This window comes from Passer montanus, unplaced genomic scaffold (assembly GCF_014805655.1).
Source record: "Passer montanus isolate IOZ18808 unplaced genomic scaffold, ASM1480565v1 scaffold10, whole genome shotgun sequence".
Classification (NCBI taxonomy): domain Eukaryota; kingdom Metazoa; phylum Chordata; class Aves; order Passeriformes; family Passeridae; genus Passer; species Passer montanus.
Genome location: NW_024356505.1, coordinates 15,569,408 through 15,691,563, shown reverse-complemented (window position 1 = coordinate 15,691,563; position 122,156 = coordinate 15,569,408). Strand labels below are relative to the sequence as shown.

At 37.2% G+C, this 122,156-nt stretch overlaps 1 protein-coding gene and 1 long non-coding RNA gene across 2 annotated transcripts; one reads left to right on the top strand and one right to left on the bottom strand.

Moving 5' to 3' along the window:
* Nucleotides 1–15,100: 15,100 nt before the first annotated feature.
* MEOX2 (mesenchyme homeobox 2) lies at nucleotides 15,101–66,997 on the bottom strand. The gene is made up of 3 exons (XM_039709982.1): nucleotides 66,064–66,997; nucleotides 28,013–28,185; nucleotides 15,101–16,411 (listed from the first exon to the last, which is right to left on the bottom strand). Exons 1-3 carry the CDS (start codon nucleotides 66,572–66,574, stop codon nucleotides 16,187–16,189), a joined length of 909 nt encoding a protein of 302 aa, XP_039565916.1. The 5' UTR covers nucleotides 66,575–66,997; the 3' UTR covers nucleotides 15,101–16,186.
* A 2,785-nt stretch (nucleotides 66,998–69,782) lies between these two features.
* Nucleotides 69,783–95,956, top strand: LOC120502501. Its single transcript, XR_005627533.1, has 3 exons — nucleotides 69,783–69,837; nucleotides 88,452–88,545; nucleotides 95,860–95,956. It is a non-coding gene; the product is annotated as an uncharacterized LOC120502501 (long non-coding RNA).
* Nucleotides 95,957–122,156: the final 26,200 nt, after the last annotated feature.

Genomic DNA, 122,156 nt, shown 5'->3' with positions numbered 1-122,156 from the left:
CCGCCCGCCCCCGCGCCGCCCCGCCGCGGCCGCGCCTCGTCACCCCGCGGCCCCGAGGGCTTAAGGGCTTCCCTGGAGAAAGCTGCCCGCTTCTGGTTCCCCGGCATCGTGCTGGTTTGGAGGCTTGCTTGGGTCTGCGGGCTCTTTTTTTTTGTATGTGTCATCTCTGCCTGGCCCACTTCTGGAAGCTGGGAGAAACCTCTCCCGCACCCCAACTCACTTCTCACCCTCAAAACTCCCAGCACCTCAAAAATCTGCAGAGCTTAAGTCACCCTTTCTCAATTTTAAACAGATTTCCACTCAGAAATAGAAATGATTGCTCAGGTTTGGAGTTCCATAAAAATAAAATGTTGAGAGTTTTGAGAAACAAGCCAAGGTGTGCTCGTTGACTCCTGTTCAGCTGTATGGGTTACTCCAGCATTCTTCCCATTAATAGCTTTTAATTTTTTAATAGGGCTTATTGTGGCTCCATTTTATATAGTTTCAATTAACATCACTGCATTAAAGGTAGCCTCTGGAAGCCATTTATTATGCTTACATTTGTGAAGGAATGAAAACTAAGGAAATAGAAATGGTGAAAAGAGATATATGCTCAATCCTTGTAGAAAATTACTTTAAAAAATGTGAGTAAGGACAGGCTTTGTGCATTCAAGACCTTCGGTCTAAAGCTCAGGATCGCGTCAAATGTTTGTCAATCACTCTTGATATTTGGTGTTAGCACAAATAATAAGATTTCTGATTAAATAGGTTAGCAAAAAAAAAATGACACAATGTCTCAACAATCCCTTCATCTCAAATGTACAGTTCCACTAACAGTCTTTGCACAAGAAATGGACTGCAAATCCTGTTATAAAAGATTTTACTACAATGTAAATTCTGACAGTCATTAAAAAAAATTTTTACTTTGTATGAGCCTTCCGTTTTGGAAAGGAGCTGTACTGGGTAATTTCAGCTGAAGTTTTTGTTTAGGAAAAGTGCAATGCAAAGAAATTGACATTAAAAACACATTTGTGTTTACACGTTTGTGATGTTTGTATTAAATAAGTTTCCATTTAAGCAACAGCATGGAAGGTCGACTCAAAATTGTGCAGTTTGAATAGTGTTGCGCTACTGTAGAGAAGGGTTGTCAGGAAATTACTGGAAATACCAGTAAAATATTCTACTTTTAGCTGAACAAAGCAGAAGTATTGTAAAAGGGCATTGATGATGAAATAGAGTTGGACACTCTTTTAAAATGTATAGTTTATACTAATACTATAAGTAAAACAAATATTAAATTTATTTAAGTGCTTTAAAATTGTATCCTAGTGTTCTCAATTTCAATGGCAATTTATGATAACCTGAAATTCTTATAAAACTCTAGTTGTTAAATTCTAAAATCTGAGTTAATCTAAATAAAAATTCCAAATTTACTCAAAATCACACAAATAAACAGCATTCTGTCTAGATCTTCATCGCAGGCAATGACAAAACATTTGCTTTTTCATTTAGATTAGCCTCAGTATTTCCATGACATTGCTCTCATGTTCGAGCTCCTTTAACTCAGCCTCACCTCAGCCATACCATCTCACCCAGACCTCTTCCTTGGTCTTGTGCTGGTGTTCATCTTACTGCATCATCAGCTTTCAGAGTTAGAATGGCCTACACTTAATCCCACAAAAATTGTTATCAGTGAACTGGGGACCGTTCTGGGGTGAGAATGATTAGCAGGGCAAGGGAGCCCATGGCCACACAAGGTGAGATACATTTTAAGTACCATGGAACCACTATGTCATATCACACCATTCTGGGGAAAAAGACACTTCATGAAATTTTTAGGACTTCGTTCTTTCTTAAAGATTATTTTGGACCTCCATGTCATTGTAAATTGTCACCCCAGTACGACTGTACTAAAGCTCTTGCTTTCAAACAGGAAGGATTTGGCTTGTTCAAGCTTCACAGGGGAAAATAATGGGTTGTGTTTTCCAGAAGAAATAGGAGACAGCACTACAATACCTGCATTTCTGGTGAAGGAAACAGTTTGAAATCTTATCTGGAGCATTTATGGGTGTTTCACAAGCTTCAGTGGTCTGGCTCTGCCAATGTAGCTGCTGTAATCTACTTGTGCCTTGAAACTTAGCATGCAGTTTTCAGTGCTCCTTCTTTCTGATGTTAAGAAAGTAATGGAAAATAAAGGAATGTAGCTTCATGGGAGGTACTAAGCCTCTCCCACACAATGCTCCCTCCATTCAGTCACCTTGCAGAATTGTTTTGTGAGAGTTGATTTCTTTTTTATTACTTTATTTTCTGCAAAGACTTGAATGATCTACTTCTTTCCTTTTTACAATAAAATCAACAAACAGAAAAGTTAATATTTCCCATCCTACACTGCCATCAAAAATGCAGGAGGATGTTCTGTATGGAGACTGGGATCCTGCTTTTGACTAGTAGATAGTTCCAGTAACTAAGGCAACAAAGGCCTCTGTTCTGCTTAGAGGAAATTGGGAAGCTGGCCTAACATGATCTGTAGGTGGATCATATTTTGTTTTCTCTAAAGAACTTCATCCCACCCACTTCTTGAACAGAGAACGCCCAGAGTCTTCCTGTTTAGGTCTCTCTAAGCAGTAACACAGCACTAAATAATAAAGTCATAAAGGGAATTAGGGCAGGTTGAAATTGGGATGGGCCATATAGTCTGCCTTGGCAGTCATTCACAGTAAACGAAATAATATCCAGAACCTAGCTGGGCTTAGTAGGCTCTGTTTATGTAGTAATATCTGTGGATAAAAGAAATTTAAAGGAGTACACTTCAAAAGAGTACACAAGTAGATGTCAGAATTTTTTGTATCACCACTGCAAGTATACAGCACCTACATTCATGCTTTGCAGTCATCACAGGAGCACTAAATGTACCCATGTTATGATAAAACTGGTATTATAAAATATTTTCAGTGCTGTCTTTCCATTGATAAACTCTACATCACATTTTAAAAACCCTACCATTAAAAAAAGTCAAATGTTCATTTCTTTCTATTATAATCTCTCGATATATTAATACACAAGTGTTAATAAGAGCTCCAGAGACCCAAAGATAGGGGTGTTCTTGGATATTAATCAATGTTATGCCATGCACTTGGAAATTTACTGCTAACTTTCCATTTCTTCTACACAGAGCTAGTAGCCATACAACAGGGAGCAGTCATCAGGATACTCAAGCAGGCTGAAGAATAAGGCAGACACTATTTTGGGGTATTTTTGTAATATTTTCCATCATTGTATGCACTTGAAATAATTTAACCTTTTGTTCTGACTGAGGAAAAATTTGTTTTGGTTTTGGTTTTTTTTGTGTGTATGAGAGGGAATGGGACGGGAGCTACTGGAAAAATAAATTCCATCTTCAAGGCAGGCTTATCAAGTAAGTAACTTTAGAAGAACAGCCTGCCCACCTGTTGTGAATCTTTCCAAATTTTATCTGGCATGCTCTGCTGTGCAATGTCTTGCACTTTTATTTCTGAAAACCTTATTTAGTTTAATTTTTTTTAGGAACATCAGGGTTCAGCTGCTGTGTGCTGCAAACTACATGTTAAGTCAGCATTATGTAGCTTACAGGATAGATATCTTATACATCAAGATCATTTTATTAGATGTGCTATAACATATTTAATAGCTCTTTGTGTCACGTGGACAGTGATTGTTACTATTTGTTATCACCAGAACAGTCTCCTGTCTTTGACTTAGGAATGGATGAATATCAACACTAGGTAGATCCAAAATTATAAAACTTCTTATGAGTTGAGAGGCACACATGGGATTACAGCACATGCTACTACTTTACTCCCTGTGCACAAGTAGGAATCATTTGAATAACTTCTAAAAGGAAGCGTAGAAAGTACAACTTTTCAGGCAAGGCTAACCAAAATGCTGGTGTTTTGTTTTTATGAAGAACAGCCATAGAGAATTATGGGGAGTGCACCCATATACACAAACTTCAACAGAAAGACTTTGTCTGTTAACACCAGACATTTTTTAAAGATCTACTCTAGTATCAGCAGATGTACTTTATAAATGTCATTGGGCAATATTTTAAAGCTTGAGATCTTCAAGAATCATTTGGCTTTAAAACAGCTCTTTTTCTTTATTATCAGGAACAGAGAATAATTTTTCTTTCCTAGAAAAACCACATAGCTTCTGCTTCTTTCTAGCCTGCAAATCCCTAGTCCTTGAGAAACAGATTGTTTTCTGTGGATGACTCCTTTAAATAAATTACAGTGATTTATAAATGCTGAGTGCAATTAATGTGTTCAAATAAAATTACTACAAAGCTTAGCTACTAAAGGCAGTAGAACACTTATGGAAAGATGGAAATCCCCTTTACTTTCATGGAATAATTTACCAGGGCCTCTGGCAGGCAACAATCCTGTGCCAGTGCCTGTATGGAGATGGACACTGCCACCTCCCCACCCCTCAGCGAATCCCCAGCCACTGTCCTTTACCACTCCAGAGCGAATGCTCACTCTTGCACTTTTGTCTGTTCTTCCTCCTCACCTTTAAGTCAGTGCATCAATTCCACAAATTCTGGTCTGAGGGCAAAGAAAGGCACTTTCTCCTGCTGCCCAGAGACATAAGCTGACAGCCTTCTCCACTCAGAAGATTTCTATCCACCACTCATCCACAAGCAGCTTCTTGCTCCCCTTTATTTGTTTCATGCTGCTCCAGAGACACTGTGAAAACATTTCCCATCACCTGCCTGCCATTCTTAAAGCCACATGGTCACACACATCCTCCCACTACTCCTTTGACCCAGTGCCAAAGCCCACCTCCACTGTGAGACCACCCCAGGAAGAAGTACCAGGTGCTCCCTGCCTAAACCTGAATAGGAACATTCTTCACTGCTCCAATTCTTTTGATACTCCAGGTTATTTATATGTCACACGTTGCACACCTTGCAATATTGTACAATGGCATCCTACCTGGAGACATTTCCAGCACGCTCTCCACAGCTTAGCTGGCTCTTTAACTGCCCAAATATCTGCTAACTAAACATCTGTTCTCTGCTAACTAAGTCCTGATGACTTAAATACATTCTTTCTTAATCAACCATTAGATAAAGACAGAGGCTCCTTTTTTAGAGGTCTTTTTTAATCAACAGGATTCCTTTCAGAAAGTAACTGGCTGAAGCTGTGGCTCCAGAAGGTCCTGCTGAAATGTGGACCGAAGAAAAATTAAAACAAGTGCATTAATAAATACATCAAAACTTGCAAGTAACTGTTAGCAGGGAAAGAAGGAAAAAAATTACTTAAAGGAAAACAAGCAAGTGAAAATTCATTAATACCCCAAAACTTTTCCCTATTTGAAATTCAGACCAGTAATCTAGAGGTTCCCAGTGCAAGGTAGCATATGATGACTTAATTAAAGACTACTGTAATATATAAATGCTGGAAATGGCTGTTAAACTTAAAGATAAATGTATTCAGTCTTTGAGTGAATTTCATTTCATGAAATGGGCAAGCCTGAAGTTCATGCTGCACACTTTAATACACCAAAAGCAAAAATAATCATAAAAGTTATTTATAAAAACAAATTATTGAAATTAGTATGATCAATCAAATTACAGGTAATATATATGTCACATTTTACCATAGTAAAAGCTTTTTTTCTTGCTTTTATTGATCCTCTCTTTTATATGATGACTGTAAGTGAAAAGCGATATGAAATTTCATTTATGGATGCACATCATTTTGAGGGAAGAAGGACTACCTGCTAAAAAATTCACTTAGGGAATGGCTAATTTTTCCTCCTTCCTTCTAGGTTCCCATATATTCATGAATGTTTCTAATCTCTTTTTATGTTTGGGGAATGAAATAGGCTTCAAATTCATATGTCATAAGTATGGAATGTATTCCCTGATATTTAGTTGTGGGGAATCCTTCCTGTGTTGCAGTTACTTATACAGCAGCTGTGATCAAGATGTTTGTATGGTTTTCCTTGCTGTGTTGTTTACCTGTTCTGAAACACTTACTGTTGTAACATCTGAGCCAAAGCCCAATCAAAATGGTAAGATTTCTATGCATAGTGTTTTTTGGGATGCGTAGGGGTTTGTGGGGATTTTGTGGCAGTTTTTCAAGATAGTGGAAGACAAAATAGTGGAAAATTAGAAGATCTTCAAGAGTCCAGATGCAACTATCAAGGTCAGTTCTGTCTACTTAGAGTAGGTTTGCAATGAGTCAGTTCCAGAATTCTGACCTGAATCAGCTCTCTAGCTTTTAAGGGATTTATGAAGTACCTGGGGAATGCGTTCATAGTTAAAAGACTACAAAATCTACCATAATGTGAATAGTTGAAATGAATCAATTAATAAATGTGTTAAGTAAATTATATCTAAAATACATTTTTCAGTTTAAAAATAGTACATTTCAATTTTAAAAAAATGTACATTGACCTCTCAACCTGTGAATGTGTGAAGATTTTAGGCCATGGTTCTCAGTCAGTAAAACTGCTGTTGACATTTTAGCTACTTTTGTAACCTCCATAGTCCTTTTCTTGGCCCATGGATAGGTATATCTTTGAATTTGGCATGCAGTGAGTGTAAGAAATGGGAAGAGGAAAGTGAGAATAAACACAGGCTTACCTCTATCAACTCTTCAGAATTCAGAGGAGAAAGTTAATATTAACATCACGTGCATTTTGAAAGTTCCACTGAATATGGGTGTGCCTTTTGAGTTCAGGTGTTGTCACAAAGCTAAAGGAATTTGAAACATGTAGATCTACATCTCCAATTTAGTTCACAACACTTTTTTTCTTTTATAATTTTTCAGCTTTTTTTACTTAACAAACTCCAAATTTTGCTCCAAAATAGGGAGAAAATTAAACTGCTAGTGCAAAGGCTTCTTAAAGGAATCTTTCTCTTTCTTCCATATTTTTTTTCACAGGCATCTCATTTTACAGACAGTATCATGTTAATAATGTCTTTGAGCTTATGCCAACAGGCATGTCAGAAACTGAGTTTTCATTTTATTTTTTCAAAATATAAGGACAATGAGCTCTACAATATTTTTCTTGGCCATTTTGGGCAACTGAAATTCTCTGAATTGCTCCTTTCCCCTGTAAGTACTTAATCTGAGTTTGTTTTTCTGAATCATACCTATGCAGGATGCCTAAGCCACTGCAATAGTGCGGAGACAGAGCAAAATCTTATCAATTTCCTAACTGGAAAAAAAAATGAAATATGCAAATAGCATTCTTACAAAGTGCAGTTGCTGATGGATACATCATCATTCATGTTCATTTTTTCCATTGCCATTCTCTGAATTGTTCTACAATTGTGAAGTTTCTCCTCAGAAAGAGCTGCACAGCAATAATAGGTGAAAGCATAGATAAGGGGTGCATATGGTTTGCTTAAAGCTGCATATACTTTCAACATGATTCCTTAGATGCCAATTTAAATATCGCTATGATAATATAATCTTTTGGTGGGAAATTTTCTAAGAAAATTATATCTGCCTTTGTCCTCAGAGGTTTATCAAACTCATCAAAGTTGACTCCTTAAAGAGTGTTCAGTGAAGAAGCCTTTTTTTAAACCATTGTGATTTTTTCTTACTGTGGGGCAGTGGAACGTCTTTGCACATATTTGCAAATATGTTAGGAGATCATAGTCTGCTTCTAGATTGAAAATAAATCTTTTTATTGAAATTTCAAATGGTCTATTCTCAAAATCACTTAAAATGCTGTTGTAAGATGGGTTTGATCACAAACTTATAGCTTCATCCTCATTTAATCAATACTGTGAACAGGTATGGAATGGGATTTAGCCATTAATGCAATACTGCACAGAAACAATTTCAGTGCAAATTTCATCTTCGTTTTCCTTTTTTTTCTAATTGGAATGTGTTTATCCAAGCCTCTATTCTGCAATGAAAAATGCTAATGAAGAACCCACTCTACAAGGTAATACTGGGATTTTGATGGGTATTCAACCTGGGCCAAAAAAGCGGTTTAGGGCTTTGTGGCTTTGTTGTGTAATGAAATTGCAATGGTATATTTCATAAATGTATTCATACAAAGTCTGCTTTTAATTTCACGAGAGCCTAACTTCAGCTTCATCGGGCTTATCTTCGTGCCATTGCTGGATCTTTAATTCTTCTTTTGTTAGTCTCTTAAGAGTCCGTATAACTTTTAACAGGAATCTGGCTGAGCCAAAAAGGAAATCATCTCAATAATGCTGCATGCCAGTGCTTTGTGTACATCTCATTATCACAACATGCTAAGGCTGTTAGAGGCTAAGCCTGATATTGAAAACATGAGAGGAAGTCCTTATGGAAATAAAACTTTTCTTCATAGTAGAAGACCAGTAGTTCAAAATCATCCAGATGTCTCAGGACTGATCAAGTATATAACAGCACTACATTCTCAGTTACTTACAGGACTGTTCTTTATCTCAGCATCATATCAGTCTATTGTAAATATTTTGTCAAGGGTCTGCTTAAGGCAGGAGAGAAAGTGGATTACTTTCATCACTGATAAAGCAAACAATGCAAAGTCTCACTGTCAAAAGGAGTAAACGTGCCTGTGCTTTCCTCATCCTCATTTTTCAAACCACTAACAATGTCAGTCATTCTGAACACCAAGATTACAAATAGTAAAAGGACTGTTTATTCAAAAAATCTTCTGAAAACAACATAGAAAATGGGAAGTCTTGCATTTATACTAGTAATCTCTTACCTCCTAACAACACTCATCTGTTAGGGAGAGAGAAGTGTTGTAACATCTGGCTCAGTGTGGTGAGTTTTCATCTTCAGTTGGGAGGGCTGATGTCATGTATGGAACAGAGCAGCACACTAACTGCTGCAAATGAGAGGCAGCAGCAGTGCTTATCCTGGGAGCTGGGGCTCATGGATCAGCTGAAAGGCTGCCTGCAGCCCTCATGTGTTGATTCTGGCCCATTAACCATCCTATTAATCTTCAAAAAGCTTTAAGGCATGAGTGGTTTGGAGAGTGAACGTAGGTGAGAATTTGCAGGTGTCATTCACACAAAGCAGCCATCTTCCACACTCTTTTCATCAAACAGCTTTCTCAGTCTTCCAGAGCACAGAAGGAAATTCTTTCCTCCACCTTTTACCCTGTCTAAAATTTCTGAGAATATTCCGATTTTTAACATTTTGCAACGTGGCAATGCAAATGTAAAGAACCAGTAAGAATCAGAAGGACATTTGTTTTGTAAAATGTATACACTTCATTCAACCCACATCCTTTAACTTTCAGTTTTTGAGTGTCACCACTATATATACTGCTGTGTGACTCATCTCAATGCTGTATCAACCAACATTTCAATTCTCTTTTATATTCCATTCTCTTCTTTTGGGAAAGAACAGTACAGAAGAACAGAGCAATTTTAGTCAAATTAAAGTTTATGCTATGCTTGACACCTGACTTCACTTTAGTAACACCTGCCTGAAGAATAATTAGCAGGCCACTTTTAGAGAAAGAACTTCCATACACCACAGATGGCATTTTTCATACCAGACAGGCAACGATGTATGTTGGAAGTGAGCCAAACTGTCTGCAAAAACTGTGAGAAATTCAAGACAGACATCTGAATGGAAGGAAAGTTTTACCTTCCTCACCACTCCTACCCCCCACACCATTTGGGAACATCTGTTCAAACCTACCTTTCTATATAATACACTTTATTTTTCTTATCTACTAATACCACAAATTGCAGAATGAAAGCAGCATAGCAAGATTCTTGCATATTGCTTATGAAACCTACAATTTAATAACATAATGTGATGATTTGCCAGCTATACAAATCCTGCATTATGACTCCTGTTAGAACCAAAACCAGAATTTTCATAACCCCATAATATGGGGCTCTCAACTCACATTTCAATAAAGTGGTCCTAATTTTCACTGTGTACTCAAAACTTTGTTGAAATCAGGATACTGTGTGTCATAATGGAGGCACAAAGTCAGCAGTCACTTTGGAAATTATTGGCTAATGTCTTAATCCTGGACTGTTCACTGATTTGTATGAACTTTTGTGTGTACTTTGGGCTAAGTCCAAATCCTTGTGAAATCAATCGTAATCTTTCCATTGCCATCTATAGGCTTCAGATGAGGTCCTTTGCTGCCTTAGAAGAACCTTTGCTTCTTTCTTGCAAAAATATTCCATATAAAAGGAAGCCTGAGATCTCATAATTATATTGTCATCAGGATCAAATGTCTTACACAAATATGTTAAAATTAGAAAAGTGACAGCTCTATGTTGTATTTAGTATAACTTATGGAAGCAAAGTTGTGTATTTTAGTTCCACTGTTCCAGCAAATAGGTATCTACACCAGAATTATAGAAATGTGTATACAGAATTATTTACAATGTGTTGCAATTCCAAATTTTGGGGCCTTTTTTCTCCCTGGTAGGTTTTACTCCCTTAAATGCATTTCTGTGGTGATTTCATAAAATTTTTCTAAGCACACTTTTCGAGATACATTTTTAATTTGGGAAAATGCCCATTTCAGTATTTTCTCAGCTGTGCATGTGGCTTTTTTGGCAAATAATGTGGTAAGTATTCAGAATAGACATATTTCTAAAAACCCTGAAGTCCATAAGCAACCATAAGTTACATATACAGTGTCCATATGTTCATGGTGACACTAGGGATGAGAATCCATCCCCTAAACACTAAACTATTCCTACAAATATCTGCCATATTAATTGCTTCATATTGTTATGGAGCATGCTTTTATAATACAAATTTCATTATATTATCATGTGGTTATGACACAATAAATTCCTACAGAAAACAATTATTGTGATGTTTACTTAAAGGATGAGTGAATCTCATTAGTTTGTTGGTCACCAATGTAAATAAAATTTCACAGAATTTCTCTTGATGGATACTAAATTTTCAAAATTTGCCAAAAAATAATCAAAACATTAGCAGAAAAGTAATTGTGTACAAATTTTTCCTTTCTTGAGAGATGTCAATCTGTGAGCTAGTAATCTTATTCTGTTAGACAACAGAATTCAATAATTGAGTTTGAGTATATAACCTTAAAAAACATTATACAGAAAGATTTTTAAAGTTTTTTGTTCACAAATTCCAAACAACAATTAAAAAATCATTTATGGAAAGAACAGGAATGTGGCAACACACTTTATTCCTGCTAATTAGTACTCTGAGCAGAACTATTAACATTTTAATAATTATTTAATATCCTGACTCACATTCTTACCCCGATCTTAACTATATTCAATTCTTCTTTGAAGAACCACATATTTGCTCTTTTTTTGTAAATCCAGTTAAGGGAAGGAGTGAGAGTTGCAAGAGTTGGAATAGGTTGTCATAGAAGGCATTCAAGAGACAAATAATATTTCAAAAGAAAGAACCATCGCAGGACATTTACTAGAGCCCTGAATCTAATCCCACAGGACTTACTCGGCCTGTCATACAAGTGGCCAGTACAAATTTCTTGATTGCCCTTTTAAAACCTTTGGAGTTTTCCTAAAGAAAAATGCTGGGAGGGGAAAAAAAAAAAAAGGAACTATGATTATTTCCTACTACAGTGTACTACAGTGTCTATTTAACAAACTCTTCATTTACAATGCTTTGTGAGGTCTTCTCTGTTTATTGATCTCAACCAAGTTTACTGTTCAGGTGATAGTCCTGCATGCACAGCTTGGACAGAGGTAATAAAGGACTAAGAAACTGCTAAAATATTTTCAGTTTTTACAGATGAATGTGATAACCTCTTACTATGCCATAAGGAGGCCCTGACTAACAGCCAGGGGCCTTAAATTACATTGAAACTGATTCCTACTCCACAGTTCTCAGCTGTAAATTATGCCAAAAGACCACGGGCTTAAAATTAAAATGGAAAGAAATATATAAAAGCAAATGAGCTCCAGTGAGTCATTATTAATCTGAGGTTATTGTGTCCATCACTACTAAAGCCCTATGCCAGTTACTGCCAGTTATCTGTTATACTGCCTTTTTAAAATTAATATAGACATCAGGTTGTGTATCAAATTCCCCTTTTCAATCAACACACATTACATAATGATATTAAATTACAGTTCATAAATAGTTAAATGTTATTCTCTAAAATTTCTTTAATCTTGTAGTTGATCTTAAAGACTGCATGTACTTTCTTAAATACAAGCTCACCCAAGAGACACCAAATGACTAAAGCCAGGAAATTCTAAATGAAGGCTCAAACTGACATTTTGTCCCTAACTTATATGTCTCCTCATAGCTACTAAGTGTGCATGTCCAAATAGTACTTCTATTATTTGTATAAATAATATTATTGCAGCAGTCAGAACCTCCACTTAAGAAAGCAGGAAACATAAACTGAAACTTGGCCTATGGTAGAAAGATATAGGTATAGAGTCTCTTCTTGTGCTTCTTTTTTCTGACTACTTTTGGATGCAATGAAAAGTCAAGAAAAGATAATATTTTCAGCATGTGGTTAAATAAGTTCAGCAACCTTGCAATGGTATTATCTTAACAATATCTCAATATCTAAAATAATGAAGGGAAAATAAACAAAATAATTAAATAAAAAAACAACAGTCATAAAGGAAGAGAAAGAAACCCTGCAATTAATGTACCTGAGAAAAAAGAATTCTTATCATCCATCATGTTGAAAATTAAACTGTTAAACATCACTGTATTTTTACAGTCAGTTGTATTTTCTGTGTATATTTCCTGAGTAAATTTTTATGTCTGGCTCAGAGACACACCTACCGAAAATCAAGGAGAGGTTGACTCTGGAAAAATACGACATCAAAACTATGGTACCTCAAAATCCTCATTGTTCATCAGAAGCCAGTTTCATTGACAACAACTCATGAAAAGTGAGTATCCACTATTTAATAACAATAAATAATAAAGATAACCAAGTGCTTTCACAACTTCGGGCGAGTCACAATCTTAGGGGTTGATTTTGTCCATGTGTGAAATAGTAAAGTCTTAGCTCTACCACATGGTTGGACTGGTAGAAAACTTAACAGTCTGCAAACAGATATAAAACAACAAAGATAAAACAAACCCTCAAGTTATAGTTCAAAAGCCTTTAACCTATCTGTTTTCAGTAACAAAATTGTGCTACAACTTTGGTACAAAGCCGTGGCATCTTACCACACATGGTTGATCCCAGGAGCTTCCATAAGAGAGTTTTTGAGTAATTGGAGTATATAGAAGAAGATGAGACACCATCTGTATTGATGAGTGATGAGCAGACCTGCTGACCTACAAAGAGGTACTAAAGCATGGGGCATTTGTTGCTGCTCTATGTGGCTTGAATACAAGCTAGCTGAGCTCTGGAAAAAGCATGTGTGTGTTTCTGTGGGGCTGAGCATGCAAGGAAATTCCTTCAAGAACCTAGCAGGAAGATCACTGCGCCTTCACAGGTTCAACTGCTGCCAGTGTAGGACCTCTGCACCACAGTGTGCGCACCACTGGTGCACCAACAAACAGTTGTTAAAAGCCAACTGATGTTTTTGAGTAATCTGAGAAATTAGAGTTAGCACTTCCAGCCATTTTCAAAGTCTGAACTGCTTTTAAAGCGCAGGAAATGTTACATTTTTTTTAGTTGTCTTTTTTTCTGAAATATAAAATTACATTATTTGTCCTTTGTTTCAAGTACATTCACTTACCTAAAGAAAAAAACCTACCTCCTAGCATTGTAAATCTACTTGCACCTTTCTCTCTCTTCAATTTGTGTTCTAAATCTCAGCAGATTCAGTTGAAACTAGGAAAATGGAAAAATACTATCCTTCTCAATAGGAAAAGCTGGCTGCTTCCCCACGGCAAGTAACCCAGTCCAATCCCTGTGCCACTAACAGAGTAACACACTTCGCAAAATGCCTTGGGCTAGGAACACATTGGTGCATTTCAGGTAATGTAAATAAAGCACTTCCATTTGTTTTGTAAAGTGTCAGCTCAAACTTGGTTGATCTGTTTTCAAATGCAGTTGTAATTTTTTCATGAATGACAGCAATAAACAATTCTGCAAACCTTGAAAGGTATTTTTGGCCAACAGTACTTGGAAGACATCTTCTCTTCCCTTTACTCACAAAACAAGTCACATTACATTTGACTAAATCTCTGTGGTTAAGAAGTGTTATTTGAAAATTAAAGATACTTATTTTCAACTTTCCATTGTAATTTGTCATTTTGAAATGTAGTTATATTTCATTTAAGGGGGAGGAAAAAATAGCCAAGAGTAAAAAGCTTTAGTATGAATCACTGCAAGCTTTTTCTGTTCTGATAATCCCTGCAAACCTGAAAACCTTTCCCATCCAGACATAAATCAAAATATAAGTGTTCACAATAGTTAACTTACTTCTCTTATCCCATTCCTGTTCTCAGCACTTTTGAATGACAAAGGCTTTTTTGAAAAAGAACTGAGAAAAAAAATGCAAAGCCTCTTAAGTGCTGGAATCAATAAAATGCTGTGAAATCTTTTAAGAAATTAGTTACCCATTGCGTGGATATTTTAAACTAAAGTGGTCAAAACAATTAATGTACAAGAAAGATAAAGCTTACGGTGGAAAGGATTTGGAAAATAAAGAGATTTCTTGATTGCCTTTAATTTTCATGGAGCCCTACTGCTCCACATGGCAGGATTTCAGTGAATGCTCACCAGTAGCAGCTGGGATGGCACATTTCTTGCTCCTTCTTTTTTTCACCCACTTCCTACCCAGTCCAATTAATCTCTGAATTTTTGGGGAGATGCTTTGAAGTTTTTCTATTGAACAACTTTATTGAACAAAGGTATGATTAATTCATCCCTTCCTTATATTTATTCCTTTTCATCCACTTCAACAAGTTCTATAAAATAACCTTTATATTTGCTCTAAATCTGGAAAAATGGTGGAACAGACTCTTGTTGGTTTTGGCTGAAGACATCATTAGCTGCTAGTTAAATTTTTCCTGCTAAAGGAAAGAGTTTCCCAAATGGATCAAGGTAGAAGGTTTGTCCAAGATTAAAAGCCTAATTTTGAAAACAGCTTTGCGTTGTCCCCAGATGAAGTTCCAAAAGACTCAAAAAAGAGACAGGCCTGCTTAGGCAAAAATCACTTTTAGAGTCCTATGAAATCACTGTGGAGAGACCAGAGTTATTTAAAAATGATTATTTATTAAACATATTTCTTTACAAAGTACAATCAATAGTTTGCATTAAATTTTGGGGTTTGGTATTTGCCTGTATGTACACAAAAGCTTATAACAGAAAATATGTCTTGATTTTACACATGGGACACAATATAGAGTTACCTTCATATTTTGATTCCTACCAACATAAGCACTTGATAATAGCTTTCAGTTTATCTGCTGTTTTTTCAAACTGAACATGAAGCAACAACATTTCTGCAGAGTTTCAGCATTTATCAATGTACTCAATTATGACAAAGTAGAGATGAATAATCCTTTGGACAGTTTCCACTGAGCATGAGTGGAACATGACATTTTTGGCAGGTTACTGGTCTATCCTTATGATTGTAAAAATCACTTTTTGCAGTTATAAGATAGGAAGAATTGAGGAGCTAGGTAAATTTAATAATACCCTATTAGCAGCAGTTGATAGTAAATGCAACATAAGGTTTGTTTTGTCTGTCATACAAGGATGTGTCCTAGCAGACACTATTGTATTGTTCTCTACTTGAACAAAAGTATCTGCATGTATTGTATGTCTTTGGTAAAACAAAACAAAGATATAGAGACAAAAAGCCATTTATTGTCATGAGTGACTATTGCCATCAGCTAATATGAATGCATTGCTAAAAATTAGTGAAGACAGGAAAATGCTGTAAGGTAAATATATACAGAGTTAAAATACATTTCTTATCCACTAGATAGTGATTTTGTGGCACTGTGGTTTTCAGAATATAACGTCTTTGAGAGCAATGTAATTTTCAGTGCAAGCTTAAGCAAAAATACCTGCCCGCTGTCATAAAAACGACAAACAAATCTGGAATGTTCAAAGTAAGTTTGTCTTCCACTTCTCCACTCTTGAGGCACCTTTAAGACATGGCACTTACTGTAAACCATCTAAGAATCAAGAAAAGCAGACACAATAAGCCTGAATTTTCCATAACAACTTTAAAGATCATTGCCAGAGTCACTTGCATACGTAAACGATGCCTGTGTAAGGCTTGCCAGCAAAGCATCTTTCCTGAGAACGGAGCTGGGACACTCTCTGTGTATCATAAGTGTGCGTGCTCAGAGCTGTGGTCGCTGTCGTGGCTGTCGTCGTTGGCTAGTGAGTCCCCCGTGTGCTGGAGCCCGGCGGCGCCGATGCCAGAGAGCTCGGAGGGGAGCAGTGTGCCCTTTTTCACATTCACCAGTTCCTTCTCCCGGGCTGCTGCCCCTTGCTGGCCCCCTTTTACACGCTTCCACTTCATCCGTCTGTTCTGGAACCAAACTTTTACCTTCACAGAAGAAAGACAAAACAAGAAAATAAAGATGAGGTCACTGAAGGTAAAAATGAACTTTCTACCTGTAGCGCAGCACTTGGGGATTGTATTTTCCTAATGTGCCTTTATGTCTGGATGGTAAAGAGCTTAGCAAGCTTTCCCTGAAGGCCAGGCAATTCAGTTTGGATGTGAACACTGGGAATAATGACTGCAAAGGAGGAAAAGGGGTTACTCTTAAGAAGACAGCAGGGCTATCTGCTACAGACAGTTCTGTAGGAACATCTCCGAGCCCTTTAGAAAACATTACAAAGATGACATACCCTTGAAAAACATATTAATGTCATTTGTCAGAGAGAGAAACAAAGTCAAAATGTTTCCTATCAAGGTTCTGTGCAAAAGAACATACATTTTGAGTAACAGAGAACCCTTCATCAGAGGGTATTTACTCTGCAAAACAACTTGCCTGAAATTTGGCATTGCTTTCTTCTTTGTTTCTGTAAGCTGGTGATGAGTTTCAGGTGCAGCACTTTAAAGGTGCCTTTTTTTTTTTAAACTTGCTGAAGTATCTGAAAGACCATTTCTTACTATAAGAGCTTAAGACTTCCCTGTCCATTTCACAAATTATTCTAGTCAACTGATCCTTTATTCTGCTGCATTTAACCAGAGATCCTGATCAAATTTTTTAGACAAATAAATACCCCCAAAGTCAGAAGGCAAGACATTTATAAATTGAGTCAAAATTGGCAAATAATTTCAGATAAGAATGAAAAGGAAATTCATAACATGGAAGACTAAAAATATATCTGTGTTTAAGTCATATTAAACCCCAAGATTTTATGGCAGCTGAAACTCATTTCCACTCCTCCTCATCTCTGTATGGAAATATATGAGGGAAAAGTGAGCCTAAATTATTTGCATTGCAAACCACAATATTTTTCAATAGCCAAAAGAAAAGTAAAGAAAAAAAAATAGATGTGCATAGCAGCTGTCAAATATATTAGACCAGATTAAAGGCTGATTTAAGATCAGCTTCAAGTACTGTCACTGAGAACAGTATGAATAGAATATTCTTCAGTTTGATTCATTTAGAGTTAGTGTTGCTGAAAAATCTTCCCTGTATGTGTGTGCAGCTCTTCAGATGAAGGTTCCACAGAAAAATAAACAATGCCTGCAACATTTAACTTGGAAAAAAAGCAAGAAAGCTTGCAATGCTGGTATATCCTCTGCTGTGTTTAGCAGAATGTGTTTCAGAGTTTTAAAAGAATCAGCAAGCAACAGGCACAGCAGGACATATTGTACAACATGAGTAATAGAGCCACAAAAATGCTGTTTTGCTGAATCTGTCTTACACATCCAGGAAACCTCACAGTTTTTAACCTTTACTGTTGCTTTGAATTTTACATTAAAATTTTACTACTATTGAACTGATAGGTGGCATCACTATTTTTGTAAATGTTTATAGGAAGGAAGAGAGGTTATTTATTTTTTTAATATTCTATATTCCTGTTAAACCCAAAGTGAGCTGTTAAAGCAAATCACTTGGGAACAGAGAAAAATTATTCCAGGTTAGTTGAGAGCCTTAAAGCAGAGCATATCTTTTCTGCTAGTCAACTCATCAGAAGCAAAAAAATCTCACTTGCCAAGTGAAAAAAGTGTAAAAGGGAAGGTATTTATTACTAGCTGCTGTGATATTGGAAATTATCATACTCAGAACTGGTATCAGAAGTGTCTATGAAACAACATCTTCAAAAGGGTACAGAAGTGGCAGTTTTCTGGGAGAAGTGATAATGTTATTTTGTTTCATTTTGGGGGTTGTTTTGAACAGTAAAATTTCCCTTGCAAAAGGCATTGCTCTACTTGTCTCAGATACTGCAGTAGATGCAACTGCAATTGTTATCTAAACATCAAAAATAATGCACTTTGGATTGGACCCATTATCACGGGATATTATCACACTTCTTATGAAATAAGGGCCAAGATAATTTTCTTTGGTAAGAAGAAAATACAGGATTGGAGTAATTGTTAAAAGGTCTAAGCAATTCTCTGGATATTTTTATGTCCTTGAACATTCACAGAATATATCGCATGACTCAAAGCCTAGAACATATTAATAATGTATAGAAAACATGGTTTCAAGAAAAAGACAATGGTGCATTTGAAGTAGAAGTTTCAGTGCACAGCCTGGATGCAACTACTGGAATAAGAGACATCCAGGCCTTCTGGATGTGGTCAGTTCATTTGTGGATACTTGAGAAACTGAAGCTAATACTCCTATGACCAGTCAGACACTGTTCTGCATGGGACAGGAGTGAACAGGATGATTATGACTGGCTTCTGTTACAGGTGCTCATTTCTGTTCTTTCACAGACAAAGCTAATTCTCACATCTGCATTTTTTACTGTTTTCTACTCCAATTTAATAAATTATTCTGGTTTTCATTTTTTATGACAATACATTTTGGTTCTGCTTGTTATAATTCAGGCCACTTTGACAACAGTAGAGTGGAGTCTGTCTCCTTGAGCATTAAATCCAAAAGATTGACCCCAGCTTCCAGGTAATGAGTAACTGAATCCAGGCTGGGGAGTACTTCTTCACTCAGATCATCAACCTTCAGATCAGCTCATAAGATCATGCCTTAAAGTGTCTCCATCAGGAATTAGTAGAAGTCAGCATCTGCATATTAGTTAATATAAATCAGTTAAAGGAGGATGACTTCCCTTTCCAAGAATGAGTACGAGATACATTTGCATATTCCTCCAAGGATCCAGCATGCAATGCTATGTCCGCATGTGTCCCATTGTATGGGAAACATGGTATTTGGGGAAAGCTGGGAGGAAATTACTCCAGCTACCTTTGCATGCACTCTCTTGAGTGTAGAAGGAAGAAAGTAACACTGACAAGCTTGTGGGAGGAAATATACTACTGTTGAACATATAGCCTTCCCATAAAGAGAAAATGGTAACAATGTTAAAAATCGGGGATGGGGGGGGAGGGATTTTGTTCAATACTTTAAATAAACTGCATTTGATTTACTTACAGAATATAAAATAAGCATTTGTTTTTTTGGTATGTCAAAGATTATTCTCAAAAGCTAGAAATCGTTTATAGTCAAGTTTATAATTGAAAATATTGTGAGTTTATTTTGATACCATTGGCTATGTTAATGTACAGCAGTGTTCTTATATAAGGGAATGCATTATACATATACAAAATATTTTTTACTATATATTTAATTATGTCCTCCATTATGAGGACATATGACATTATGAGTCCATTATGAAGTACTAAAGTCTTTTGATCTGATCTGAGCTTTTGATCTGATCCAAAGTACACTAATGTCAACGTGAGTTTTTTTCATGCAGCTCAATAAACTTTAAATGAAGATCTTAATGCTCATGTGCTAATAATATGGGACAGGTACTTCACTTGTTATTTCCTCTAGAGATCAAATTTAGATATTAGAATTCTGAACTTCCTTTGGAGCTGAAGGTCAGTTAGAGAGGGTATAATTGTTACTGATATGTGATCCATCGATATTTTAGTAATGGGAAGGAAGTGAAGCAAATTTTGTGTGAAGTAATTCAGAGCATTAGTTTATCTTGGTTTATGGAAAAAACATGCTTTTTAAACACACAACTCATTTAAATCTTTCAGGTCTTGCATAAAATATGAATCAAAACAAAACACCCTGAGAAACATAAAGGAGAGAGAACAAAGAAAGAAGATAGAAAACACAAGTAGAATAGAATAGAATAGAATAGAATAGAATAGAATAGAGTAGAATAGATCTAGAATGACAGAGAGTGACTAAATGACTGGATGACTGAAAGAAAAAGAAAGAAAAATTGAAATAAAAATAGAGAAAAAAAATCCTTACTGAAGTGAACTTTAAAATTTTTTGAAATTTCCCCCAGTGAAAGAACTAGTAGTGATATTCACAACTTTTGCAAAAAATTATATCCATTAAAGAAGTTTAAAGGTCTACTGTGACAAATTTAATAAGATTTACAAAGATGTTAATGCTATTTTTCAAGGCTGTTAGCTCCAGCAGGATCTGAGCGTGCTCACCACCTCCCAGAATCAAGTCCTGATTGCCTACTGTTTATTGAAATGCACTCCCTCGTCTCCACCCTTTGACTAGCACAACTTGACTGTATAGAGCAAGCATGTGTATGCACAGAAAACAAAGGAAGTGGCAGGAAATGAGCTGTATTAAAGATGATGGTAGCATTAACAGCTGTTTCTAAATCAGTGCTTACGAGCCAGTCTATTGAGCACATCTGCTTACTGGCACGAAAGGCCCATTTCTTTTCCCTTAGTCAACAAGTTGTTTAGCATCTGCATCTCCACATCTGATGATTGGACTGTTACTTTAGATACGAGTAAATTATTTCTCATCGCGTATCTTCTGATCTACACAATAAATGTTTTTGCTGTGACCAATTTATTTAAAGGTCTGCTTTGTAGGAATCATAGGAGGGGAGTCAAAACAATGAGGTTGACATTGTTTGTGTCTACATTGCCAAAATACTTATTGCATACTTAAGATATATAAGTCCTTAGTAGTCTTAAGGGCCACATGATGGGCTGTGTTGGATGTGTATCTTTAATATAACTTCCTTATGTAGACATCAACAAATCCTTTTGATTAAAAATGTAAATATTTGCTAAACTTCTTATTTAATGCTCCTTCTTCAGCAGAGCCTTTCAGTCATGTTAACTTTAAGAATAATTGAATTAAAAAGTAATGACTGAATTCAAACTATATTAGTTCTACTATCAGCTCCCTTTCATCTTTTAGGAAAAAATACTTTCTCTTTATAAAAGCTAATTTCTGGAAATGAAAAAATCTTTCCTAAAATCCAGTTTTCTATTCCAGGTTTTAGTGGCATGAGTCCCAAACAAGATTAAAATTTGAGGCCTGATATCTAGAGAGCCTTAAAAATTAGAAACAAGAGTGCTGTGCCAGTTGTAACTATTCTTTTGCTTTAAGAGATCCATATTTCTAAGCAAGAGTCTTTGCAGTCAGTATCCTAAAGTTCATGTTTTAATATACCTAAATGATATGTCATGAAGACAAAAGCATCAAACCTTTAAAGCATTCTGTCTCGATCAGCCACTGTCCATTTACTTTTGCTTTTATTATTTTTAAATCTTTCAAGTTACTTTCTTCTGATACAGACAAACATATGAATAATAAAAATAACCCTGAGTTTTCAAAATTAGAAAAAAAATTAAGTTCATTTCTAAATTTTCTTTGGCCTTGAAAACACTCGTGTTATTTTTAGATAGTACATTTATGCTGCCAAGCTCTAAGGAAAGTCAAAGTCCTGAAATTTACAGAAATCCCTAGTATTATACAGCTGAAGCTTGCCTTTTTAGCATGCATACAGATAATATTTTCATGATAGTTTATTCAGAAACTTATAGAAGTAAATAGAAGTGTACAACCTACAAATAAATGTAAATGCTCGTAGAACATAACTTGAAGGAATTGCATTTTCTGTTCCAAAGAAATTCTCATAAAGATCTCAAATATATTTTAGAGATTAAAACTAATTAAAATAAATCTTAGTATTAAATGTCTTCTTAGTTATTATAAAATATTTCCAAAATCCATCACTTGAAGAAAATTGACTTATCTTTGGAAATCACAAGGTACCAGGACCTTGTGATTAAAATTACTTAAGTCACCTGCTCACTTATTTAAAATGATCTGCTCAGTGTTACATTACAGAACTTTGCACTGAATGTGTACAAGTACTTTGCAGCAGCTGTTGAGTAAAAGGGGAGGTTTTGGCAGGTGCACAAAGGACAGCTGGAGCTTTTGGCACCCAGGAAGGTGTAGGAGTGGGTTCTGGTTTATTGTTACATAAAAGTCAGTTGAGATTTTGGTACTGCTTAGGTGATAGATTCTCCTTTCTACCTCCCACATTTAAACAGGGATGGAATAGACATTATATTTCAGAGGACAGCAGTGATAGCAGTACTTTATTCCAGTTTCAAAAGTCTTTGTGAGCACTCAGTTTACCTCCCTCTACTCTATTATTTTTAGAGCCTACTTTCATCAATTTCTTTACATATGTATAGTACCTAAAGGGGGGTTACAAGGGTGGAGAGGGAATTTGATAAAGGCATATAGTGATAGGACAAGGGGGAATTGTTTTAAGATGAAAGACAGTAGGTTTAGGTTAGATATTAGGAAGAAGTTCTCTACTGTGAAGCTGAGGTTGCCCTGAGAGGTTGTGAACTCTCCATCCCTGCAAGTGTTTAAGACTGGAATGGATGATGATCTAAGCACCTTTGTCCAGTGAAATGTTCCCTGTCCATGGGCATTTGGAAATAAATGATCTTTAAGGTACTCTAACCCAAACAATTCCATGATTCTATGATCATGTGATTCCAAATCTACAAAATAAACAAGTGGTGAAAAACTAATTTGCGAGGAAGGTGACCTTTAGCTAAACTTTCCTCCTCTTTGTTTAGACATTTACCTCCATGAATTATTGTACAAATCAAAATCATGCATTAATTATAACTAAGTTTTGTAGATGCATTCTTTCCTGAGAAAGAACAGAGGTAGCACAGTAACTCTTACTGCTGGTATTTATATTGCTCAAGACAATTATCAAAGTTTTATTTTATTAAGAGTGTTACTTTAAATAAACAAAAAATCTAAAGGATTTCAAGCCACACAGATTCATTATTATAGTGTGGATAGAGTGTGCTTAACACATGGAAGTGTGGAATGAGCAGCTGCCTTTCAAAGATGTGACAGCATGACAGACAGATATAGTCTAAGCCTGTCCTATCAATGCAGTTGAATTTTGTTTGATTTTTGTTTGAAATTATTCACCACCTACCATCAGTAAACTAGCTTCCTAAGGTAGAAAACTAGTTATGCCATGTAATGCATGAAGAGACATTTATACTTCCAGAGGCTGTGCAGAACAAACACTTGATGGAGGAATATTGAACTCCCTGTTTTCTTGCCTGGCTGGCCAAGTGAAGCTACTCTTACCTTACCAGTGAAGTTTAAAAAGTGCAGTGATTTGTGTCCCTTGACCTTTGTAATGCTGAAAAGTATTTTAGTCAAGTCACTTGTGATGAAATTTTCAGGTAACCAGGTCTAGAGAAAAATTTTCTAATGGTAGAGTTCATGTAGTATTTTCATGGTCTTAACAGTGCAGTGCTACAGCGTTGGTTATGGTACTATACCAAAGTATAATTTAAATAATAGGGCTTCTTGTTTCCATTTCTGGCAGGAAAAAGGCATCACAAAGCTTCTTTCTTTGTGACTCATTCCATGTTGGTACCACATGCATGGAAGTCAAACACTTGATACAAAAGCATTCTTCACTTGGACAAAATTTTGTCCTTTGCCTATGCAAAATCAATGGGTTTAGGCCTTTTATAAATGATTGGAAGGTTCCAGGCAGATACTGGAAATTAAAATTAAGAAGAAATAAGCCTCTCGTTGCCATCAGCAGAATTTAATCTGACTAGGTGGGATTTTCCGTTTGTGTTGGCAAACTGAAGCATTACATATTTGGTCTGTTTATTCCGGTAACCTTAGCCAGCCTGAAGAACTGCAACGTTACTCTTTTGATTAGCTCCATGCAAAAAGATCTTGTGAGATGGAAAGATCTCCTACTCTTTCTATATTTGGCAGGATCAACTCCATAAAAATGTCCATTTTGCCACTCCTCTGATACCCTGCTGCAGCTGCTTCCTCCCCTCATCCCACGGTGAGATATTAAAAGTCTGCATGGAACCTTCTCCAAGTTTATCTGGAGGTACAAAAAAGCCAAGAATGCGTCTGTCAAGGTTACAAATATCTAGGGAACTCAGATAGTCTAACTAGCTCTTCAAAATATAATAGAGGCCTGCCAGATGAAAATTATTAACTGCTGCCTGATCTGGGATTGAGAGTGCACTCTATAGGAGAGGGAGCAAGCATTATATGTACCTATATTTCTGGAGTTCTTACAATACCATAATAGAGCCATCCTACCACCAGATGTGCTTAAAATGCTCTCAAAGAGCACTCTTAATATCTAGGCAATTGAGGCACTTATTTAATGTCATCCTCCTGTCTTGTAACTCAGGTTTCCTTTTTAGGGAGTGATAGGATTACTTCCTTCTCTTGAGCCATATGTTGCTAGGGGTTATTTTTCTTTGGTTTTTTTTTTCCTTTTTTTTTTTTGTGAGCAATTTATGTTTGAATTGATCTTGTAAGTTATTTCAAAAGTCAAATGAAGCCTTACGTTGATGACTGCAAAAAACTTTAATACTCTTATATAGCTTTTTAAATATGGTTAGACATATGGTTTTTTCTACAGCTTGTTTAAATGCCAGACAGGTAATTATGAAGTGTTAGTTGGTCAGTGCCTCTTTTAATCTGTGGCGTATGGTAGAAATTATCACTATAGTCAAGAGGAAGATAGAGATTTTTTTAGATAATAGACTACATGATTTTTCTCACATCTTGGGGAATAACTGAAAGTTGTAGCTTTAAGATGACCCAACAATACTTTCCCCAGATAATTTTGTTGTTCTTATTTGAATAATGCACTTGTTTTTTTAAAAAAAATCCTAGTGAAAATATAATGCTATAACAATAATTCCATCAGGGGTTAGATCTGCTCTCAAAACTATTTTCCAAGCAGATACATTATTTCACCCAATAGCCAATGCTACTATTTTGCCATTGTACTATCTCAAAGAAGTTTCAATTCTCTGTATGCAAATTCAGTGTTTAATGAGAGACCAAGAAATCTCCCAACAGCAAGAGATCTACAGCATGTGATGAGATCAAGGCTATCACTTTTGTATTCACTTATTTCAAACAAAGGAACTACTACTTCTTTCAAACAAAGGAACTATCAGCTATTGTATTTTCTGCAATGCAGCTTTGGGGGAAAATACTAAAGAAAAATGGTTCTGCAAACAGCAATTTTCAAAAAATGCTACCTCATGGGAAAGGGGTGGGGTGGGGCATAGTAGATAATTCCATCAGTATATTTTAGATAATTTTTTTGCATCTGTTTAATTTGATACCTATAAGTATCAAATCTGATCTCCTCTGTAGAGACAGATAGTCTAAAAAAAAGTAATAACGCTAGTAAGAATGAAAATAAGTGCTATTATCTTGCTCAAGGGTAATGATTCATTTTGGTAATGATGGAAAGACAGGTCCTGAGGAGAGTTCCCTCTCTTAACTGGAGAGATAAGAAGTATTAATGTCACATCACGCTCATCCTGAAGTACATTTTGTCACTGGAGGAATACTGATATAAAACAAGTATGCGAGAAGAGCCAAGTCTTTTGGGTTATGGCATTCAGCTTCTGAAGTCTGCCATATACAATGGAAACCCATACCCAGATCCATGCTATTTACACTATTTTTCTATCAAAGCAATATATTTGGTTCTAAAGAGACCTTTATACTTTATAACATTACTTGGCTTAGTATGATTCAGAAACTGAAAAATATGTCCTGACTTTCCCCTCAGTGTTCACTTGTTGATTAACAATACAGTTTTTATGCTTTTTTTTGTTGTTTCTTCTCCTTTTTTTCAGACCATTTTACTGTGGAAAATACAGAACTGGATTCTATCAAACTAAACATCTTAATGCTTTCCTTTTCTAAGGTGGTGTTAAACAAGGAAGGAAGGAAGGAAGGAAGGAAGGAAGGAAGGAAGGAAGGAAGGAAGGAAGGAAGGAAGGAATCTCTAGGAGCTCAGTTGTCACTCTGTGGTGATCTGGAGATGCAGAGAAGGATTAGATTACACAATTAAATAGACTAATGAAAATGTTATAAAATTTATCACAATAATCTGCAGAATGCTTAAAACTGATGCTTTGTTACAGCTGGAGAACAGAAAGTACTGCCATGATTTAAATATATTCTCTGTACTTGTGTAGCTGGATGGTGTTTTCTCCTCCAGAAAAAGTATTCAATATTTATCTGTGCCTTTTCAGTATGCTAAATGCTTTTAGATTAACTATGCCCTTCAGGATAGTAAACTGTCTCTTCATTTAGTTGTACTACTCAACATGATCTTTGAAGAAAATAATATAGAATTTATTAGGGACAGCACTTAAATTCTAGGCCAGATTAACCATTATTAAATATAGAGATATATCCAGCTGACTGATTCCTGTTGAATTGGCCATCAGATATTTTTTTAAAATTTATTTATCATTCTTCAGTTTCAAGCCAACTCTACCTTTGTCATCAAGAGAAGAATTCATTCCTTCTCCCCTTAGCTGTCAAAATGAGATGTGAGTCTAAGTAGCACAGACAGTGGAAATGAAAAAAGGCAAAATTTTATCCATTGTTTGATACAAAATAATGTGTTTCAAAAACATAACTACCATACTTAAGTAATTGAAAATTACCCCAGTGAAACCTGGCACTACGGTTAAATCAAATAAAAAATTACTAGTTTTCTTGAAAAGCTCAAAGGCACAGCCATTCTCTAGAAGCTTTCAAAGCAAAAATCAGTTGCATTTCCTTTTGTAAGAAAAATGTGTTCACTTTTTTAGAAAAGGCTGGATTTTTGCTGGATTTGATATATGTACCTATGGCAGGTGTCAATGAAACTAAAGAAAATTGCAAATCTTCTTATATGTAGATTTCACAAATCATTATGCTATTTTGATACCTACTTTTGACTATATCATCATCTTGCTCATTGCATCTAAAGCAATCCCTCAATCTCATATTGACTCCTGAAAAAAGAATGACTGTCTACCAGTGGGTAAAAATCTTTCCATTTTAATATTAAAACTGTAGGAAATATTTCATCAGATTTTATGTACTTGAGACCAGTATTCTAAACTTCTTTACTAACACAGTTTCAAAATATGTACATTGATGTAATTATTATTTGAAGTGTGACTTCGCTACCTATTTAGTGTATAGAGATGAGATCCTAAAACACTTTAATACATGTGTAACATGGATATTTCCATTAGAAATCAATGTGACAACATGCATGATGAAACTTAAGCACATGCAGAAGTGTTTCCTGGACCAGGGTTTGGTGAGCAGGAAACCAATAACAGTGATAAGAAATTCCATCATCTCCTCTGTTTTCACAGAGCAGGGTAAGATAAAGGGGTTTAAAATGCCTGTATCCCAGTTTTGCTGGCGTTCCCATTTTTGCTGCCATCTGGAGACAGAATGTTCAGATACTCTGCATTAGTGGCCACTGCATATGCTTAATAGACTGAACCAAGTTGCTCGTATTTGTTGCATGCAGGCAAAGCAACTACTTGTGCATACAGTGTTTGGGACCTACCCCATCTTCAATGACATCAGTGTGGACAGATTAGAAAAGACATGCACCCATCAAACAGATCTATTACTCATGCTTTTATCTTCCATATCTGCCTAACAGATGAAATTAATCTGTAAGTGGTATATATAAAATTATAAATTACTTTCATAGCAGAGAGATAATAAATGTATATAATTTTGCTAAAAACATTCAGTCTGATGTATCAACATAGATATCAGCATTATAAACAGGAGCTTTACTGTGAGAAGCTACTAATCACTGGTACATATTAGGCAGACATTTAAAGTCCATTATTTTTCATCAGTACCTGTCTTTCAGTGAGGTCAAGATTTACTGCTATCTCATATCGCCTCAGCCTGGTCAAATAGTTATGATGAGCAAATTCTGCTTCTAGCTCTCTGATTTGCTCCTTGGTGAAAGCTGTCCTTTCCTTCCTGGGTTTACTGTTGACCTCTGTCTTGTAGTTTCCTTCTTGGGAATCTGAAAATAAATAAAAAAAAGGCAAAAATGAATGTAATGACAAGTGTACAGCTAAATAGAAAGCAAGCCCAAAGACAACAACAAGCTGAAGTTTTTCAAACTTTATTGTCTCTGAAACACACTCTTGCTTTCATTCCTATGGATCCTTTGCTGTAAATCAGGAAAGCAGAAGTAATTCTGGCAGACTTGAGCTGCTGCTTCCATTGACACACATCAAACTTTAGCTTAAAACCTTGCAGTGTTTTGTTTTGTAACAATTCTCTGAAGAATTTCTGCAAAGCTTCAATTCCTTCCCACTGTTGGCAACTCTCAGTGCATCCAACCAGTACAGGATATGTATCATTTGATTACTGTGTAATGAGTAATACTTCAAGAATCTCTCTCCCCTATCATTTCACTAATACCTTAAGCCAAAGCTGTTTTACAGCAGACACTTTGAGGTTTAGTGCAATTACACTTTCAGGGAAAGCTAACAGACAAAGCATAAGAAACTGAACACATGTCAAAAGGAAGCTGGTCCTATCCCATGTCCCATTGTCCCATGGGATCTTCTACTCATGCTATGGTGCAGGTAGGAGCTTTTTGGCACAGCTGGTATCAGTATAGAAAATTTGCTACCACCATTACCTAAGGAATACATTGACTACAATCAGAGGAGCTTTGCTGAAAATTTCATTATCACCCTCATAATTCCTTTTGCTCTCAGAAACAGGTATGTTTAGTCCTGACCCAAACTACTGAATTCAGTAACTCATTCACAGTCATTCTATTGCTGTCAATGAAGTCAGCTTAAATAAATGAATGGTCAAACCATAACGGAAAAAAAAAGAGAGTGGGAAAAAAAGAAGGAAGTAAGAAGAACAAGAAAAAAAAAAAAAAAGACCAGACATTTGTAAGTTTGGGTATGGTACAGCACCTATAAATCCAAAATTAGCAGGAGATCAGTACAAGTATCATTAGTCAAATTCTGGCCTCACAAACCATCTTAAAAATGTCACAGATTAATTCACACTTCAGCTGCTGATTTAAATAGAAACGTGCATCAACATCCAAATGAACTGGCTCACAAAAAAATCACTCCCTGGGACTCTGTGTCAGATGAATCATCGGCATGCCTGAGCCTGTCCAACTGGCCAGTGAGTCTGGATTCAAATCTACATTTTATAAAGGTATAAGAATGTTTTCACTTTTTGTCAGTCACTCTGTTACTTGGAAGGGAACTTTGGGGTTTTTTGGGGGTTTTTTTGGTTTTTTTTAAATGAGAACTGTTTATTCTTGACTCAGTACTACAGTCAATAATTTAAAATATTTCAAAGCTAATGGCTGCATATCACCAAACCTCCACTTTTGCTGACATAACACACAGAACTTTGCTTCAAATGTGAAGTGTAGTGCTGGCTGTATGACTGAGGGTATCCACCAAAGTTGTTGAGTGTGTCTGGGAGTTGTTCAGCCACAAGTGGAGTAGGTCTTTCCTAGGGTAGGACGTTAGATGGCAGGCCCATTGACAATAGTGTGGGGCCAAGGTCTATTTCCAAACTCAACATAGAAAACTTGATATTTCATTCCTAGAAATTCACATTTCTTCCTTTATACCAGTAGGCAAACTAGAGTCACTGTAACTTCTCTCCACGATTTTCTGTTTCAGGAACATACATATTGATTTTTTTCATTTAAATTCCTCTGTCTGCCATCCCATTATAAGGACCAAATACTAGTAGATCACCTGAATTTAAATACTTAAAGCCCTATATCCCCATTCCTTTGAATCACTGAAAAGGCATAACTAAATCATTATTCTTGCTATTTTGACTTACCATTCTTATACTGCCAAATATGTTTCATACAGGTTTGAAAGCAGATGTGTGTGCATAGTCATTATGTGCTGCATGACACAAAAATTAATTTTATGCAAGTAATTTCTGAAGTCCTCTTATAACTGTCCTGGTCATCCTCTGCCTGTGTGAGGCCATGAGACAAGAAGTCTTCCCATGTCAGTACTTGCTGTAGGAAAGATCCATGGAAGATGGATCTGGAAAGCTCACTGCTTTCCAGACTAGAGGTTGTGTCCTTAAATAAAAGTAATGTACCTACATGTGACACTGATACCATATCAAAAATAAAATACTAGAAATGCAGACTGGATACACAACAGAAAGAAGGGTCAAGGCTATAAAACCTTGGCAGCTACTTCTATCATGAATATTTGAAGGGGAAAACTTAAGGAGCACCCTTCCAAATGTCTCCCAGGAAGATACTGATCTCTGTAAGTGACTGAGACTTGTAACATGAGCAAATTTTGCAAGCAGATGGTTCCATGAGGAAAACAACTTTGCTGTGCAGCAGAAAATGGTTTTTCATAACATTCAGAGCCAATGGTTCTTGGGATACTGAAAAGAGAAGGGGAGGAATACTGGGATAAGGAAAGGGAACTGCATGAGTAGCCTATGTCCACCATCTTTGCCAACAGAGAGGATTCAGAACTGCTATCAATGTTAGCCCACACAGATCCTGTGCAAATATAAGTATTCATGGACTACTGGTTATTTAGACATTTCTTCCATTGCTGGATACTACCCTTAATTCAATGCTGGATTTAAATGCCTGACAGCCATAGTTTTGTCAGCAGTAAGATTCCACCAGCAGACTGACACAGTGGGAAAGTTGCAGGGTTTTATTTGTTTTTGAAATTATCATTGATTTGATTTGTAATAGTTGAAATACACTAAAAACCATGTGGTGTATTCAAACACTGCTGAAAGCAGAAGTTGGAGGGGTATGCAGAAACCTGGGACAGGTATAGAGAGCTGACTCCCTCTCAATACTGAGGTAAATGCAACTGGAATCCCAGGAAATCTATTTCAACAAAAATATGGCCAGCAAGACAACGATATTTTGCTTAATACATTTGAGACATTGAAAATATATCTAAAAAGAGACTTAAATGGATACTAGTTAGGGGATCCTGAGTCTCATGCTGTCATCTGAGCTGCTTTCTGCAGTGTTGCTGTGGTTCATGTACAGGTTGCCTTTTATGTCCTATTGATGTCATACTGCTTGGAATTTCAGTTTTAAAATTTTGGGTTGTTTTAATTTCCAAGGAGAAAGAATCTAAGTGTACTAATTGGTTGTTGTTTTTTTTAACAGCCTCTATAAAGCTAAGATTGGGAACTCCCATCACTTTCTGACCTTCAGGACTCTGCTCATATCACCTGACTAGCTTCTCTTTGGTGGAAAATGGGTGGGAGACTTGGAAGAGATTCTTGGCAGAACTCACGTCAGCCTACATCTGTTTTGCAGCTGTTGCAACTAAGGAAAGAAAAAGGTCCCAAGAACCTTAGTTTTCTTCTACTGGCTACATCTTATGCCAAGTGGTAGGTGTAGAGGCAGAGAACAAAGCCTAGGGGGAACTCGGTTAGACTACTTGCCTCTCAAAAGGCACACATAAAATACATACAGATGGTACTAACCACTTGATGAAAAATACAGTAATCTATATTGTCTGTCTTCTGCCTTCTGCCAGACAAATTCTGGCACACTTTCAGAAGATGTAGCCTACATGCAGGTATTTGTACCTTATCAGTCTCTCTTTTGGAAACCTTTGTTCTTTAGATGTCAAGTAATGTAGGCAGTTAAACACTGCTTTGAGGGATGCAGGTCATGCCTTTTCTTAGAACTGATTTTATCACTTTTCAAAAACTCCAGGCAGCATCTTTAATATCTCCTGTTAGACAAAAATACTTGTTGGTAACTGATGTAAGAAGGTACTGCTTGGAAAGACATTCAGTGTTATAAATGGCTGTTCCACAAATCTTTGAAGACTAAGATTTTTTGCCAAGTTTAATAACAGCTCAAGATGTATTTTTTAAAAAAGTTATTCCTAATAATGACTTTTTTAAAAAAGTCATTCCTAATAATGCTATTCCCCACCCTCAAGCCAAGTTTATTAACAGCTCAAGATGTATTTTTAAAAAAAAGTTATTCCTAATAATGCTATTCCCCACCCTCAAAAGTTGCTTCTGCTTTACTTAAAGGAGTGTTTTGTTCTTAATCCCCACATTTGTATTATCCCACCAAAGTTTCTATTTCCTTCTCTCTACATCAAGAGCTGAAGCATGACAAGCAAACACAGGATCAAACTCCTCTGTGTAGAATATGAACATTGATAATTTTGATGTTTTTACTTTTGATACATGTCCAAGGAAAAAGAAAGACTGATCACAGAACATGAAAAGAGACTGGTGGGGATATCTATGGTACAAAGATCTGCTAGTAACCAGGCTGGGTCAGAATCAAAGGTAAAATGTGTAAGAAGCACCGATTTTTTTCTGGGATTAGTTAAAAAACTGATATACCTTCATTTCTTAGACAGAAATGAACATTCAGTTATGTAAACCTCCAGACAAAAATTTTCAAAAATAAATCAGATTTCTAGTGTTTTATTGGTAGTTACAGAAGATTTTTAAGTCCTGATATCCACCCTGAGAGTGAGTAGTGACAATAACCACCAATGATTTTTGACCAAAAGGCCATAAGAATTTCACCTTTATTGCTCAATATTCAGGTTTTCAACTTTCACTAACAGTTTCCAACACTTGCCCTTGAAAAGACCCCACCACTAGCAAACAATTTCTAAATTTATTTCATTATTAATTTATAGTCAATTTGGGTAAGTTATATGTCCTTAATTACATATCTTCCTATAAATGATGATCAAGTGTTTGCAGAAAACAACTACTACATAGGTATCTATTTTGAAATGAAGCAATCTATGCAAAGTATTAAAAGCAGAAAATCTTGCTACTTCTGAGTATTTTAATGTTTTATGAAAGAATATTTCTTTCAAACATAAATCTTTGGCATTTGTTTAAATAACTAATATGTAACAAAGTCTTCTAAAAATCAAAAGAACAAAATAGTGATATGTGATTCAATTCAAAATGCTTGCTTACTTTTTTCTTTTGAGATGCGAGCAATATGAACTAAGGGAAAAGTAGCAAGGAGATGGTGCAAAGGTCTCCATATGGTTCCTATTTTTTTGCCAGAAACTACGTGTGAGAGCAAGATTTACCCCAAAACAGTCACCTTCAGACATTTTTGACATTTAGTACAGAATATTATGAAGATTTTATATGAATTTTTTTTCTAAATTTTCAATTCAAAGTTGCTCAGAATTAATATGAAAACTTACCCTGTATCCAAAATACTGCTCTTTGCTTTGCAGGTTCATAAGTTAAACCCTTACTCCCTAGTTTTGTGTGTAATCTTTGTACAAAAGAAAAAAAAAAAGTCTACATATCTATTTACTTTGATGCACCTTCTCTTATTTGCAACAGATGTTGCAGACTTTATTAATCTATTTTTGTCTCATAATTTTCCTTCTCTTCACAGTCATTTAAATGTTCTTAAAAGACTTTGCCTAGTGAAAAAGTATACTTCCAAATCACTGAACACCTTCAGTCTGAGTGCCTCTTTTGAGAACGTCATTAAAAGTATTTCTGGAGCTGCAATTCACTAAATATTGGAACAGACAACATCATCATTTCCATAATTCACAATTTCGTGTGTGCAAAACTGCACAGTAGCACAAGTGCGATGTCAAAGCTACATGAATCCTTCTTTTCAGTCTAATGAAAGCAAACTTTTGTTTGCTTATTGAGTTAATACTTTCTAACAGTCTGTGACAATTAACAATTTAAAACAGCCTCATATCCACACCCAAAAAAAACACTGACCTGGCACAGCAAAACCTGTGGGTATTCTGAAACACACTATATACTGTCCTAATCTATTACCTACTGGCTGTTGCTGCCAACATTTTGTTATTATTGCCTTCTGAAAGTAAAAGTCTAGGAATTATACTGCACTATCGGAAACATTGATTCATAACACTGTAGCAGCTAAGGCTGCAGGTTCTTGAAGACACCTCTGTTTGAAAAGATATTCGTCTACCTTCTAACTACATAACATTTACAGGTCAGTGCTTCTTCAAACCATGCAGATATGGAGGACAACATATGTATTCTCTCATGAGTGAGAATAGTAGTGATCTAGTGAGTAGATCTTCATGTGGGAGACACTAATCTCTGTCCAAAGTGTGGTATAATCACAGTTTATCATAGGAAAAGAGACAGAGGATTTCTCTGAAAATAACTTTACAGGCTCCATTTTAATACAACATTTTATCCACTGGGATTGACAATACCCATTCGCAGTACATTCTGCAGATACATCTCTTACATGCAGCAACAAATAACGCCTGTTGGTTTTTTTGCCTTTTTACCAAACAAGTTTTATAACTTGCTTGCATGCAGAGGAGCTTCATTAAAGGATGTTGAGACCTGTCAGGACCACCTTCCCAATAACTAGGAGTGAATCTTCCAGAGTAAAGGCTAACCTATAAAATTAAACCAAAATATTTTCCATATGGGAGCTTCTTAGAACAAAGATCAACAAGTGATGAAAACACTAGTTGAGATAGAAGTTTATATAATTTCTCTTTCCAACCAAGAGGAAAAGAATAAAAATTAAGAGCAACCAAACCCAGCCCAAGAACTGTGCATACCTCAATCATCATCATTCTCATCATTCTGATGAAAGTTCTTCCCTGGAGAGGAGCAGCTGTATCAAACTCCAAGGAGGCATTGAAAGATTCCTTTTGGTGCTACATTATTGTATAAAAATGATACTTGGGAAACATTTACTTGGGAAAATAGATCTTGTCTTCCAAGATGGTATTTGAAAGATCTAGAGCACTGCAAACTGTAGAGAAGTGGTTGCTGGAGAAGAGAAGCGACTGTAGGACACACAGAATTTACTTAGAAAATCCCCTCTCAATAAGTCTCATCACCCTAAAATCATAGGTTGTAGTTTTTACTTTAGCTTTGCAAATCAGAGACCCTTGTCCTGGGAAAAATACTAAGCAGTGTCCTGGGACTTAAACAGAAAGCCATATATAAGTCACATCTAAAAAAAAAAAAAAAAAAAAAAAGGAAAATTTTTTAAAAAAAAAAATACTAAAAAAAAAAAAAAAGGAAAACTTTTTAAAGAAAAAATACTTAAGCAATAAAAATGACCTATGGATCATTTAATCCTTTGACAAGTAAACTCCAGTAAACTTTTTGAGAAAATGCTTTCTCTCAAGTATGTGTAGATTTGCCTCTTTAGGCAAAATATAGTTGAGGTTGCTCCACTTTCTATGACATAAAATGCTATACATGTGGCTTAAGATATTGCCAGCAAAAATCGAGATGTGGGTAAGGAATCAAAAAAAATGTTGCAGTGACTTGCTGCTAAGAAAGTCACCAGTAATATACCGAAATATAACAGTATGCTTCCTGCATGTGCTACATAGCATTTGAACATCATGAAAATGGATATATTACTTATTTCTCTGCACAGCCAGACTGCCACTGTTGGTGTATTGGAATCCAAATGACAGTGGGATGGGAAGCAATGCTTTTTACAAACCTTTTTTCATATAGTAACTTCTTTATATAAATGGCCATTAGTGTTATGTGCTTTCACATTGGCATTAATAGTCCCTTATATTTAAGCAGCAGTACATTCCAAGGCAAAACTAGACATGTTTGCTTCCCAAATGGCAGCCAGCACTTGATAATAATTCTGTTCCTTGGAAAGTGCAGACCTTGTGGATACTATTCTTTGAATCAGAGAGTAAAACATTTTTAATGTGGTTGCTTAGTTACTCCATGGAAAGCTGTCAATTATTTAATTTTCTGCTACCACTATAATAAATCTGCACTGTGAAATTCCAAAGATACTTCTAATTAACAATTGTGTTTTACCTATAAGCAAGTAGGCTTCCAATTTTTTTACACATTATTCACATTATCCATAGTTTGCAGAAATCAAGGTGTAATTTGATTACAAACTTCACTAAGTGTATAGCCTAGAGCTCTTTCTTCCAAAGTTGGTGTGCGCAAGACAGGTGGTGCCATTGCCTCCACTCCTCCTTCACACACAAGACCTTACATTAGAAAAAATACAACTGAATTTATAGTAATTTTTGTAGGTCTTGCAACAGACCTCATCATTGTGCCATAGTATGTAACTTCACTACAGCAAATGCCCTAGAAAAGACTCTGCCATCTAGGCCAGTTTCTTAGGATAGGCCAAGTTCTTCCCCAAATCACAGTGAGCAAAGTGGAGAAGCTCAAGAATTTCAGCAGAATCTCTTCTCAAAGACAAGGGTGCCAGACCTGGTTTTGCTCCCATTGTAAATACCAGTTTACTTTGTGTAGGATCAGGAGAAATTGTGAGTTGAATAAAAAAGAGTATTTTCTTAAGCTCCTTCATATATTTTTTTCAAAATATACAGGCAGAACCTACAGTCGAAATTACGCTGACTTCTAAGTTTGCTTTTTTAAAAAAGTTTATTGCAATTGCATAACCTCCTGTCTGAACAAAAAAATAAAGGCTTTGCACATAAGCCAAAAAATCATGGATTTTAGTTTTCCATACTTAGCAATAAAAGTTGAAACACTTTACAGCAGCTTAATACAGTTTCTTGAGGGCTCCATATTGCCTAAGTCACTCATCTTTTCAAAGCTTCAGGATACAGTTACACAAAGGAAAATATAAATGGGTACCAACCATTCCACTTTAACGCTTTCTAAGAATTATTTTGCTGCTACAGGAAACAGGAAGCCATTTCACAGTGGTATTTTTAATGTAATTCTTCCACGTGTGTTACACTAGCTAATTTTTTTTTCCATTCATCACGAAACAGATTTATTTGGGACCCCTTAGTGATGTAGTGAAAATTTTATATATGTTGAACATATGACAGAAAAAAAGCAGTGTCTGGAGCAAATCTAACATCCAATACTTCTGTTTAATCTTATGTTAGTGTGCCCTTTCTCAATTTTTTTTTTAAAATTCAGTCTGCTTGAAATGTTTTTACTCTTTCTAAAACCTGTCCTTTTTAAACACCCACAACTGGCCTCTAAAGTGTGTGTAAGCACCTTGCAGAGCTACAGGATCACAAATCACCTTCCATTTCACAGTCTTGATGAGTGTCACAACCCCCCACACACAATTCCATGTGGTCATTCTCTGCCTTAGTGGCTGTCCCTAGTGGACATGGCTCAGCTAGTGTGGCATTACAGCTTTCAGCATGAGGCACAGATGTAATCTCTGTCTGGGTCTCTAAGAAATATAGATTTCTGTGCAACTGTATTTGCCTGCATATGTTTTAGTGACATGTTTTGTAAATCTTATTATCCCTCAGAAAGCATTAAAATGAAACCAACAAGCCCAGCTGTGCTCATAACCCACCTGAGCAGATATCCAGACTTTTTTCAAAACAGAAAAACACACACACACACACACTCCCTCATACTCAATAGGCTTGCTTTTCTGGGTGTCTTCTATTATTTCATTCACAGTTTACTTTACAGCACTGTGCTGAAGTATAACACTAACTATAAAGCTGGAAAAACAGTGAAAAGTACTTTCCCACATACAATTAAATGGAATTACCTGTCTTACAGGGAAAGCCAAAATAAAAAGCATTGTAAAATAAAATTTTTCAGATGTTTTACCTATTTGTACCATTGGCTTTCAGGCCAACCATGAAAGTTTCATTTTTCACTTAAAACTATTACTGTCTGTTAATATGAGATAGAAACCCTCCTAATGACTGCTTTGGAAGTTCTGAATATCAGCTCATTTTGACTTACCCTAAAAGTTCCCCTATTTAGCACCGTGCCACATTTTCTTTTCTTTCTGTTTTCTTGAATAATTATCGTAAATGGCAGAATTCATTAAAAGCACCCAAAGGATTTGTCATGTTTGATGCTAACACAATTTCATTTTCAACCTATAGTACAGGTTAGTTATAGTTAAGGTTGGAAAAATGCTCACATAATTAAACTGAAAACTCAAAATATTTCTCTAGATAGTATATTGGGTGAAGGAAATAAATCTGTAAAAGAAATAAACTCTATCTAATAATTCAGGTTTAAATTTTCTTCTAGATATATTTTGCTAAATATTTTACAGTCTGGTCTTTTTAATGACTAATTTTTCTTAATTGCTAACAATCAACTTATATAGTTGAAGCTTGTAGTTCATAAATGAAAGCTTTGGCAGAGTACAATTTAAAAAGTCCTTCAACTTCCATGTGAGTAAAAAGATGTTAATTTTTGGAGGCCTTCCTGTATTTTAAGATTAGTGTGCAAGAAAATACTATATATCCAAAAGGGAAATTTACTTCAAGTATGGGTTCAAGTACAGCTTTTAAAATGGCAAAATTTTAATGCCATACTTGTACTGTTCCTTTTTATATTATATTATTGTAAACAGTAGTTACAATAACTGAAAACTGTAAACCTTCTTTTAATTTTAAAAATGGACTTTTATTTTTTACCAAACCAAACCAACCAAAGGAGTTGATTCCCTACAAAGTCTCAATTCTTCGTTTAGAAAATACAGTAACAAGGAACTGATTGTGCAAACATGTCAGTGTGTACATAAAGTTCTGGTCTCAAGTGAGCCCACTGAGAAGAAATATGCTAAAAAAAAAAAAGAAAAGAAACCCCCACAACCCAAAAGCACCCAATAATCAAACCCTATGTCCACAGTATTTTAGTCAAATTAGAAAGTAATTTTTTTCTCCAACTTTATTTCTAACTCCTTGTCAGTAGTGCAAAATCTTTCTGTGATCACTAAACTCATACAAAAGTAAAAACTTTTAAAACTTTTGTTTTTTCCAAACAGGGAGACCATTTGGCAAACAAATGTTAAATAATAGGGCCTGTCTCTTCCATCACTCACCTCCCACAGCTTGCTGCCTACAAGCTGGAGAATAAAGGCCCTCCTGGTAAAGTACTGTGCTAATGAAATATTCTGGCAGTGCATGTCAAAGCCTAGTAAATCCTATATATTTTCTACAATCCTATACAGTATATGTTTTACTCTTCTTATAAAAGCTCATTTTAAATACCTACCTCTACTCGGATAAGAAAATTTAGAAACATTAATAAATATTGAACATAAAAGTTGGATAGGTATAACATTTTTTCTTCATCCTAGAAGTTATAACACCAAAAACAAATTAAGAAGTTATTTAATTGTACAATTAAAACATTTCATACCAGTACCCACACTCTTTAATGTGATCAGCTGTCACCTCTAGTAACAGTTGGCAGCTGGAGGTAACACACTGTCCTGCCTTTTGACTTTGATAAGTACTGTACTACATCTTTCTAGGAAATTAAAATTGGTGTTACATTTCTTTGCTCTTCTTCCAACCCCAACCAGGGTTGGATCTCTGCAGTAAGGGTAGGCGCAACTCTTGAGATTATCAGATCCCAGAAACAGGGGAAAAAATGTCAATAAATTTATTAGCATACCTACTTGAAGGATGAAGGAGTACACACTAAAAAGCAGAGGCTAGAAGCAACAATGAAATCCCAATATTCATACTGGTAACCAGCAATTCCAGGGTTGGGCTTCATGCAACAGAAATGCATTCTGCATTTGCCCGTGCTAACAGGGTGAGGAGGGGTGGGAAGTAAATCTGCCTCTAAACCTCAAAAAATACCTCCTGAACAGCTTCGAAAAAGAGTATGTAGCAGCTTTCAAATTCAAGAAGAATCTATAGAAGTAGAATAAATGTCTGACTTTTTTTTTTTTAAGAGTTATAGCAGCTAGGCATAAGCCCTGGGGCATTACTCCTTTCAACATAAAACTTTATTTCATCTGCTTTTAAACTACTCAGTCACAGAAATTCCACCTAATTGAATAAAATTATTAGATATTACACTATTTTTATCAAGCATATCTTATTTTACAATTGCCCATCTTTGAAAGACCATTTCCAATCTTTTTTTACACATTGATTACCACCCTGAATATGGGCCTCTTGCTTTTGCTGCTCAGGATCTGGAGGCAAAGGGGACACCTATGGAGAAGGGACTGTTTGCTTCTCATGACCACCCCTACAATGATAGTTTCTGTTGATGCAAAACAAAACCTGAACCATCAGCAAAGGGGACACCTATGGAGAAGAGACTGCTTCTCATGACCACCCCTACAATGATAGTTTCTGTTGATGCAAAACAAAACCTGAACCATCTGATCTCAACTGTCTGTTGCATGACAAAGTGTCAAAATACAGCTGTAAAGTGTAGAACTTCATTCCCTCTCTTGCCCACTGTTCTGCTTAGAGCTCCTTAGCACCACAGCACCTTTAGGATTCATCTGCTTGCTGTTTGGACATTTAAAGTGTTCAGCTAGCATGACTTGCATCTCCCTTCCTTTCTGCATTCCCTAGTGACTCCAGTCAGTAGAACAAATGTCACTAAGGCTTGGAGTTATCATAGAGGCTGGACTGAGCATGCTCTGGTACAGCACAGCCCTACGAAAATGTTTTCTGTTGAAAAACTGCACTGGTTGTTTCACATTGTTGTGATGTTTTCCAGAGGATTTATAGGCCTCTAGGGCACTGAAAACATGGAGCAATGTCTACTCCAACAGATATAAACATTGGTTTGAGTAAATAGTTAATTTTTGCTGGTGTTAGAGCATTTGGCAGATGTTCCTAGTCATAAACAAAAATTCTCTGTCTTTCAAAACAGAAAGAAAAATTGGATATTGACTTTCTCTATGATCCAAAAATCCAGCCTTCTCCTTAAGCAAAATTGGATCCAGTTCAGTTCACAAATCTGAGTCAAAAATCAAAAGGAAGTTAAAATGTTGGTCTGTTATGATTATAACTATGCTGAACTCAAATGAAAAATCAAATACCATAACGTGCTGATACATCTGATGTTTTTATGCAAGTCTGCCTTGTTTCCATTAAACAGCAAAAAGACAGCTACTGTTTAACTGATGAAAACTGATGGAAAATCCTCATTACTATATAAACAGTGGTATAAGCATAAAAAGTGTTTAGTTTATGCATCTGTGCATTTAGCTGAACATTAAGCTTTTCCTAAACACAATTTTGTGCCTTCCTACTCTCATATATTTTCACTTTCTTTTTGAAAGCAGGAAACCTGTGTCATTTCATATATTGAAATATAGACAAACCAAAAAAATCTACTATTTTTATATTATGTATCATTTTGTGTCAACTAACCCACCAGAAAAAACATGTACATTGATTCTAGAATTGTAGTTTTACTTCAAAGTCTGACTTTTCTCTATTTTTTTGTTAGTTTGGTTTGGTTTGGTTTGGGTTGGGTTGGGTTGGGTTTTTTGTTTGTTTGTTTTGGTTTTTGGATTTTTGTTTTGTTTTTCTGGTTTTTTTTCCTTTATTTCCAAGGGAGACTTGGGTCTACTGTCACCCTAAAAGACCTTATTGGCTACATAATTTACTCTGCTTTGGAGTTTGGACTGCTTACTTATTTGGTGTTATTCAAAAATGCACAAATTAACCCATTTTTCAATGATGGCTTTCATTTCTAGTTCACTTCTTTAAAACTGATCTAGTCCTTATTAAACATTTCAGTATCAACTCCTTTCTTTCTTCACTCATTTTCATGATGTCAGCTCAGTAAACCTTTGACATAATAAAAGTTGTCTGGAGTCAACTGCCATGCAAGCTAATCTTTGGTTTCATGGACAAAATGAGAATACATCTATATGGACAAGGCTGAGAACATCAAAAAACCACCAGTCATTCCTGCTTGGATTGCACCAATAATGACCAGATAAGTTCAAATTAATATCCTTCCACAGGACATAAATTCACCCGTAACTTAACATGCAGGCCAAATGTGATCATTTGTGTGGACGGTGTCCTGTTTGTAAATGGAACCTGCCTCTTGCAAACTACCAAATAGATCCACACTACAGGTAGTAGAGCTCATTTCAGACAGGTTGTTATGACTTGAAAATATTCATCCTTAATTCTCAGAGAAGGGGCATTATCAGGACCCTCATGCATGACCCTACTAAGACATAAAGGAAAGTAAATTAATAAATAGTTTTTTATACTATGCCTTGGAAAAGACAGTGAGTCAATCAAAGTGTGAAGCTAGAAATGCTAGTTCTCTAGGTAGGAGGATATTTTTTTGTTTCAAAAACTGTAGAAAGAACCCAGAAGCTCTTTTTTTTTGAGTAAAGATATGTATGCCCATGTATGAGATAAAGAAAGTTCCAAAGATACTATTCTTTTGCATTAGTGCAACAGTGGTGGTTAAAGGGCTTCCTCATTGTACTGGACACTGCATGCTATCAAAGGAAAGTCCATGCTCCCAAGAGCTCACAGTACATTTATCATGTTGCACCCCACTTCCACATGGTGGTAACAAACACGTGAAAATGTTAATCAGTGTATCCTAGCTATTATCCTCCTGGGCATTATACCAGAGAAGGTTTTAGGGAGAGACAGAAAATCTCACAATCTCCTTCAACTTAGTCTCACAATTCATCAACAACATCTCCCATCTTGGAAAAGACTTTGATCCTTGCTCAAGAAAAGTGTAGCAGTACTGACCAATTTTTTATAATTGCAGACTGTTTTACATATAAATAGTATTGGACAAAATTCACATTTTAAATAAAAGTTATGGGGGGAAAAAAGAGCAAAGAAGATTCAGATTGTGCATGATGTAGTCAAAGATGTACCAACAGGTACATGTAAAATGATGTTCATGTCCCATGCCACTGAGGCACAACTACAGAAGCAACAGCAGCACAGTCTGTTTCTCCAAGTCATCATGGCTTTCTTAAGTTTCTGAAATTTCCTACATTATGCTTATGACCAAAAAAATAATTTCTTTTTCTCTAAAGTTGAGAGAAATTAAAGAATCATCGGAAAAGGTCAAAATATGCAATATCTTCAAAGTTAGGTTCAGCAAAAGCCTAAGGAAAGGAAACATGCTAGGGTCTAAACCAAGAATAAAAGAGGGCAAAAGCAAAATGAATAGGATATGTAGTCCTTAGCAAAACTTTGTAGACATCTCTGAGAAGGTGAGCAAACCTTTTTTGAGTGCTATGCCAATAGATGCCCAGATTTGCTGAGCTACACAGTAATTTAGCGGCTGAAAGCACCAGTTTTTGTAGGTATAATCAGGTATCTTCTACATGACTAATTGCTACTATGCAATGTGAGTATGATCTTAGAGTTCATTTCATGAACTCTAAGAATTTAAACAGGTGAAGAGATCATTATAGCTTGAAATCTGACAGTATACAAGAAATATATTTAGGAAGCAGAAATAACAATTATCCAAAGATGGTTCCAGGGTGGCAGCAATTTCTGAAATTATACAGGTGTCATTGCAAATGCAAAATAGCCATTTGTCAATAAGATAACTAGGAAAATCTGACATTTATTTTCAGGCAATTCATATGTCAAGTTGTCAAGGAGTAAGATCACTGATCAATTTTTAGACCTTCATCTTCCTAAGTATATTGAGAAGACAGGTATTTTGAAATTACCTTTGCACACAGGAGATGTTTAAGGGAATCAAAATAATTTTTAAATTTGACAAAAGAACACACATAGTGTATGAAATTCATTACCTCAAAACCAGTTCTGAAAACCTGTTTACAAGTCACAATCCCACAGAACACAAATGCAGGATATGAACAATAAGTTGTTCCACAACTCCCAGTGTGTAAGAAAGGAAAGTAGTAGAAAGTGCTCAGAAAAGTACATTGCCTTTTGTACCGATTTTTCTAAGGAAAATTACTTTTGATGAAACAAAATTCTGTTCAATTTTAGTAATTTCTCTACATCTTCTGCTGCTATTGATCATAAAATGTACCTATCCCATTTTTACTGGTTATTACAGAATTTTCTCTCATATACAGAATCTTGTGAGTCATTATGAGTACATTGTCCTGGACTATCCGTACCATTCCTTTCCCATTCAGTGTTCAATATTTCTACTCAATATGTCTAAAAAAAGCAGTTAAGAAGCAACAAGGCAATAATGTTGAAGTGCCAAAAATTATGTTCAGCTCCCCGTTTGTTCTAAATTGATATTAAGAGAAATGTAGGAAATGGCAACATTCTATCCAGTGCAAGTCATCACTTGGACAAAGCATAGCTGACTCTAGACAGGACCAAAGTACTTGTCTGAAATGCATCCTTCTCTCTGAATGCCTTCCGCCTCACTCCCCCTCCTCCTGATGTTAAGATGTGCGGGCAGATGCCCTTGTCACAGTCTAGCCCCTGTGTATTTGCTTGGATTGATGCTCACCATGCTTAACTCTCTCTCCAGATGATGAAGATTATGCCTTGTCCTACCCGAAACAAAGCAGGCACCAATGAGCAGAATTTGCTAACTGATGTAATGCATATGCAGGTATTAAGTCACGCATCCTCAAAAAAATCTGAGTTGCTATATAAACACTCAAGCAGTCTGCTTAGCGTGAAGATTCACATGACCACTTTCCTTTCCTGCTCTGCACACCAGCTCTCCTTTGAAGTAAGGAGTCTGCCTCAAGGTCTTTCTCCAGCTGTTTAAAGACCCCAGCAGAAATAGAATAAGCAACCTGGCAGCTTTTTCTCTCCAAGATAAGACTTTTCCAAGACAACTGTTCTCTACTGAAACAATTCTAAAACTTAGGAGTGTGAGAGTTCATAAATGCAGAGCCAGGTCTTTTTTCCTGCCAACACTGAATCTCCATCCCCATAAAAGTGAGGCTTCAGAATTCATAGTTTATAGCAGCAGACCAAAATCTCTCTTAACTCTGATTTAATAAGTTATGCACATATACCAAGCACAAAAACAAAAGTCTATGTATTACACACAGGAAGAAGCTAATTCTTTTCTGCCATATTAGTATATAGAATTCATGAACATGACACCTTTCAGTTCTCATAAAGCATCTTAAAAACCATTTATTATTTCAATTCATCTCATTCTAAAAGAACTCAACCAGCACAAATATAAACAGTGAACCAGCCTTGAAAAACCAACTGCAGTTTTTCTTCTGAACGCCTGAACATTTTTGATGTTTACATGGAACTCATTCAATCATTCCAAACTTATGTGTCTGGAGTAATTCTTAGAAAATAATCGCAGAATCACAGAATAATCTGAGATGGAAGGGACACACAAGGTCCAACTATGGATGTATCTTTTTGACTGGATTTATGCTGTCTGCACAATAGTTTTTTTCAGGTCAGTTTTTTCTGGGAGACAAAGTAAACAGGAAATTCACAACATTTAACTGTTACAAAACTAGCTATCAAAATAAAAACAGAAGTTTCAAAGTTATGAGCTCAGTATTACTTAAAATGGTTTGAACATCCAATTTTAACACTACTTCATCCAACTATTTTTGATCTGGGAAAAAAATCTACTTCTTCACTGCATTCATTACAACTTCAGAGACTTTAAATGAATCAATAGAAAAAATGATCCCTTCCTTGCTCAGTTAAATGCAGAAACATTCTTTACAGTTGTCATATAACTAATATTCCTTGAAGTGCCTGTAACACAGAGCTAACTGTTTAGTGGCCCTCAAATTTTCTTTTGTCCTGTAACAAGGTGCTTTAGCAGTAACACAAATAAATCATTTAAGGACATAATCAAATAATCCTTATACAATTTTATTCACACCTCCTTTAGCTATAAGTGAGTTTGTTTAATCTCATGGGGGTTTTCCCATCACATTTTGTCTGTGATATATCAAGACCTGAACAGTTGTGTAGTTTCAACAAAAGGGCCTTTCCAAGACTTAAAGCTACCAAAAGCACTTCGGAAAAATCATCTGTAAGCACATTTTCAGTTTGTACATGGATTCATTTCAGAATATTTTGGCAATTGCAATTTGGAAAGCAATTCCATTTTTTTTTCAACGAGTAGTATATTTTGTAGGAATTAAACTGTCACACAAATGGCAGACATATACATGCCTTTCTTTTCCTTGCTTTTGTTTTGTTACTGACAAAAAGACACACACAGGATTAAAAATGAGCTAGAAAATACATATGATCAACTGGAGCCCAAATTTTTTCCAAAATCAGGTTTAGTATCACCCACTATAGCAAGTGCCATTCTCCTTTTGCTGTAGGTTTACACCATTTTACTGTGGGTCTGGTTTATATCTCTGCATCATTAATGCAATCCATTATAAATACAGACAAAAAGAAAGAAAAGAGGAAGAGAAGCCCCATCCCCCTATCACATGAGCTTTTCTGATGGGGTAAGACCCTGAGTCAGGACAGAGTGTGATACTACACATTTCACTGGTTCCACACAGCATTTTATCTTCAATTCCTTTCAATACTTCAGTATATTACCACTAAGGAAAATAGAGACACTTCACTTCAGCACTGTGCTGGGAGCATGCAAACACTTGGTCCATGGCAGGAAAGGGACAGATACCATAATGGCTCCTTAAGTCACTTTTTTGTAACTTTTTAAAAGTCCATATTAACTTACAAAAATCACTATATGTTAAGAGCATCAAAAGGCAATCTGAATACAGGGGTTAGAATAAGCTTTGGACAGGGTAGAACTGAAGTCTGTGGTTACAATTGAAGTCATTACAATAGTAGTTTCTACTGTACTGTGAGTTCAAAATGTGAGGTATTAAGTTTGCTGGCAATAAAAAGTAGAGTGGAAAAATAAGTAGTTTAAAAGGAAAATAATTAGTTTAAAAGGATTTGTTCATATAAGAGCAAATTTAATATTTTATTTATGGGACTAACAGCAGAAAAAAAAATACTGGCTGTGAATCCAAATCCAAGATAGAACTTTTACTGAGCATATAATAACACTGCTTTCCAACAATAACAGTATTCCAACAAAGAAAAAAAATCACTGGAAATACTGATGTCAAAACTCTTAATAAGATTTAAATTATTTAGAAAAATTGAATGGATAAAGCAATGTGAAAGGTTTTTCAATTCTATTTATAAACTACATTGTAAAACTGTCCTATTTAAAATTTCTCAGCTTCTGCTATGCAAGGGGTCCACTCCTAACAAAGATTCATTAGATTTTCCTGAAAATGTTGGCTTTCTTCTATAAGTGATTTTCCCTTCCATGATTTCACCTTCAATTAGAAGCTTCTTGTAGTTTTTATAGTCACAGACATTTGTACAAGTAGAGTCAGTTTTTTTATTGGCAGGAAAGCTTAAAGCTACTTTGCTGAAAGTAACTCCAAACTTTTAACAACAGCTTTTTTCTTCAATTTTATAAAGAAGTAAACTGTGCTAGTTAAGTTAATATAAAAATGAGTTACAGAAGCAAATTAATTAATAAAAATAATTAAAATCAATACTTTTTTTCCCTTCACAATGCCCATACTTGTCTATCAGAAGCCTAACTTCCACAGTCTTTTTCAGCAGAAATAGACCACCAGCAAACAACTAGATAGATTTAAAGATTTTACTAGCTTTTCAAGACCAATTTTTCATATTGAAAAGAGGTGGAAGATAACACTTAAGCCATAGGTTGTTGGGAACAGAGACTGCAATGAAATAAATACCAGCTCAAGAGTAAAGAAAAATCAGATGCAAACTTACACATGAGAACACTTGGCACTAAAGGCAGTCAAGGCCCAGAGGGGTGACCTGTGGGATGAAACACAAAGTGCAGCAAGCAGAGGACCATCTAGTTGAAAAATGGAGCCTGAGAAGTGTGGAAGTCAGAAATATGGACCAGGAAAACAACAGCTAATGCAATGGATATCACAGACCTAGAAGAGTTTCCTGGACTCTTTCAAATTTCCTCTGTCCCTGTGAAACTGGCTTGCTTTAAGTAGTTTCCAAGGGCCAGCAATTCATTTCTTGGCTAGGCAAGCTTACTTTCACTGAACACAGTGATCTGAGGTTTGTTTGAATTCCTGCTCTGTGGAAATCTACTGTACTTTCTAGCAGGTGTGAGAACACTGAGGCTCCTTCAGTTGCAGCTCATTTCCACTTTCTAACTACTTTATCTCCGTGGATGAAGCAAAAGTGACTTTTGTGTTTCCTGGCAGTCTGCTGCTTCAAAGAACCTTATAGTGATTTGTTTATTTCAGAGGAAATGGAGACCAGTCAGTGATGACAGATTTATTGGTTAAATGGACATCACAAAAAAAAATTCATGAAGCACAGGCTGGCTCTAACCACACTGTGAGAACTCATAGGAAGGGGTGATGTGCATTCCAGGAGTCCAGTCCTATTTAATCCACTCCACTCTAATCTGTACATTTATATTGCACCTTTCACAAAATTTCCGAGAGCTCTCTACAGAAATGTAATAACCACTGTAGTGAAACATATCCAGGTATGTTGATGGCCTACATTTAGGCTTGAAAATGCAGCAAAAGGAACCAGACTGTTGAATATCTCCTGGCAACGAGTCAGACAGTGACAGACAAGAAAAAAATGGGTGCCAAACTTCTTCCTCTTATATCTCAAGATAGAAGAGAATTTCTTATTTCTGGAGAGACCATTTACAATTTGGCAACTCATAATAGTTCCTAGTGGGTGAGAAATTTACATTGGTGCAATTAAACATGAAACTCAATATCAGAGTTACTGGGACTCAATATTAAGTTGTACAATATAGTTGATCAAACACAGTACAAGAGAAAAGGGAGTTTCAGCAGTTGGTAGGTTTGCAATGCATGAAGAATTATTCCGAGGATTGCATAATTTCAATGTGGGAAAAAAAAAATTAAAATATTGTAGAGGAAGATACTACCAGACTTATGTTGCTATAGTCTTCCAATGATAACTGGTTGTGATAATTGCATCTGTCAAAGAAGGTAAAACAGATTTAAGAATAACATACAGGAGCCTGTTTTGAAAATCCCAGATAACCAGAAAACTGCTGGTTCTCTGTTAGGGGGAAGAACACTGGTCAAAGCAAGCAGTGGGACACAACCAGCAGGGCATTCCACTTGATCTGGATTCAATTTCAGAAAAATATCTGGCTGAGGTCGTGCATCAGCCAAACAAATATACCATTTGGAAAGAAGCTGGAATATTTGTTAAGGCAGAGAAATATATCTGTACATCACCTCAAGACATATGGTTGGCTAAAGCACATCTGCCAATAATTGGCTCAAAAATCATCAAAATGTTAAAAATGCCTCTATTTAAGATGGTAAAATAAAAGAGTGCTATTTATTCTTTGGAGACACATACCTGCTCAAAAATACCTTGATAGGTAAATTAGGCAGCTTTTAGTAACAGGCATTGTCATTGCATTTTGAGTCGTCCTATTTCCAGTCTAGTTTGACATCCTGAAGGTTTTATTTCTGTTTATGCATAAGGAAATGTAAGCTGGTTTTGTCCTCTGTATAGACTGAAGATCTGAAGTATGGGGCAACTAAACTATAGCACTGTGTCAAGATTATTGAAGGAAATTAAACTAGAAGATCTACACAGGGATTCCTGTAGGGGGCATAGTCATGGAGGTCTGCCCAAATTAATGTACTTGCTTCTCTGCAGGGGCAGTTTGCCTGGCAAAATCATAATGCTAAGTTTTTGGAAACTAAACTTTTTCTCCTTGATTTCCTGACACTGTCTTAGTTCAAAGCAACGCATCTGCTCTACTTTTGGGTTGCAGGGTATCATGAGGGCTTTTTTAAAATTAAAATTTAGTCTTCATATATAAGCCTACTAATTACCTTTTTAGTAATTATTTCTAAATTTTTTAAATTTATAACCCAAGAATGAAGCCCAAAGGTGCTTTTGAATCATAGACAACATCTCCAAAACCCCACAGCACAGAAAAATTTCAAGTGATACTTTTATTGTATGTGTGTGGTGTGTATGTGTGTGTGTGTTTGTGTGTGTGTGTGTGTTTGTGTGTGTGTGCACAGAACTTAGGTGAAAATAAGAGCTAATCTTTACTATAATTTTCTTAACTGTGAGAAAGCACAGTAGATATTTTGCTTGATCTTGATTTAACCCAATCCTGCTATTATGTATTGCATGATCATCTACATCTTATCAACCCTAATATATAAGCACACTGATATGCAACCTGATATGCATCTACACACTAGGCTCAGTTGAGAAGTTTTCTGGGACTAGCTCACTTCATGGAAGAAAGTGCAAAGCCCTCCTTCTTCTAAAATATTTTGTATTTTACAGGATAGCCAGCCTAAAGAAAACAAAAGCATATGAATATACAGCATTTTAAGAATCTACAGTCTGCTTGAACTCCTTGCAAAGGTGTTACCAAAGCAGTTAGATGCAGAGAATTAATGTGTCCAGGATGAAAGCAACATGAGGGACATGTATTTTTAAAATCCAGGACACGCTGAAGGGGTTGCAGCCTTGCAATATTAACAATAGACCTCATAATAATAAGCAAATGCTTAAAGGATATGGATGTGGGACAATTCTGGAATATAATATTTACAGTTAAGTTCTATAGCCAAGAAGAGATAGGCTAAACCCTAAAAGCTGCCTCAACACAAAAGGATCAGCTTTCAAGAAAACTGCACACCCAACTGTTACCATTTAGGTACCTAAATGAAGAACAATGGGGGCTTCTGGGTTTTGAGCTCTTTCAAGCATCTGGTCCAAATTCTTTCCCTCCATATGAATCAAAACAAATGTTTAGGCTACTAACTTTCCATTGCCCTTTAAGTTTAATGCCAGTTTTTCCAGCTTTTAAATTCCTTAGTACAGTTAGATGAATAAAACACTAACTTTGCAGAATACACATTTAGGGACTATTTACCGTATTTTATTTTTATTTGTAGCTGGCTTAAATTTTGTATAGAGTCATTGTAAAACTGCATCTTTAAAAATAATATCTTTTAGAACAAAATTTTTTTGCTTAATACATTTAATGTTTAATACATGTAATGTTTAATACATTTATACATCTTACTTGGCTATCCAAAGATTGTCAAACATTAACTCATGGATTTGAAGATGCAACAGACTGAAAATCAGCATAACGCAAAACATAGCAGCAGAAACAATAAAAAAAATACCAAATTAATTATACAAGAAAACAAAAAGGAGATCACATCATGGTGTGGAAATAGAATATAAGTCGATGTGTGCATCAGCACATGCTACTAAGGGAAGTTTTAAACGTACAGAATTCCTGCTGCTCAAGACAACTACGTCCACCCTACAGTGGCATGGATGCTGATACAGGAGCTGCAATGCTCTGCAAGAGTCCAGGATACATCATTGTGCCTGGACCCTGATACATCCTCAGATGTTAAAATCTGTACAAAATAATCATAAGAGTGTATTTAAATGTTAGAGGGCAACTATTAAGACAGACAGGCATTATGGTAGTACCACACGTCTGCAACTCACCACTTTCAAGCAAGTTCATGACTGGACAAAAGGAAATAACACCTGTGTATCTCACTTTAATTTTACAGCACATACAGCAGCAAAGGACAGAGCAACTAGTGAACACACAAAAGTATGAATAGAAATTTGGGCTTTCTTCTGAGTTGAAGCAAGAACAACTTTTCTTCAAGAAGTACATAAAAAGAGTTAGCAGAAAGCATCATTGCTAATTTACATGAGCTAATTTAATAAAATATAACGTGTGGAAAAAAACATAATGTCGATTTTCAGCTTTTCCTCTACTCCATAAGAACCTTTCCCATCAGTTTTTCTTTTCCAAACTAGGTTCAAAGTTTCTACTGCTCTATAATTCTCACAAAAATTATGTCCTCTAAATGATACTATGCTAAATTGACACTATGCCAAAGGTAACTCTGAGCTTCAGTTTAGAAAGAGTTTTTATTAAGAAAAATTTTTAAAAATCTGGAATGAGTGACTTGAAGAAAACAAATGCTCCCCAAATTGGCTACTCCTGCCTATAAGAATGTATGAGAACAGCCTTTTAAATCTGGATAACAAAGAGGAGGGATAAGTTACTGAGGACTCTAGCAGAGTATGAGACGAGGCTCAGAAAAAGAAAATACAGAGTTTTTTAAGATGAGTAGCAGGCCAAAGTTCCTGCAACTGAGATTTATTACACCATGGAGTCTGATTCCTGAGATGGCTAATGAAGGCAAGCTATTTTTTAAAGTCCAAATGAGCATTTAATAAATGAGTACCACACTCAAAAACCATCTATATAACCCATTTTGTCATGCTGAATTGAAAGGAATCAACCCACACTCAAGCTTTTTAGTCATCACTATTTCACTCTATCTGTCATTCGTCTAATAAAAGAATATTAATATGGATTGCTGTTTGGCAGGGGGTACCTTTTTCCCTATACATAAGATTTCTCTAGATAAATCAGCCATACAGAAATGTAATTAATTATCTTATCATTAATTCTCTCAGGGGGGTTGTTCAGCCACCGTCCACTGTATTATCTGACCCTCATCCACATTCATTACATATGGAAATAATGTCATCACTAATGGACACTGCAGAGTCTGTAATTCTTCTTTGGAACCAGAGTAAGCTTAGCCTGGCATAGACCAGCATGGAGAAAAGAGGAAAAGAGAGGGGAAGAGATAGAGAGAAGGGTTTTTACTCTTCTGTGTCGATTGGAAGTGAGGTGAGGTGAGGGGTGATGAGAGTCAGTACGATTATGACCAAAATACTTTTCAGCTATGGAAGTTTTGCCACATTTCCTGAAGAGGAGCAGCCTCTTGATCCTTTTTAATATCCTTATTAGTCTTTAGTTCAAGAAGCGTGTGTGAGGACGTATTTAACTCTCATTGAAGTCAATGGCTCTTAAGCATATGCTCAATTTTTTTCACAAATCAGGACTTTAATCTGTTCCTTATGCACATTTAGGATTACAGAGAGGTCTTCTGTTTTTGAAGTTGCTGGAAACATCAGCTTGCTGATGAGAGGTGGGGGAAGGGAAAAGGACTCCATCACTGTCAGAAGTCTATAACTTTTCTATTTTTTTTTTCCTAAATTTTGACCAGAAGATCATTTGTCTTTTTTCTTTTTTTAAAAATAAGTCTTCCCAAAAAGTTAGATTCTTATGTGTGCTCCAGAAATGTGAGATACTGACAAAACACACTTATAGGTTTGTTAGCATCTCCTCCCTTCCTCCTCTAAAAAGTTGATAGGGCTCTTACCAAAACCCAAAGAGATTTACTCCTAGCAAGGAAAATAGAAGAGTTGAGACAAAAGCTGTAAAACTGTCGTACTGTGCAAATGCACCTCAATTCTGGCAACTACTGGTTTTGTCTACTTTGGTCCTCGAATAAAACCCTCTTCACTGAGCCTGAAGGTTGTGCCAAACTGTATGTTGTTTTTGGGTTTTTTTTTTTTTTTTTGTTTGTTTTTGTTTTTTTTTAATATGGAAAAAAGACTGCTGGAGACTAGCCCTAAAGCAGCCAATCTTGTGAGCTGATCCTCATGTGAATTTATGTCTCCAGAGTTTAGATTTGATATTCTGTAATTTTACCACCGCTTCTATTTGCTGGTATTACGCTGAAAAACTCTAGACACTGAAAATAACTGAAAAATTGCCAAGTCCAAGCATTCAAAAGGTATCATCAGAACTTTTCTCTCCCTTCCTGAAGCTTCCTCCTTTTTCCCAAACTGGTTTTGAAACACTTTTAGAAATAAAATAACTCAGTATAACCAAATGCTGAACCAGTCAAATCACATGGACTATCCAGGTCCCTATCTATCGTTATTTTAGATTTCATATAAATATATATATCTATATCTATATCTATCTATCTATCTATCTATATATATATATATACATGCATACACACACACCCCAGATATGTGTTCATGTCTATTAGATCAGTGAAATGGAATCACATAAAAATATTTTACTGTTTTCAAAATTCTTCTTACAGAAAACTGGAGTAAAAGAACAATTTGCAATGCTATTTAAAGATTTTACAGGCCCCTTCAAAATGAGACTTTACTGTCTTTGAACCACATTCCTTCTGCCACAAGTGATTACTTAAATTCTAGAAGTTAAAAGAGTGTATTTTAAGAAAGTTAATTTTTTTTCACACATTTGGCTTAGTTTCAAGTACTTTGTTTTTATACACAGTTCTGCTCAACACTGGGTACATCACTGTTATTTGATACTAAATGTCAGTATTGTCAGGTCTGGGTCATGCTTGATTTTTGCTATAGCTGTTTACAGAATCTTCTCTGTGGTGCACACCCTTTTGGAGTAAAAACCTCTGTAGAAGAGAGGACAAATGAAGGAACTTTTTTTGTTTGTTTTTTTTTGTTTGTTTTCACTTCTTGTCTTGCGCACTTTTCTTACAGACCATAAGTCCACAGAAGAGCCATGACAGACCGACAGTTACCAAAAAGAAGTTCATGTTAAAAAAAGAGATGATAGCTTGGTGACAACTAACAGGGTAATGACAGAATATTGGTTTTATATGTTTCTTGCATGTATGTGAACCATACTGAAGTCAGAGAAAAGTGTGAATGGAAAAAGGAAGAGCATGGTTAAGACAGCATGGAGAAAATGTTGAGGTTGGTAAGAAACAGGATCCAAAATATTGACTGAGGCACTGGGCAACACCTTGAAGCGAAATTAGTTTAACTCTGAGAGTATAAGGTGGAACCAGAAGAATGATTCTAGGAAGGAAATTTCAAAAGGATATGATCGAAAGGTGTGATCATTTCATCAGCTTTGGTTTTGGCATGCTTAAAATAAGAGCCAGGAGAGGACTAGGGCAGAAAAAACAGGATTTAATTTCTGCTAAGTAGTTTAGAGATCATTTGCAAAACCAATCTGAAAACATGTTGGAAAGAGAGAAGAGAAAAAAAAAAAACTTTCAAAGTCTCACAGCAAAATAAGTTCTTCTAAATCATAGCTCTCAACCTGGTCAGAAAAAGCAGTAGCCTATGGCCTTGCACTGGGCAAACCAAGGACAAAGGTTTTTTTATGCCTGTAAAAGATGCTTTGTGCTCACCCTAGGTCTCCTTTGTGAGCATTTTTTTCCTACATCTGTGCATTCTTGCCCTGGAAGGAAAGGAAATGCTGTCTGCTTTTGTAAAGAAACCGACCTTTACCACATAAAGTTTGGCTTTATGGAGAGCAGAGATATATGAGCCATTAAATGACATGGCAGGGAAGGTGCAAAGGCTGACTAGTGAGACCTCCTTTTTTGTGCTTGTTGTCCAAGAGGATACACATATTCCCTAGACTTGTTTCAGTTCCAAAACTCACAGAAATACTCTTCCAGAGGTATTTAGGGAATATGTACTCCTCTCCAAATATCTTCTGAACTAGAAAGGCTCCATGTAGGTTTGTATTAACACCTCAGATAGCAGCAATACTTCTTGCATTTTCACCTCATTGTAGATTTCAGGTCTGGTTTTCATAGTAAGACTCTGCTGTTATGTTAACAAAGTCCTTTTAATTAACAGGCCGGCAATAAGATGCAGCCAGATGGGTAACACCAAGCTTTCCAGTTCTCTACATAAGAAACCAAAACAAACGTTTCCCGGTTAACATGGATGCATCTTTCAGTTCATGTGTGAATTAAGACTATCAATTAGCTGTGGAAACATGCTTGAAATACACAAGATAAGCCAGAGCCTCCATAAACAATATTTTCAGAGTACCTGCCCATACATGGTGGAACTACAAACATTTCTTAGCCGCACAGCATCGAGCTGAAGGAATCAACAAGAGGGTAGTAACTGACATCCTTGTGCTTAACTTTGTCAACATTATACTGTTAATTACAGAAAAATTATACACAGTAACCTAAGCTGTGTCAGAATTAGAGTAACAGACTGGCAAAGCTGTGACTACTGCAGGAGGAAAGGAAATGGTTTTCCCAAGAATTTGAAGGACTGGGTCATTCTCTAAATTATATTTCACCAAATGTAATTTAAAATGGCTGGACATTTTTAGCCACTGTACTTGAAACACACAACCTCTGTCCAAAAAAAATTGTTTGTTTGGGTGTCATGTCTGGCAAAGCATTCTCAATATGTTTGCAAACACAAGAATCTGAAATCTCTGATATTTCTCATGCCAGCAGACTGCAAACTCAATTGGCGCCTTCTGTCTTTGTCTACATTTCAGTTTGGAACCAGTGAAATAAAGATTGGTTTATAGGGTTTGAATACTGTTAGATTTCTGTACATATACTCATATAAAAATAATAAAGATGTTTGTCTCATAAAGTTGTAGCAATGTACTGAAGTGTAAAAGCAAAGGATTCAGAATGAGTGGAGTAAAAATTAAAATGCAAAACTAAGCCAAACTACAAGCTCGGCAGAATATTTCTTCATAATATGCAACAATCAAAATTGTTTGCACTTTTGTCTCAAGGTTTTTCTCCTGTGCATGTTCACATCATTTTTTTTACATTTAGAATTTAAGACATTGCATTTGCCTCTTTTAATACCAATATATTATTTCATAAAAACAAATAATACAGACAGAATTGTTACTCTCTTTATTGACCCAATAAGCTATTAAAATAATGTAAATTAAAGTGTTAATAATATCCAAAAAAGAGATAATTCTGCAGATACAAGATGGCCCATGAACAACTGCTAACGAAGCCCTCTATTTTTATCTGACTCATAACTGTTTCATCTTGCATTGCCTAATAGAACTAACATTACATTACCTTATTTAGCAGATCAGTGCAGTTCTTAAGTTATTGTAGGTTACATCTAATGGAAATCTGATTAAGGTAGAAGGTCGTATTTTTTGTTTTGAAATTAAGAGAGCGCTCATTTTGCATGGGTGAATGGAAATTGAAAGGCTATATAATCACACAGTCCTTCAGAAGTAGGCTTGTGTAAAAAAAGAAATAGGGAGAGAGAGGGAGGGAGGGAGAGGGAGCCAGGAGTGAGACCATTAGTGTGTATTGTTCTAATGTCCTCAGGAACGCAAAGACTTAAGACACAGCTGCAGTTTGAGGTCATTGTGGTACTCCCAAAATAAGATTATAGAAACAGAGGGGGGGGGAAAAGAGCTTAATATTACTATGTCAACTCTGAGTCAATCAAACCAAACTGCAAAGAACTTGTAACATTCTCAGCTCTTCCTAAGCCCTACATAAGACGGGTATGAATTGCAGACTTTTACTAGATTTTAATGTCTAGTTCTGAAAATATAACTTTTAAAGGCGTGAATGTGCTTAATCCCCAATTATACTGCTGCTTTCTTCTGGCAGAAAATACTATTTGGCATTCTAAGCACAGTTTTACAAGAAATCTTTGAGTGGTCAACACCGCTATAGCTGCCTAAGCTTCTATTCACACCATTTTTAGCAAATCAGTGTACCAAAGCCTCGCAAAAATATGTTGTCGTTTAGTTTATCAACACATCTGACTTAAATTCTTTTTTCTTCTGTAAACCAAACTGATATTTTTACAAATTTGGGAGACATCTAGTCACTGTTCCTACCATTCTTTCTACAGTAATAAGCACATTTTAATGAGTAGTTTTTACTTGCCCACATATTCTATGAAGCCTACAGCATTCTGGTATTCTCCACCAGGAGAAAGAAAATGAAAGGCTTGAAAAGCTATTGAGGCCAATGTGCCTGAGGAGCCTCACTCAAAACACCCCCTGCCAAAGAGGCCCCCATGCACACTCGGGATATATTGTATCCATCTAGAATATGCCATTTTTTGCTTGGCAGGTAGAAAACCCCACAGTTCATTCAACTCTCTTCAGAGCTATATTGTCAGCCCACATATGTCCAACAGATTTTTTTAGTATCTATTTTTAGGAGGACCAAAGTGGGAAACAGTTTTTTCCGCTTGGTAAATTTAAGTGACTAATGCCCTCAATTCACCAAAATGTGTAAACATACACTTAACTTCAGCAGTGTTCATATCAAAGTACTACTTCATGACTACTTCAGCTGTGAAGTCGTGGCTCCACTCAATAGCTAGTTTTGACTTCAGCTTCCCGAGGTTTCATTCATCTCCCAACATACAAAATTAAATGCACACTACAATCATCATAAGATCACAGTCTAAGAATTAAAACTCACAATAGTGGCAGAGGATACTGAAGTGCATCTAACAGTTTATGTAAGGCAGCATTTGTCCAGACTTACTTGCTAAAAATAAGAAATAGCTATTAGAGATCTGAGAGAATGTAGAAGGAAGAAGGACTTTTAAAAGATTGCAGTAATCTGTTTCATTTTTAGTTTTTCATATCCTATTTGCTATAAAATAATGTTCAAATCAACTAGTTTTTCTTTAGCCCAAGAAGCAGCAATGGAGAGGAAAACAGAAGAAGAAAAGGAAAGAAAAAGAGAGGAGAGGAGAGGAGAGGAGAGGAGAGGAGAGGAGGAGTGAAAGAGCAGGAGAAAGAGCACAATAGAGAGAAAAAGAGAGAAAAAAGAGACAAAGAAAGAAAGAAAGAAAGAAAGAAAGAAAGAAAGAAAGAAAGAAAGGAAGATCCATCAGATTTTCATAATCCACTAGATTTTATTGGTTTAGTAAAACTACTCTGTCATAAATTAAAGATTTGACTCATTGCTTTGAGACTTGCTTCTTTTGGTTTCATCAATTATTTAGTTTCATTTGTTGAAGAAAAACAAAAGAAAACATAGAATCGAGTACAATATGACTTTGTTTCACATGACCATTAACTTCTCATAGATGTTGTCTTGTGAGGCTTGTTCAGCACAGGTAATTTTCAATACAAAGTTCAGACTACGTTTTTCCATTGCATTGAGTAAGAAGCTCCAGGGATTGCAGAATGCACGGCATTCAGTGATTACATCCATCATTAAACAATAAAATATTCAGTAGCAAATTTCCAAATTTTATTCCAGATTTCTCTTTTGGCATATAATCATATGTGTATTTATTAATATGTACAACTTCCAGTCAAGTGACCTATCCCCAAAACTATTTATAAAAATTTACAGTTCCACACAGAAAATCAACTCACCTTCTGAATAGGGGTGCCTTAGTATCTTCTATAGGTCTAAGCTCTTAAAAAAAAAAAAATCCTTCCTAATCTACAGTGAACATTACATCTTTAATATTACTGATGTTAGCAAGTAGAATTTTGACAACCTAAGTAGTCTATTTATAGTGTTTAATAGAAGACTTCAGTAGAAAACTTTCATGTATTACAGTGCACTGTCTACTACTATGTCCCGTTTTTTTAATGTGGGTTTTTATCACTTTGCTTCATTCATTGAATGTTAGGATTCAGCTATGCAACTCTGCACTAATGAAGTTACAGATGCATGTATAAAATTTGCAGAGTAAAATGAATAACATCATTGTGATTTATACTATTGTCTATTAAATATTATTTTTGATGGACATGGTGTAGGTAAACTTATCAAAGGACATAGATTTTGTAATATGTATTAATAAATAAGACAATGTATAATAAAAGGACAACATATGCTAGAAAGCAAAGACCAATGGCAGCAGTGTTTTTTAAAACAAGCATTCCTTCACCGTATTTGCAGTTGGAAGAATTCAAGACACCATGTAACAAAAAACCTTAAGCACCACTATGGCTAACTGGTCTATCTCCTTCTCCCAAGCTAAGCTACGTTTAGAGTAAGAACTCACAACTTAAAATGTGGTGGTCCTAACAAAAATCAGTGGAGTTTTGTCATCAGTATCTTCCTAGTGAAATTCCCCTAGCATGTCTGTTTATAAACCATTTATTTCAGTAACTTTCTTTTTACTGATTCAAATACTTAAAATCTAGGACTAGACTGCATGTACCCAGCACAATTACATCAGGCTATTTTTGAATTCAGGTTTTCGTTAAACAAAAAGAAAAGCATCTACATGCTCATGGAAGACCCCAGACCCTCACTGCAGAAGTCAAATGACTTCTGGCCATGTGTGCAGTCACACAGCTCATGCTGGTAAAGGTGATGCAATTGCCCTGCTGTAGCAATTACCCTCCTGAGTAGCAGGAGGAAGGCTTTTTCTGCAGGGTGGCTGCGCACCATCTTGCTCGCACCCTGCAACTAGCAGTACTAGAGAAATTGTGATGCAGATCTGTAAGTCTTTAAAGCCTACTAAAAATAAAAAGCATGTACGCACACACACGCACACAAAGCTTTTAGTTTCATAAAAGTTTACAGTACTTTCCAAATGGAAGGAAAGCACTGGTATGGCCATTATATAAGTTGGGCAAACAGTCATAAAAGGACAGGGCACAGGCTCGAGACAGATCATAGAACTGGGTTCAGTGCCCAGCTGTGCACTGATGTAATGAAGTAGCCTCAAGCACTGTTTATCAAAATTCTCTAACACCACACTATTTCTGTTAGAAACCTTATTAGCGACATATGCAAGTATTTATATTTAAAAAATATGACTTTCCTTTCGCATCCTTTCAAGTTGCATTCTTAAGTATATTAGAACAAGGACACAGGGTAGCATAGCAAAAGTAAGGGTTGAATCCTACCCCACCATAACTACGTTTTACTGATGGGTTTAAACTTTGCTCAGTCTAGCAGATGAAACCAGATTTATTTTGCTTCCTTTCCAGAGACTTACAAAACGGCTTGGTAGAGTACATTTTGCTACTGAGAGAAACATGCTGCGGCGACTATTCATACTGCCAAGTAACAGTGTCTTTGAAAGCAATAATCCAGTGAGGAATATTAGGGCATCAGCAGACAGAAGCAAAGATAATGTTACCTGCCCTTGAATTTCAAGACACAGAGCTCAAACCTACTCTTGAGGAACTGAGATAGAGCATATGAAGTCATTGCATCACCAAAGAATGAGTATTTCCACACGGCAAACAATATGCAGATTAACAGGCTCAATTAAAAAACATTTATTAAACAGTTAGCATGTCTAAAAATGGCAAAAACGCAAAAAAAACCCCACTCAATCTGATTACTTACATTAGAAAATACCACGGAAGTCACACTAGGATATGTTAGGACAAATTTTATCTTAATTTGTTAAAACTAATGTAGTTAAAATTCAATGTGCATATAAAATGCTCAATTGGCAATTTTCAAACAATCGGGCAATCCGAACATTTTATCAATAAATATCTACAAGAATTATAAAGCATTTTTCTTTTATGTCCATGTAAAAGAATTAAGCTCTGATTGCTTAAAAAGCTTTGAGCACTTCAGTGGTTTCACTGGAGTCAATGGACCTTCTCACAAAAACATTTGTGATCCCGTGGAGGTCTGGATCGGCCCTCCAGTGTTTCTAAAAGGGTGGATTGACGAAGATGGGGAGAAGGAGAAGTGTAAATCCTACTGAATCATTTACACAAACAGACAGAAATGCATAACTAGGAGCCATACATAGTTCTTTTTTTTTTTTCTTTTTGTCCACACAAAGTTCTTCTTTGGCTAGGGGCAAAGAATTTTGAAAATATATCATCAAAAGAGTCTTTCAAAATTTTAGTCTTAGAAAAGTTCCTGATTATATTTGCTGAGAACAAAAGTGAATTTCTTGCAAGTTTTCATCTATTAAAACAATTCAGCAAGTAGCTCACTTGTAAGCCCATCATTTGATAAGCAATCAGTCTTGAAAGTTTTCTCCTAAAAGTGCATGTGTTATTCACCAGATTTTGAAACTGTTTCATTTATAAAATCTACAGAGTTTTTGTTGTTGATGTTGTTTTCTTATGGGTAAGTGATGCTTTTATACAAGATACCAAACAAATTAACTCTTTCCAGAAAAGCTATGCTTTATTATGTATTTTTTCTTGTTTCCGTTTACAACCACACTGAAAAGCAGAGACATATTGATGAATCAGTTACACAGTGCTTTTTGACTACAAGCGTGCAGCTCATTTTTCTTACTGACATGTTTCAGAAACCAATCAAAAGTCCTCAAAACTCATGATTTCACAGTATTTATAATCATTTATCAAAATGACCTGTTTTTTAGAGACCATTTCAAACAAGTATGTATGATTTATGATATTTAGATGTGTTTAAAATAAATTCCCTGGAGATACAACTTTTTGCTGCTTGCATGTTGAGAATAGGGTTATAAAATATTAAAACTTGGGGGGGGAAGTATTGGTTTTATTCATGTAATTTGTCAATGAACAAAACCCACTGGAACAGATATTGAAACACTTGGCCGAACTGTTGAAACCGTGGATTCCCGAAATGCTTTTCTAAATACTACTATTGTCAATATATTGAAAAATATGAATAATTTTTATTACCTGCTATCCTTTCCTTGGAAACCTGTGCCACACAGAAATCATTTTCCCATGGTGAAATTTGGTTTCTTTTTTTTTTCTTAAAAAGGCTTTTCATGCTTGAGGGCAAGTGTTTAATCACATTAGGCTTTAACAGGAATGCAATTTCCTTATATATTTATCTCTTTCAATTTAATGTTTGAATAGCTGTATTGCTTAGAAGAACTCCTTCAACCATACTCAGCCTCTCCCTGTCCTGTACTCAGCCTCCCCCTGGTCTTTTCAGCATAGTACAGATGTTTTTTTCACCATAGCATTTTAGACTTCCTTAAGGCTACCAGATTCACTCTTTTTTCATATTTCTCAGTAAATCTAGATAGAACTTCCTATATAGGCATTCATATGCTTTTTTCCTGACTGAAGTGTTAAGAAAATTTGGACTTAAGTAACGTAACTTAGGAAATCACAGATGTAACTTTGCATCTTATGTGTTCTGCATCATCTGAGAATCAAAACCTATATAATAAACAGAAATAAAATGGCCCTGAAACTCACAGGCAAGTAATGAGAAGGGGAGGCATTAGAAAAATCCAAAATATTCTATATAGAACAACTCATACCACAAAGCAACAAAGCACTCCAAGAATATGTTTTCTATACACTCAGCATGGTTTTCATCCGCACCTCATTAGCACACAGATAATTCTGACCATTAGGGCATTTTAAAATAAGTGATTTCATTTGCAACCAACCCTCAAATTTAGTATTGTCTCTCTACTCGTACAGCCTTGACACCCGAAGAGCTGAGTTACGAAGGTGAGGATGCAGATGCCATTATTCACTGCAAAACGTTAGTGTATAAAGATTTGTATGCATCACTCCTCAATTCGCAGGCAACTTCACTGACCCACTTCTGGGCCTATGCAGGTTGAAAGGAATGTTCTGTAGATTATGAGAGAACAACTACAAAACATGGAGACACTGACAGCTGCAGCAAGCAGGGCTTGAGACTACATAAGCAGTATTTCCCAGTCCTCTGCAACGAGAACAGCTGAAAATTTCACCCTGCTCTGTAGCAGTCTTTCAATATCTTCAAAGGGAACTTCCCAAACTGCTTTAAATCTGGGTTAGGGCTAAAGAAAACTGTAAGTCAGTTTATATAACTATCACGAGAGCACATTTCACCTTGTTTTCTCAATCCCAAATGAAACTGCAACAGATTAGAGAAGAATGTTTCTATGTCCTCCCATTCCCTTGCAGTATGTGAGTTTCAGGGAGAAACACACAGTCCATCATACTAAATTCTGTTCGCCCTCTGGATTTTTCTTTATAATTTTAAAACATTGAACTCCCATCACCATAATAAGTAAATAAGTAAAATTGGGTGTCCCTTCTGGTAAATTTTCAGAGTTGCTATACAGCTAAGAAACAGTTACTTGTTTGGAAGGTAAACGATACAAGGAATGATCATGTTTTACATTCTCTAAACTATCGACAAACACAGCTTTGTGATCTTAAACACACAGAAACAAAAGCTAAGTAGTGGAAGAAAGGGGTAGCCTAAGGTTAATTCAGCTCTGAAATGTGGAACAGATTCAGTGCTCAAGAAAACACTGAGCATTCTGTGGTTTTAAGTGATATGCTTAAGAAGAGGAAATATATGAGTAAATAAGCAAGAACATTAATAATTGTCTCAGAATGCTGGCACTGAAACTTAAAGCAGTCTCTCTCTCTCTTCACCTCATAGTTATTTACTATTAGGATTTTTTACAAATGTCTATTGAAGTAGTTCCAAGTCTGATGAAGGCATGGAAGAAATTCTTTCAAGCACAGTCATTTGTTTTAAAAAAAAGATTAATGAGAAATAAAGGCGATGATGTTTAATCAAATGAAGGGCAATTATGGATGACAAATATAGAAACACAGCAAACTAAAATAATTCTTGCTGCCATATATGAGAATAGCATTAAATATCTAGCATCAGAGTTCAGGACTAATAAAGGGGTGGGGTTAAATATTTAGTCCAAAACACAAGCTTTTCCTGAAGAAAAACCAAACATACAGCAGCTATGCAGTTGTTGTCAAAAGACATCTATTTTCAGTTTGAGAGATATTCACAATTGTGTGAACGGTTGTATTTTTTTCTTAGCGGAAGGGAGGAGGAAATAGTTACCTGCCTTGATCTTCAGAACGTCTTAGAAAGTGAGGATCGAAGTGCATTGCAAGATAAACATAACCATGCCTAAAGGCTCGAACTCTTGTCCACTTATCCAGTGGAAGACTCCGGTGACTTCAGAGTAAGGTTTAGGACATTCCTCACTGGTGTTTTTTTGGTTTGCATTGCAGAATGAAATAAACAGAAAGTGATTCAGATACTTCCCTGACAGTGAAATGGACCAATTTCCTTTTTTCCTTTAGCTTTAAATAGACCGACAAATACAATAAATCCTTACACCAGCAGGCATCCAGTTATTTTCTCAGTTGTAACAGGGACTGTTCATATACCTCAAAAAATCAGATCATTCTTTTTCTCATTAAAAGTAAAGAAGACAAAACAAAATATTTTACCACCAGTGTTTGAACTAAATACAGCTTTAAACGCAAGAAGAGTTTTCAGCAACTATACCAACTATGTGAGACGAAATTCAGATAAATACCTTCTGAATTACTGTAACTGTAAATGTTTGCTAATATAAAGGACAATGAAGTAAACAATGGTATTCTTGAGGGTTATATTTTAAAATCCTTTGTGTTGCTTGCCCTCTACCACGCTTAGAGCATTTTGAGTGAAAGAGATTATGGTTTCAGTTACGAATTTCATACATATCTGGAAAAGCCTTTCACTTTCTCTTCTGTGATAACAAATAATTTGCTACGCCAGCTCTTGAGTTTTCAATCTGTTGAGCCCTCTCTCTTTCAAGTGCCTCCTGCCTGTCTCACTATATTTTTGGTGACCCCCCAGTTCATGTGCGCCCTAACGGAAGTCCCATCAGTTGTGTTGCCTTGGACGAGTGGCTTTTGTCAGAGCAGGACTTTGACAGGCTTTGCTATTTTAGAAAGCAGAGATAATGTCAAGGTTTATGCCCATTCATTTTTTGATGCCAAATCATCGCTCTGGAATGACTGCAGGTCTACATGTTTTTATGCTCGCCTTTTAGTAAGAATTAGTGTGATTTTAAAAGGCAGACTGCTCCTTCCTTTCCTCTGTCCCTGCCACCAGAAACTGAAGAGAAGCAGCTTTCTGAAACTCCCATTCACCCGTTTGCTTCACAGAGTCCAAATTTTGCCCCTTCACGCTGAGGATTTGATGCAGGCGCACTCAGATCCTACAGGGTAGCAAGGCATCAGCTCCTCTCCCGAATCCCCGCTTCCAAGGCAGAGCTTCCAAGCGTTGTGCAATCGCCTCGGAGCCGCAGTCAGCTCCACGGCGAAGGGGCGGAGGGGAAGGAGCGCGCTGGATTCTGAATTTTGAAGCAGAGGTGTCGTATCGGGCAGGGGGGAGGGGGCCGCGGGACCAGATGCTGAAAACCGCACCAAAACTACAAACGTTTCTCTCCTTGGCTGTAGGAAACTCTCCCCCACCGCCACCTTGATTTCATACTCTATCACGTGCTGAATTTTTTCTTTCTATTTCTCCCCCTGTAGCCTTAATAAAGCTGGCGTTAGTGATGGAGATCCCGAGAGCGCGTTGCTGGGAAGGAGCAACCCGGCAGCCCGGTGTCAGCCGGCGGCGAGAGCACAGCGGCGGCCGTGGCCGGGCCAGCCGAGCCGAGCCGGGCCAAACGTGCCCGAGCTAAAGGAGCCCAGCCGAGCGGCGGCAGGTCCGCGGGGCCCGACCGCGGCGCTTCCCCCGACACCCGCCGCCCGGGGATCCCGCCCCGCTGGGGAACGCGCGAGCCTTTACCTGAGCTGTCGCTTTTCCTTTTGCCGGACCTCTTCTCTGTTTCCACCGGGGACAGAGCCTGCCTGCCATAGTCCCCTGGCGCACACGCTGCCCCCGTGGGGGTGTTGGTGCCCAGGCTGGAAGAGTTCGAACACAGGACAGGGGGGCTGCTGCCCAGCTCCGGGGGTCCTCCTGAGTCAGGCTGAAGGCAGAGGCTGTGCCTGGCCGCGGCGGGAGGAGACGACATCTGAGGAATGTGCCAGTTCGTCTGCAAAGCTTGGTGCTGCTGTTGCTGGTGGTGGTGGTGGTGGTGATGGTGATGGTGATGGTGCCCCCTATGATGTTGGCTGGCAAACATGCCCTCCTCATTGGGGTATCCCGCTATTATGCAAGAGGAAGAAGAAGAAGACAGATCAGGGTAGGACATGTGGTCAGATCTTCCATGCAGGGCAAGAGAAGACTGGGAGAAAGGGTGCAAGCTCTGCGCAGTGGCATGGGGGCTGCGCAGGCAGCCAAAGAGTGTGTGATCCATGGCATGCAAGTCTCAGGTTCCAGGCAGGAGAGTTTAGGAAAGATCCAACTTCACCACCCTTTGTCAACTTTCACTGTAAACAGATCGGGGCTGGGATTTTTTTTTCCAAAACGGCACCGACAGACTCTGCAGCAGGCAGCTGAGCTCAGATAATCCAGGTCTTTAGCCCTAGTGGCCAGTCTCCGCTGCATAAACACTCGGACCTAGATGAGCCGTTCTCAGAGCTGCTCAGATGTCAAGAAGTGGGAGAGGTTGAAGCCAATAGAAGGTGGTCCCAGAGAACTGCTTGAAGGGGGAAACAGCTTCGAGAGGTTATAAATACAGTAGTGTGTAATGTGAGCTGGGGGCTGGCTCAGCAGCACAGCACTGACCACATGCAAACTCCCTCCAAAACGCCAGCGCCGTCCCCGCGCCGAGCCGCTCCGTCAGCGGGCGGCAGCGCTGCGCGCCCGCGCCCCGGGCGCCCGCGGCCTCGGCCCCCGCAGGGCCATCGCCGCCCCGTCGGGGCTGACGGACCGCTCGGGGCCCTGCCGCCCCTCGGGGGCAGCGGGCGCAATAAAGACGTGAGGCGACATGCGGGGGTGACTCTGGGGCGGGGGGCGCGGGGGCCACCACCGCCCCGTTTCCCCGGGGGCTGAAGCGCTCTCGCCAGCGCCTCACCTGAGCGGGCCGGGGCCGGGGCCGCCCGCAGCGCTGCCCCGCTCCGAGGGTCCCGGTGCGGGTCATCCGCCCGCTTTGCCCGCCGCCCCGGCACTCGCCGTGGGCCGCGGCGCTGCCCTCAAGAGCCTCACGCTGTGCCCCAGCATCGGCGGCTGGTTCTGCAAGGAACCCCCCGGCGCCCACCGTGCCAGCAGGGCTGGCTGCAGAGAGAAGTTCCCCCTCTTGCCCTCTGCCCCTTCAAAACAAGAAGTCGCATGATGTTTGCTTTATCTTCATTTGCTTCGTTGCAAACGTCTTTAGTGGATTGGGGGACAACCTGGAAAGTCTGGGCCTGTCCTTTTTTTTGTTGTCGCTTTTCTTTTTAAAGGTTGTTTTTAACATCCCTGTAGTGGAATTACAGTAGCCACCAAGGAGGCTCTTAACTGGTTTAAATCAGGATAACGCATTTAGTGATCAATGACCAAAGAGGTGCCCACTGCACAGAGGTTTTATTCTTCAGCTCTTCCTGCTTGATGTACCTTGCTCCTCCTCCCCCCAAAACAAAACTAAAAAAAAAAAAATAGAAAAGGAAAACTATTTCTCTCAAGTCTAAATTCTTGGGTCCATGTGCTAAAGATAAAATGAATTTCAATTGCTAGTGGAAAAAATCAGCAATTGTATGACTTTTGCAAGAGCTAGTTTCTTAAACGGAAATTGAGTCCTATTTTGTGGGAAATTAGTTTTGCAGACTTTCTTTAAAAAAAAATCTAAAACTTTTGTTCAGCAGCTGCTCCGCTTTTCACTGCAGTTTCAGACTGAGCTGGAACCTGCAGCAGTCTTTCGACGGTAAGATTTTTCCCCCCTTTTCTGACATCTAACTCTTTTTAATAACTATCTTTAGATTTAACTGTAACAACGCGGTCTTTACAAAGAGAGCGGCGTCCAAAGCAGAAGTTGCTGCCTCTGTGCACCGTTCAAAACTTGATATTTCTTCAGAATAAAGGAAATATACAGTTACAACACTGATGAAATATTTTGTGCTTTTCATTGTGTTTATCGTTTCAATATGTGTTCTAATATTAGAAGAGAGGAATACAAAGAAATCTCGATGGCTGAACCCCTCTTGAGTTTGGGAGCACGCCGGGCTGCCAGCACAGGGGTGCTGCTGCTGTCCCTCACAAACAGGCGCTGCCTTGGAGCAATAACTGCGAGACAGCGCCAGGCGCGGAGCGTCGCGCCCGCGGCGGCCCCGGCGGCGGCGGCGGCCCGAGGGCTGCGGGGTCCGCTCCGCACCGCACCGCTCCGCTCCGCGCCGCGCCGCTGCCGTGCCCTCCGCCGCTCTCCAACCTGCTGCTGTCCGCCACGGGGGCGAGTCGCCGTCGGGGGGGCCGGGGCCGGAGGGGCAGGAATGCCAGCACCCCTCCTTCCAGGGCCGCCGTAGCCCTCGCACCGCCGCAGCTGTGGAGAGAGAGGTCGGGGAGGTCCAAGGCGGTGTAAAAATGCCCTTGCTTAATTCTAGGGGATGCAGGATGCCATGCGGGATTTCTCGCACATGACCAAAAAAAAAAAAAAAAAAAAAAAAAAGAAAATAAATAAGTGAAGAACAATGAAGAAAGTGAGAGTGTGCGAGGAAGAGGGAGAAAGATAAGGTTTCCAAGAGAAATAAAAGACAAACCAAATAGGACATTTTAGCATTTTAGGGAGAGGTAGAAGAGTTTCCTAAGGGTGAAGAAGAGAAGAAAAAGAAGAATGCAATAGCAAAGCTATAATGGTACAGCTCCTTTTAGTCAATATCTTCATACCCAAATCTGTCTATTCAGGAATGTGCTTCCCTGGGCTTCTGAGTTTCCAAATAAGTTCACAAGTCCTACATCAAGTGCTCTTATTACTTCTTTAAAAATCAGTTTTAAGCACGCATGAAATGGAAATGCAGTTCAGTGCAGAGCTTCATGCTTTCATTTTAAACTATATAAGGAGAATGCAAATATAGGCAACTAATGTTGAGGCAAATAAACAGCTTCAAACACTTTCTGAAATGATTCAGAAAGTTTCTGTGCAGTTACCAAATACCTATGGCTGTATGATAGCATCCTTTGTAAAAAAAATATAACTTTTTAGTTATAGCTTCAGCCCAAAGCTTCTCAGTAATAGCAGAATAATTACTGGAAAAAATTGTAAGCAGTTGCTGCCTCTCAATATTAACGTTTGAATTCTTGTTCTCATTGTACCTTTCCAGAATGTGTGTGTAACCTACATGTGGTACAAAAGCATAACTTAAATCAATGCCAGCAAGTTTGCCCAAAGCTTATAAACATCAAGTGAAAAAAATAGAATGTTTTAAATATGTGAAAACAGTAAACTGTTTAACTCATAAAAACATCTGGAGCCAACACAGTTTGGAACATCCTTTATATTTTCATGTATGGGCTACTATTTGCATTCACTTTGTGTTTCTTGGTTTTGCTGGTGGGTCGTTTTTTAACTTGCCATTTATGGGGAAGGAGATCGTGTAAAATTGACCCGAACGAACCAGTGTACAATTCCTCCTCTTCAGGACTTTTGTAGTCTTTCTGATTTCTTACGTTGGAGACTGAAAGAACCACCTTCCTGAATATTTACAGAATGTAAGTAGGATTCTTGTCAGCTCTTTCTAGTGTGTGGTTTGCATATTTGCAATATGCCTATTACAGTAAAATCAGATAAGTCATACTTGGGAACCACCATTTCAGTGATATAAATTGTCATAACTTTGCTGAAGTCAGCAAAAGGATGGCAATTTACACCATTTAAGAATATTTTCCTTACTGTCAAAGGGAAAGCTTACAAATATGAATTCAGTTTCTTTTAGCCAAAGTTTTTATTGTACCCAAGAGCCTACCAAACAAGAGGACAAAGTTTTATTCTGCTGTAATTATGATCAGTTCGTATTTTTCCATGGCAATTTGGTCAATGCAGGCATCATTTAACCTTAGAGTCAATCCAGATTCACAACAGATGTATATTTATTTTCAGCCTTTTCCTTTTTCCTAAATTTTTGCCAGTTTAACTCCCTCTGAAGCAATATAATTCGTTTCTCTTGGTACCTGTGCTGCAATATAAACCCACAGATATAAGCAGCAATAAAGTCTGGGGATTATGCATCATTTTAGAGATGCTTGAATGCCTTAACTGAAAATCCTAGCAAAGAAAATGAATAATTGTTCACTGACTAGTCAAAAATACTGAATCCCTGACTAGTTAAAATTGACAATAATCACATTTACCATTCTAAACCTATGGTGTACCAGTATCTTTACAATATTTCGTCATAAAAACTTTTTCTTTTTTTCTGAGAAATTGCACTACCACAATGTGTACCTCAAAATTTTAACATTGCATTTCTGTGGTGTACTTCCATTTCACTCTCTATAGCACTTACATGTGCCATGGTTTAACACTTATCAGACACAATTTTTGCTTTAAAGACAACTACAGATCTGTAAAAACTTTTAAGCCTGACTTCATATTTTTAGCTACTTCTCCGACATACATATGGCTTCTGTTCTTATTTTCATGATCTCCAAGCATTACAAATTTTAAAGCTATGCCAGCAATTTAGTATACTACAGAAAAGTTGTGCTGAGCCATGAGGGCCTCACTGAAAATGATTTACAAGTTTGCATTACATCATTAAAAGTTATTCGAATTGCCAGCCCACTGTAACCAGTAAAATATCTTATGCTTCCTATTTAATTTAAATAAATTGATGAAATATTACAATTCTGAATGCACGTGAGGCTTCACACCTGAACTATGATGTTTCAGGAATGCTTTTAGAATTTGGGAAACTATGCATTTCACTTGCTATGGGAAACTTGCATTTCACATTAGATACCTAAAATCCCAGAAGTTATATTCAAGACTTTGGGGTGTGTTTGTTTAAATAAATAATTTATTTGAAAATGGAACCCTCTTGCACAATACTATTTGTTTCCCAATCTGCATGTTGCATTGCAATTTAACATTTTTTTTATTCTTTCTAGTATTATCTCCACTTAAGAATACTTGGACTAGAAAACAGCTATGACTGTTTGCTTTGTAGGTCACTTTAATAATACATATCTTTCATTTGTATTTAGAAATGTACGCAAAATGCATATGCAGGCAAGTCAATAATGCCTGAAAAATATGTTTTCCATTTTGCTGTCTCCAGATCTTGACAATTACACGCTACACACAGTCCATTTTCCTCACAAAAATACTAATCATAGAGGGAAAAAAATGGCTTAAATTTTACACTTTAATTATTTTATTCACATTGTGGATTTTGATCTGTATATGTATTTAAAAGGCATTTCACTGGATGGCTTAAATTTTACACTTTAATCATTTTATTGTTTGATACAATTCACATTGTGGATTTTGATCTGTATATGTATTTAAAAGGCATTTCACTGGAGTTCCCATTGAAAATACAGACACTGTTGTGCATGAAAAAAAGGTGAAGGGCATTTTTATCATTCTATATTTTTAACAATTCTTGCTTCTAACTGTGTTGCAAAATTAATATTGTGCTGATTGTACTTCAAGTCTGAGTCACCCAGAATAAAAAATACAGATGATTGAAAACTTTGAGCATCAGAAGATTTAAGCTGTGACTTACATCCATTTACTGGGTAAATACACAGTATGCTTACAGTAACAAGACCGAAATAGAGACAAAAACATACCACATATCTGAAATATTTATTGTCTCCTGGCTGACATTTCCAAGCCCTTGCAGGACCAGCAGCAGGGAGCATATTTCATAATTTTGCCTCCATCACTGGGAGAGTGATAAGTCACTAATTTTTGTCATGTCTTTCACCCATTAATGAATATAATACGACTACAGTGTTTGTTCTTTGCTCAGGAGAGAGAAAAAGACACATGGGCGTGTATCTATGCAGCAAGAATAAATAATTACAAAATCTCTAGGTTTTAATAGCTGCTGGGATTATGTTATTTACTTTGCAGGTGTGTTTGCTATGATTTATAGTGTGATGAGCTTTAGACTTGGAGCAGCAACCCCTAACCCGCGAGTATTCGGAACAGAAAGATATTCTCTGCCCTGCAGATCTCAGTGTCTATTCATTCTGCCAGTTTCACATGGGAGTAATCCTGTGTTTTACAGAGTCCTATTTGTCTTCATGGTGATTTGCTTGACTAGAAACATTTTCAGGATTGCAACATTAATTAATAATAGGTGTAGGAAACAAAGACTTAAAAATTGCTAATGCGTAGCAGCATTATGCACCCCAAAGTCTAATGTCAGATAATGCTAACAGATACTTGATAGGAGAAATGAAATATGAAATATAATTTGTTTGGAATTATTATTTTAGACTAAACTTGGGACATTTTTAGACACAGATATTTTGTCTTGTGAAAGAATAAGAAGAATTAAAAAAAACCCCAACAAATAAGCTAGACTTCCCTAAAAAATACATGCCAAGAAGTGCTTAACTTGCAGATAAAGTCTCAAAGATTCAGGAAACTATTCTAAGGCATCAGTGACACTAAAAAAGCATTGGTAAGTTCTTAAATGTCATGAAGAAGGATCCAAAGAGACATACCTTGAAAATTACACCTTCCAAAGCCGTGTTTGCATAAACTAATTTTTTATTTCCCCAAAACAGAACGCAGCTCTACTGATGAGCTGTAAATATATGAAACTACTTGTTGAAATAAACCTTTCCAAGATATTTGTGCTTGTCATGCTTTATTGAGCATCCCACTTGCATGTCCTTTGATACAATGTGATAGATCTCAGGTTGGTTTCAATAAAGTATTCCAGAAAGAGACTTAGGCACTTTCACACCAACTAAGTTTACATATTGGACTCTGATGCACCAAATCACTTTAAGTAGCCACTTTCCTCTCTTCTTTGATGCATTTTCATACATTTAGTTTAAATTAGATGCCCACAATAAAAGTGTGAAGTCCATTTATTTGTATCCTTTTTTTTCCAAATGAAAAATGTCTAGCACTGTGGGCTCAGTGAAGGTCAGCTGTAAAAAGAGGTGTATTATTTGGCACACTTTTCAGCTGACTGAGACACATGCAATGTACAGTACGTGGGGACAGTCTGGATTTGTGCAATTCCCTCATAGGTAATTTGTCCATGAACTTTAAGCATTTGTACATTTGAGCTGTAGAACGTATCACTTAGGGATTTAGATTTTATTTAATAACCCAAGTATATTTCAATACAAGATGGTAAACTAAAAATATTTTCCATTTCACTGTTTCAAAAAAAGCCATGTGCAAAAGAACACAACAAAACGAAATTAACTCATAACATATGCAACTCTTACTTGTGCAAGAGCGGTATATGCCCCTAAATCCAGACTGCAGCATCTGGAGGCATAGCATGTCTCTAATGGAAGAGAAAGGCACGAGACATGTCAGCTTCTTGGCTGTGTTACTCTAGAAGTCGTGCCTTTTCCTTCTCAGTACCCAATGCAACTCCGATTAAAACTAATAAAACAGACACTATCCAGGTAAACTGCCTTTGAAGCATTTTGCCTTTTTTGTCTCACTAATGTAGGCAATGTCTCACTAATTGTAGGCAATAAGTTTAAGCTGAGATAGGTATTTATTATTTAAAAGTAAAAAAAAAGTAAAAAACTTCTTACATAAACTCCTTTTGCTTGAAACAATGAAGTTTGAATCAAAACTAATATCCCATGATGTGAATTGTATGTTTTTAGTGCATCCAAATCTACACATTCCCATTTGTAGAAACAAGTTATGCTGTTACTTAGATGACTTGAAGTGCCTCTTTATTATTACTGCATTTTTACCCCTAGTAGTATTAGAGATAATGTATTCTTCACATACTTTTCCTATTGTCATCAGCTTGGTGGAGACTCTGAAAACATTTTAAAGAAACAACTCACCCTTAAACTGTTTTACAACAAGAACTGTCTTCATACTTGACTTTCAGGAAGTGCTGAGTCTCTTTTTCCCCAACGACCTCACAGGATCAATTTCTTTGTTAGACTGTAATAGCAATTTTTAAAAGTGCAGGGAAGCTTAGATACTATTCTTTGTGATTACAAAAAAAAAAAAAAATCATTTAAACAACCAACACTACTGAAAATTGTATTTTGAAACAAGCCTGATGGAGAAAATATTTTACGAACTGATTTTCAAATTTTTATTGCCCTAAAACTGTTAAATGATCTGCTATAGAAGTTGAGATGTCTAATTTTAAATGCTCTTTCCTTGTTATTTTTATCAGCTGGTCTCTGATATATTTATAGCAAGCGAGGAGGAACGTATGTCTATCTATTGTAGTTACTCTTATTTGCAGAAAATACAAGTAGGAACAGCAAAACTGTTGTTACAAAGCTACTAAACTTGAAAATCCCATTATGAACAGCATGCTGGATGTATAAATACACATATGTGTATGCTGAAAGAGGGTTTTCAGCCATGCAAAAGTGCAAGCTTACCTCCAGGCTCAAATATTTACTGTACGATTAAAATAAATTAGGTTAGTGCCCACTGTCTTTTAATAACAGGGAGAGTTATTAGATGGATTATATTAAAATAGAAGCCTCACATAAAATCAAATGAATGCACAAAAATCTCTTTGCACAGATTACCAGAGAAAGTTCCGACTTTGCTTCCTAGCAGAGAAAAATGTTTGGGAATGTATCTAATCTAACACACCCTATAAAACTGTACAGTAGTCCCTAGTACAACACTGAGCTACATGGAAGACAGCGTCACATCCCCGAGCAAAATTCCAAGATTCCTGTGATCTAATACTGCCTGTTTAATTTCCAAATGGTGAAGCTATATATCCATTTTGGTAAGTGGGTAGATAGACTTCTCTTATACATCTACATTAATTTCATTACGTATGACCCCCTGCAGCTGTGGTAATGAGCCTTTTTTAAAAACATACCTTGACTTGATGATGAGAATATTTGGATCTAAAAATAAGTCACATATTTAATTTCTAATATGGAAGGCATGGCATGTATCCAGAGGTTCTGGCAATAAGTTTATACTGTACAATTTGTAGTCAATCAGACTTTCCCAAATGAAGTTCCATAAATATGAACATACATTGCTCATTTGTTTTCTTTTCTGCATTTTTTTTTAAGTTTCCTTTATTGGTATCATAATAGTATGACCCAAATATAAGGAAAAAAACCCCATATCGTATTAAACACAGGAATACGCTTTCACAGTCGTTTATTGTGCATAGCTAGTAAACATTTCCTGGCAAACAATTTAGAGAGTCCATAAATTCCACCCTAACGCTACTTCCGTAGCTAGATGCAGTGCACCGTACACGAGGGTATTAGCTCAGTCTCTCTCATCCGGAATGGGTGGATTGGAATTGAAAAATCCCCACCCCCCCATTATAGCACCATATGTCTCGAAAGTCTATCCTCTCTCAGGGCAAACGGCTCCTCTCAGATCCGCCTGATGGATCACGACTGAAGCGCTGCTGTCCCTCGCTATTTCATCTAACAGCATTTCTGAAGTAGCTATCGGGACAGCACAACGAGCCAAGCATCCCTTTGGCATTAGTGGCAGTTCCCCACGCAGAGAATATCAAGGATATGGAATAGCAGAGGGAAAATCTACCACACCATGCCAATTTGTACGGAAAATTTGATCCTCAAGCTAGAGGCAGGGAAAAGAAGAAAGCCTCTCATTTCAGCAAATTGAGCAGTGCTTATGACTCCCGGGTTCCTTATGTAACTAGTTAACCAGTGTTAGTAGACCAGCTTTGCAGCATCTTCAGAGAAACTGAGTCTATAAGAATTTCAAACAATTTTCTCTAGATGTCTTATTGAGGTGTTTATAGATTGAGGGATTACTAGGGGAACAGTTTATCCATAAAAATTTTGGTGGATTTGATTTCTGCTCAATATTTTTCAGATCTTTTTGTGTGCTCATCAATTTATAACAAGAAAAAATCCCTTCAAATAATACTCAAATGTTTGAAGGGATTTGTGTGAGGTGATTATGTTAAGATGAAGTTCATATCGTTATTTGAGAAGACTAAGCAGACATATTTCCACCAGTTTATGCACTTTTTACAGGTATACATTAATATCATTCATGTTACAGGTATTATTTCCAGATTATTTTGGATTGAAAACAAAGACTTAGCAAAAATCTGGACTCTTTCCAAGTTTCCAAAATCATCTCAAAAGCTCAAAGGAATTCAGTCACTCTGTCAAAGTCCTGCTTTGTGATTTTTAATTTTACAGTATACAGTGTTAAAATCTCTTCCCTGTACACCTTGAATCAGAATCTGAGTAAGGATGGTATGGTAACAGAGGGCAGAAAGGTTTTATTTCACTGGGCATGCAAGTTTTTTTGATTTTTAGCTCCCTGGTTTTAAATTCTCTTTCATTGATTCCAATTGAATGGAACCACTATTAAAGAAATAGTCCTCTTCTTGGTTAACAACTTCATTATATATCTTTGATAGTCCATGCAAACCCCTTGGGGTTCTATTATGTGAAAACCCAAAAATTTTGGAATAAAAAGTATGATGGGTTTTTGCAGCTTTTGAAACTAATTAAAATTACCAGGACTTCAAGGCTCAAGAATTTTAGACTTTTTCATGTGTTCTTTGCCCAGTGCTCAACAGTAGGCATTGCACAACTATCCACCATTGTCTGGCTACTCATCTTTACAACCTCCCTGTACTTCCTCCTTTTAGCTCCAAGGCACCGAGTTCAGCCACGAGTCCTTCAGGGGTACTCTGAAGAGAAGTAGTTTGTGGTCTGCAATTTGCTCAACTTATTGTCTAATGATAAAGCCCCTAATTCTTTTCCTGGACCAGGACCTCTGCCAGCTTCCTTTCATTGTGCATATGGGCAAACAGAGCTAGAAGAAAGATAACGCTGAGCTTGTTCAGCAGAACTCCAGCAATCATTTTCTCTTTTATGTTTTCAGTGAATCTGATTGCTGGCAAAAGCTGCCAGAAAAAGACAAGTCTGATCAGAAAGAGCATAAGTAGAGAAAGTCCAGTTTCCCAAAGATGTAGCCTCAAGGACTATTCTTTACTGGTGGTAGGGTGTATTAGTCCCCAGGCCTCCCCCAAATCAGTCTGAACGTACCCTAATAACTCTTTTGGTGTGAATTCTTGTCTGATTGGTACAATACGCTATTTTCTCATATTTAACATTACACTCATGCAGGGTTGCATGGAGTTTTCCTTGACTCTCCTCATGGTAAAGAATACCAATAACAAATTAAATTCATGTGTTTTATGTACATTAAATAGTAGGAAATAAATCTGTGTAGAAAATGTAGCTAGTTCCTGTGTTTGCAGAGACTCTCTGGATTTATTGCATTGAAGCCAAATCTATTGTTAATCCATTTAATACTGATTTTATTCCCCAAATATGTTTGGTGTTTCCTTTCCGAACTGACATATCGTGTCTGAAAAAGTCAGTATTGTACATTCATAAGGTACTGGCAAAAAAATTGCTGAAAACAGGTAATATATTATTGTTTTCTTGCTGATAAAATATGTAAAATCTCACCAAATAAGTTTGGATGGTGACTGGTTGAATTAGAAGTAACATATTAATAGGATTTCTGTAGAGATCTTTGCCCTTTTGTGTCAGGTTCTGTGCACTGAACAGAGAGCTTTTCATCTAAATAGGCAAGATAAAGGGCCAAAGAAATTAAATTACAAGGCAGCTATACTTAAAATTAGAAATGTCTACTGTAGATATTTACTTCAGGTCTGTCGTTAAGAATACTCTGCTTGTGACACAAATAGAAATGCAGTATTGCTTTTTAAAAATTTTTCTGCGGAATCACGTAAAAAGAATTGGGAGATGAATTCCCTGAAAGCATTCTTATGTAATAATACCATTTTTAATAGGTTTCACCCTCTTTAAGAATAGGATTAAATCAGGATGAGGTAATTGAGTGTTATGGTCCAGTTAACAAACTTTAGCATGAGGCTAGTGGCAAGTTAAATCATTATAATATGGAACAGAGTTTTATGAAGAAAACTACTGGAAGTCTAACAGTTTGAGTGCTACTGACTTCAAAGAGCCCAGAACCTCAGACCTGATTTCCAGAATTTTATAATTTATTATAATTGTAGCTGCATTTTCAGTATGTTTTGTATTTCTGCTTAAAGCATTGAAGTGAGCAATCTGCATATGTTACTGCAAATAAACAGAGGCTATGAGAGAACGCTGTGACTCCAAGTTAACATTTTACTCCTAACAAAAAAACCCAAACTGCTTCTGTGTGTTAAATCTTTCGCACCTCTCAGTAACTGTGTCAGTATTTTTAAAACCACACTTACTTTGAAGCAATGATCCAAACCGTAGTTGAACCAGGCTGACATTTTATATCTCACTTTATATGCCTTATTTTAAAGATTCTCACTGCTGTCAAAATTAAATAAAAAATTTTAAATGTCTGGGTTTCTTTCATATCCGTCATGAAGCACCTTAGTAAGGAAAAATGCTTATGAGGTATGGAGTTGTATTAACATAAACTGGAAACCTCAGAGTATCCATAACAAAATATTAGCTGCATTAAACAAATCAAAAAATGACAATTTCTCTAACTGCATCCAGAGGAATTCTCTACTAGACCTCAGTCTAGTGACAGAGCAAACAGAGAATAAAAAAAATAATTGCTTATGTGCATGTGCACATATCTAAAACTTGATTATATTTGTTATGAGAAAACAAATTAAAGTCTAATATTTATATGTATTGATATAAGAAAATTGGCTTTTGCAAATTTGATAGTGAGGGTGAAACTGTTATTTGAAGAATGTATTAAAGGAAATACTTGACTAAAAACTTCAGTCTGCTAAATGCATTGTAAAAGACATGTCATAGTGATAATGGAGGAACAACCTTCTACTCTTTTGTTGAAAATAAGACGACATTTCATTTGAATGCAACTACTAGGAAAAAAAAATACCAAAAACAAAAACGAGGTGCAGGGGAAATGTACCAAATAACATAAAATAGAAGCTGGGAATTACAAGGCATTTTAAGTCAAATATTACAGAGAGAAAATAGAGATTAAGACAATATGAAGACATTTTGAAATTTTATTCTGCACAAAAAACCTTAAAAAATTTTTTGCTCCATTACTAAGTGGAAATTACTGGGACTTTTTGTAAGAACATTTAAAAAACAAAAGTGTTCTTGAATACTTTTCTTCTGCATTTTGGGGAAAAGTCAAATGATGTATTCATATCAGATGAGTATGATGCTCTGTTTCAGTAGTTGCACAGGAGAATGTTAAATAGCAGCTAATAAAACTAGACATTCTTAAAATCTGTAGACCTCAATAATTTTCACGGAGGTATTTTAATACATTTGGCAGAGAAGTCTGCATGGTTAGTGAGGATTTTTACTGTGTCTTGGAGAACTAGGGAGATTCAAGAGAACTATACAAAAATTTTTGTGAATAGTTAAATAGAATAAATGTGATGACCTAAATGTCTGTAAGGATTTCAACCACACATTGATCTCAAGCAAAATAAGGAAGAGTTTCTAGGAATATTAATTCATTTTAATCAAAGCAGTGAGAACAAAATTTTCTGGAAAATCATCTTGCCAAAGTGAACTTGATATCATTTAATAGGAGTATAAATTTGGTAGGATAAAGGTAACTTTAGAACTATTAAATATGTAGAGGAATATTGGAAAGTGCTTTACTTTTTAATCATAATATTTTGATAAAAATATTAAAATCAACATTGCACTTATTAAATAGAATCAAATCTCAGTCTCAAGCATGTAGCAAGTGGGAAAAAGTGATCATTTATTTTAACGATGATCCACAGTTGCATGACCATGTCATTTTTTTTTCTACTGGTGACGCTCCTATCAGTTCTAAAAAATATATTTATTTAATTTTTATTTATTCCATTTGAAATTATTGGAAGATTAATAAATAAAGAGTAAGCCAAGTCACTGTGAACTCAGATTGCTCAGGAAGCTGGCCACATTTAAATAAATAGTAAATTTCGATCCAGGGAAATGTATGACTCTGCCCTATTAGCAAAGGCTGTGCCACTGCTACAGGGTAAAGACCCTGCCCACAGACTGAAGGCAGCTAGAAAAAGCCTGGAGAGCAGATAATCGGTGCCAAGAGCTGTGAGCACAAGAGGGTAGACACGAATCTGAAACAACCAAAGAGCACATCACCAGAGAAACATACAACATGGTTGTGTTACCTCTGTCCTTGGCACAGATGCAACCTGTTCTGGAAACACTGTGCCCACAATTCAAGAGGGGTTGTTGAAAAATTGGAAAAGGTTCAGAGGAAAGCAACAAGAATGATGAAAGGAGTGGAAAACATTCCTTGTAATGAAAGACGCAAGGAGCTCAATCTATTTAGGTTATCAGAGAGATGTTTAAAAGGCTACTTGATCACAGCTTATAAATAACTCTGTGAGAAACAGAAATCTGATAACACTAGAGTTTTCAGTCTGGTGACAAAGGTGCAACAGAAGCCAGTGGTAAGAAGATGTAGTTGGAGACACACACTGGAAGGCTTAAATCAAGATGTATCATTTTTTTCTGTTAAAATCACACACATACGCACACGCAAAAAAGGGTAATTCAGAAAAGTTCTGGTGCTCTTTTCACAGTGGGGGCACACTGAGTAGATGACCATAATAGCCTTTTAGTTTTATAGGCCATGAATCTACAGCTTCAATTGCAGGCTTCTCTGCTTCGTATTTTCTTACGCCATCACTGGGCAGATCCAACCAGTGCAAACTTAATCGGAACCAGGTGGAGCCTGCTTTTTGCAGCACAAGGGAGCTTCCCCCTGAAGCAACAATGGATAAGACCAGGATTTGACTGGACCAAAGGAATGAATACAGTATGAAGAGCGTGCATCTATCATATTGGCACCTACCCTTTCTAGGTTTTGCAAAAAACATTGATATTTGAGTGAGTATAAAACACAGTCTTGGGAGGTGAATTATGGCAACTTTTATGATAAGTGATTTTAACACATATGCGCACCTTATCGGCTCCAAAGAAATAAAAGGAAATAGAGGATTACACACGGTGCACTGCTTAAGCAAGGCAGAGTATGGGAAAGAGAGCAAAATCATTTTGCCTGGCATTTGTTCTTCTGAGAGCCGTGCAGGTCCGAAAACTTTCCTTCGACCACAGAAGTTTTTGAATTAACTTTGTTGTTGGGAGAGACTGCAGGAGGAGGTGGAGCAACAAAGGAAAGAGAAATGCTAACGGAAAAAACACATATAAACAACATACCATATGTAGGACACTCACCATATGCCAGCCTCACTTTTTTCCTCTCTCTCTAATGTGGTCTAATAATTCCAGCAATCTAGAGGGTAATTCACACTGTCTACTTCAGGCATCTGATTTAGGTCCTTTGAATTGCAGCAGTTCCCCCCTTGCCTACAGCCCCCCGGCACCTCTGTCTCCCTGCCAGCTACGCAGGGCAGTACAAACACCTAGGTTTACTTCTTAAAACTCTGCCTAAGTTAGATATCTAAGTTAGCCTAAAGCTGTGGTGTAAATATCACTCTTTCCTATTAAATTTAAAAAGAAAAAAAGAAAAGGAAAAAATTATTGCTATGGAAAAAATTACTTGTTTAAAGTGCAAGGATATAAAAGCGCAGGAAAGTTTACAAATTCAAGGCCAGCTCCTTAGCTGGTACGGCTCATATACCAGCATTCAAATAAACAGGCTGACTTCCATTCGCCCTGGCAAAAGTGCAACCTTCAAGCTGGTTTTGCAAACCTAGTCAGCCACCTGATTCTGTTGGGCAAAGAACATACGTTTTCATAAATTACAGAAAAGAAAGTTTTACAATGTAAGTCCGTTAAAAAACACAAACCCCCTCAAAGAGAAAAAAACTAAAAAGAAAACTTTGTGTAGGAAATGGCAGCTACTGCAGTCTGCAGAAAGCACTACTCTTATAAAAGCAGAGAAAAAGTGGTGAGACACCAGCATCAGACTCAAGGATTGTAAATAATATACTTTTCTGAAAAAATATCTACTACCCTTCCTAGAGAAAGTGTTATTTTATTTACAGAACCCCCAAACATTCCAAATGCTTTGCTGCCCCATTTTAGCTTTACGATTACTTCATTTTTTTTCGTGTGGTACTGCAGCAAGCCGAAGTAAGCAAAGCATGTGGATCTCAGCTCCACACAAAGCTAGACAATTCACAACAGCAGAAAGGCAACTTTGCATAAATGTTGTTGAAAGACAGTGAAGAGAGAAGAGGAAATTCTGCATCTTTAATGCAAGGTTTTTAATGCTTATATATATCAAACTGCTCTGTATACTCCTGGAACCTTTCTGTTAAAATGTCTCTAACTCTAGGGACACATTCTACGAGGCAGTTATGCACCATTTAAATGTGAAAAATGCACACTTTACTTGGAAAAAGATGTGTGATGTGAAGTGTTTTTAAGAATAATTGAATGATTTTGTGATTCATTAAATGCTTTTTCCTCAGCAAGCAAGTAATGGCTTTTCCACTAAGCACCCAAAAGGTGAAAAGTCAAACTGTTAGAAGGAGTAAAGGGTCCTTAGGAAGATGATAATTTACAGTGTTTTTTGTTCTATTTCTTATCTCTTTTTTATTCCAAGAGGAACAGAAAAAGAATGAGGGGGGAGAAAGCAAATGATTACATGTAAGAAATTAAAAAGATTGAATGATGGGGACAAAACTATATGTGGCAGTTGTCTATTCTTCAGTTTAAAAGAAAACAGAAAAATTGTGACACCTATGGTTTACTGAGTATGGCTTCACATACATATTCCTGCTGAGACCATGGGATCAGTTCTTTTATGGGAGTGAAAAAAGAACTGTTTTCATATACCCAGTATATCTTGAAGCCAAAGTGTAAATCTTCAGTTTCTTCCCCTTCCTATTTTTTTTTCCTTTAAAAAATAATAAAAATCTAGGGAAACAATGCACACCTTGACTCCTGCAAAAAAGATCTCTGGCACAATCACAAGACGCCTGCTTAAGTAATACCCAAAAGGTAACTCCATGCATTCCACTGGCCAGAAATAATTCACAGCACGATGGATCCACAAGAAAGTCAATAGCATATTATAACACTCTTAGGGGAGCTATAGCTGTAAGAGCAATGTGAGGCAATGCCTTAGCATGAACTATCACTTTATATATGTGCTGTATACATGAGTATGAATTATATTACAGCATTTGACACGCTATGGCTTTTGATCTACTGTGACTCGAGACCTCTGTCCTATTGTGACCTTTATGCCTAAACCTGTAGGGAATAGTTCAAACAATAGAACATACATGATAGATAACCCTTAGATAGGATAAAAGCGTATAACTATTATGAGCACTCATGGTCAGGGCAATAGCTAGTCAAAGACTGCCAAAGGTTAGGAAGATACTTCCCCTGGGAAATGACAATATGAATTTTCCTGCACCTTCCTCTGGGGCATCTGGAGCCAAGGATACTAGCTTAGATGGACCTCTGGTTTGATTAGGTATGGCAGTTCTAATATTTCTGTGAACATATGATAGTGTGGAAAAATACAGCTTTTACAGTTAATAGAAATGCTGCATAAGACAGGAAGGAGGCTTTGAACAATGATAAAATCCTTGTGATCTTTCAGCTGAAAAGCCAGTTGAACTTTGTGTAGATTCTGTTTCCACCCAAATCAACTGTGATTTCGTGCTGATTTCAGTAGGACCAAAAGAAAAACTGCAAAGAAGCCCCAGACACTGTTTTGTACGGGAGAGCACTCAGATGCCACAAGAAACTATATTTTATTTTTAATTTAAAAATAAAAATCCCTGTGGACCTGGGGTCTCATGAGATTTTCCAGAAAGCAAGGGTTGCACTTACTTCCTTCTACAGAAGGGAGAATTTGAAGAAAATCTTTTACAGCTCATGTGTGTCAGCCTCTGCTCTGTTTTTTACCAGCTCTTATTCGTTTAGTCTGTTCCAGCAGCTTCCAGCTGCAGTCTTGGACTCCAAAGACTGGCTTCCTGATCTTCAGCTACCTTGCTCCACAGAGCAGTCCAGGGACCAGGCATTCAAATGCAATTAAATTGCTCTCCAAAAGAAAGCTGGAGAGCAAGAAATAGTGTTGGCATGCTGCAGAAAAGCAGGAAGACAAAGAATCAACTGACAGCCTATATAGCATGAGTCTGGAGTCTTTGGCTAAAATGTGGAATTATACTGCATCTTGGAAAAAAAGTATGGTCAAAAAGAGCAGGCATGGAATGAAGGTATTCTTAAGGCCTTGGCATACAAAGTTTTCTCAACATCTGGATATAGACACATTGGTAAACTTTAACTATAAATTGCATTTTTAATAATATTGTCATAACCTTAAGACATGAATTCACTTTATTTTTATAAAACGTAGAAGTTATAGCTTGCCTTTGTCAGGTGTACATGTGAATTTATTTAATTAAACTGATTTTAAACCAAACAAGCAGAAAACTGTTTTTTGGATACATTTTGAGTTTTGCTAAGACCACATGTATTTCAGTACAGCCCTCATTAATTAGTTTAAGCAAAACAGCTCACTGAAACTGTATCCAGGCTCCACAGATGAGGATTTATATTCATTCAAAAAAATCTATTTAAAAATCAAGGAGATGCAGACTGGTAGGGCAAGGTCCTGTCACCCCAGCTGGACTGAACCTCAGCTCTGAGGGGACTCTGCTGGTGCATCCCTCTGCCCAAAGGGCTTGGACAGTGGTCACTGTTCAGCAGGGGATGTCTGCAGCTGCCACCTGCCTCTCTGCCCGCTTGCCCGGCTGTAGATGGGGAGGTGCTTCTGGAGCAGTACAAAGAATTTGCAGTGGGGAAAAAGCATTGTGGGACAGAAAGATAATGTATTAAACAAGGCCTAGAGATTGGCAAACCGCCATTTATGGCAGAAAATGCACACATGCACAAGCTATTAGTAGTCTCTCCTTCACATAGTGGAATATATGACCCGGTGCAGCCAAGTCTCAGATGACACCTGTTACCTACACCTGCCCTTGTATGTGGATATTCCTGATGTGCCACTCTTGATATGCCAGGGGTGGTGTACAATGGTGTTTGAAACTGAGACATTGCACATGACAAGTTGGATGGACAAGTTTTGCTGTTGTCTCCTCTCCTCTTACAGGGGCTAGATACAAAGCTTGCCAACTTTCTCTGTCTTAAAACTAATTAAAACAGTATTAAACAAGCTAGACAAACTGTAAGTAAAATGTTATTAATTGAAATATTTCTGTTTCCAGGAGCAGAACTTGTTGTGCTGGCTAAGTAATACAGCAGGCATTAGTGGTAAAAAGATTCAGCAACCTGAACTGAGATTCACCTGTGTAACTTAAACCATTTGTAGCCTAAAGACAAAATGAAAACTTATAGTTGGAAGAAGGAGGTACTTCCAAGCACAGCTCATCTGCCTTATTGCAGATGCCTGCTTTGCATAAGATTGAGCCATTCTCTAAGCCCCTGTGACTCAATCTCCAAACAGCTCTTGGTAGCTCAAAGAGACAACTAAGACACCAGCTCTCTCTGCTCCACTAAAGGAGTCACCAGAGCCCCCAGAAAAGAAAATATTTCTCTCACTGTTGCACTGAAATAAACCAAATCTATAAATATGTGTATTGTCATTATGCCCTATTGATAATCTAGCTAAGGGACTAAACAGTACTATCATCTACATATGTATTTAAAAAACACATGCCTTGTAAAATAATAGGCTGTCAGCAGTTCATGCCAATCTATTTAGCATGAACAGAGACAGAGATGCATTATAGGTAGAAAGCTGACACCAGTGGAGTTTCTATTTCCCCTATGACACTGAGCACGAACCTTGCCTCCAGACCCTTTGTCTTCACACTTCTCTGACACTGTTCCTTTCCCTGTGTTCCTTTTGTCTCTCTGCTTGTCAAACTGTTGCTCAGACACCTGCATTTTTTATACATTTCCTACCCAGTGCTTTGGAACAGTGCATTTTTGATCTCACAGATGTATGAACTGAGACATTGTATTGAGTTTACAGGGAAAAAAAGGCAAATACATATTCAGAATAAAATAAAATATCACAAGCTGTTTCCTGAAAAGTATCTACTCTGTGCAAATAGAGATTTTATTTTTTCAAGACAAAGCAAAAAAATTCCTTCACACCTGAAAACCATGATTTATTCTATTTGAATAAAAATTATTTTTTTTAATACAAAGCAATGTACATAGCATTAAAGCAAAATAGCATGTTTTGATGATATGTAAAAGAAAGCTAAAGAAACAAGGGCTATGATTCACAAAACTGAGGTGGGACCCACACTCTTAAACAGGGGTGGAATTCATGCTGGGTGAGAAGTGTGTTCAGTTCCCTTTTCTTCATGTTAATAGAACATAAACCTGTATTAGCCTAGTCCAATGCCTCCTCTTAAAAATTCTTTTGTACTGACGGACAACAAGGCAGACAATCTGATACCAAATACCTAGAAACAAGAGACCTATGGATCGATGCAGGTCCAAACATTGGTTCTGCAGAAAATGATTAAAAGCTAAAATAAACAGTAAAGTTAGTGGATAAAAAACCTGAAATGACAGAGGGGATTCCTTCAATAAAAGGAAAAAGTTAGAGCTTGTTTCTTTACATGGTCATTCACGAAAGCTGTTAAAAAAGCCCTAAAGTGCTTGTAATAAAAAACAAGGTCTTCAGATCTTAATTAGTTGAAGAGACACGACAATTAAATGGCTAATTCTAAAAGAGAAAGGAGGTCCCAGAACAGTATAATAAATGCCTATGGAATGATGAGTGGTATGATAAGGGTAAATAAGGAATGACATTTTCTCCTCCAGTTTAGGAACTAGTGAGAATGAAATAAAGGGAGTAGGTACCAGCTTCCAAATTAACTGAGAGCGGTAGTTCTTCATACAAATTGAACAACAGAAGCTGTTGGATGCTAGAAGTTTGCCAAGGTCACCAGCTAAACTCGTGTCTATAACCAGTGACTTAAACATGAGACAACACTGTTAATGAGAGTCCCTGAGCCACAATGTTGGAGTTTTTTTGAAATACTAAATGTATTTGTTTGGTCTTTTCTCTTGCCTTCTTCTTGAACTTCTTTCTTTTGCTGTCCATTTGCGTGGTGTGTTACCAACCTGCAGAATCTCTGCAGCACTGTTTCTCTCAGGGCAGAAAAGGTAGTGGATATCTCTCAGGAAGAGTTAAATTATTAGTCCAGGTACATCACAGGTGAACACTGCTATGGTAGAGTAGGGTTTAGCTTAATTTTTTTAAGCATAGTGCTTATAAAGCCAAGGTTGTAAATTCAATCCCTGTATGGGATATTCATTGAAGAGCTGAACTTGATGATCCTTGTGAGTCCCTTCTAACTCAGAATATTCTGTATCACTTGTATGGCTGCTTTAAATCCAGGAGGAATGTGAGCTCATTTCCATAATGCTGCACATCCAGAGCTACTCTGACCCAGCTCAGGTGACTCAAAGGCATTTTTCTTATTCTGGATGATACTCATAAACTATTAAAAAGAGTGTATATGTACTAGTCTAGTCCACACTGAGTCTAGCTGCCATTGCAGAGGAGAGAGCAGTGATGCAAGACCGAAGGCCTTGAAAGGCTCTACTTCCAAATACTGACATTGCACATAGGAAGGAATACCCCAGGGCTGGTGCTCTAACCCAGCCTAGGGACTGTCCCCAGCAGTACAGGACACTGGGAAAATCTTTCCAGCAGGAACCTCAATCTCAGGCCTCATTTCCATGAGCTGGTCAGGATGGGTTTGTGCTGTTTTCACTACTATCCTGTCACTCTTGGGCATTACATGATTCCCTATATTCATTTATGTATTGTGAATAATCTTGAATATTTCAGACATTTTGATGTGAGATTATAGGAAGTTGGTGACTTAGACTTCTCATTTTTCCTAGTCCCATTTACCTTTGAATGATGATAATCCGAAAGTTGTTTCAATATTTAAGAAGCAATTTTATGTGTGGAAGAAAGGGTACTTTTCCTAAGAACAGCTGAGACAGGATTTTACTTTAAATTTTTTTTTAAAAAGCATTTCTACTTGTCTGACCAGTGTAGCTGATTCTAAGATCACATGCAGGGAAATAGCAGAGTGCCACAAGCACTACATTTTACACTATGTAAATGCTCCCAAAATGGAGGAAGTGGAAGTGATTAATTAAGTGAGAAGCTTTTGTTATGATTCTTTTAGGTTTTAAGGGTAAAAAATTGAGAATGGATCTCCTTAGAGAGGAAGGAGAGAGAATGGCACATCTAAAGGATGCAATCTATCATCCTAAACATTGGTAAGTGACATTTCCTTAGGCAGCTGACGGCTAAATATGTCTAGGTTTTTCAACTTGTGCTAGTAGAAGAAAGAAGGAGTCTTATGCCCTCATTTTTTTTTAAAAAGAATAGCTACAATTCAGTGAGCATAATCTGGTACACAAGTTTCTTGTAGAGTTGTACTAACACGCTCATCTACATAGCATTTTCTTTCCTGTGTGCATATTTTGAAAGGAAAGTATTTTTGGTTTGCTTGTTTCGTGTATGGGTTTTATGGTTTTTTTTAAGAAGTCTGTGGTGTATTAGAAAGCATCATGTGCACAGAGGAACTGCAGCCCTTCCTGTAAATTCAGCAAACTGGTTTATGCTGAAAGCAACCCCTGAATGATTTACCTTTTTCACAAAGAGAGGTGAAGAGAAGGAGAGGGGTGGGAAAACAACAGATTTTTTAAATTATATTAACACTCACTACCTGCAAAAGCATTTGTAGAGAGTTACCCAAATCTCCTGTGGGCATTTCAGCACAAGTCCAATACAGAAATATACCAGAAAGGAATGACTAGTTGATTGGGCTACAGGCCAATCTCAGCTACAACTGTATGGTATCATAAAACACCTTGGCCCCTTCCACAAGAAGAAATAATCAAGTCTCCATGATACTGTATTCCTGAGGAATGTGGTTTTTCCAGATAAATTTCATTTTCTGAGTCACTGTTAATTTTCTTCAGGCCTACATACATTTCACATTCCTGTTAAGGCAACACCTTAAGAAAGTATTGAGATGGTCAGAAAGCAATAGGAAAAGAATGCTAACAGCAATTACTTCCTCTAAAAGACACCCACGGTTGCTTGGGTGTTTTAAAAATGTGACAGGTTAGATTCAGCCAGGAGGCTCAGTGAGCCAACCAACACTCTCCTTGGTTTCCTCTCCAGAGCAGAGCCAGGAGATCCCCAGACATGTCCCGCCAGCAGCTCACACCACTGCCTCCCTGTCCTCTTCAAGACTCTGTCCAGCTGGGAATGAATATAGTGTCTTGTTACTGAAGTTATTGCTTTAAGACTCACCACTATTGACAAGTCAGTAAAAATCCCTTCCCATGACTTATTCTAAAAACAGAAATTTATTAAAAAAACATCCCAAACAACTATATATTGCTACATAAAATTGTTGCACGAATTATTTTAATTAAGTGATTAAGAATGGGCACAATATTATCTCCATGTGTTATTAGAATGCACAGCAGTAGTTCAATGCTTACAATGATTTACACTTGTGTTGGAATATTATTCATGAATTGGGAATTTAAAATACCACTCAAACGTGCCTTCACACAGTTGGCCAAATAAAGCAAAGTTGTTCAACAAGGGACTTCTGTGTTAGAGACCTTGAAAATAATGGCTTAACAGTATGCTAACTTGTTGAAAAGAATCTCATCAGAGGTCTGTCCAGCTATGACATGTTATGGATTTACTTTGGACTGAGCCAATGGGCTGAGGTGTGCCACCGAGATGAAGGAATCCAACTTGAAAGATATATATGTCTGTTTTAAGTAGGAATGTTCATTCATTAGCTCACTGCTCCATTCACTAAGCTGTGTGCAAACGTCTGCACCAATGAATGATTCAACACAGACGCCTTTAAAGCACCACGCAGCAGCAACAACCAAGACTCATCCTGACTCTCCTGGTGAGACAAGGAAGCAATTTCTTCCTGGTTGCACTGGGAGCCTTGAAAAGGAAGAATACAGGCTATACTGCAAAAAAAAAAAAAATCTTTAACCAAATGTAATAAACATTAATATTCTCACAATCCTCCCACACATCTTCAATGTTATGAATTTATTCTGGGGGAGCAAGGGATAGAAGAGGTGAGTCGTTTTGAGGTGCAGGCTGAGCAAAACTGTCCAGAACAGCAGCTCCAGGGGCCACTGAAATAATATACAAGCTTTCACAGTGCAAAGTATGCTAAAGTGGGTCATACAGTATATTTCCAGATGTTCTCACCCCCAGTATTTTCTAATGATATAGATGAAATCCATAAAGACTTCCTGTATGAGGCTACAACTGTGTAAAAAATGAATAAAACCTGTGCAGAATAATTTATAAGGATGTAAAAACAGAGCAAGTAAACAAATAAACAAAATCACACAGTTCCAGTATTTAGAAGTGAAATTGGTAAATTTTCAGGGTTAATTAAATAATTTATAAAAGCTCACAGAAAGCCTTTTTTTTTTTCCATCTGGAAAGTTTCCAAGCTCAAAAAATATTCTGACTAGAAGAAAAAGTTTAACAAATACTAAACACTGGCAGAAGAAGCACAAGAGGAAACAGAGAAAAGACCAAGCAATATAAATGGTCAAAACTCTCAGGTAAAGTACAGTGAAATGACTGCCTTCTTGGAGAAGCCTTCAATTTGTCATCGTCGAAGTAATAAAGTGTCTGTAATGAAGATTGTCAAGCAGTCATTTTTGTAATCAGTCCAAGAAGCACATATGTGTTTTAATAAGTGGGCTTGAAATATAAACAGGGGCGTTTTCTCAAAATGAAGCAGAGCATAAACCATATATGGTTTAGGTCACTGGAGAGAAGCCTGCCTGCTTCAGTAGAGAAGATAATGCATCAGATAACATTATGTACCAATTTGAGCCAACAGTTGTACTTTGGCCCATATGTGTGGAGCACAAAATATAATGCACATTTGAATCTATGGGCCTTCCCAAAGATTGCTAGATGACACTAGAGGATTTATGTTTCTTAAATTAATACATGTGCCATTGCTGCTTTATAAGGCGCTTTCTCATCACAGACCTAAATGCCTTCTGTTTGAGAAAAACCAAACCAAACCGACAAAACAAAACCAACCAATCAGACAAAAAATCCAAAACCAAAACCTAAAACCACCAACCAACCAAAAGAAGAAAACCAAACCTCAAAGTGTTAATACCTGTAGTCTTTCCTTGCTCTGTTGTAGCTGTTAATATACACATTTAGCAGTGGAGTAGACTGAAGTGCCTGTGGAGAACCTGTGTTAAGAAGGACAGAAGATCATAAACACATATGTGATACATTTGTATAAGGTTTTTTTTTTCTGTCAGACTCATCTGCACTCCAGCTCTTTTTAGAATAGCTGAAATAAAACTTTCTGTGCCTCCTTGGTGCATATGACCATATCTAAAACTCTGCAATTTTTGCAGTGTTCACAGAGTTTGATTTACTTACTTTAAAATTAATTCAAACTCATTAATCAGTACAAATTACACAACAAATTAGACTGTACTGTATTGTACTTAGCAAAAAATTACTTGAATTGTACAGAGTAAGGAAGTTAAGGGCAGGCTAAGTATCAGAAATACGGTCTTTTAATTGTTAGCAAAGCATTAAAACCAGCAATACTTTCTTCCCTTATTTAATATAATTTTCCCATCCCATTGTGTTTTTTATTGTGATACTGGTATTTATAGCACATTAGTGTTTTCCTTTTCAGCCCCATGTATACCCTAGTTGCATTTTTCTGGCTGATTTTATACCCATGAGATACCTTTTAGTCTTCTAACTTGACCTGCTATACAAACTATAGACCAAGGCACAGCAATTTCTGCATCAGCTGTACTATCTGTTCTACCCTGCATATCTTTTTGGGAGATATGTTACATCTCAGTTAAAGAACTGCAACAGATGGAAAATTCAGCACATTGCTGGGTAAGAATTTGTTCCAAACATTAGCTACTATCACTTGATATTTGTGTTCTGTTTCCAGCTCAGAATTGTCAAAATTAAATTTCCAGCAGTTCCATCTGCAACATTAATTGGATTATGATCAAGTTACAAAAATAACCAAATATTAAAAATCAACTTTAGATACCTTGTAAGACTTCATTTGTAACAAAACTGGTCAAGAAAATAATTTCAATGAATGGCCTTACAGATTATGGTGAAGTCTCCTTCTAGCCTTGAGTAAACTGGGTTTCTTCAGTTTCTCAGGATGAAGCACATTTCCCAGACCTCATACCTTTCTTGCAGTTTTCTTCTGAGCCCCTTCTAGCTTGTAAAGGTCCTTGACAAAGCATAAATGCTAGAACTGGACAGAGTATTCCAGGAATGTTCTCACTAATGACATACACAGATGGAGTATCACCATCTCCATCCGTATGCCATTGGTTAGACATAAAAGGGTTGCATCTTACATTTTAATCACAGATTTCTTCTTGCAGCTTACCTTCAAATTAGTATTTAAGTGTTTTCTAGAGGACTCAGATTTCCCAATCATAATTGCTATGTAAATTCTTTTTCCTTTGGTCTGTTTTGATCACAGAAAAATATTGTGTTTTAATGAATTTATTGCAATGAGCACTCCAGACTAGCTCATACTATCACCATCATGAATTGTTCATCAAATGATTTTGTCACTTGTAAGTTTTTTTATTGATATCTGACATTTTCCAGACGTTGCTAAAGATGCTGCATGGCATTGGATAAAGAACAGGTCTTCACAGGACCATGCTAGAAATATTTTCCCTTCCGTGACTATACCTCATCTATACTTATTTCTTTACTACCTCCATTTTAGTCAGTCTTTTGTATGATTTTTAACAGATTTTTCTTTTAAAATATTGGCATTAATTAAGTTTTCTTCAATTTCCCCAGCATTCTGTAATTAAAAAAATACCAGTACACTGAAATAAACTACCGTAGCTTGCATCAAATCTATTGTCTGATCCTGCCTATTTGAAAAAAAAAAAAAAAAACCATCCAGCATTATTTCTAGCTACTGATGGGGTGTAAAATTCTTCTCATTAGCTTTAAGGTAGAAACAGATCTTCCTGCCTTTTCTGACAAAAGAGATATGAATGAGCAAATCTGCCTTTTGCCTATTGTGATCCATGTTTTTACTATCCTTGCTGAGAACAGGATATAAACCATTACCAAGATCTCACTTTTTCTTTATATACTTCATGTATTGTTTCTTATTTCCCTCCATCCTCTGCAGAGTTTTTTAAAGATATTTTCAGCTTCCTGTATCAATTGTCCATATTTCCCCAGAGTCAGTTTTAAATTCATTGCTATTACTCTTGTTTTTAGTTGTATGAATTTTTATTTCTGACTTCATTTTCCCCTCAACCAACAGAATATTTTTAGGTTAAAGATGCCTGTTAAGAATTGCAAAGTAATGTGTCTTTTCACACTGAATTTATCAAATCTGAATTATATTTCATATTTTCATGTGTAAGTGTTTCCTGACATAATTTTGCTCACAGTTTTTCTCAGCCTTGGGAAAACAGTTTTCTAAAAGGCAAAATATATACATTACTAGTAAAGTACTGCCAAGGCAGATATTGGCAAAGTATACAGATGTTTCTGATGGGAAAAAACTAACAATCTTGCTCTTCCTTTCCACAAAATACACATCAAAATAAAGTTAATTCCAGACATACTCTGGGTTGCTGGGGTTTCTTTTACTCACCAAATTAAATTAATAATGTTTGGCTTGATTTTCAAATAAACATTAAGCAGTTTAATTCATTGCTGGCAGTGATTTATCCAAAGGAAAGCTGTAGAGTGCTTTAGAAGTTAACCATAAACTCTAGATCTTTTAGCCTGCTCAAACTCATGTCCTCTGAGATCTCAGAAAAGTTCCTTTGTCTCTCTGTGCCTCAGTTTCCCACCAGGAAGACTGCAATAACAGTTTTCTAAAATAGACACATATTATGTACATATGCACAAAATTATGTGATGCCCAGGAAAGTATGCTGAGAAAAACATGTAAGTATCTCTGATTATAAAAAACCCCACTTAATGGACCCATAATAAGACTAAGTCCAAAACCATCCTAAAACTGTATAACTGTATCTAGTGTTCCTTTGCTATTTCCTTTTTGGAAAATACAATTTGGAAAGGGCAATTGTGCCTCTGTTCCACTTCAGAAGTTCTGAACTATTTTTTTTTTAAATTTTGAAATTTAATTTTTAATTTTGAAATTAAATATTGCATACATATTCAATTTTTAATTTCCTTTCCTTGTATATTAAAAATCTCAAATTAGGAAAAAATTGCTTAGTATTTTCTATGTTTTTTTAAAGGTTGTATTAGTAGCATGATTCATTCAGGCATCTTTAGATTTTTTGACTTTTCAGTGAATGGCACAAAAACAAGCTTAGTGTGGTGCTGTCTGAATCTCTAGCTGAAGCAAAGAGTTCGTATAGGTAGCAGGTGACAGCCTTGTTAAATAGGCTGAAGAACAGAACTTAGTTCTTTCAAAAGCAGTAGTGCACTGGGATTAGATTCACTTAGAATTAACAGCCCAGTAATGATTTATGTGCTTTGACAAAAAAGAATGATCACTCAGGGCCCTACTGATACTGTCTCTTGGAGATTAACCAGTGGAACTGAAAAGAAAATATATATTTTTAGAGAAAAGAAAAATAGTCACTGCAAATGTGAAACTTGAAGGCTGCTACAAGCTTTAAATTCCTCCGTTTTGTAGCTGATCTGACAAACAATTTGGTCTTTACACATTTAATAAAACTGCATGTAAGACAGTGATTAATTGTTTTGCTCAGGCCAGCAAAGTTGTTTCCTTCATTGCTGCTCCCGATGCAACTTGCTCACATTTAGGTCTCACATCATGATCTCAAAATATTTTTTCCTTTACAAAGAGAGAACATTTATAGATACATCTGATATACAAACATTTCAGTTTTGAAAGGAAAAATTCTGAGTAATTTCCCACCGATTATTACTTAATTCAATTCAGATCAGAATATGTATAATCTACTTCTAAAATACACAAGTTCAAACCCAAACATCTTAGACCTTAGCAGCTGATCCAGATTTTGAATGCTGAAGTGCTAGAATTTCTGTTCCAGCTTGAGGTTATAGGCAACAAAGTACTGAGAACTTCAGTTCACAGGGGGTTCTTGTGTATGTATGTGTGTGTACACCTAATTTTCACAGATTAAATAAAAATTAACTTATAGAATCAGGAATTTGATTACAAATATCTACACTTATGGATTTTTCTGCTCAGCTAAAAACACCTTATTAATTTTAGTTCACTAAAACACAACCCAGCTGTAACTTGACCCATTTTGAGTAGCTATACTTAAAACCGGTGTTATGCTTTCAGTACTAAAGACTGATAACTTGATAGCTCCCCAGGGTTTGTTGGTTACAGTTTAAGTACAGAGTTGACATTACATGCTATTTTTCTGAAAATCCCAGCAGTGATATTACGACTGAGATACCAGTAATTGAAGATATAGTCAAAGATTGTTAGAGTGTGGATATCTTCAAACATACAGTATCATTCACTAACCTGCAATTTCACTCATTTTCAGGTCTTTTCACTCTTATGAAAATGGAACTGTAAAACCAAAAGAAAACAGCAGTTCAGAATTACCCTCTGGGCCAAGACAAAACCAGCCTGGATTCTCTCACCCTTACTCACAGTGAGCAGTAGGTTACTCTGCGAATAGGTCTCATTATTTAAATATGAATAAAGGTCATCTAATCTGGTGCTCAGGGATTATATAATAATTTTTATCGGTATTTTCTCAACATTTTAGAAAATATGCACAACTCACTCATTCTGGTTTCGCGTTTGAGAAGCTGGAGCAGAGCTAGATCAAATGAGTTATCCTATACCCTTCAACAAGGTAAAGGAAGCCAAAAATATAACCTCATTTATTTTCTGAATGGATTTCCACGGAACAGGGTAGCATTCTATTAGATTTTTTCTGTTTCTGCACCATTTCCAGAAAGCTCTATTTCTAAGAAAATATGTCTACTGTATCTGTTTTTATTAGCAATTTTTAGACCATCACTGGATGCAAGCAATGATTCCTGTCTGATCCCAACAAACTCTTATTCCAAATGCAGAAGAAAAAAATTATCACAGGTAGCAAATCTATGACACTGAATGATTTAAGGCTTTCATGCAGATTAATGGAGTGTTTTATTCTATTTCCCAGAATTTATGTGTTTGTTTTCTCATAATAAAGGAAGTTTCTAGCTTCTGGTTGTGAAGATAGCCTTGACAATGTAAACCAACATACTTTCATCTTGTTGAGTCTTCATCCTCACCAGCTAAAACAATAGCATCAAGCAAGTTAACTTCCCCCATTCATCTTGCCAGGGTGTCAACCTTGAAGCAAAACATGCACACTTAAGTACCAGCACAGTTAACCAATTCAGTGCTTATTATCAGATTAGAAATTACTAATCAGCGTAATTAGACAGTAGGCAAGAAAAAATTGAACACACTATTGATAGGAAAATAGAGAACAGTCTACTAATTTAAAAATGTATTTTTCTAGAACAACTATCTACATAAAGCTGTACCCTTGAGTTTCGGAATGCTTTCTAAACATCTTCTTCTGCATATCTAAACCTCTCCCAAACTGTGACTCTGAAGATTTCTTTTCTAATCCCTACCTCTAATCTTGGTGCTCTATGACCAATTGCTGCCTGACTGCCAGGTTCCTCTGCCATGGCAGGGATTTAATTTATATCTTCAAGTCCTCTGAGAGAACATTAAGAAAGAAGTATTCTAAATTGGGCCAAAAGGACATAGATGCACATTTATTCTGAATTGATTGAAACAACCAAGCAGAAAACATATTAAAAACACTATACTAACACCATCCTCATAGTATTGCAAGGATGAGAGGAGACAATGTGACCACACAAAACCTGCCGTCTCTTCTAAAGCATCCCAGATAAAAGTATTTTCTAGTTATTATACACCACATTTTCTGTTTAGAAAGAAAAATACATTACTGATTGCTTCTGCAATGCTTACTGCATCCATTTAACAGAATAAGAAACAGACATTAGGCTAAAAAACATGATTCAGCAGGAAGGCAGTGGCAGAGATGGGAAAGGATGCGAAGTCCCAAGACAGCTCTCAGTTTATTAAATCACTCTGCCTCAGCTCAGGTAGCATCTTAAGCAGACACTGCAAAGCCTGTTAACAGCTGCTTGGAAGAAAGCTTATCTGCCCTCTGGCCCCTCACCTTGAATGACTGAATTAAAGCATGAACCCAGAGCCACAGCATCAAACACAGAGGCTGCATCCCAAGAACATGGCTTATGTTCTCTGCCACAGAGCAGGACCAGGAGCAAGTTGATGTAATTAGTGCATACAGCAAGTACCTGATTCCCAGGAGTTTCCCACTTGCCATTTCTTCTTACTTGCATTCTTTTGCTGGGCATAAATTTACTGGCAGCTTTTTTCAAACTTTTTTCTTCTCACATCTTCCTGTCTCCAACTCTGTCTTGAGGCCTCTTTCAGCTCAATATTTTTTACATTGGAAATGCAGATAAAAACCTAATAACCTTTAAAAAATTCCATAGTATGAGGACAGGAGATGTATTCCCTGCATAATGAAAGTGAAAACACTTGGAATGGATTTTTTTTTCAGAATAAAAATGTATTTTCTGACACAGTTCTGAGAGAACAGTTATGATGTTGTGTTTATTGAGATTCATTTACTTGCCATCATGACAGCACTTAATTAAAGTCCATGTGGCTTTAAATTATGGGAAGCTTATCAAAACCTCTAAATTTTAAAAACTGTATGTAGTTGGCTTGGCAAACATTTACCTATTGCACAGAGATTCTTTTTAATAGTTCTCTTCAGAAAGTGCTTTTCACTTTCAAAGCTGCCCAGGTATTTTGTGAATGCATTTACATTTCCATACCTAGGGGAGTGTGCAGAAGCTGCATTTGGAGTGAAGAGCTTTAACGAAGGCAGAAGAAGAGGATACCAGAGTGGCAGTGATCCCAAGCCGCTCACACACTGATGTTCAGGACAGCACATGTGGGTGCCACATGAGCAGGTGAAGCTGTGATTCTAGCTGTGTGGAAAGGCAGATAATAATTAAGCGATCAGATGTGCTAAGTGCATCATGCTGGGACATCGCTCCGTTTCACATGGGTTGAGAGGTTTGAAACTGAAGGCATTAAGTGAGGAAGTGGCCAAGTTACAGCTGCAATCCTAAGGTTTTCCTCGCTATCCCTGGAGCACCACGGTGCCAGTCTTGTCCAGACACACTCCGGGAGCGTGCCAAGAGCTTTTCAGCCTAAGGAGAGCGTTTGACATCTTTCAGCTGCTAAGACACAAGGATTTGGGCTCTGGATACATTCCAGTGCTCCTCTCCTGTACGCGTGTACTCACTGCGGCTCTCCCTAGCCACCGCCCCGTGCGGGATTCCCAGCTGCCGCCTGCTCCGGGATGTTGCCTCGTCCCTTGCAGCGCGGGGTCCTGGCGGGCCGGGACCGGGACCGGGACAGGGACCGGGACCGGGATCCGGACCGGGATCGGGATCGGGATCGGGATCGGGGCTGGGACCGGCCCGCCCGGAGCAGCGCCCCGCCTGGCGCAGCCCCGGGGCACGGCGCCGCTCCGCGCGTTTCCATTGTAGCTTCTTACGGCGATGAGAAGGCTCAGCATGAAGCCCAAGAAGCTAAAACCTGCCCTTGCAGGGCTTTAGGAGCCGTGAGGTGCACACCAGTACATGCTTCTGCATCCTGGCTTGTCCTTCCATCACCATTTCTATTAACAGTCTTTTCCTGGACCTTTTTTTTTTTTTTTCAATATTGTTAAAGTTAAGCAATTATTAGTATTATTAGTATTATCATTATTAGTATTATTGTTGTTGTTGTTGTTATGGTTATCATTATTGTTATTTCTTTTGAGATAGAGTCTCACGATCTGGAGAACACAGATTTAAGCTTTGCACTGCAAGTGAACTATTAACCTGAACTGCACGGAAATGTTACACCAAACAGCCATACATTTGTTCAGCTGGTTCTGGCCCTTTTTAAAGCCAAACCGAGATAGTTTCTCAAGAAGAGAGAGAGCAGGGGGTCACAGAGGGCACCCTCCCCTCGGCTCCCAGGCCCTGACCTGAGGAGCAGCACGGGGCCCTCTGGATTCTCCCGCCTGACACGCCCGGAGCTGCTGGGGACACCCGTGTGGCCACACAGTCACACCCCTGCGTGGCTCTGTGCTTCCAGACTGCCATTCCACACGCAAAAGTCTGAAGGGAAAATAAACAAACCTACCCTCCCGTGGATTGAAAGTCACAGCTTGCACCATGGGGCTCAGCCTCTGGGAACGCTCCTCCTTTTGCTGCTGCCACTGGCAGTTTGTGGCTTGCATAAATTGCTTCTCTTGAACGACTGCTTCCCTTTCCATCAGGTCTGAGACATCTGTATTTTAAACTATAAGCTCTTCTGGGTGAGGATGATGTCTGTCTACACCCTTGCAGTGTTTAGCACAGCAACCCCAATGTCTTGCATCACTTCTAAGACTTTCAGTCATACACCACTAGCAGTAGATGCACACTGGTAAATGTATTTACACCACTGGCTCCAGTTGAATACAAAGGAGCTCAGCACTTTGCCCCTCCTGATAGAAATCTTGCAGAGCATGAGCTCATGCTATTTCACAAACCACCTGCCTTTTCTGCCATGTGTAGAACTGACTACTAGGAATCCCAATGTGTTTTATGTGTTATTAATAAAGTTAATATTTTTATGAAATACTACTCCAGTCCGGGATTCTCACACAATCTTGAAAGCAATAATCAAGAAAAACACTTTCTGTCACATTATTACAAGTCAGTTGCAACAGTATAGAAGACTCGGGTAGCAAAATGCCATGTTGACATCTTTCCAGTATGGGAAATTTTTTCCATGTTTTTTTTTTTTTTCCAATTCAACTTATTGCAAAACAGTTGCTTTCTGTAATATCACAGATTTATGCAGAGTTTACAATGCAATCATTGCTCCTTGCTATTGAAAAAGATTTATTTAACCAGTTTTGGCCTTCATTCCAAAAGGCTGAATGCCAAATCATTACAGTGTATCTGGTGTTTTGCTGTCAGAAAATATGATCTAGCATTAAGATACTATTCAGATACTCTAAAAGCCAGAGAAAATAATTGTGGTAAATCAAAACCTCATAAATACTTTATAAAGTTGTTTTTAATCTCTGTCCTCATGTGTGACAAAAAAGTACCAGTTTACATGCAGCCAGAATACATGAATTTTTAGGCTTCATTTCCTATACGGTCTGAGTTTTAAAACAACATTAAAATCCTTTCCGTATAGATGCAAAAGTCAGGCAGTAGTTGTCACATTATGTTTTCTAGTACTACTGCAGTTTAATAAGCCAAAAAAGACAGCAAACCACTTCTCTAGACTTAACTCCAAATGACGTCTTTGCTTTTTTTTTTAAAAAAAAAAGACACTGAGAGGCTAAGAAACATATATATGGCTCTGAAGCTGAAGCCACAACTGTGCAAGCAGATACAGACAGGCAGCGCTCTATGTGGTTAAAGAAAAGCACATGCCAGAGACTTGGGAGCAGCTGGCCCCGAATTTTGGCCTCAGCACACCATGTAAAATTGAACATATGCGTGGACTAGGTTTGACTCCCTTCAGATGCTTCTGAAACACAATAATATCTCACTGGGTAAGAAAGCTGCTCTGGCTTCCAAACTACCTATGCCAATAACTTTTTATTTCTTCACCAAAAAAATGCAGAACAATTTTCCTGCGCAGCACATCAGTGTGACAGATAACAGCGACTGCCAGAAACTTGGAGATGGCAGTGTATCTAGGGTGGATATTAAACTGAGTCTGTCTAGAGGCATGGGAAACTTGGGGAAACAACAGGCAGAAAAATAAACTCAAGCAAAGATCATATCCAGATCTTACTTTGTAAAAATTCCACTTATTTTTGCAGCACCAGAAACTTATCAATAATTTACCTTTTAAGGTTGTAAAATGCCTAACCTGTGGGCCAGAGTATCTGCTACCTTACATCATATTGCATACAAATTCAGAAGCAGTTAACCAATGCAATGTGGAGGGGTGCTTTTTGCAAAGAGGAAACCACAGAGGCCAGAAGGGAACACTGGTTTGAGAAAAGGGGATTAGCTTGGAGGTAGCACTCAGCCTGATCTGACTCACTTGCCTCTGAGCAGTTTAAACCATGGCCATATTCCAAAGCAGGACAGAACTTATTAAATCACTGCTATGAATTGCTGGTAGAGGCAACTGAAGGTAGTGAAATCCTGCCAAGCTCTGATATTCATGGTAAGTTGTAGAAGCAATATTAGTTTTGCCCAGATTAGGGGTTTTTTTGCTAGTAGGGAAGGAGACTGATCAGTATGTTCTAAGGTGACCAATATTTTATAAGCCTGGCTCAAAGAAAACAGTTTTTCCAAAGAGAGGTGTTGATCGCTATCTGAGTGATAGGGGATGTCAACAATGTTTCATGTTGAACACTCAAAATTTAATGAAATTCAGAGTCTTCAATCAACTTGGAATAATCTTGCCATCATATGGATCTGTCTCTAGTAAGAACAGAGAGGGCATCTCACCAAGAAGAGGGCACCAAACAGAGGATTCTACAAAAAGTCTCTTTACTTTACTTTACCCTCCCTTCTGAGTGTTTAATCCATTCAAGCTCCCGTTATGTCAATGTGCTTTTTTGCATAAATCAGCTCCTCTGCTGATGACTCTGCTGACTCTGCAATGACAGTCATTTTTTGCAAAACTTCCTGGAAATAGTAAGCCTTAACAAAGCTAGAGTCAAAATTCGAAGTTATAAAAGAGTTTTGTTTTGATCTGGATATTTCAGTTTAGCACACTGCAGGTGTGGTTATAAATGGATTACTCCCATTTTATTAGTATTCTGTAATAAGAACTCCTCATTTGGACACTGCCTTCAACAGTCTTTAAATGCCCTCACAGTTTGATAATAAAGTTGAAGTATAAAAGAAAACTCAGCACTGTCAATGGTAAAAGATGCAACATAGAAGAAACAAAAGTTTATTTCAGTTAGATTCAGCTTTTAAGAAATATAAATGAAGCTTGGTATCAACACAATTATTTTTAATTGAAACATCCTAGTCAGCATATTACTTACAAGCACTTGAATACTTATTGAATACTTACAGTGAAAGCACATTGAGGTTTCATAGCAAAATAGTCTAAATACACAACTTCTAACATTGCTGCCTGGACAATGCTAATTCAGTCCTGTTGTAGACATATAAAAATAAAAATTACTGACTTGCACTAGGTGTTTCACTGGGGATATTCTTAGTAAGCATCTACTAATTGCATTTTATCTGTTCAGTTCAGTGTGAAAACATGTCACATTGTGGTACATAGAAAGAAACAATATTGATTCTCCCAGATTTCATAACAATAATTTTTACAGTGCTTCCCTCAGCTGCAAAGTACAATACCCATTCACATTTAGGGGAGATTGCCATCCACAATCTTACTCTGAAGGAACAGAAATGCAGAAATGGCTAGAGCTGACAGACCAATTTCACACACATAGGAATGATTTTTTTTTTAATCTCTCACAGCAAGTATTCTATGGCTTTTAAAACCACGGTTTCCCATTCAGTTTAGCTGTAATTATGAGTATTGAGATGTTCTGCTTCTTGGTTCTCCACAGGCATCAGACACCCAAAAAGCAATGGCACACAGTCTCTGAATGCCTTCAAGAAGTGAATTTTAATAGTGATGTGGAACCACCTCCCAGGAAGCAGAGGTAGGAAGAGAAGCCAGATCATCAGGATGCCATGGGGCTGCTGTGCAAGATGATCTTTCTGTCTTCTGCACTCCCAGCCTCTGCAACAAAGAATTACTTCCATCACCACAAAATCCTGATTTACCACTTAATGAGCCCACCTCATATGCTAAAATTTTCTCCTGCTGAAATAGTAGATGAACATGTAAGAAAAACCTTTTAAGATTAGAAATGCCAAAAGAATTCAGGTTGTATCTTTGTGATACATAATGAATTCTGTAATTAGGGAATCTTTGAACAGGCCCCACAAATCTGTAAAAAACAAAACCAAAACCAAAACCAAAAGGAAAAAAAACCCCACCAAACAAAACAACAACAAAAAAAACCCAAACAAAAAAAAAGAAAAAAACAAACAAAAAAAACCCAAAAAGAAAGGTCTCTGACGATCTCTGAAATGTCTTATTGTCTTGATTTCAAATTTAAAAGTGTAGTTGCAAGTATTGTATTTAATTCAAAATAAGAAACAAGATAATAAGAAATATTAAAATATTGAATCCTGGAGATGGGGAAACAAAATCTTGCAGCAGAACCAGAGCTTCTTTTCCTTCCCTAACACAAGGTTTTCTTTCCCTTAATGCTTCGTTCCTTCATCTTGCTGCTTTGTCATGCTGCTCTGTTCCTTCACCTGAGTTGTCTCCCTGAAGTACCTCTGGCATCCTACAAGGTCCCAGTAAAAGATAGACAGTGTCTTACACCTGAGCACAGTAGCTGGGGCAGCTGCTCTTCCTGGTGAGCAGAAATACAATATTATCCGTAAACACACCCCACTCTTGTCTCCAGCAAAAACAGGTCTTGGGTCAAGGCTGGATCTGTATTTATACTGATATATTTTCAGAAGGAATATAGTGAAAACAGAGAGTTTGATTTAATGTTGCTAGTAGTGTTTACACCAAGAATATTCTTATCATCCCTGTCACAACAATTACTAAAATCAAAACCTTAGCAAAATAAGTGAGGTTTTCTATTTTACTTTCTAGGTGCCCAAGTTAGTTTTGACCAACATAAATTCTTGGAACTCAGGGATTGTACCATCCTATAAGTCAAGTTCCAAGCAGCAAAGTTTTCATAACATCTGCGAAAGGTCAAAATATATTTTCATAAGCTCTATCTCTTTTAGAAACTATGAGCAAAATTCATTAATTATCCTCTGTTTCCTCCTCTTTCATCTACTCCAGTCAGTGTGAAACTTCCGGAAGTGCAGGGGCTTTCACATTATGACAATCTGCAGTTATTCACTTGGTTGTGATTTCTCACTGTCATCTTCAGAACATGTAATTTCCTTGTGACTTTCCCTTAAAATGTTACTTGACATGAGAACTATTTTGTGCTTATGAAGAATCAACATCAAGTTCAATGAATGCACTGTGGACTGAGCATTTGTGAAGTTTCTTCCATTGTACCCTCTCTGATATAGCACACTGACAGCAACTGGGCTCCAAGAGTAAAAGACGAATGTGCCTTTCACATCCTCTGTGGAAAAAGATCCATTACTTATAGCCATTGCAAAGATTTTTTTCTTCTAAGGCTCTGAAAGCTTCTAGGCTCTGAAAAATCTCTTTACACGTTAAAACTCTAGGTGGTAAACATTAGAAAATAATTCTAATCTTCTTAACCTGCATCACAACAATATTATTCATATTTTAGCCGTGAAGAAGGCTATGTCTATATAGCCTTTACAATTTATTTCTGCTATATCTGCTTCTTATCCAGTTTTGGGTTTGAGACTAATTTTCATGATAAATGTCACTGGTGGATAATTTTATTTATTATAAAGCATATTAGGGGGAACATGACAAAAATCTCTCTTAAATGAGATTTTTTTGTGCTGCATTGCAATGGTAACTCAGCACTTTGGGAGGCAATAAGGAGAGTACATACATTACTGAGACATTGCATGGTAAAGCAATGCAATGCTCCATTTGCCACACTGGCCCAAGGTTTTCAGGCAGCACTGTTTATTACCTGCTCCACCAAAAATCTATGGTGTAACCAGGGATCCTCGCCCAGAGAGGGTAATTAATGGGACATGATGGTATCTGCCAATGAAATAATGCAAAACAGATTACAGTTTAACTTTTTATTTGTTCTATGCCGCAGAAGGAAATAATAAGATAAAGACCAAATTACAAATTTCCAGCTGATGAAATTCCCGGTTTCTTTTGCAGTCACGCTTTTTTCAGTTTTGAATGTTTTACAAAAGCTTACAGGAAATGCTGATGAAGATAAAAATTGCTTTCAGTTTTTAGTTATTGGTGAATATTTCACAGAGGGGGTGGATAGATGTTGAATGAAAAGAGACTGAAAAAAAGGGAAAAAGTTATTTTCAGTTAACTCCAATATTTTTCTGATTTCAGCTGGCAAAATTTAAAACACCTCTGTACTCTTATGCAACATGCTATAGGATTATTAAGATGATTTGAAATACTTAATTTTGGTCAGGCTCTTAATTTTTAACCTCAGAAAAAAACCCAGCTACATCCTTCCAAATGCAATGCTCTCAATCCAAAAGAAAAATGAGTACTAACACAGTAGGTGGTCTTCCCACTGAATTGCTATCAATGCCTGCACCATCTGGGTTTTCCTTGGAGGCCTTGCATCCAAGAACTGACAAGACCCAACCTTACTTAATTTATGAGACAAGATCATAGCCAGTGATGATGTGAGTGCAAGCGTATATAGTAACATTTGTAAGCTACTATACACACTTGCAATTGTATAAGGATTGCAAGAAAAGGTCAGTTGTATGAGGTTTACAAATATTTTATGAAACAACGGGTGTTTAAGTAGGATTTTAGGGTCATTATAACACCTTTATGGAGTTCTGTGTCACTGAACTTTCGTGGCCTATTTAGGTTACATTCTATGTGTCTGGGAAACTACCTAGTAAAGAAAGCAAGATTTCATTTTTTTGTTGGAAATAATACAAAAGCTTTATTTACTACACATGGACTATGTTTTGAAGCTCTAGTACTTGCCCAATTTTTTTGTCCTCCAGGACATCCAAAAACAACAGTCAAGTTGCCTACCAAAAATAATATACGGAGTAAAATAGAGTTCATGCAGAATTAAGCAATATTTTTGTGTCAAAACCCTTACCTTTTTTACTAAATTTAATTTCATCCTATTTAGAATTTAACAGAGAAAAAATCATTTTAAAGGACTCTAAACAACAGAATTATATTTTTTAAACCCTGAAACAATACATATAGAAGAACATAAATTACAAACAGGAGTATATATTTATAAAGAGCTATAAAAGATAAGTGAGAACAACAAGATTTTCAAATCTCTGAACAGTACAGCTGAGCCATCAGTATTACTTATGCCTCAGAAAAAAAACGGATCTATTTCATGATTAATAATTTCTTAACCTATAACCCAAGCTATAAAGGTTTTGGAAAACCTAGTTCAGAAGTTCATATCCAGGTTTAATACAAGCAGAGCTGAATTAGTAGTCCTGACCTCCTACTCACTCACAAATTTTTCATATTACCAAAAGTTTTTATTTCCACCCTTTTATAGTAAGTAATTTACCTACTTACTCAAAGAAATATTTTCCCACTAACCTAGATATTACTTTCCTGATTATTTTTCTCCTTCTTTGTTATTTTCTCATTTTAATTATTTTGATTTCTTCTTCCCTCTTTTTTTTTTTTAATAAAAAGATCCACTGCACAGACTTTTACAGTCTCCTGTAATATGCAATAAAGAGACAAGATATAAAACTTTTCAGCCAATATCCAGCAACAATGGGCACGTTTTCACTTAATTTCCTCTTAAAATCCGAAATACCATCTGGCCTGTCTAGACAAAAATATAGGATTAACATTTCAGGCACCCAACTTAGGAGCACCAGATCTCATAAAGAGGGGATAGAGGAAGGACAGGTTCCAAGCTATCTGCAGTTTCATGGTGAGAAGACTTCCCTGCAACTGAACCAGGCTTCAAGCTGTGAGAAACAGCTGTAACACCTGTAACATTCAGTGGTGTTAGAGATACTTTTGATGGCAACATAAGAACTGGGAATCTCCACAAGAAGACTGTATCTGCTCCTGGCATGCCTTCTTGAGGGCAGCTGCCCAGACATGGGTTTAGGAAACCCATGAACCTGAACTTTTTCTCTGACAACACAATCCACGTGGTGGATGAGGTGGGTCTGTGGATGAGGTGGGTCTGCGGATATGTCTACCTGAAGTTTACTAAAGCCCTTGTCACCATCTCCCACAGCATTCTCCTGGAGAATCTGGCTGCTCATGTTTTAGATGGGAACATCTGCTGGGTAGAAAACTGGTAGGATGGCTGGTCCCAGAGAGTGGTGGGGCATGGAGTTATATCCAGCTGGCAACTGATCACTAGTGGTGCTCCCCAGGACCAGTGCTGGGGCCAGCACTGTTTAATATCCTTATCAATGGTCTGGATGAGAGAATGGAGTGCCCACTCAGTCGGTCTGAAGATGACACCCTGTGAGTAGGAATTTGGATCTGTTTGAGGGTGGGAAGGTTCTGCAGAGGGATCTGGACAGGCTTGAGAAATGGGCTGAGGTCAGTTGTATGACGTACAACAAAGCCAGAGGCCAGGTACTGCACTTGGGTCACCACAACCCCAGGCAGTGCTACAGGCTAGGGGCAGAGTGGCTGGAAAGATTTCCAGTGAAAAAAAGGACCTGGAGTGCTGCTCAATCTGCACTCTAAAAGTCATTGGGATAAAAAGCATCTCTTCTCTGAGATACTTTCTTTACCTAAGAATTGATAATTAAATGTAAATTGTTTAACCATTTTGAAGTCAATATAAGCCCACAGGCAAAGACCATACAAATTTAATCATACATTTTGAGGAAGAGGTCTGAGCAGGAAGGGGTGTTCTATCATTCAGAGAAGAAAGCAATACATAAATATGGTGTTCACCTTTTCACATGCAGGTACACAACAGGGTAAGGAAAGAGCATTTTGAAAAATGCAGGGCTGTTTTAACAAGAAAGTCAAATGCAGTTCCCGTTACTGAAAATACATCTGTGCATTATGGTTATCATATCTATATTGCAGAGAGAGTTGCATTATGTAAATTCATATTCCTTCCTTTTGCTTCAGTCCCAGACTGATTCAGACATATGGTTTGCAGAATGCTTGCAACTGTCTCATTTTTGGCACTTCAAATACAGGAAGCAATATGTTATTTGTGTATTCTGTTAGGGACTAATACAATACAAAGCCCACTGAAACAGCTCAACTTTGGATCATACCCTTCAATTCTCTCCTGACTAGTCTACACTGTTTCCTGAAAAGGCATCACAGAATTTTTTGCAAAGGTAGTTTGACAGCTGCTCTACTGGTTATTACTAGTCTTTTCCTGCATTGTTCTGCACTTACCCTGCAATTTTTTTCCATCGCCTCCGTGTTAGGCTCCAGACCTGATCTCAGTGTAGACAACAGTAATCTTTCCATTACTTCATTACAAACGGTTTAGATTGGAAACCAAGTCTGCTCTCCAGGGTGAGAAGTGAATTGCGTGACTTCCAGCTACAGAGACTCCACTCTCCATCAGGACACTTGGCTATCCCACCACACCCTGGTTTCTGAGTACTTGTAGGAAAGCTATGGATGTGCTGTGTCAGCATGTTAGGCAGCAGGGCTTGTAAAGACAAGACATAAAATATGTTTCTGTGATTCAGTGTCAACAATACTTATATGTCATTTCCAGTTACATTTTGTTCTAATATGGCTTACATTAGTGGCATTTAATCACAATTTTATTTTTGCTCTCCTTGAGCATCAGTCACAGTGAAGCTGCCTTTCTAAAAATCTGATTGATCACAGAGAATGCAGTAATACTGAATATTACACCGTATTCTTTTTAAGAAGTATACATGGTCATTAATTTACTCCCTCTGAAAGGACACTTTTTCAGTTCTGTCTCTCAAGATCTACAGTAAGGTCTTTTCTTCTAGGAAGAAAACAGGTTAATAAATAATCCAGAGTCTGAGGTTTATTGGCCTTTTTTGTCATTCACCTCCAGTGGGAATTATAGCAAGGAACAGTTGCCCTTGTTAACCTGCAAACATTTTTCACTCAGTTAGGTCATTGCCTCTGGCTCAAGGGTCCAATTTTCCTTTCATTCATTAAGCACATTGGGAAGTGGAGTTCCTAACCCTTTCCAGTCTAAATGTGGAACAATCACATCCCCTCACAATCAAGTGCCAATGTGCTGGGACCTTTACGTTTCACTGTGATCTCTCAGTGACGCAAGTTTTTAACAATTGAAGGATATTAAGTCAAAAAGTTGTTTTCTAATTGGAGGAGCTCAGGGGATTTCAAATAATGAACTTTTATAAACTGGAAGCTGGTACATGTGCCTTTCCAATTATTTTTCTTTCGAATCAGGCAAGAGGGCACTGCTAATCTCAGAAAGCAGATTTCAGAAGTTCTACTAGAAATTAAGGCCATGAAGCATAACAGTTGAGCAGGCATAAACCATTAATGCTTCGGGGAGATGAAATTACACAGTCTCATATGTCATTTTACTGGATGGTGTAATAGCTAAGGGACAATGTAATTCCAGATTTTAAAGTGTGTTTGATATAGCTAATTCACTCCTATAAAGACAGGCTGAGAGGGCTGATGCTGTTCGGCCTGGAGAAGAGTTGCCTCTGGGGAGAATTAGAGCAGCATTCCAGTACCTAAAGGAGGCCAACAGGTGAGCTGGAGAGGGACTTTTTACAGGAGACTTCACTGATAGAATGAGGGGTAATGGTTTCAAGCTAAAAGAGAGCAGCTCTAGATATTAAGGAAAGATTCTTTACTGTGGGGATTGTGAGACACTGGCACATGTTGACCAGGGAAGCTGCAGATGCACAATCCCTGGAAGAGTTCAAGGCCACATTGGAAGGAATTTTGACCAACCTAGTCTAGTGGAAGATGTCCCTCCCCACAGCTAGGCATGGAACTAGAGGATCTTTGACATCCCTTCCAACCCAAAGCATTCTATGATGATTTTATGATTCTCTTTGGAGCATGCATAAAGAAAGGAGAATGAGTGTTTCCTATCGATAAAAGACTTTGCTACAGAGAACCTTGGATGGATGACTGGTGATTGCAGTTCTGTAATTAAGAGCCAAACATCTGAGTTCTTTATATACAGATGTTTCCACACACATCATTGACTGTGCCAAAATAGAACAAAAATATTTCTCTGCATTAAGTTAGTAACAGTATCTATACAGCTCTAAAAGATAAGCAGAAAAATCATTAATCCTTTACAGCAGTATAATTGGAGATTTTGTGAAGTAGGATACTTTAAAATGGGAATGAAATAACAGGGAACCTCTGTACAACTGCTTAGAACAGGGTTTGAGACATGGCAAAGGAGAAGGCACCTGAGTCGGAGAAATGTAGACTATTTGAATTTCATATCACCTGATTTCTCCTCCTGCTGAGTGGTCAGTAAAAAAGTGAGGGAAGGATTTTTTGGCAGCTCTATGTAATGGTTTCAAGGCATAGCGGGGAGGAACGAACTGGAAAAGTGTAGTTGGGATATGAGATAAGCACTGCATGAACTATAATCCTGGCAATGGAGGATGAAGGAAAAGGATGCAGGTTGAAGACTGAGCAGAGGGAAATAATACACAAGGGTCTGGATGTGTGGGATGTATATAACAGCTCAGCTGCAGATGGAGGAAAAGAAAGGCTGACATTAACATTGGCATTAAACAGGAAAAGAAAAAAGCTGATGGTTAGAGGCTGGCAAAAGAAAAGCTGCTGTGGGTTTTCATCTTGAAAATATTGAGCTTATTGTGGTCTGTATAAAGATTCCCAGAAAAGTTAGCAGGCATGTCAGAGGAAGTAGAATATTGTTCAGTGGGGAGAGATGGAAAGGGAAATTTGGGAATTATGTCTTGGCCAATTGTTGAAGAAATTGGAACAAAGTCAAATTTTCAGGGAGGTTCCCAAAAAGAGGGAAAAGAAAAACTGATGCTTTTCAAAAAAACACTCATTCAGCTTCCTTGTTACTTGTACAACTGATGTGTCAAATGTCAACATTTTGTTATTTCTAAAAAGGAGAGAAGAAATATGTTTTGTTTGAACCCTGTGACTGCCTACATGCAGACAGAATAAGTGAAGACTTCAGCTGGAAGGGTGTAGGGTAATTAGACACACACATTTTGGGGTCTTTCCTGAATAAGTTACCCAGGCAGGCTGTTTAGCACTTTTTACACTCTCAGAGGCTCAGAGCTGAATTAGGCCAGAAACTGGTCAGCAAGAAAGTTAGTCACAAAAACTCAGAAGCAATTTTTATTTCTATTGAAACTTTTCAAAATTAAATTCTTAAAGTTTGCATGCATAAATATCTATAAATATATATGCAGAGGGAAATTGGAAGAAATCTCTGTCAGTATACTGATGCCTTAAGTTTTAACTTTCATATTCTCAGATTCTGTGCTGCCTAGGGGTGTAGCTCTGAGTTTCATAATTAAGTGTTAATAGGTTCTCTTCACAGGGTAGGTAGACAAAACAATCCTTTTCCAGCTGAAGACCAAGGACAGCCCTTAGGAGCTTCAGGTCCAAAAGTATAAACAACGAAGAACTGAGGGGAGCAAACAAGGAGGATGGGACTTCACAACACAAAGCCATAACTGGACAATTAATGCCAATATACAAATGAGCCAAAACTTATAAAAGTGTGAAACCTCGTGACTTGTCATCCATTTTGTGACCATTTTGGGTCCACCTTGAGTGTAGCCCTGGCCAGGCTCTTATACTGCCCAAGGTGTGTCCTTTAAGGCCTTTTAATAAATACCTACTTTATTCTCTTAGCTCTGCCTAGTCTCTCTTCCAAGTTCTGCCTCTCAAGGCATCAATTCTTACAGAGATAAAATTCCCATCTCTCAGGGACTGTGTCAGGCACTGGTAGAACAGGTTCCTGTTCAACAGTGTTTGCATCAGTCCAGCAGAAGTTCCCCTGGGTGAATCAGGAGCCAGAAGGAGTAGCTGGAGCATCCTCACTACCCCGCTTCCTGTCCCATAGGGCCCAGGGCAGGCAGACTATTCTATGAGCTGGAGCTTCCCAAGTCTTTCAGACTACTACTGACCCCAGAAAACTTTTTTTTTTTTAAATTTATTTTTTTAAATGAAACATGAAAGTTTTCTATACTGGAATGAAAACAAAGCTGCTCAAATTTGTATGTGTGTGTGTGGCAGATTTATGCTGGAGGAATTCAACTGTCTTTCAGATGGTGGTTGTTACAAAAGCCTGGGACATCAGAGATTCAAATTCTTAAAAGAATAGTTCTTCATCCATACAACAAGAAAAAATAGCTGAGTGGGGCCTACCTGCTTTTTTTCCAACCTGGACCACAAATATTTTTCTCTTATGTGTTGCCTCCCAAAAGAAACCAAACAAACCTGATATATTGCTAAAAGTTTCCATTTGGACAGAACACCATATTCTTTGGAAACTCCAGTGAAGTATAGTTTTTTTAACTCCTGTACTCAAAAACATTTTGAGAGCTTGAAGGATGCCATGAGGCCAATGCAATTTTCCAAGGTTTTTCCTCTGACTATGGACTTCAAGCAAAGCAGTCTGAAGACAGCTTTATTTCAAAAGGAATGTCTAAATTTCATTTTGTGTGAAAGAAATTAAACCTACAAATATCAAAATACCCTGTGGAGTAGGATTGCTGCCTTTTGCCCAGTTCTGGTTACACACAAAGGTGTTACTGGAAGCTAAAAAGTATAGCTAGAGGATTATTTGAATGATACAGAAAGAATAATGTCACTGTCATTTCTCATCAGAAAACCTGTAATGCTGTTGTTACAAAGTACACACTTTCAATGTAAGCAGTTACTATAATTTTATTGGAAGTCTGTTGTTATGTGGTGGTGTTTCTAAAGGTCCAGCTTCTGGAAACTTGCAAAGACACATGAATTTAAGTGCAATTTCCCTGTTTAAAATAGATTCAGGTTGGTATTGGCCACAGAGAAAAGTTTAAAATCATGAACCAAAATGTTCAACCATCAGAGAGCAGGAAGAAAGACCCTTCTCTTCCCTATATTCCTTTTAAGTTCATTAATTTTAAGAAGATTTCTGAATTTCTGGAGCCAAATTCATAATGTTTGAGTGCACAGGTTTGGCATAATTGATTTTTCTGCCTCCCACACAAGCTGATGCAAGCAAGTCATTAAAAAGGGCTGAACATGTCTACTTATAAGGCTCTGCCAAACCTCTGTTTGCTGACAAGAGAAGCATTTTTAAAAGTCACAAGAAACATTGAAAATCTTTTTGTCAGCTTAAATAAAAATCTCAGTTGCACCTCTGTATTCCGGGCCACACAGACTGAAATAATTTCTGAAATGGAGATTGCACAGGAAGGAATGTTCTTATATGCATTTGTTAAAGCACTGAAATCCAAATGCAGTGCTGATTCTTTACATTATAAGTCAACGTTACAAGAAAATCTTTATTTCTGTGAGTGCATCTGATAATAACAGATTGTAACAGCCTGTTCAGGAAGAAACACTTGTAGGTTAACTTCTTGATCGCATTGAGAAATTATTTAAGAAACACTGCAAAATCTGTTTACACTTTCCATGTATTATACATAAATATTTGTTTATGGAGCAACTGTGTGGTGCTTTGCCTTTGTCAGCAACTGGAAATTGTTACTAATAACAACATTTAGGGTTATAAATTCCATAACCCCTATCTGACTCCATGCTGTACTTTCCAAGAAATTGCAAAGTGAGAACTCTGGCCTGGGCTTCAAGGAAGAGTTGTGCTGAGATGCACAAAAGTGTTCTGTGAGAAACTTCAGTGCTTTCCCCATCCCCACAGCCATGCAGAGGACACTGAAGCCTTACACAAAATTGTGTTTACAATGCGAGCTAGCCAAAAGTTTGAGACCGTTTTTAAAACCAGACCTAACCTCTACTGTGCACTACATTATCACAGAATGGCAGAATCTTTTATGTTGGAAAAGACCTCCAAGACCATCAAGTCCAACCTTTGACTAATGATCGTCTTGTCAACTAGACCATGACACTAAGTGCCACATCCAGTCGATTTTTTAACACCTCCAAAATGGTGATTCTATCACCTCCCTGGGAAGACATTCCCAATGTTTAAAATCCTTTCCACAAAAAAGTTCCTCCTCATATCCAAGATTATTCCTGATGTCCAAATCATGTCTTATTATTGTTCTCTATCATCTGGTTCAAACTTGTCCCTTCACCAAGGACCCAAGCCCATGAGTTAACGAACTCTGTGGGCACTACTCTCATATAAATGCTCTTACTAGGCACAAACTTTATTCTCCACAAGTATCAGTTAGTTCATTGCATTGGAAAGTTTAATTTCAATTAATACATCCTACAAAAAAGAGCATAAACTTTGAAGTAAGTATTTGAGACATGTTAGCAGTCAGTTTAAAGAATTTAGGGTGAGCCAAAATTGAGCAAAATCAGCAAAATTCCTTCCTTGCATTCCAGATAAGAAAATCAGATATTGGCCAGATACTTGGGTCCTAAGAGAAGAGCTTAGAAAATAAGCATTTTTGTAATCTTGTATGATATCTGGCCTACTACATTACCTTGCCAGGTGAAAAGCCAGTGGTATCCTACTGTAGGATAGATGAATGGGCTCAGGAAAGTATTCTGGGTGTTCTGCTTTATGGCAAGGCTCTCTCCTTCAATGACCTAAATCCAAAAGGAATCCCAGAGAAATCAGTACAGTATTTGGCCCATTGTTAGCTTGCTGTGCTTAGCAATCTCTAACACAGAACAATACCCACTGGATTTTGAGAGTTCAGCTTTCTCCAAAACTATTTCTTTCCTTCATAAAAAAAAGGACAAAAAATAAGAAAACACAGAAGCATGGGAAAGTAAGTTAGGCAGGAAACAAGTCTGTATTCACATTTGTTGCCCAGAAGAAAAGTAGATTTAAAAAAATATATATATACATATTTTAAAAGCTGGACATTTTAGCTTAATTTTAATTAGTATTTATTCAGAGTCCTGTGGGAAAAGAATGAATGCCATATAACATATCTGATGCTGGAAAGCCCTGAATATCCTCAAATTCATGTTGATTAAAGTAGGAAACATGGGAACAGAAGGTCCTATTTTACATTTTTTATTTACAATCTAGGCCACAGTTTGATAATAGTTAAGTAAGACATTAGGGATTTTTGGTTTTTTATCATGGAAGAATTCCTGAGAGAAGGGTCTTGTGAAGATTTATGTTTAAAGCTCTGTAAGAGATGAACCTCATCTGTTTTAACTGATTGTGTGTGTGGTCAGTATGCCTACAGTCATCCCTTTTATAACTATTTTTTGTAAGGTTTTCCTTGTTCAAGTCTGAAAGACCAATAAATGCAAATGCAGGGACTGTAGTAAATGTGTCTCAGTTAATCTTACCTGTCATGGAAAAATCTGTTTCAGAGTAGTTCTCTCTTCAATAATGTCACTTTAAAAAATCCAGGAAAAAAATGCAGTTCATAGAGTTATAGTTAAAGCAACTTAATCCATTGATGTTCATTTTGTGCTTGTTATACTTCATGGGAAAAAAGAGTAGTCTGAGTTCTCATAAATCAATAAAAAAGCAAATGACATGTGGACTGACTGTATATGATAATAAAAGTAAAAAATTACTACTGCTAGACTCATCCATATTTCTTACTACTTGCCTATTAGTAGTTGCATCAAGTCCTAGAACTTTAGAAAGTCGTCCAATGACAAATCATTCAGTCTTTTTCTCACTACTATATAATTCCCCAAATGATTTCTCATTCTAGTGTCAGAAATCACATTTGCTGGCCTCTGTCCTCAAAGAAAAGGTGAATAAATTATTCACAGTACCCCCTCCCTAAAAATTCCTTTGTGAAGAGAGGTTATCCCAACAGAAGGCATCATTCACAGTTCTCATCAATGTCTTCATCAACAACCAGGACACAAACTCGAAGTTTGCTGACAGCACTAAATGTGGAGGAGCTGCCAACTCCCTCAAGAGCAGGAGCAGGCTCCCCTGGGAAGTGGTCACAGCGTTAAACCTGTCTCAGTTCAAGAAGTGTTTGGACAATGCTGCAAGGCACATGGTGTGATTCTTGGGGTGTCCAGCACAGCACCAGATGTTGGACTCAATGAACCTGAATGGGTCCCTTCCAACCTAGCATTTGCTATGATTCTATGGTCTCTACTGACAGAACCTTCTCTTTATTAAAATCTTACTTGCAGCACCACATGTCACGTTTCTCTTAAGAATGATTGCTGCCATCCCTCAATTTTTTATTTCTTTACCTTGTGCCACATGGGAGGGTGTTGCTCAATGGTGGCTGTGTTTTGGAGAATCACTACCAGACACTGAAGCTCTGGCTTGGACTTCAAGAATTCAGTGTGGTCTATAAAGGCCAATGCTGACAATGTACAAACCAAGATCCATTCTTTTTGCACAATCCCACGTGTGCAAAGAGATTAAATACTATCACTTGATCCAACACAGTGGAGGAAGAGTGCTATGCACACACACTTCAAACACATTGTTATATTTTTTAGCAGTCTGCACAGTAGATTTTTTTCTGGGAGAGGTTACAGCACAGATCCTACTGCACTGTTCCTGAAATGACTACAAGTAGATGAAATATCTTCCTCTATATCAGTATATATCTGAAAAGAAAGGAAGAACAGTTCCAGTGAAAACCTGCTTTATGAAATCATGCAGTGTTAACAAGGCATTACTAAAAAAGCATGTTTGGTTCTATAAGAACTGGCAGTTATTGATGCTTAGCTGGAAACATCCTGGTTTCTAAGAGGGGTTTGTCAGTTGGAGGGTGTAACTATAAAGCTCAAAATATTTCTTGACTTTAAAGGTCTTAAAAATTAAAGTCACTTTCAGTGAGAGGGAAACTATTTGATAAATATTTTCATTAAAACATACTTTGGTGCAGAAAACAACATATTTATCAGCCTACAGATCCATTCTCCAAACCTTGATAAGGGTTAAAGGGTAGAGATTGTGAGTTTTTGTGGGGGTTTTTTGTTACTCAAAATTACTTTCTCCACCTAATTCTGGATGAGTGGGAGAAGACTTTTTCAAATGAGATTTCCTTTCAATAGGAGAAAAAACAATTAACAAACATTTCCAAACCCCTTCTTACATATGACCCATCAAATTCTCTATATTTTGGCTCTCAGATACTTTCTCTGTTTCAGAAAGGAGATGCATTCTTCATTTACATCTGCCTTAATCACTTGCAGTGAGCCTGCAGTGTGAGGTAGAATCAGCTTTACCCTCTCCTGGACAAGAACTTGCTGAACTCACCTAGAATTCACACAGAAGACATGCCCCCAAATGCTTATCTGTACTTCCAAACCCCTTCATTAGCTTTTAAATTAATACAAACTGTACACTTACCAGGTTTCCAAGATTAGCTGCTTCAAGATTTCTCTCAAGACATCTTTTTTATTGTACTGATTCATATAATTCCAAAGGTCTGCATGTTTCCTTATCCTATTTCCCTTTCCAGCAGCTGTTAGCTACCTTTGATCTGGGAACATAATTTGATAGACTAGGGTGCAGTGTTCTGGCTCCTCTCTCCCAGTACCAGAGGGGTCAGCCTTCCACATGTGCTTACTTTTTATATGCCCAGAGGTAAATAGTCACACAATCTCTTTGTGTTATCTTTCAGCTTTCCAACCACTGGTAAAGCATGTAGTTATTGTTAAGATCAGGGAACATTTTCCCACTGATGTCCAGGATGTCCAGAATTTTCTAAATTGCGTCACTCTCTCTGCTTCACACTAGGCATCCAGATCTCCTTGAACACAGGAGTGGGAAATGTAAAGGTGTGGGAAAAGAACATAATTGTAAAATTTCACTGAGACAATCTTACAAGACTGTCCTATGGGAATCAATCAATCCATCAATCAATCAATCAATCAATCAATACCAGCTGTGAAACACAAGAAGGACAGGTGCTTAGTTTCTGGGGTTTGGAGCCTTCCTATCCTGATCACATCTTCCCTTTTTCTTTCAGTTCTTTGTTAGGCTACAACTGAAGTTATTTCTCATTCCTATCCAGTTGCCTTTTGTACAATATATTTATTTCTTGTCTTTTGTGTTTGTATAAGAATCTTGTAGCACTCAAGTACACACATTGAAAAATAAAGATTAATCACATAAACTGAAAACTCGGAAGAAAAGAATCAACTGAGCTGAAAATGTTTAAAGTCCTTCAAGGGTTTAAAAGGTTACAAACTGAAAGGACAAAGGTTTTTGGAAGCAGGCTCACGAGTAAACAACCTCACTGTGACCTCATGCTCATATAAGGAGTGAAGAGGAGGAGATGGATCCGTTAGGCAGGAAGTTATAAGAAATCTGCTGAGCTAAAAAACACCAGAGAAAATAATATATGAAGGTCTACAGTTGAATCTGAAGAGGGGGAATCTCCAAGGACTAACTGGAAAGGAGAAACTACATTACAACATTTTCCTGGCCTATAAGCCTAAGTTAGGAAGTAAGCAAAGCCCAGACCCGGTGCCAGATTGCTGGGATTCACTGAAGCTTACTGTGTGCCAGAACATTCTCCAAATTGAACAAGAGGGAACAGAGACAATAATGACCCTGTTTTTTATAATCTTTCTCAACTAGGAGCTGTAAAGCAACAAAACCTAGGGACTGATCTGGAGATGATCCACATGAATCTGCTTAGCTGTCCACAGGAAGAAAACTCCCAGAACACTGCACAAGAGGGCTGAGACAAAAGAGATTTGGATGACTATCAAAATGTAGAGAAAGAGGTTCGTCTCTACTACCAGACAGGACACTCAAGGAATGTTTTAAAGGAATTTCTGCAAACCAACCTTATTATTTTTCTAGTGTGAGAAAACAGGCCAGGTTACCTATCAAGTGAAGAGACAATACCAGTTCAAAGAGCATTTGTCCTTACCATATAGCATGACACCAGGAGTGATGACTACACAGACAAGTTACTGGAATGGCAGTCTGTACTTATTTATATTCAGCTTAACTGGAAAGGGGGCTAAATGCTAAGGAAATGTGGTTAACTGACAAAGCACTGTGCTACAGTCAAAAGGAAGTATGAAAGCCAGGTTAGGAAAGAATAGGAGCTGGAAGTGAGTAAAAAGCCTACATGGAAAAAAAATTGTTGTTGCAAGAACGCAAAAGGTGTTTATTTTAGAGAAAAGCAAGGAGCCAGGATCTGGAGATCAACAGCAGCAACTCCAGTTACTATTTTAGAATATAAAGAGTCTGAAGGTGCATGAATTTGTAAATAATTAATATAACTAAATAAATTTGGCATCCTCCTTAGCATAACATATTGTTTTCATGAGGTGATCCAGACACGTAAAGAGCACTGCACCAGGTTCTTCCTTTACTAATTCATGGGTTAAGATATCTATTCCTTCACAGTTTCAGACAACTGTACAGCAGGCATTATAGAAGGGCTCATCTAAAATACATTCAATGCCATATATGTCGGCTATTTCCAAGCTGAAAAAAAGCCAAAACTCTTTGCTCCATCTTCATATAATTTAATTTTTTGGTAAAGAAGAAAAGGAACTGACAGAAGACTGTGGGATCACAGAGGCATTTCACACCACATACCTTTGTCTACTGACTTAGGATCCTGTCTGTCTCCCTGATATTTCTACAAAGAGTAGAGAAGGACAGACACTTCTCAGGCAGTTTTTCAGAAATGGTCCCAAGATGTTTCTTTATCCTCCACTGAGTACTTATATGGGGTTTGGAAAGTTTTGGCTTCCAGGCTGGGAGCTTCAGTTGAGTGTCCAAAATCAGACAGTGGCTAACCCCAAACTGTCCTTTATCCTAGTGCCTCATATTTAAGGTAAAAAAATACTTCAGGGGTCAACTCTCTATATAAATGAATTCTTTAACTCTAGTCTGTACTTTGTAATATTGCTTTCACAAAGGTTTCTATACATAGAGACTACATAAGGTCAGCATTTATGTCCTGCAAATGAGTCCCTTAAAAATTCTCCTGTGCTCTTGAATTGGTTTATAGAAATATTTGTTCCACATGAACATTTGCTTCACCACACTTGTCCCAGCTTGTTATATATTTCTTTGTTCAAAGACTTGGCTTCTCATTCCACAGCAATCATTAATATAAAATTTAAAGGATACAGGGTGCATGATGTATAATTGTTTCCCATTCTTGAACTGCCAGGTTTCTCCCCGCCCCCCCCCCCACATAGTCATGGCACTCATGATAAAGAGAGAAATCATCTTCCTGGAATATTGTAAATGTCACTGAAGAACGTCAAGCAAGCCAAAAGGACCAGGATGAGATAAGAATGGAAATAATAATCTCCCAGAGGTGAAGCACATAGAAGCTGAACGATGGACTTCCATAGGAGCAAGTTCAAGGAAGCTTTTTGGGGTGTGAGTAGATGAGGAGGTAGGTACAGCATATAAAGGCAGTAATGTGTGTGTGTACACATACACATGTGTTTGTTTATTGTAGATGAAGGAACAGAGCGAATTCAAAACTCTATAACTCAAAATAAAATGAGCTGAATTCATAACACGTATTTGTGTGGCAGCCTTTACTGCACATGTCACATCTGGAATAATCTGGGGTCCAGATGGCTGGATAATGAGAGCTCACTGGCCTGTCCTGGAGAAGGTTCCCAAGTCTCTTCCCACACATGTTGGCTCAGGGAGCTGCAGCTGCTGTACCAGTAGGCACACCACGGTGCAGGCTGGATCCATGAATGTTTGAAACAAGTGCCACCTCTGTGAAATAATTCATCTAGGGCAGGTAAGCCTGGAACAACACAGACTGGAGTAATCTTGGCGACAGTGACATTATGAGAAGAGACTCCTCTAAAGAAAATATTTCACTGTTAGGCTACAACAATTCACGAGAAGCCTTCAATCTGAATTTCAATTGTTTTTTCTCTGTGAATTACCAATAGCTGACTGCTCAGCAGTCAAAACTACAGGGAACAGTCATCAGAACAACGTATCACTACTTGGGTACTTTAACCCCATTCATTCTTTTTTAAAAGTGCTGTCAGGCTGTTGGCTCTGCTACAAAAATAGTATGAGCTAAGGAAAGACATGTGAACTCAAGCCTAAAGCAGCATTTAAAGGGAAACAGACTATGCAAAGTATTAAGGCCTGTGGTGGTGAAGGAGACACATATACACAAATGCTGAGTCTATTGACTGGTCGCAGAGAAGGGATTTTCTGCAGGCGAAATAAACCCCAGCCTTGTTATTAATGTTATTAATTTTTTTCTGGATCATCCTTTGTGCCAGCTCCACCTATCATTCACACTTCATGGATAGTTCAATTAAAAGCACTAACAACTGCCAGCTTTATAATGTTAAAAGAAAACAGTTGTTATTAAAATAGAAAATAGCAACAACCCATATCATCAGACCACCATAACATTGCACAGCTTGGCACAAGTCTTGAAGTCTCTGCTCTACTGAGGCCCTGTCCAGACCACACACAGAGCCTGAAATAGAATATAAATCATTAAAAAAAAAGAAAGATGAAAATAAGATGTTATGTCTTAATCAAGATTTGCAACATAATCATCTGCTTTGCCTAATCTCTAAGTGGCATACATGATAAAACTTTCTACCCTAAGGGAAAGTCTGATATTCTGATACTTATTTTTAGAATTAACAGACATAAAAATTTAAAATTTTTCCTTTTCTGGTTTTTAGTTGAATTATTTTAATATCCTTGAATCAATGTATTTTATCTGATCTGTCGAATCCAAACTGAAATAAAAGGCTCTATTCTCTCTGCTAGCATGTATCCCCAGGGACTAACTGCCATGCAGTATGGAAAACATAGTCCATATGCACAGCATCTTTTCTATAAGGAAGAAAAGCATGAAAGATCCAAAGCAACAAATTTTTTATGTCATTTCTAAGCTTATGCTTAAACAGAAATTAAACACTGGCAGACCTGAAATATTTTCATGTCCTGTGAAATCTTCAGAAAAGGGGAGGGAAAGAAAGAGAATC

Excerpts from the sequence above, each read along its gene's own strand:
- MEOX2 (XM_039709982.1), bottom strand. The coding sequence starts at position 66,574 with ATGGATCACACACTCTTTGGCTGCCTGCGCAGCCCCCATGCCACTGCG. Across the intron at positions 28,186-66,063 it reads AAGGAAAAGCGACAGCTCAG|ATTCCCAAGAAGGAAACTAC; the intron begins GTAAAGGCTCGC and ends ATTTATTTTCAG. Across the intron at positions 16,412-28,012 it reads TTGACCTCACTGAAAGACAG|GTAAAAGTTTGGTTCCAGAA; the intron begins GTACTGATGAAA and ends TCTTCTGTGAAG.